The 144,179-nt window shown below is 41.0% G+C and overlaps 1 long non-coding RNA gene across 1 annotated transcript; it reads right to left on the bottom strand.

Annotated features, from left to right (window-relative positions):
• Positions 1-4,914: 4,914 nt before the first annotated feature.
• Positions 4,915-119,485, bottom strand: LOC142761002 (uncharacterized). Its single transcript, XR_012883480.1, has 3 exons — positions 119,423-119,485; positions 77,163-77,217; positions 4,915-5,126 (listed from the first exon to the last, which is right to left on the bottom strand). It is a non-coding gene; the product is annotated as an uncharacterized LOC142761002 (long non-coding RNA).
• Between the last annotated feature and the right edge of the window lie 24,694 nt (positions 119,486-144,179).

The raw sequence follows: 144,179 nt of genomic DNA on the forward strand, positions 1-144,179 counted from the left end.
CCTAGTTGTGTCCTGTAAAGGCTCCTGTGTGCATCTGATTCCAGCCCGTTATTGCTATCTGTTATTAGCCTGTGTCTCATTATGCACTACCAGCCTGTATCCAGTTATCTGTTATCACCCTGTATCTAGTTATCCGCTATCAACCTGTATCGTTATCTGTTATCAGCTAGAATCTGCTGTCTGTCTGTGCCCAACTATCCACTATCAGCCTGTGTCCAGCTTCAATAGTATTGGTCCTGGAATGCTGCCAAGTGGTCTGGGCTTCAGCTATACCCGATGGGCCCGCTCTATATTAAACAGGCTAGAGAATAACTCGATTGTAGACGTATCCACGAACCACTTTAGAGTCAAACCTGTACAGTCCGGTCCTTCAGCAGCTTCTGGAAAGCAGATAATTCTTAAATTATTTCTACGGCTTTTATCTTCCAAGTCGGTGATTTGGGTTTTTAGCTCTTCAATGTCTGTAGAGTGCTACTTAATTCACTCCTCTGCTACTGTCTGGATGTCTTCGACTTTGCAAATCCTGCCCTCTGCCTCATCGAGTCTGCCTCTGACTTTGTTAAAGTCTTCTCATAGCCGAGTTATATAAATCTTCGGACCCTCTATTTGGCTTGAAAGGTCCTGTATAGACCCGTCTGTCTTGGTTACAACATGCAAGATCTTACTTAGGATGTTAGTAGATCGGTCAGTGCCTACTGTTTCTTTGATTTGCATGAAAGAATCCAGATAAATATTATCAGTTAGTAGATCTTCAGCAGCGCTAAAGTTATCGGACTCTGTGACCCCATTGGTAGAATCTAGTGTGTCTCCCATTTGGATATAGACTGTAGAATTATATCTGGACATAGTCTTACCATACTTTTTGAGGATCCCCCCCCCCCCATTTTAGGGGATTCTCCATATTTATCCATTTTATCCAATAAAGGAAGGAGGCCAATACACGAGGGGTCAACCATGAAATGTACCTGGCAAGGCCTGTATGTGGCTTAGCGTGCAATTTATCACATTGTTGGGTGTAGTGGTTCATCCGATAAGAGATTGGCATGCAGTAGGTGGAATGTTCTGGCAGGCACCGGGAGGGGCTAACCACACAGAAAACAAAATGAGCTGGTCCGTAATGGGCTGATCTGAACCAATTGAACTGTAGCATCCAAGCAGCCATGCTGAAGTAAATGCATCCTGCGCAAGGTCCAGCGAGGCTCAGCAAACTCTGAGTGAGCAAATTCAACAAACGCTGTTAATCTGGGTTAGCCCAGGCCTTTTCCAGTGTGTCGTCTGGGAATTAGGATGATGGCTGCGGTTAGTCCGGCATACGCTGGAGAGGGAGTATCAGGGAGGGGTCTGTAGGCAATGGTCCTAAGGTGGGGGGGTGTTCACATTCCTACTATAGGCTATAATGTAACATCTGGCCACACTAAAAAACGCATTAAAAAAATGCCACAAAAAAATGGCTGTGTGTGAACCCAGCCTTAAAGAGGCTCTGTCACCAGATTTTGCAACCCCTATCTGCTATTGCAGCAGATAGGCGCTGCAATGTAGATTACAGTAACGTTTTTATTTTTAAAAAACGAGCATTTTTGGCCAAGTTATGACCATTTTTGTATTTATGCAAATGAGGCTTGCAAAAGTCCAAGTGGGCATGTTTAAAGTAAAAGTCCAAGTGGGCGTGTATTATGTGCGTACATCGGGGCGTTTTTACTACTTTTACTAGCTGGGCGTTCTGACGAGAAGTATCATTCACTTCTCTTCAGAACGCCCAGCTTGTGGCAGTGCAGACACAGCCGTGTTCTCGAGAGATCACGCTGTGTCGTCACTCACAGGTTCTGCATCGTGTCGGACGAGCGAGGACACATCGGCACCAGAGGCTACAGTTGATTCTGCAGCAGCATCGGCGTTTGCAGGTAAGTCGATGTACCTACTTACCTGCAAACGCTGATGCTGCTGCAGAATCAACTGTAGCCTCTGGTGCCGATGTGGCCGACACGATGCAGGACCTGTGAGTGACGACACAGCGTGATCTCTCGAGAACACGGCTGTGTCTGCACTGCCAGAAGCTGGGCGTTCTGAAGAGAAGTGGATGATACTTCTCGTCAGAACGCCCAGCTAGTAAAAGTAGTAAAAACGCCCCGATGTACGCACATAATACACGCCCACTTGGACTTTTACTTTAAACACGCCCACTTGGACTTTTGCAAGCCTCATTTGCATAAATACAAAAATGGTCATAACTTGGCCAAAAATGCTCATATTTTAAAAATAAAAACGTTACTGTAATCTACATTGCAGCACCGATCTGCTGCAATAGCAGATAGGGGTTGCAAAATCTGGTGACAGAGCCTCTTTAAGGCATTTCAGGCAATAATGAGTACTGAGGACACCAAAAAGCCCGAAACTATATAGGACCAAATGTTTGAGTGTCTGGCCTTATATGTCAAAGGGTGTTTCCAGTCCACAACATAATAAGGTCCATATTAAAAAATAGTGATAGAACTCTGCAAAAAAGTTTTTTATAACATGTACCATTAAAATAAATGCCTGCACCAATACGTTTGATATTACAAAGTATTATCTTCTGGAAGTACAGATGTAGCCGTCTTTATCTTGACTTTTAACGCATTAACCCCTTGCCGTCGTAAACATTTTTTAGATTTTCATTTTCATTTTTCCGTTGATATAGTCCTATGAGGGCTTGATTTTTGCAGGACGAGTTGTATTTTTTTGTAGCCCCATTTATTGTGCCATATAATGTATTAGGAAATGGGAAAAAAATTATTTGTGTGATAGAAAATAAAAAAAACAGCAATTCCTCCATTGTATTTTGCGCTTCGTTTTACGGAATTCACCGTGCAATTAAAACAACATGGTAACTTTGTTCTGTGGGTCAATACGATTACAGCGATACCAAATATATATAGTATTTTCTATGTTTTACTACTTTTACAAGTAAAAACCTAAGTGTAAAAAATAAAATTTGCTTTGTGTCGCCAAATTCTGAGAGCCATAACTTTTTTATTTTTCCGTCTATTAAGTGGTATGAGGGCTTATTTTTTGCGGGATAAGTTGTCAGTTTTAATGCTACCATTTTGGGGTACATGCCAGCTTTTTATTCCATTTTTTGTGGGAGATGAGGTGACAAAAAATAGCGATATATTGTAAGGCCATGTTCAGACGTGGCGGAATTTTTCCGCTGCAAATGTTGCTGCATATTGGGGGCAATTATGCAACGAATCTCACCAACATTTGCATATTTGACAGATAATTCAGACGTTGCAGATATCACAGCAGACTTGCCACAGATTTCAGTTTTTGCATTGCAAAGGCTGAAATCCGCAGTGAAATTCCGCTTCTTCTCCGCAACGTCATGAGCATGCTGCAGAGGGAAAATTCCGCACTGCAGCCTGATTTCCGCACAGTTATTTTCTGCAATGTTTACTACTAAGTTTCCTACAAATATATAGAAAGAAATGTAAAAAACGGCTGCTGCAGAATTCCACTGCGGACTGTCCGCAGCGGAATTCAACAGCAATTCCGCCACGTCTGAATGTGCCCTTATAGTTCAGACTTTTACGAATGCGGCGATACCAATTATGTTTATTTATTTATTATTTTACAATGCTTTAGGGGGAAAATGGGAAAAGCGTTTTTTTACTTTTTATATATTCTTTTTTTTTTACATGAAAAAAATCAAACTTTTATTTTTATAATTTTTACTTTTTTTATTAGTCTCCCTAGGGGACTTTAACCAGTGATCGTTGGATCGCTTGCACTATATACTGCAATACTAATGTATTGCAGTATATCGTCTTTCTGACAGGCTACTATTGACCCCTGCCAGAGGCAGGGCTTAATAGGAGCACAAAGATGTCAGACCTGGGGGCCTTCATTAGGCCCCCAGGCTGCCATAGCAACCATCGCCACCCTGCGATTGCATTGCGGGGGACGCAATGAGGTGCTAGAGGGGGTCGCCCCCCCCCCCCTTCTAATGATTAAAATGCGGCGGTCGCTATTGACCGTGGCATTTAAAGGGTTAAACGAGCGGGACCGCACTCGAGCGCAATCCCACTCGTTACTGTGAAGTGTCGGCTGTAACATACAGCCGACACCGGCATCGTATGGAGCGGGTTCACTCCGTGAGCCCGTTCCATACTTCCCTTACGCGGCTATGACGTAGCCGTACGTCAAATGTCGGGAAGTGGTTAAATACACAGTGGGAAGATCCTTTATCTTGACTTTTTCAATGACTTTTTCAATTACTTTTGTTGTGTGATATCACGCTGCAGCAGGTTATCAGAGTCAAGATAAAGATGGCTACATTCGTATTGCTTCCAAGGAAGAATATGGTGCTATAATGAGGCACCATATGGAGGTACATGGATTACCTACAGCTCTATCATACGAGGCTCCATGCACTCAGCACTGGCATTTTGTTTATAGGAGAAAAATCAATAACCCCGCACTGGTATAATAATAGTATTAGTAGAATCAAAATATGTGGGATCTGCTAACAAAACTATTATGTCTGTGGGAAGATTTATAACTTATAAGGAAGTAAATAGTTTTATAGACCACTGAGATATAGTATTCTGAATGTTTTTTTTAATCCCTTTAATCTTGTCTGGAAAAAAATTTATATTTTCACACAAAAATATTTTTGTATATTTATTTCCAGTTCATATTAACTGAATCCTTCCAGTAACGATCAAATAGAGAATGTATTCTTAATAGTGTGAGATTCAACCAAACTACATTTTTAAAACATCAATTTCTTCTACAACTACAACCTATTTTAATCATTTAGCTGGAGCGCCAGGCTGGAGTGGAAACGAGTTTAACTGAGCAGCCAATCTGACCTGTTTGGAAAAAAAGCTCTCGTTCTGTAAAGCAGTGTATCAACCTCATTTTTTATTTCCTACTTGTTTTTTTATTTTTGAGTCCCAAAGCATTCACAGTAGTCTCAGTTCACATGGCAACTCATGCTGGCTGCTGCTTCTTGTCGCTGACTGTGATCCGCTGAGCCGCACACATCTGATTTCCATGCAGACTGGAAGGGCTCTTAATAAAACATGTCTTATCTCAGTCTGTTCAAATAAGTGTTTCGAGGCTTCGTAGTAATTTTGAGGCCATAGCTAACAAAATGGGAGAAATAAAATACTATATCTTCAGAGACACCACCAATTTATAAGATATATTGTCTGCTGATACAAATTTATCAGAATGTTTACAGTACATTAAGATTTTAATAGGCTGGCTCATTAAAAGTAGATTTAAGATTCTGTAGACATTGTAAATCTATTTTGCTATGTAGGTGAACAGAGAAATTGAAATTGAACGTGCGGAAGGATGCAAATCAAAGCCCAACTTTTTAATTAAAAATAACATACAGTATATTTGTGTTGTCAATAAAAATATAACACTCACTAGCAAAATCTTCAAATGTGGTAATCAGAATAAATTACTGGATCAACAACCCATCTCAGCAATCTAATCTACCCCATAAATAGCCAATTTAAAGGGGTTTTCCACCTTCTGACAACTGATGACCTATCCACCAGATAGGTCATCAGTACATGATCTGTGGGGGTCCCGCACAGATCAGCTGGTCCGATGCCTCGGTGCATTGGACGTACATGCCGGAAGCAGTTGGCTCTGGCCACGGAATAGCGACCGAGCTGCAGTACTGTTCAAGTGAATAGGAGCAGACCTGCAGTTCAGCAGCATGGCCGCTATGCTATTTACGGAGCCAACAGCTTCCGGTTCCGTACATAGCATTATGTGCCACAACATCCGGTGCCCTCAGGTCACCGGAGCGGCTTAACGGTGTAGGGTCCGGGTGTCGGACACGCAATAATCATATACTAATGACCTATCCGGTGGATAGGTCATCTGTTGCCAGAAGGTGGAAAACCCCTTTAATCTTTAATATGAGATGGATCTTTCAGTGATCTTGCAACTCAATTCCAAGAGTTATCAGTCTGCGAGTTTCACATTTTGAACCTACCAAAGATTATGGATTATCTGTAAGGTTTTGGTCAGAATTTCTATGCACCATGCACAGTGCATTATATATAAATGAAGTAGGCCGAGCTTTGTTGTTAACATTATATAAGGAAATTGTTCTTTAAGCCATTCCTTTGTATTTTTGTTAAAGGCTTGCATAACCTCCCAATATTTCTATCTTAAATTGCAGAACATTTTAAGCTTCATTCCATACAAAATGGCATACAGATGTGTCTACCCTTGGCTTTTCTTGAATTGCATTAAGTTATACAATTTGTCACGATACCAATTCAATACAATCTTACGCCATCCAGTAAAAAAAATGTATACGTTAATGTATAATTTTTTTCAACATGGGAGTCTATGGCCAATGGATCGCATTCGTTGGAGGTACAGGTCTTTAAATGTTTGTTTAACATCTCACGCTATACATCTCACGATATGTTGGGTTAAGAGATAGCTTAAGGGAGGACACATCTGTATAAAAACACCTTTTTATGCAAATATCTATACAAGTCTTTGGCCATATTTGATTCATTATATCTGTATTTTAAAAGCAAAATGTGATATTTATAACTAATGTTGTTTACAAAAGAATTTAAGATTTTTATTTTGTTTTTTATTATATGCTGCATTATATAAATTAACGTAAGTAGTTTTAACTTTCTTTGTTTTCCTAATTTCAAACACTACTAAGCTTATTTTAGCTTACATAACAAAGATGGAAGGTTTTAATTACAAAAGTAGCTAACAGTGCAGTCAGTGTGTAAAAACACCTATTTCGTAGAATATCTCACTGCAAACCTCACCCTATTTTCTGGGCATTTAGTATGACTGTAATTTTATTTAATCCAGTTTACTGACGTAGCAGCACCTTCTACCTCCGTAGTTTTCCAGATTTTGCTTTCCCAATTACTTGTTTTTAGAAATGATTCAGCTTTATTTTAGCGGAAAATTAAAAAAAGAACTCCTACAGCATTACCCAAGTAGAGCATTGAGGATGTTTTTGGCAGACATGCTTTGTGAGTAATCTGAATGAGTAGTTTTCCATTTTATAGTTGGAGAATAAACAGGACGTTATGATCTATTAAACATACATATATTTTAATTTAGCCTTTTGTATTTCTTTTGCAATAGTGAAATCTGATTTAGAGATCACTACACAAATATGTTCTTCTCTAGTATTGCTTTTGATATGAATAGATGTGATATATTTTTACCTGAAATGTTTTGTATTATACCAAACGAAAAAAAATAAATCCAAAGTCAAACTTGACAATCATTAAACTGACAATCCAGGCAAAAACGAATACACTGTGTTATTACTAGAGCAGGGCCTGGGGGTGTTGTGCAGGACACAGGGATTCTAAAAGAAACCAAATGCCCCTTTACTCAAGCAATTTGAAACACAGCAAGGAATGGACGGACACAGACAGCAGAAGTCCCCTGTATAAAACCAGTATTTGGGTCCCGTGCTCTCCAATAGCTCAGCATAGAGCACCCCCTTATGTCTTTCTAAGAATCCATCAGCTCAGTCCCTTACATGCAATCTTATAGACATTAGGATACTGCTTTAAGATAGCAGCCGGCCCCCTTACCTACTAGACCCCTGTGCAACTATTTAGGTTGCACATATGGTATGTCCACCCCTGCATAAAGGTCTTCTTAACCCTAACAGTTATAACTTATCCATGCAACAAAGAAGTGATTCCTCATTTTGGGGCAGTGGGTGAAGACATGGAATTAATTTGTTTCTGCCTCTAGTAACCAACTATGAACCAGAACTGCTGGCGTATAGCACACATGCAACCTAATGAGTATACAGCCATTAATTCCTATTTTCAAACAGCTGTTTCAGGCTGCTCCATCCGTGTAATATATTGAAATCATGGCTCTGTGGAGGTAGGGTTAGGAGGTCCTAATCCAAGTTAGGAAGCAAGGATGAGGGCTAAAAGGAACCACACAATAATTCCAAAAGGGGCATGAGAGAACAAGGCAGGGAGAAGCAGTTACAGTAGGGGAAAACTAGGCTTAAAGGGACATTAAAAATAATAATAAATCTGCAATACTATCAATGATGACAATTATATGTTGTTTAAAAAAAATAGGTGGTTGGTTTTTGGGAAACAATTTTTTAAAAATGTTGCCATGTATTCTACTTCCTGTCTAGTGTGTTGAACTTCCTCTCTGTGGGCACTCTTGACACATTAGAGAGGATTACTTAACACACCCTGGCTGACCAGCAGTTTGACCAGGGAAGAGTGAGGGGTGGTGACTCAATTAGGTCCCCACACCTCCCCTATGTATACTGCTTTTTACATTATACTAAACTAATGCACTGAACCTGAAGGGCTTTGTTGCATTTACAGAAGGCTCCCGAGGTACACTACATTAGTTTAGAATAATGTAAGAATATCTGCTGTTCTTCTCAGGGACTGCAGGAGGGTCTCCCCAGGCTCCATTGACCAACCGCTGATGAATCTCAGGTCCAAGATCTCCATTCAGCAGAGGCAACAATAGTAGCCGGGGCAGGAGGAGGAGGACTGACAGCAGAACAGCACCGACATCATGGTAATGGCCGTGCTTAGGAGGAAACCGCTACATTATGCCCCTAGAAGAAGCTGACTGTCAACTAAATGTGCATGGGGACAAGCCAATTTGCTGAACCACTATGCTGCCAACCGGGACTACAGGCTTTGATTCTCACTGTGAGTGGAAGTCAGTTTGGCACTGCTGCATCGTGCTGTGTACAAAACTTTACCAAGAACACTACTGTATATCAATGCGAGTATATTCAACATCGCTGTCAGCTTCACAGGCAAAAACGCGTAAGAAACTCAAGTTGGTCCCAACGTGAGAGAAAGCAAAGGTGCTGCCTGTAATCATTACAGACGTCTCCTATTCTTTATAATGGTCCAATCGAGCTGCTTTTGAGTTGAACTCCTCGTTCATGGAAGTCCCGATTCACTTAAAGTGTAACTAAACCTTCAAATACTTCTGACATGTCACAGTTTCCCAGGAAATCATTAAAGGCTATGTAAACCTTTAAAAGTGAATAAGAAAAAATATATATATATGTTAGTGTGTTTGGTGCAACTTTCAACATAGTTTTTATTAAAAATTATTTTTACTTTTTGAGATACAGCTGCTCTGTATTCTCTATACTGAGCAGCTGTATCGTTCACTGAATCCTGTATACGTCAGGTCTGCAGGACGGATGCGTTCAGTGTCAGCGGGCCTGCGTGTCTCTGACACACAGGATCCACCTGTAATCTATCATATCAAAGTCCATAACTGACACTGAACCTGTCAAGTCCTCGGTACTGACGGATTCACGTCTTAGCAAAAGATACATATGCTCTGTATAGAGAAAACAGAGCAGCTGTATCTCAAAAAATAAAAATAATTTGTAATAAAAACGAATTTGAAAATTGCACAAAACACAATGACTGACATTTTTATAAAACAAAAATATGAACTTTCAAAGCGGGCGGCAGACAGGTACTCACGGTTGGCTGAGCCAAAGGTCAGGGGATAGTCAAAGATACAGGCAGAGGTCAATCACAGGAAATCCAAACGAAGTTTATGCAGGGTATCACTAGCCAGCTGAAAAGGAATCTAGGGGTAAAGGGTCAGCACACGCATGCCGTAGCAGCAGTGGACAAGGCAGGAGGTGAACGGGGGTTGCAGTCAGTAGCAGAAACCCAAGGAGAGACAGAAGATGCCGGGAAATAAGTACATGGTGGTGGGCAGTGACGCACATTGCAGAGATTATTTTTCAGCAGGTTGTTAACCCCTTAACCCCTTCAGGACCAAGCTCATTTTGGCCTTCAGGACCAGACCCATTTTTTCAAATCTGACATGTGTCACTTTATGTGGTAATAACTTCAGAATGCTTTTACCTATCCAATCAATTATGAGACTGTTTTCTCGTAACATATTTTACTTATGTTAGTGAAAAAATTTGGTCGATAAATTCATTGCTTATTTGTGAAAAACCCCAAAATTTAGAGAAAATGTGAAGAAATTATGATTTTTCTAATTTTAAATGTATCTGCTTGTAAAACAGGTAGTAATACCACACAAAATAGTTACTAAATAACATTTCCCATATGTCTACTTTATGTTTGCATTGTTTTTTGAACATTGTTTTATTTTTCTAGGACGTTAAAAGGCTTAGAACTTTAGCAGCAATTTCCCACATTTTGAAGAAAATTTCAAAAGGCTATTTTTTTCAGGGACGAGTTCAGTTCTGAAGTGGTTTTGAGGGCCCTATATATTAGAAACTCCCATAAAACACCCCATTTTGAAAACTGCACCCCTCAAAGTATTCAAAACAGCATTCAGAAAGTGTTTCAACCCTTTAGGCGTTTTACAGGAATTTAAGAAATTAGAGGTGAAATTTTCAAATTTCATTTTTTTTTACAAAATTCATTTGTAATAATTTTTTTTCTGTAACACAGAAGGTTTTACCGAAGAAATGCAACTCAATATTTATTGCCCAGATTCCGCAGTTTTTAGAAATATCCCACATGTGGCCCTAGTGTGGTAATGGACTGAAGCACCGGCCTCAGAAGCAAAGAAGCACCTAGTGGATTTTGGGGCCTCCTTTTTTTAGAATATATTTTAGGAACCATGTCAGGTTTAAAGAGGTCTTGTGGTGCCAAAACAGTGGAAACCCCCAAAAGTGACCCCATTTTTGAAACTACACCCCTCAGGGAATTTATCTAGGGGTATAGTTAGCATTTTTACCCCACAGGTTTTTCGCTAAATTTATTCAAATTAGCCTGTGAAAATGAAAATCTACTTTTTTTCTGAAAAAACATAGAATTTTCTAATTTTTATAAGGAATAAAGGAGAAAAAGCACCTCAACATTTGTAAAGCAATTTCTCCTGATTACGGCAATACCCCATATGTGGGTTCGGTAGGGCTCAGAAGGGATTTGGATTTTGCAGCTCAGATTTTGCTGAATTGGTTTCTGGGGGCCATGTCGCATTTGTAGAGCCCCTGAAGTAGCAGTATAGTAGAAATTCCCCAGTTGTGATCCCATTTTGGAGACTATACCCCTCAAAGAACTAAATTAGAGGTGTAGTGAGCATTTTGATCCCTCAGGTGTTTTATAGATTTTATTAGAATTGGGCCGTGAAAATGAAAAAATATTTTTTTTCCAATAACCTGTAGATTTAGCTCATAATTTTTCATTTCCACAAAGAATACAGGAGAAAATGTAGCCCAAAACGTGTTACACAATTTCTCCTGAGTAGGGAACTACCCCATATGTGGTTGTAAACTGCTATTTGGACAAACAGCAAGGGTCTAAATAGAAAAAGCGCAATTTCGTTTTTGGTGCCATTTTTGGTGGAGATTTTACAAAATTTGTTTTGGCGCCATGTTGCATTGCGCTGAGGTACCAGTACAGTGAAAACCCCAGAGAAGTTACCCCATTTGGGAAACTACACCCCTCAAGGAATTCATCTAGAAGTGTAGTGAGCATTTTGACCGCAAAGATTTTGCAAAATTAGTGCACAGTGGATGTTGCAGATTGAAAATTGCCATTTTCCACAGATATGCTATTTCAGTGCCCAATGTGTTTTGCTCAGATTGTACCACTGGAGACACACACCCCATAAATTGTTAAGCGGTTCTCCAGAGTACAGTAATACCACATATGTGATCATAAACTGCTGTTTGGGCACACTGCCAGGCCCAGAAGGGGCGCCATTTGGCTTTTGGAGCGCAGATTTTGCTTGGTAGTAGTTTTGTTTAGTGTTTTACTGGTGTTCAGTTTATAATGTGTGCGCATATGTAAGCTGTGTGGAGTACATCAGGGTTTATATAAGCTGGGCGGAGTGCATCAGGTCATAATAGGATGATGTAATAATGGGGTAAATTAATAATAAAATTAATTATCCATGGATAGTGACGTACGCTTTCAACCAATACTTTATGCACAGGCCGGATTTTTGGGTGCAGGAGTCGCACTTCTAAAGGGTGTCCGTGGTATTGTACAAAAAATCCGCACTCCAGCATTGTCTAACCTTTGACTTCTTCACTAGCCCCATATGTAGCACAGACCCCAAAATGTCATAATTTCCGCTGCATTTACAGTGTCTATCAGTGGGGGCTAGCAAATAATGACGTGGAGTTTTATGTGAAGAACAGCTGCACATATAAATCAGTCTCGGCTGTTGTTTTGCATTATTGCGTTCCAAGAGTCATAACTTTTTATTTTTCCGTTGACGAGCTGTGTGAGTGTTTGATTTTCATGGGACGAGCTGTAGTTTTTATTAGTATCATTCTGGGGTACATGTGATAATTTGATCAGTTTTTATTACTTTTTTGGGAGGTGAGGAGACCAAAAAACAGAAATTCTCTCACTGTTTTTTTTTTTTACATTTTTAACGGCGTTCTCTGTGCAGTATAAACAACATGTTTACTTTATTCTGCGGTTCGATACAATTATGGCAATACCACATTTATATAGTTTTTATATGTTTTACTAGTTTTACACAATAAAAACACTTTTTTCTAAATAAAATGTTTTAGTGTCACCATATCCTGAGAGCCATAACATTTTTTATTTTTTGTTGACGGAGCTGTGTTAGGGCTTGTTTTTTGCGTGACACACTTTAGTTTTTATTGGTACCATGCTTGGGTACGTGCGACTTTTTGATCACTTTTTATTGCATTTTTTTTTAGAAACAACGTGACCAAAAAAGGAAACTCTGGCATTGTTTTTTATTGTATTTTTTTTACGGTGTTCACCGTGCTGGGTAAATAATATGATATTTTTATAGGTCAGGCCAATACGAACGCGGCGAAACCTATTATGTCTAGTTTTTGTCTTTTTGTTTTTCATTTTTTTCTAATTATAAAGGGTTTGAACAGGGAAACAAGGCGATTATTGTTTTTATTACATAAAACTTTTATTTATTTATTTATCTAAAACTTTTTTTTTACTTTTTTTCACTTTTTATTTTACACTTACTAGGGGACATGAAGATCTGCTCTTCTGATCCCCTGTACAATACACTGCACTACTTCTGTAGTGCAGTGTATTGTAACTGTCATTTTACAACAGACAGTTGAGCCTATTACGTCCTGCCTCGGGCAGGACCAAATAGGCTCCCGAAACTGGCAACCAGGAAGCCGTTTCTAGACTTCCTGGTTGCCATTGCAAACATCAGCACCCCGCGATATTTTGTGGGGGGCCAACTGGGTACAGAGTGAGCCCCCTCCCTCTGTGTCAATCACTTAAATGCCGCTGTCGCTATTGACAGCGGCATTTGAGGGGTTAAATGGCGGTGATCGGAGAGAATTGTGATCGCCGCCATTGCAGCGGGATGTCAGCCGTATATTACAGCCGACACCCGCTGAAGATGAGGTGTGCACAGCTCCTGTGCCCGCTTCATCCTCAGGGCGTTACTGTATGCCCATTTGCGGGAATGACCCGCTAAAAAGGACGTACAGTAACGCCCATTTGCGGGAAGGGGTTAAGGACATGGACTAGTTGGCACGTTCAGGACGCAGCCCCATTTTTCAAATCTGACATGTGTCACTTTATGTGGTAATAACTCTGGAGTGCTTATACCTATTCAAGCGATTCTGAGATTGTTTTCTCGTGACACATTATACTTTAAGTTAGTGTAAAATTCTGTCGATACATTCAGTATTTTATTGTGAAAAACTGCAAAAATGTTTATTTTTCTAAATTTAAATGTAACTGCTTGTAAGACAGATAGTAATTCCACACAAAATAAATGCTAATAAACATTTCCCATATGTCTACTTTAGATTGGCATCAGTTTTTGAACATCCTTTTATTTTTCTAGGACGTTACAAGCCTTAGAACTTTAGCAGAAATTTCTCACATTTTCAAGAGAATTTCAAAAGGCTATCTTCACAGGGACGAGTTCAGTTGTGAAGTGGTTTTGAGGCACCCATACAATGCAAATCCCCATAAATGGCCCCATTTTAAAAACTGAACCCCTCAAAGTATTCAAAACAGCATTTAGAAAGTTAATTAACCCTTTAGGCGTTTCACAAGAATTACAGCATAGTAGGGATGAAATTTACAAATTTCATTTTATTTGCAGAAATTCATTTTTAATCCATTTTTTCCTGTAACACAGAAGGTTTTACCAGAGAAATGCAGCTCAATATTTATTGCCCGCAGTCTGCAGTTTTTAGAAATATCCCACATGTGGCCCTAGTGTGCCAATTCACTGAAACACGGACCTCCGAAGCAAAGGATCTAGAGGATTTTGGGGCCTTCTTTTTATTCGAATATATTTTAGACACCATGTCCGGTTTGAAGAGGTCTTGTGATACCAAAGCAGAGAAAACACCCCCAAAAAAGACATCATTTGGCAAACTACACCCCTCAAGGAATTTATCAAGGGGTATAGTGAGCAGTTTGACTCCATAGTTTTTTTTACTGCATTTTGTGGAATGAAGCAGTGAAAATGAAAATCAACATTTTTACAAGGCATAAAGGAGAAAAACTCCCCAACATTTGAAAATAAATTTCTCCCGATAATGGCAATACCCCATAAGTGGTCATAAACTGCTGTTTGGACACATGGCAGGAGTCAAAAGGGAATGATCACCATTTGGAGATCAAATTTAGCTGGAATGGTTTTTGGGTGACATGTCACGTTTGCAAAGTGCCTGCGGGACCAAAACAGTAAGAACCCCCAAAAGTGACCCATTAAGGAATCTATCTAGGGGTATAGTAAGCATTTAGACCCCACTGGTCTTTGCAGAATTTATCGGAATTAGGCCGTAAAAATGAATATCAGCATTTTTTCCACTAAAAAGTTGAATATTTTTATTTCCTCAGGGATAAAAGGAGAAAAAGCACCGCAACATTTGTAAAGGAATTTCTCCAGAGTACGGAAATACATCACATGTGGTCATAAACTGCTGTTTGAACAAACGGCAGGGCTCATAAAGGCAGGAGCGCTATTTGGCATGCAGATTTTGCTGGATTGGTTTCTGGGCGCCATGTCGCATTTGCAAAACCCTAAGGTACCAGAGTACAGCGGAAGCCCCAAGAAGTGACCCCATTTTGGAAACTACACCCCTCAAGGCATTTAACATTTGCCTGGACATATGACAGAACTCAGAAGTGAAGAGCAACATGCGCATTTGAGGTCTATTTTGGTTATTTTCAGAGCATTGGCCCACAATTGCAGGGCTCCAAGGTCAAATAGTAAAACAAACCTCCAAGTAGTGACCCCATTTTGGAAACTGCACCCCTTGAGGCATTTTAAGGGGTGTAGTGAGCATTTTGCCCCCACAGGTGTTTTTTACATTAATAATTAATGCGCAGCGCATGGTGCAAAGTGAAAATTGCAATTTTCCGCCGATATGCAATTTTAGTGCACAATATGTTGTGCCCAGTTTGTGCCACCGGAAACACACACCTCGTAAACTGCTAAGCTGGTTCTCCCGGGTATGGTAATGCCATATATGTGGGCGTAAACTGCTGTTTGGCCACTCTGTAGGGTTCAGAAGGGAGGGAGCGCTGATTTGGCTTTTGGAGTGCAGATTTAGCCTGGTAATAGTTCTGTTTGGGGTTTTCTGGGATTTCAGTTTATAATGTGGGGGCATATGTAATCTGTGCGGGGTACATCAGGGCATAATAGGAGGGTATAATAATACGGTAAATAAATAATATTTCAGAGATATGTGGCCAGTGTCACACTGATAAATGGTGCCCAATCTTATACGCTTTTGGATAATCTGCACATTTTGTGTCGCCATATTCTGAGAGCCAGAACTTTTTTATTTTTCAGTCAAAAAAGCTGTGTAAGGGCTTGTTTATTGCAAGACGAGTTGAAGTTTTTATTGGTACTATTTTGGGGTACATGGACTTTTTTATTCCATGTTTTGTGAGGGTGGTGATAAAAAAAATAGTGATTATGGAATTGATTTTTTATTGTTTTTTTTTTGCGGTATTCACCGTGTGGGAAAAATAACATTACAGTTTTATAGATTGGGTCGTGACGGACGCGTTGATACCAAATATATGTACTTTAACGTTTTTATTTTTTTCCTATAATAAAGTGCTTTTTATAGGAAAAAAGGCAGTGTTTGTTTTTATTGACTTGAAAGTTTTCTTTTTACACTTAGGCCTGATTCACACGAGCGCTGTGCATCTCGGTGCATCCGTGCTCAGCGCTGCGGGACGCGATGTCACGCATCCCCCATAGTTGAGAGTCTTTGGAGGGATGCGTGATGCGTGAAAAAAACGGACTTGCCCTATTTTCGCATGGACCCTTCACACGGTCCATGGAAACAACAGCTGTGTGAACGGCCACATTGAATTACATAGGTCCGTGGGATGGCCACTGTTTCAACAGGCGTCCCACGGATGTTTAACACACTCGTGTAAAAAAGCCCTAATATTCAACTTTTTTAAACTTTTTTTTTTTGTCCCACTAGGGGACTTGAGGGCCTGATCTTTATTCTAATGCATTGTACTACCCATGTAGTGCAATGCATTAGAGCTGTCAGTCATTCACTGACAGCAAGACAATTAGGTCCCGTCTGTGGGCGGCGCCTAATAGGCTATCGTACGTGGCAGACCAGGAGGCCATTGTTACGCCTCCGGTTGCCATAGCAATGATGGGCATCGTCACGATCACATCGTGTCGATGCCGATCGCTACAAACCACTAAGATGTCACGATCGCTTTTGATCGCGGCATCTAAGGGGTTAATGGCAGGTATCGGAGCTAGCTCCATTCCCTGCCGTTACAGCATGGTGTCAGCTGTAACCAGCGGCTGATGTCGCAGGCTCCGCTTCTGAGCCTGCGCCATCATGTTACGGTGGCCGGACGCCTTTTAGGCCCCGTCTCTGGGTGGGACCTAGCAGGCATCTGTGCTAGGCAGATAGTAGGCCATTGTTAAGCCTCCGGTCTGCCGAAGCAATCATCGGAACCCGGCAATTTCATTGCAGAGTTACGATCTGCTTGTAAACACCATAGATGTAGCGCTCGTTTTTGAGCGCTGCATCTAAGGGGTAAATCGGCCAGATCAGAGTCTAGCTCCGGTCCTGGCCTTGAAGCAGTGATAGCGTTAATCTATCACTGCTTTAAAACTGTGTCTGCAGACGCATCTGCCGACGCAGTACCCTGTTAATGCTATGACTTAATAGTACGTCAGTTCGCGTTAATAGTCCACCGCCCGTGACATAATAGTACATGACAGGGCATTAGGGGGTTAACTGAGATTAGCCTGTCTGCCATTCAGGAGGTTAAACCCTTTTTTCTGACTACTAAATAAGTTCAATATTTTGTATGTAATTTTTAATGATGTAGTACTGCCAAGATAAATTAAAAAACAAACAAACAGCCAAATATTCTAAAAAGAAATGTTTTCCATTAAAATTGAGTTAAAAAATATGGCACGTTATCACTGCAGGACAACTAAACAAACACCGGAGGGGAGCACCAGAGCGTCGGCAGTGGAGTGGCGTGGGATTTATCTGGTGAGTAATTGTTGTTTTTTTTATTCTACCCCTTTTGCTATCATCAGGCTAATTTTGTAGACTCCCAGAAAACCTTGCCATTGATAACAATGACCAACATAGCGATCTAAGAATATAGTAAACATCCTTGCTGACCAATACTGAAGAGTTCTCCCAGTGAGTACACCATTGGAGGGCAAAAGAATACTAAAAACTTCAACCAGAACAGATTTTTACATATAATTTAAGAAGCTTGATAATTCCCTATTATCATTGTTATTGGATTGATGTGCTGATAAAAGGGAATGTCATCTGTTATGAGTGTCATGTCTGTAATGTATCTATGTTTTAGATTAAGAGCAAATAGCAACTTTGCAGCCAGAATATATGATCATATATTTTATACTACTGTTCGCTATGTATAAAAAAAATTATAATAAAAAACCTTGTAAATTATAAAACATGCTGCACCTGCCAACTGACATATGGTAACATTCCCTATAAAATGTTAGCTATTCTGTCCAGATTATGCATTGTAGAAGCTCTTCAGCCTATAAACTACTGTAGAAGGTATAATACAAGTCTGCCAGCTACATGACAGTAATTCAGTAGAACAGTCTGTCACTTCACAAAGTGTATCCAAGGATTTTATGTGCTTAGAACCATATCCTTTTAGCATTCAAGACCTCGCTCATATTTTTTGAAATGAAAAAAGCAGTATTTTAAAAAAGTATTAAGCGAACTGTGCAATATGTGTACAAAATAAAATGCATCATAAAGAGCAGTAGGAAAAGGAAGATGGAACACACTTCAAATGTAAACAAGAAAAGAAATGAATATGATGATAGTCCAGTAGAATATAATAATGTTTAGTATACTAAATTATCCAATGAAGGGGTGGGATTCAAATTTTTAACAACAGGTTGCCTGTTTTTCAGACGAAGACATGCGGGGGGGGGGGGGGATGCGTTCACGTTTTTTTGCGGTGTATCGCACCACTGAAAATGATTCTAATAATAAAGTAAAACAATTATAATACTCCAAATACCCCTACATTAAAGTGGAATCTAAATAAAGAAATTTCCTGCCCAGAATATTTTAGTGTGGATTGCCACACTATTTATATAATTACATAAGCGTACAGACCTACCCACACATTATATTACACTTATCCATTATGTATAGGCCTATATGCGTACATTCAATATACTAAGCGAGCTCAGCCCATTTAGTTAGGCTGTGCACATGTGAAGGGTAGAGGACAGTACGGTGTGCGCAGTAAGTCATGACAACTCTCCCAGCTAATGCACAGATACGGCGCCAGGAGCAAGCTCAGTACATATATACAGCACCAGAACGAGGCTCAGTACATATATACAGCACCAGAACAAACCTCAGTACAAATTTACAGCACCAGAACCAAGCTCAGTAAATATATACAGCACCAGAACAAAGCTCAGTACAAATATACAGCACCAGAACAAAGCTCAGTACATAAATACAGCACCAGAACAAAGCTCAGTACATAAATACAACACTAGAACCAAGCTTAGTACATATATACAACACCAGAACCAAGCTCAGTACATATATACAGCACCAGAACAAAGCTCTGTACATATATACAGCACCAGAACAAAGCTCAGTACATTATTTATATATATATATATATATATATATATATATATACACTACCGTTCAAAAGTTTAGGGTCACTTAGAAATGTCCTTATTTTTTAATGAAAAGCACAGTTTTTTTCCATGAAGATAACATTAAATTAATCAGAAATACACTCTATACATTGTTAATGTGCTAAATGACTATTCTAGCTGCAAACGTCTGGTTTTTAATGCAATAGCTACATAGGTGTATAGAGGCTCATTTCCAGCAACCATCACTCCAGTGTTCTAATGGTACATTGTGTTTGCTAACTGTGTTAGAAGGCTAATGGATGATTAGAAAACACTTGAAAACCCTTGTGCAATTATGCTATTCCATGCGAGAAATTGCCAAGAAACTGTAGATTTCCTACTCCCTTCAGAGGACAGCACACACAGGCTCTAACCAGAGTAGAAAGAGAAGTGGGAGGCCCCGCTGCACAACTGAGCAACAAGACAAGTACATTAGAGTCTCTAGTTTGAGAAATAGACGCCTCACAGGTCATCAACTGGCAGCTTCATTAAATAGTACCCGCAAAACGCCAGTGTCAACGTCTACAGTGAAGAGGCGACTCCGGGATGCTGGCCTTCAGGGCAGAGTGGCAAAGAAAAAGCCATATCTGAGACTGGCTAATAAAAGGAAAGTACAGTCACGCCCAAAAGCGGGAAGGAGTTAATCACTGTATGATCTGCAGTGAGATGTGTGTATCATTCTTTTTTGTGAAACAGCAATTCCAGCATATCCTTACCATCGTTCTGGCTATACTGGGAGCTGTAGTTTTATGCCGTACAAACTTATATGGTAGGGGTTAAACAAAATTTGCAAATTATCTCTGTACTGAACTGTATTTGTACTGGTGCTGTATATATGTACTGAGCTTAGTTCTGGTGCTGTGTATATATATATGTACTGAGCTTGGTTATGGTGCTGTATATATATGTATATATGTATATATGTATGTAAGGAAGATTGGAAAAAAGTGCTATGGACAGACGAATCGAAGTTTGAGGTGTTTGGATCACACAGAAGAACATTTGTGAGATGCAGAACAACTGAAAAGATGCTGGAAGAGTGCCTGACGCCATCTGTCAAGCATGGTGGAGGTAATGTGATGGTCTGGGGTTGCTTTGGTGCTGGTAAAGTGGGAGATTTGTAAAAGGTAAAAGGGATTTTGAATAAGGAAGGCTATCACTCCATTTTGCAACGCCATGCCATACCCTGTGGACAGCGCTTGATTGGAGCCAATTTCATCCTACAACAGGACAATGATCCAAAGCACACCTCCAAATTATGCATGAACTATTTAGGGAACAAGCAGGCAGCAGGTATTCTATCTCTAATGGAGTGGCCAGCGCAGTCACCAGATCTCAACCCCATAGAGCTGTTGTGGGAGCAGCTTGACCGTATGGCACGCAAAAAAGTGCCCATCAAGCCAATCCAACTTGTGGGAGGGCCTTCTGGAAGCATGGGGTGAAATTTCTCCCGATTACCTCAGCAAATTAACAGCTAGAATGCCAAAGTTCTGCAATGCTGTAATTGCTGCAAATGGAGTATTCTTTGACGAAAGCAAAGTTTGAAGGAGAAATTTATTATTTCAAATAAACATTATTTCTAACCTTGTCAATGTCTTGACTATATTTTCTAGTCATTTTGCAACTCATTTGATAAATATAAGTGTGAGTTTTCATGGAAAACACAAAATTGTCTGGGTGACCCCAAACTTTTGAACGGTAGTGTATATATATATATATATATATATATATATATATATGTTTTGAGCTTGGTTGTTCTGATATATATGTGCTGAGGTTTGTTCTGGCGCTGTATATATGTACTGAGTTTGGTTCTGGGGCTGTATTTATGTACTGAGCTTGGTTCTGGTGCTGTATATATGTACTAAGCTTTGCTGTGGTGCTGTATATATGTACTGAGCTTGGTTATGGTGCTGTATTTATATGCGGAGCTTAGTTCTGGAGTTGTATATATGTTCTTAGCTTTGTTCTTGTGTTGTATATATGAACTGAGCTTTGTTCTGGTGCTGTATATATGTACTAAGCTTTGTTGTGGTGCTGTAATATATGTACTGAGCTTTGTCCTGGTGCTGTATTTATATATATATATATATATATATATATATATATATATATATATATATATATACAGCACCATAACCAAGCTCAGTACATATATATATATATACAGCACCAGAACGAAGCTCAGTACATATATAGAGCACCAGTACAAATACAGCTCAGTACAGAGATAATTTGCAAATTTAGTTTAACCCCTACCATATAAGTTTGTACGGCATAAAACTACAGCTCCCAGTATAGCCAGAACGATGGTAAGATTATGCTGGAATTGCTGTTTCACAAAAAAGAATGATACACACATCTCACTGCAGATCATACAGTGATTAACTCCTTCCCGCTTTTGGGCGTGACTGTACGTCCAAATTCTAAGTGCGTTCCCGCAATAGGGCGTACAGTCACGCCCTGTAGATAAAGCGAGCACAGGAGCTCTGCGCGCTTTATATTCAGCGGCTGTCAGCTGTTATACACAGCTGACATGGCGCTGCAATGGCTGCGATGGCTGTTATCGCCGATCGCAGTCATTTAACCCCTTCAATGCGGCTGTCAATGGCGTCCGCCGCATTGAAGTGGTTAACAGAGGGAGCTCCCTCTGTACCCCCCGGGCCCCCCCGCGATGGATCGCAGGTGGCGATTGTTGCTATGGCAACCAGGAAGCCGTTACTAGGCTTCCTGGTTGCCCGGGTACGGTAGCCTATTGGGTCCTGCCCGAGGCAGGACCTAATACGCTAACTGTCAAATGAAGAATGACAGTTACGATGCACTACACTACATAAGTAGTGCAGTGCATCGTACCGGGGATCAGAAGACCAGATCTTCAAGGTCAGTGTAAAAGAAAAAGTAAAAAATGTAAAAAAAAATGTGTAAGAAAAATAAATAAATAAATAAATAATAAAAACAACAATCACCCTGTTTCCCTGATCAAATCCTTTATTATTAGAAAAAAAATGAAAAGATGAAAAAAAAACTATACATAATAGGTATCGCCGCGTTCGGAACGGCCTGATCTAAAAAAATATAACATTATTTTTACCGCACGGTGAACACCGTAAAAAATTTTAATAAAAAACAATGACAGCATTTTCTATTTTGATCATTTTGTCTCAAATTTTTTTTAATAAAAAGTGATCAAAAAGTTGCAAGTAATGCAAAATGGTACCAATAGAAACTACAGTTCGTCACGCATAATACAAGCCATCCTGCAGCGATATCAACTAAAAAATAAAAAAGTTATGGCTGTCAGATAATGGCGACACTAAACATGATTTTTTTAGAAAAGAGTATTTTTATTGTGGGAACGTAGTGAAACGTAAAAAAACGATATAAATTTGGTGTCGCTGTAATCGTATCGCCCCTCAGAATAAAGTTAACATGTTGTTTATACTGCACGGTGAACACTGAAAAAAAAAAAAAAAAGAAACGTGCTGGAATGGCTGTTTTTTGGTTTCCTCATCTCCCAAAAAATGGAATAAATAGTGACAAAAAAAATCGCATGTACCCCAAAATAGAACCAATAAAAATTACAGCTCATTCCACAAAAAACGGGCCCTCGCACAGCTCCGTCAACGGAAAAATAACACGTTATGACTCTCAAAACACAATGATGCAAAATGATGCAAAATGACGGCCCAGACTCATTTTTTAGGTCCAATAGAATTTCACTAAATACCCCACATCATCATTTGCTGGACCCCACAGGTGGACCCTGTAGATGCAGTGGAGATGAGGAAACTTTAGGGCCTTGTGCTGCTTATAGGGCTAGTGAAGAAGTCAAATATAAGGCAATACTGGAGCGCAGATATTTTGTATAATACCCAATAAACCCGGCCTGTGCATAAAGGATTGGTTCAAAGCAAACCACACCAATCCATGGATTATTCATTCACCCCATTATTACATCATCCTATTATGACCTGATGTACTCCGCCCAGCTTACATATACGCTGATGTACTCTGCCGAGATTACATATACCCTGATGTACTCCGCACAGCTTACATATACCCTGATGTACTCCGCACAGCTCACATATGCCCCCACATTATAAGCTGAAATACCAGTAAAACACCAAGCAAAATCTTCAAAAGACAAATGGTGGTCCAACTGAGCCTGGCAGTGTACCCAAACGGCAATTTATGACCACATATGGGGTATTACTGTATTCTGGAGAACCCGTTTAACAATTTATGGGATGTGTGTCTACGGTGGTACAAGCTGGGCACAACACATTGGGCACTGAAATGGCATATATGTGGAAAACAGCAATTTTCAATCTGCAACATCTATAGTTTACTCATTTTTGCAAAACACTTGTGCGGTCAAAATGCTCACTACACCCCTAGATCAATTCTTTGAGGGATCTAGTTTTCAAAATGGGGTAATATTTCGGGGGGTACCACTGTACGGGTACTATAGCTCAATGTAACATGGTGTCAAAAAACGAATCTTGTAAAATCTCCACTCCAAATACTAAATGGCGCTCCTTCCCTTTAGAGCCTTGCTGTGTGTCCAAATAGCAGTTTATGACCACATGTGGGGTATTTCCGTACTCCGGAGAAGTTGATTTACAAATGTTGGGGTGCTTTTTCTCTTTTATTTGTTGAGAGAATGAAAATTTTTTTAACTAATGCTACGTGTTATTTTAAAATAATGTAATTTTTCATTTTCACTGCCCATTTGTAATAAAATCTATGAGACACCTGTGGGGTCAAAATGCTCACTAACCCCCTAGATGAATTCCTCAATGGGTGTAGTTTGCGAAATGGAGTCACTTTTGGGTAGTTTCCACTGTACTGGTACCCAAGGGGCTTTGCAAAAGCGACATGGTGCAGAAAAACCAATACAGCAAAATCTGCTCGCCAAATGGCGCTCCTTCCCTTCTGAGCCCTGATGTGTATTCATACAGTGGTTTATTACCACATATGGGGTATTGCCGTACTCTGGAGAAGTTTCTTCGCAAATGTTACAGTGCTTTTTCTCCTTTATTTGATGAGAAAATGAAACATTTTGACCTAAAGCTACGTCTTAGTGGAAAACACATTTTTTTAGTTTTTACTGCACAATTCTAATGAAATCTATGAAACACCTGGGAGGTCAAAATGCTCACTACACCCCTAGTTGAATTCCTCTAGGGGTGTAGTTTCCCAAATGGAGTCACTTTTTTGGGGGGGGTTACCACTGTACTGGTACCTTAGGAGCTTTACAAATGAGACATGGTGCCGAGAAATTAATCCAGAAAAATCTGTACACCAAAAGCTAAATGGCGTGCCTTCCCTTCTGAGCCCTGATGTGTATTCATACAGTGTACTCTGGAGAAGTTGCCTTACAAATGTTGGGGTGATTTTCCTCATTTATTTGTTGAAAAAATAATAATTCTGAGGTAAAGCTACATCTTATTGAAAAATAATGTAATTTTTCATTTTCACTGCCCAATTCTAATGAAATCTATGAAATACCTGTGTGGTCAAAATGCTCACTACACCCCTAGATGAATTCCTCTAGGGGTGTAGTTTCCCAAATCGAGTAACTTTTGGGGGGTTTCCTTTGTTTTTGCACCACAAGACCTCTTCTAACCTGACATGGTGCCTGAAATATAATTTAAGAAAAGGAAGGCCGAAAAATCCACTAGGTGCTTCTTTGCTTCTGGGGCCTTTGTTTCAGTCCAGTAGCACACTAGGGCCACATGTGGGATATTTCTAAAAACTGCAGAATCAGGGCAATAAATATTCAGTTGTGTTTCTCTTGTAAAAACCTTTCCCTTCCACTTTGCTTTAATTCCTGTGACACGCATAAAGGGTTAAGAAACTTTCTAAATGCTGTTTTGAATACTTTAAGGGGTGCAGTTTTTAAAATAGGGTGATTTGTGGGGGTTCCTAATATATAAGGCCCTCAAAGCTACTTCAGATCTGAACTGTTCCCTAAAAAAATAGCCTTTTCAAATTTTCTTGAAAATATGAGAAATTGCTGCTAAACTTATAAGCCTTGTAACGTCCTAGAAAAATAAAAGGATGTTCAAAAAATGATGCAAACATCAAGTAGACATATGGGAAATGTTAACTAGTCACTATTTTGTGTGGTATTACTATCTGTCTTACAAGCAGATACATTTGAATTTAGAGAAATGCTAATTTTTGCAAATTTTCTCTATATTTTGGTGTTTTTCACAAATAAATATTGAATTTATCGACCAAATTTTTCCACTAACATAAAGTACAATATGTCACGAGAAAACATTCTCAGAGTCGCTTGGATAGGTAAAAGCATTCCGGAGTTACCACATAAAGTGACACATGTCAGATTTAAAAAATGAGGCTCTGTCATATGGTCCAAAAGTGGCTGCGTCCTTAAGGGGTTAAGGTACTGAGCAGTCACAGGGAGAATAAACATTTACATTTAGTGACTCACTGGTGACGACTTCAGAGATTGTAGTCGTTCTCTTTACTTTTCCATCTGGTCCAGAACTCTATGATGCCTCCTGACCATGACCCATTTCTGCGGAAATGGGTAAATTTGCTGCTCAGATGTCTTCGGAAGCTCACTTTTTCAACATTTCTGCACCTATAAACGAAGAGCAAATTCTTATGGTACCACACTATATGCCCCCAAATATAATAGTATCATACACTGTGTCCCCGAATATAATAGTGCGACACACTGTGCCCCTGAATCTAATAGTAACATACACTGTGCCCCTGAATAAAATTGTGTCAAACACTGTAAAGTAATGCACCACACATAGTGCCCCCTGCAGATAGTGCCCCTCATAGAGCCCTCTGTAGCTAGTGCTCCCAGTAGAGCCTTCTGTAGATAGTACTCCCAGTAGAGCCCTCTGTAGATAGTGCCCCTCATAGAGCCCTCTGTAGATAGTGCTCCCAGTAAAGCCCTCTGTAGATAGTGCTCCCAGTAGAGCCCTCTGTAGATAGTGCTCCCAGTAGAGCCCTCTATAGATAGTTCTCCCTATAGAGCCCTCTGTAGGTAGTAGCGTTCCCTGTAGATATTGCCCCCTGCAGCATTCCCTGCAGACAGGTCCCCCTGTAGCGTTCCCTGTAGATAGTGCCCCCTGTGGCATTCACTGTAGCATTCCCTGTATAGTGCCCCCTGTGGATAGGCTCTTTTTAGTATGTCCCCTATATAGGGGCTGTATCTACAGGGAACGCCACAGGGGTCTCTATTTACAGGAAACGCCACAGGGGGCCCTATCTACAGGGAATGCCACTTGGGGCCCTATGTGGCGTTACCCTGTAGATAGGGCCCCCTGTGGTGTTCCCTGTAGATAAGGGCCCCCTGAGGCGTTCCCTGTAGATAAGGGCCCCTATATAGGGGACATACTAAAAAAAATGAAGAAAAAGAATGAACAATATTAGTAATGGGCGAAAATATAAAAAAATATGAGTTTTTTATGTTTCGAAAACATGGAATGAACAGATTATTTTTGTAGTTAATGAGAAAATAAAAGCGAATTCCATAGAAACAGATGTGTAAAAATGTTTACTGTGCTTGATAGACCTGGAATGAACAGGATATAAGTGTAGTTTATAAGGGAATGAACACATTCCCTTATAAACTACACATATATCGTGTTCATTTCATGTCTATAAAGCACAGGAAAATAATTACACATCTGTTTCTATGGAATATTCATTCCACTATAAACAACACATAGATGCTGTTTATTCCAGGTCTATCAAGTACAGGAATTTCCTAAGGCATAATTTTAACAACCGGTTCGGGAGAACCGGGGCAAAGCGGCCAGATCCCACCCCTGATCCAATGTCCACAACAGAAGTCACAAGACCTTGGTGGCTCAAGCAGCCTAAAGGTTATTTATAGTAGTTAAGCCCCGTGTACACGACCGTAGAATTCATCCGTAATTACAGTCCACAATTACAGACCCATTCATTTCTATTGACCACAGACACCTTCCTGTATATTTTTGGGAAGGTGTCTGGCCCGTAGAAATCCTCAGCAAAAGATAGGACATGTCCTATCTTTTGCTGTTCACGGACCATGCTCCCATACTTTATATGAGAGCACGACACGCAAATGCGGGTGGCTGTCCACGGCCGTGATTCGGGGCACGGCCGTGTGCATGGGGCCTAAGGCAGTTTTTACCTGGCAAAACTTTCTTCCTAAAAGCTTCTAATTTCTCCCATATTTGCACACCGAGGCTGAATTTAGATCATATTACTGTGGGATCACATTGCAATCAGTAGGTGAGATTGAGTCATGATTATAGACGGTTATAATAAGCCATGATGCCTCAGATGCAGATCTCTTACATTGAATTTCATTAGAATATCTTATTTTACAATCAGGTACTTTACTGTGAATATTCTACATTTTGTTTCCAGCAGCTGAATACACTGATGACTGATCTTCCCCAGATACTATTGGGCGCTATAATGTATTCCTCCCGCAATCAGCAATATATTGATACTTTGGGCAAAGTGTGTATGGATTAAACTGATACAATTTATAACACAGAAATATGACCTACAGTTAATACAGCCAGTGATTTTCAATCTTTTATTTCCATTCTTTATCCATAGGAAGTAATTTGTTTCATTGTAAATGACCATGTTCATTAGAAAGAGCTTCTCCAGCCCAAAAGCAGCATATATGGTATAGTAAGTGATAAACCGTGTTTCAATGGTTTTCATCTCATATGTTAATGGACTTTCTTTTTTACCTTTTGAGCTTTATGTGTTTATACTAGGAAATAGCACATATTACAAACTATAACAAAAATCTTTAATATACAAGATGTGAATGAAGTTAGGTCCCCATCACTAATAGAGAACCAGGTACCTGATGTGAATGGATCATCATATAAATATACACTACCGTTCAAAAGTTTGGGGTCACCCAGACAATTTTGTGTTTTCCATGAAAACTCACATTTATATTTATCAAATGAGTTGCAAAATGACTAGAAAATATAGTCAAGACATTGACAAGGTTAGAAATAATGATTTTTATTTGAAATAATAATTTTCTCCTTCAAACTTTGCTTTCGTCAAAGAATGCTCCATTTGCAGCAATTACAGCATTGCAGACCTTTGGCATTCTAGCTGTTAATTTGCTGAGGTAATCGGGAGAACTTTCACCCCATGCTTCCAGAAGCCCCTCCCACAAGTTGGATTGGCTTGATGGGCACTTCTTGCGTACCATACGGTCAAGCTGCTCCCACAACAGCGCTATGGGGTTGAGATCTGGTGACTGCGCTGGCCACTCCATTACAGATAGAATACCAGCTGTCTGCTTCTTCCCTAAATAGTTCTTGCATAATTTGGAGGTGTGGTTTGGGTCATTGTCCTGTGGTAGGATGAAATTGGCTCCAATCAAGCGCTGTCCACAGGGTATGGCATGGCGTTGCAAAATGGATTGATAGCCTTCCTTATTCAAAATCCCTTTTACCTTGTACAAATCTCCCACTTTACCAGCACCAAAGCAACCGCAGACCATCACATTACCTCCACCATGCTTGACAGATGGCGTCAAGCACTCTCCCAGCATCTTTTCAGTTGTTCTGCGTCTCACAAATGTTCTTCTGTGTGATCCAAACACCTCTATCCAATGTCTGTGTGCTTTTGCCCATATTAATCTTTTCCTTTTATTAGCCTTTCTCAGATATGGCTTTTTCTTTGCCACTCTGCCCTGAAGGCCAGCATCCCGGAGTCGCCTCTTCACTGTAGACGTTGACACTGGCGTTTTTCGGGTACTATTTAATGAAGCTGCCAGTTGAGGACCTGTGAGGCGTCTATTTCTCAAACTAGAGACTCCAATGTACTTGTCTTGTTGCTCAGTTGTTCAGCAGGGCCTCCCACTTCTATTTCTACTCTGGTTAGAGCCTGTGTGTGCTGTCCTCTGAAGGGAGTAGTACACACTGTTGTAGGAAATCTTAAGTTTCTTGGCACTTTCTTGCATGGAATAGCCTTCATTTCTAAGAACAAGAATAGAATGTCGAGTTTCACATGAAAGCTCTCTTTTTCTAGCCATTTTGAGAGTTTAATCGAACCCACAAATGTAATGCTCCAGATTCTCAACTAGCTCAAAGGAAGGTCAGTTTTATAGCTCCTCTAAACAGCAAAACTGTTTACAGCGGTGCTAACATAATTGCACAAGGGTTTTCAAGTGTTTTCTAATCATCCATTAGCCTTCTAACACAGTTAGCAAACACCATTAGAACACTGGAGTGATGGTTGCTGGAAATGAGCCTCTATACACCTATGTAGATATTGCATTAAAAACCAGACGTTTGCAGCTAGAATAGTCATTTAGCACATTAGCAATGTTTAGAGTGTATTTCTGATTAATTTAATGTTATCTTCATTGAAAAAAACTGTGCTTTTCTTTCAAAAATAAGGAAATTTCTAAGTGACCCTAAACTTTTGAACGGTAGTGTATGAATAGCAACAAATATATTTAATGGATTTATTTTTATTTTGCTATTCTTACACCCAAAAAATACAAATTTCTGAAGCTGTTTGAATACCAATTTTGTTTATTATCTAAACAGGCCCAAAATCTTGTGTTTGTTGATCTCTAAATATATATTTATAGCAGTCAAAGCTCTAATTGTGTGATACAGAGCTCAGAATCCCCTGCAAATACAAAGAAACAGCATAACATTCAGGCTGCCTGCAGTCACCATACAATAAACTCAATAACAAACAGTATGCAGTAGCACCTAAGCTCCCCCTAATGGTGGGTGCAAGTTGCCAGAATTCTATCATTTAACACTGCATTATAGGGGGGGGGGGGATTTATTAAGACTGGCATTTCAAACACCAGTCTGAAAGAAAGTTGGAGTAAAATGTGCATTAGGAGCATCACTGCCCGACTGTGTGGCAAAAAGTGGAGTCTGCACCAACTATTAATTGGCATAGATTTGCGCCATAATTTACCCCAGTTTCTGGTGTAAATTATGGTAAATTTGTTGGGCCAAGGTGGATCGCCCCCTTTTCTAAGCTCCACTAACTTATTAGTAACGTGCTGTAAGTGGCGGAAACGACACAAAAGTCTAAACTTTTACTGCGTATTGAAACTTTTGTGCCCTTTGCGACTTTTCTATGCCAGAAAACTGGCATAAAAAAGTTAATCAACTCCCCCAAATGTCTCTGCAGTGGATTTGCAGCTTTGTATCAAAAAAATGGCGCTACAGCCACTATAAAAATATATTATGAATTGAATATGTTGAGCCTAAAAACGGCATGTGGTTATAAGATGGACATTCACTGTAAGGACAGGAGACAAATTCATGAGAGAGGACCACTGCTTAGTACTAATAATCAACTTGGGTCAAAAGCCATAGGGCAGTGAATTGGAAATATGCTTGGTGTCCTAACTGCATTGTCGCTTGACAGCTTTACCTCATAATCTCTGCTTGTTATGTGGTCACCTTTCATACTATCGTTCTGTGCATGACAAGTAGACTCAAGGCTCCATGGTTGTACAATGTCATTCTACATATATGTTTTCCAGGACCTCACGGCCCCAAAAGACGAAGAACTAAGAAGATTCTTAGTATTCCTAACTGGGAATTATGTACAGCAACTTGATTATGGGGTGTTAAGACAAGATACAAGAAATATTATTGAAATACAGATATAAAGGAAGCATAATGACTACTAGCAATTTCCATCTCCATATATACTCATGAAACGTATCAGATAATGGTTTATATAGAAGCACATGACAGGAGAAGAACCAATAAAAACTGAATATTTCCCTCAATATAGGCATTTCAAGCAGGAGCAAAAGGAAGATACGATATATCATGTTAGGGCAATTGTTAAGCGGAGGGGAGAGCAGCAATACTAATTTCTTATTCATGAAAGGTAACAAGTTAAGTAGCTTTCATCAGCTTTGAGTTAAGGGCTATTTTAGTTTTTCTAAAACAATGTATTATAGTGTTTAATGCAACTTTGTAATTGGCTTTTATTTTAAAAACAATTCACTTTTTGAGATACAGCTCCTATGTATCCTGTATCTTGTGCTGAAAACCGAACCCATTAGGTCAGCGGGACTGACGACTTCGGGGACACACAGGATCCAGCTGTTATCGATCACATCTAAATTATGAACATGTCATCGAAGCCGTCAGTCCCGCTGACCTGATGGATTCAGCTCTGAGCACAAGATACAGCTTCTATGTATCCAGGATGCATAGAAGCTGTATCTCAAAAAGTAAAAATATTTTTAATAAAAAAACAAATACAAAGATGCATCAAGCACGATAATACATTGTTTAAGTAGAAGAAAAAGAAAGTCTTTAAAGGTTTACATAGCCTATAAGCATTAATATTAATGAGGATTATTATAACAATAAATATCACACCAAAATATGGATAGGGCCAAATTATTCCATAAGGATTTCATATTAGAATGTTGTAGAAATGAAGGCACATTAAAGATTAAGATATTCTATGATTTCAGATAACAAATGTCTGTATGAAGGTTTTCCCTTTATACCTAGAACTGCAATATATCACTATGGTGACTAATATAGTTAGAGTTGTTGAAGGAAATTTTCCAGGACATATGATAGTCATGTGACATTATGTATTGCAGACAATACTCTCAATGTGATCCCAGTTATATAACGGATTTCTGTGTACAGTAGTACATCAAAGGCTTTTACTGCTACTCTAGCTTTCCTTTTTTGTGTACCTTGCAAGGTCCTTTAGTGTTAAAGTATATTTCTATTTTCAAGCCTCTAATGTCTACCAAAAGCATTTCTACATGAATGCATAGTAAAAACTGTAATTTTTCATTGTCTTATTGCTCCAGGAGAACATCAGAAAATGTAAAGCTTAAGGCCCCATGAACAGGACCGTAAAAATCATCCGTACTTGTGGACCATAATTACGGTCCACAATTACAGACCCATTCGCTTCTATTGTCCATGGACACCTTCTTGTATATTTACGGGAATGTGTCCGTGCCGTAGAAATCTTCCGCAAAAAATTGGACATGTCCTATCTTTTGCTTTTTACGGACCATGCTCCCATACTTTATAATGGGAGCACGGCCCGCAAATGCAGACAGCTGTCCGCGGCCGGCCGTGCCCGTAATTCTGGACCGTGATTACGGGCACGGTGGTGTGCATGTGGCCTAAGGTGTTAGTGAACTTTGTAACATGTAAAGTAGGACACACGAAGAGCTATACTGAAGCATGCAATAAGATGGTAATAATTTAAGTAATCATAAGCATCAGTCTCAATAGCTGAACTTAGTCCTGAGTAAGATTGTATCCATTACAGATAATAACCCGCACTTGATATATTTTTCTTTACAAATTTGAAAACATGTCTATATGGCAATATTTGGACATCAGTGACAGGACTTTTTTTTCATGCTGGCAATGTCAATTTTGCTCATTGAAGTTGTCCATGTTCATACCAAGTTCATAATAAATTATGAATATGTATTATATAAATATTGTAAAAACGTCTTTACTTCATTAGTGAAATTTGCATGGGTGGAACATTTGGATTAATACTCCTCTATGAAATGTATATAGACTACTCATTTCTGGTAATGCTACGTTGTGAGATGATGGCTTTCTACATTGTTTTGTAAGAAAGGGTCACAGTGGAGCAGCAGTTGAGAGTAGGTAGGAGCTTCAAGCTTGTTGAGTTACCCAAGAAAGTATCCTTGGAAAGAGGTACATGGCCTTATATTCCAACCTTGCTGTAGAGATCATGCATGCATAGATAGACATGAACATGTTTGCACACTTATATTATGTAGAGCGGTGCTTTTATCATGATATGCTGTTTTTCTATAATTTTACAATACATTAAACCTATATAAGTCACTCTGGTATTTTCTTGGTTCATTTCTTTAAATCAGAGGGACATATGGAGTCCATTAGCAGTTTATGATGGCTTTTGTCCTGGCTCTTCTAAGAGACTGACAGCAAGTTTGCAGAACTGAATATGATATCTTATATAAAACAAATATACAAAACCCATCAGAATAATATGTTATACTATATGTGATTTCTTTATGGAAGAGATTTTGAGAAAAGTTTTCATATACTGTATAAACAGATGTGTCCTTCCTTAACTTGTCTCTCACCCCGACATATATCGAGATTCATGGCGCAAGATGTTACACAAACATGTAAGAAAACAAAGAATATCTCTGATAAATGCCATTCATCAGCCATCTGTCACCATAGACTATAATGTTGAAAAAAAATATATAAGGCATATATAAATGGCATGTGTTTTTTAACTGGATGGCTGTGATAAATGGCTAAAATGTATGCCACCCATCAACCATAGACTCACATATTAAAAAAAAGTATAGGTTTAACATAAAAGTTTTTTTACTGGATGGAGAAAGATAGTATTGAAGTGGTATCATGACAAATTGTATAATGGCTCGGCAGATTAGATGTGATTGATAGCAGCTGCACCCTCAGTGTCGGAGACACACAGAACCCACTGCCACCGAAGCCGTCAGTCCTGCAGACCTGATGGATTTGGCTTTATGGCAGGTGCAGCTTCTATGTATACAGGAGACATATAAGCTGTGTCTCAAAAAGTAAAATCATTTTCTAATAAAAAGCTATTTCAAAGTTGCATAAAATCACATTATACATAGTTTTATATTAGAAAAAAAAATACTCCAATGATTTATAAAGCCTTTCACATGTAAACAGAGAATATAAAAATAAATATGTTTGCTCCACCATTCGTTATAAGAAACGTAAGTCTCTCACCACCAAAAGCCTTGTATGAACTATTCTCAGGGAAAGTTTCTAAGTGTTTTGCTTTTCCACACAGTATTACCTCTTAATATATATATCCTGAAGCCTACTTTAAATCCGTATATATGACTAGAATACCAAGATGACTAAAATAATGCATTATCATCCCTGATGTTGATATAGTACAGAGTAAGCTTAGATGTACAGTACATCATGGTAACAACTCATTTCCATATAAAGTGCAGATATTTCCAATTTTATTTCATTGTGTCGACAGTGGACTTTGATATGCTCAGCCTGAGAGAGCTTAGAGGAAAACACAATTTTACTTAAATCTCTTCATGCATTATCAACATAGAAGTGGAGCAGAACAAGGTGACAACACGGAATGTAAATCTTCTTTGCTGTAGCTTATGGAAAGGAAAAATGCACAACATTTTGAACAGGTCTTCTTGATTTTTTTATATGTTTATATAAGTTCCATCTGGTCCTATATGTAATATCTGTATTGTATTTGTAAGCCCAGTATTTCAAAGACACTTGGCTATATTTACCGATGTATCCATCAATAATTTTTTATTGTATAACTTGGCTAAGACATGTGTAGAATAATAACTGGGTGATTAGTTGTTGTGTAGCTTCAGGCTTGCATCTAAATTTAGTTAGCAAATGAACCAGACAGTGAATAATAACGTAATAATGACTTATATATAGGTGAACTAATTCCTTATGATTAAGAGCTTAGCATCACCATGGAACCTTACAGACATGAATTGACGTATGAGACACACTGGTGGGTTTGGAATAAAATGTGGAACTTAGGCCAGTGGCATACATAACAGACATAGCATACATAGTGGAATAAATAGTAGTGAGCCTCATAGCAGAGATCAAAAACGGGTTCCTCATTATGGTGACAGTTGTTGTCAGCAAAGACGGAAGGATCGCCAATGCACAAAACCCTATTGGACATTTACATTTTGTTACAAACAAGGAATTTTTTAAAGCACTTCCAAAACGCTTCTGATATATTGTTCAATGTCAGTCTTCATCCCTGATCAACTAGAAATTCTATTAATGAAAGTTGAAATACTTGGTTCCTTACTCCATTGGATAATACTTTATATACAGTGAAGGAAATAAGTATTTGATCCCTTGCTGATTTTGTAAGTTTGCCCACTGTCAAAGATATGAACAGTCTAGAATTTTTAGGCTAGGTTAATTTTACCAGTGAGAGATAGATTATATATAAAAAAAAAAAAAGAAAATCACATTGTCAAAATTATATATATTTATTTGCATTGTGCACAGAGAAATAAGTATTTGATCCCTTTGGCAAACAAGACTTAATACTTGGTGGCAAAACCCTTGTTGGCAAGCACAGCAGTCAGACGTTTTGTGTAGTTGATGATGAGGTTTGCACACATGTTAGATGGAATTTTGGCCCACTCCTCTTTGCAGATCATCTGTAAATCATTAAGATTTCGAGGCTGTCGCTTGGCAACTCGGATCTTCAGCTCCCTCCATAAGTTTTCGATGGGATTAAGGTCTGGAGACTGGCTAGGCCACTCCATGACCTTAATGTGCTTCTTTTTGAGCCACACCTTTGTTGCCTTGGCTGTATGTTTCGGGTCATTGTCGTGCTGGAAGACCCAGCCACGAGCCATTTTTAATGTCCTGGTGGAGGGAAGGAGGTTGTCACTCAGGATTTGACGGTACATGGCTCCATCCATTCTCCCATTGATGCGGTGAAGTAGTCCTGTGCCCTTAGCAGAGAAACACCCCCAAAACATAATGTTTCCACCTCCATGCTTGACAGTGGGGACGGTGTTCTTTGGGTCATAGGCAGCATTTCTCTTCCTCCAAAAACGGCGAGTTGAGTTAATGCCAAAGAGCTCAATTTTAGTCTCATCTGACCACAGCACCTTCTCCCAATCACTCTCAGAATCATCCAGATGTTCATTTGCAAACTTCAGACGGGCCTGTACATGTGCCTTCTTGAGCAGGGGGACCTTGCGAGCACTGCAGGATTTTAATCCATTACGGCGTAATGTGTTACCAATGGTTTTCTTGGTGACTGTGGTCCCAGCTGCCTTGAGATCGTTAACAAGTTCCCCCCGTGTAGTTTTCGGCTGAGCTCTCACCTTCCTCAGGATCAAGGATACCCCACGAGGTGAGATTTTGCATGGAGCCCCAGATCGATGTCGATTGACAGTCATTTTGTATGTCTTCCATTTTCTTACTATTGCACCAACAGTTGTCTCCTTTTCACCCAGCATCTTACTTATGGTTTTGTAGCCCATTCCAGCCTTGTGCAGGTCTATGATCTTGTCCCTGACATCCTTAGAAAGCTCTTTGGTCTTGCGCATGTTGTAGAGGTTAGAGTCAGGCTGATTAATGGAGTCTGTGGACAGGAGTCTTTTATACAGGTGACCATGTAAGACAGCTGTCTTTAATGCAGGCACCAAGTTGATTTGGAGCGTGTAACTGGTCTGGAGGAGGCTGAACTCTTAATGGTTGGTAGGGGATCAAATACTTATTTCTCTGTGCACCATGCAAATAAATATATATAATTTTGACTAAGTAATTTTCTTTTTTTTTTTTTTTTTTTTATATAATCTATCTCTCACTAGTAAAATTAACCTAGCCTAAAAATTCTAGACTGTTCATGTCTTTGACAGTGGGCAAACGTACAAAATCAGCAAGGGATCAAATACTTATTTCCTTCACTGTATGTTTTTTTAGAGTGCTAAAAGGTTTTTTTAGACTCCCTGCTATGTATAAAAAAAAACTTTAAGGGGTTGACCTATTAGGTCCCCAACTCAGAACCCAACCTCATTATTAGCCGGAGCAAAGAGCCATTACAAACAGTGGCTTCTGCTTTGGAGGACTTAGTGGGACCATGTTTTACACCGTCGCCTATTCATCTTAGGGTACCAGGTAAAGCACATTTCTCCTGCATCAATCACTGCAGAATTTTTTTTACTTTAGCCTTTAGCTTCCCCTAGTCATAGCAGCTGATCTCTGGGGATTCCAGATTCATGATCACCAGCAGGTCTTCAGTTAGAGAAGCTGATGTCCAGGTGGGACTATTTTAGGGTATGTTCACACAGGGCGGTTTGCTGCAAAAAAACCCTCCACAGCAGATACAACCCAGGACCCGCAGGTAGTTTGGTACTGACTTTCAGGAGGATTCGCCACAGCAGAAAGCAGAGCCAATAAAAAAAAATAGTCTATACATACCTCCCTAGCGTTCTCATAGCGACGCGTCCCTGCTCTCTACATCTGGTCTCCATGCAGCCAACCACTTATGTTGACGCTGCCTCCCATGTGACTGCTGCAGCCTTTGAGCCCAGCAGCATGGAAAACATTTGGGACAATAAGGAGCCATCACTATGGCATCGCCAGGGGAGTTGAGTATGGACTTTTTTTGGGTTCTAAACAGGAACATGTCTTTTTTGTTTTCTTACTTTAGATATTTTCAGCATTTCTGCAGCAAAAAATCGAACAATTTACTATTTGTTGCAAATGTTCACTTCTGAATTTAACTCAATGTCGAAAATCTGCAGCGAAAATGCAACGATTCTGCAGTATAGTGGCGTGGAAATCAATGGCTCAAAATATATTAGACTGAAATTTATAGAGTCCAAACAGACTCTCAGGCCAGGCCCCATTATTCAGCATCCTAATTAGGATATTTCACCGATATATATCGAGAGAGGAGAAGAAAACACACAGACGCTGCTGATATGCTCAAAATACTCCTCTGAAGATTTATTTCCAAGCTCAAACTTTAATACTGAAATTCAGAAGGGGTGTAGGCTTGAGGTTAACCAATCAGAGACAATGTGCCAATATTTATTATTCAGTACAAAGCAGATCATAACGTACATCCTAGATACATCATTATAATTCTTCACACATCAGGTTTGCAGGTGGCCTTATCTCTATTGGGCAGAATGTTCCCGTGAAGATGTGGGAGACCTTCCCACACGCATACTTGCCACCCTCCCATCTCACTCCCTGTTCCTTCTCTGCAAACTTTGTATGGGAACCAAGGTCAAGATAAAACATATGAAATCAACATTACTTGTATTAAAGGAACAATGTCTTTCCTATTCACTACAAAAGAACCAAGATGGGAACTCCAGACAAGATGGCTGCTGCATGAAACTAAATCATTTAAACATTATTATAATCACTTTCACATAATACATAGTGGTTAGTAATTCGGCATCCTGCTTGATAATTCATAATGTAATTTCATACAGAGAATATAAGCAAATAAACCATCCTTCACAAACCCCCCTTTTTCTCATATTAAATTAAAGATATCAATAGGGCCACAACTAATATGATGCCATCACCAATGTCCAGTTTGGGTATGGGGTCCCACCAGTGTATTGACAAGTCCTGTATATCATCGTCCTCTTCTTCTCCTGTCTTCTGTTCTTCACTGACTGTCACCCTCAGAGTAACCCACACAATTATGGTGTCAGACTGGTGGTGTCTAGTGGGGGATTTATTATTACCCCCTGGTCACTTACTTATTAAAAACACTTGGATGCTGCTAACAAGTTCTTTTCTTCCTTTGCTTTACTTTGAACTTTGCTGATGTCATCAGGACTTGGTTTGGTTCTTCTCATCTGTCAGACACCGTCTCTTTTAGTGTACATAGCACCTCATGCTGTGAGCCTGGCGTGAGATCCCGCGTAAACGGGGTAGTGGAGTTTTATTGTGACTACCACAAACCCTCCGCATCAGTCCTCTTCCTCCGGTAAGTTGCTTGGCTGCACGGCTGCTTGGAATTGTGACGCTGCCGTCAGTTCATGACAAACGCGTTGTACTGGCTCCGGCTGCGCCTGCCGCATCTCAGTGATGGAGTTCATCGTGTTAAAAGTCTTTTAATTCATATTTACAGGAACTTGCTGGGGACCCCCAACCCTTATCAATTTTTAAAATATATGCTAATCTGGTGATATCATCTACGTAATATAAAAGTTGTTCTAAGTAAATACAATAACAATGGCAGGCCCTTAAACTAAATCAAACAAACACCTTTATATAAGAAAAAATTCTCTGTTACAATGGACAGGGCACCTAGAAGATGTGTGATTACTGGGTACATTTCATTTGCATTTGGTGTCACTCTTTTCAGCAGGATTTGTACCTTGATCTGAGCTGATTGCCTTGGAACATCTCCAACTCACAAAAATATACACAGATTCCACATGTTTATCTGACAAATGTCGCAAACCAATTTGTCTTACTCTAATTTGTATTGCATAGGAAGGCCTCTCAAGGTCGGTTCTCTTTGTGGGAGGTGGGTATGATAAGGTTAGCACCGGTCTGCCAGGACTGTTCTGTAGGCAAATCAAACAGCTCTAACAGAATTTAGCAGCAACAGCTGTAAAGCCTGGGACATACCAATTAGATCTTACCAAATCGATCCTTGCGGTCTTGGGGCATATGTGAGGTCACGCCATCAATACAAGTGCCATCAAGAATGCCTTGGGTGCTACCGATTTACCTTCCTTTATCCATCCACATTCTGTTAGAATCTGGTTCTCACGCCTTCCGCTCCCAGTTGGACTCTTCCTGTGGAGAACAAGCTTTTTCATTGTATAATCATTAATTGATCTTAATCAAATAATTAATTTGAAGAAAAACATTAACAAATAACATCTTTACATCAAACGTTCACATTGAGCAATAACTAAAAGTGATACATGCAAACTCATTTTTCTTCTTTTTGGATATATATATATATATATATATATATATATACACACACACTGCTCAGAATTTTCCTTTCACAATAACAACAACAAAAAATAAATAAATAAAAATGTTTTCAAATGGGAATATTCCGCTTCTGTACTTTTATCTGACGCCTCCAATAGTCCAATGCTGAGGCTGATCCAGAACTTTACATAAAACTTAACCTCAGTATTTAATATTCCCACAACATTTCTTAAATACAGTTATTAAACAAACTAACTTTGGAATAACATCTGGAGAACTGCTGACATCTTATCATTGTACACACACCAGTTCAATACTTGGGATAACACTGTTCCCCTGTCACTTACACACAACGTCTGCAGTGGGGAAGATACTGGCCGGGCTTCAGACCACCCTGAGAACAGGTATACACATACAAGCACATCGTCATACACTTCTACCTTGGGTAGTTGTATGTTCTGCAGTCGCTGGGACGGGTAATCTGGCCGGGCTGCACTTTTCACAGGTACCTTTGCTGTTTTACCTATATCATGCCGTGCACACATCATGCCGGCTGCTACAAACCTAGTGGTGGCATTATTGTATCCAGGGACAAGCCAATTTACTGATACCTGGCTGCACATACTCTTGTTGTCAGGTCTGTCATCTCTTACGCTCTCAATTGGCTTACCCAATGATTTAATAAAGTTCCTACTACCAATGGGCCCATAATTGTGGGCGATGCCAAAAGCGTACCTAGAGTCAGTGTAAATGTCGGCCATCTTACCTTCTGCCAGGTTACAAGCCTCAGCGAGCACCTCCAGCTCCGCTCCTTGAGATGAACAAGAAGGTGAGAGTGGTTTCTAGATGATTTACCTGGTGCCTCGTATCCTGTCTTGTACATACTGTATATGATGAAATATCTCTTCATTATAAATTTACATTGGAAACCCATGTCACATATAGATAGAACATTTCAAAAGGGTGGAGTTTTAATTTTCCACATTCATCTGATGATCCAGGACCCTTGTAAATCCCACCCCACCAGGTCCTGTAAATACCTGATTAATAGAAAAACAAACAAATTATGTTACTGAAATCTGGCATAAAATAAACAATGTTCAGTCAATTTTTTTTTGTTTTGCCTTCTCCCCCATCTAAATCTGTAAAGACTCATCTGTGAGTGACGTCACCTCGCCTCCTGTGTAAATTTGCTGGAGGGGGATGGTCTTTTATACAATACCTCATATTGGGTGGAGACTACAGCACAGCATACCCAGTGCCATATTCACCGTTCTGGAAGGATCTGGGACCATCTATACAGAAATACCTCAAAATATAGGTTACTGTCATACACATTTAATCTGGATTACTCATTGGGGTCTCATACACATTTTCTAGACCTCTTAGAACCAAATTCATTAACCCCTTCAGGACTGAGCCTGTTTTGGCCTTCAGGACGAAGCCGATTTTTCAAATCGGACATGTGTCACTTTATGTGGTAATAACTCCGGAATGCTTTTGCCTATCCAAGTGATTCTGAGATTGTTTTCTCGTGACATATTGTACTTTATGTTAGGGAAAAAATTTGTTCGATAAATTCAATATTTATTTGTAAAAAACACCAAGGTTTAGAGAAAATTAGCAAAAATTAGCATTTTTCTAAATTTAAATGCATCTACTTGTAAAACAGATAGTAATACCACACAAAATACTTACTATTTTATATTTCCCATATGTCTACTATATGTTTGCATCGTTTTTTGAACATTCTTTTATTTTTCTAGGACGTTACAAGGCTTAGAACTTTAGTAGCAATTTCTCATATTTTCAAGAAAATTTCAAAAGCCTATTTTTTTCAGGGACCAGTTCAGTTCTGAAGTGGCTTTGAGGGCCTTATATATTAGAAAGTCCCAATAAATCACCCCATTTTGAAAACTGCACCCCTCAAAGTATTCAAAACAGCATTCAGAAAGTGTTTTAACCCTTTAGGCGTTTCACAGGAATTAAAGCAAAGTGGAGGTGAAATGTACAAATTTCATTATTTTTTTTTTAAATTTATTTGTAATACATTTTTTCTGTAGCACAGAAGGTTTTACCAGAGAAGCGCAACTCAATATTTATTGCCCAGATTCTGCAGTTTTTAGAAATATCCCACATGTGGTCCTAGTGCGGTAATGGACTGAAACACCGGCCTCAGAAGCAAATGAGCAACTAGTGGATTTTGGGGCCTCCTTTTTTTAGAATCTATTTTAGGTACCATGTCAGGTTTGAATAGGTCTTGTGGTACCAAAACAGTAAAGACCCCCCAAAAGTGACCCCATTTTGGAAACTATACCCCTCAAGGAATTTATCTATAGGTATAGTTAGCATTTTGAACCCACAGTTTTTTTGCTAAATTTATTTGAATTAGTATGTGAAGATGAAAATCTACTTTTTTTGTGAAAAAACTTAAAAATTTAAAATATTTACAAGGAATAAAGTAGAAAAAACACCCCAACATATGTAAAGAAATGTCTTACGATTATAGCAAATACCCCATATGTGGTAATAAACTGCTGTTTGGACCCACAGCAGGCCTCAGAAGGGAAGGAGCACCATTTGGATTTTGGATTTCTGATTTTGCTGGAATAGTTTTCAGTGCCGTGTCACGTTTGCAATGCACTGGAGGGATGAAAACCGTGGAAACCCCCCAATAGTGACCCCATTTTGGAAACTACACCCCTCAAGGAATTTTTCTAGGGGTAAAGTTAGCATTTTGACCCCACAGTTGTTTTGCTGAAGTCATTGGAATTAGTCTGTAAAGGTAAAAATCGACTTTTTCTCTGTAAGAACTTAGAAATTGTTAATTTTTACAAGGAATAAAGGAGAAAAAGCACCCCAACATTTGTAAAACAATTTCTCCTGATTACGTAAATACCCCATATGTGGTAATAAACTGCTGTTTGGACCCACACCGGGGCTTAGAAGGGAAGGGGCACCATTTGGCTTTTGGAGCTCAAATTTAGCTGGAATAGTTTTTGGGTGTCATGTCGAATTTGCAAAGCCCCTGAGGTACTAAAACAGTGGAAACCTTCCAAAAGTAACCCCATTTGGGAAACTACACCACTTAAGGAATCTATCTAGGGGTATAGTGAGCATTTAGGCCCCACACGTCTTTTGCGGAATTTATTAGAATTAGGCGGTGAAAATTAATATCAACATTATTTCCACTAAAATGTTGAATTTTTTCAATTTCACAAAGGATAAAGGAGAAAATGCACCCCAACATTTGTAAAGCAATTTCTCCCGAGTACGGCAATACCCCACATGTGGTCATAAATGTTTTTTCATTAGAAAATAAATTAACCCTTTCCGGACTGATCCATGTTTTGCTTTTTCTTTTTCGTTTTTCCTCCCCGCTTTCCGCGAGCCACAACGTCTTTATTTTTCCATCAATAGAGCAGTGTGGGGGCTTATTTTTTGCGGGACAAGCTGTAGTTTTTATTGGTACCATTTTTTGGTACATAAGACTTTTTCAGCACTTTTTATTACATTTTTTGGTAGAGCGAAGGAGACAAAAAAACTGCGATTTTGCCATTTAAAATTCTTTATTTTTCATGGCGTTCACCGTGCGAGTTCAATAATGGTATATTGTAATAGCTTGGACTTTTACGGACGCAGCGATACCAATTTTGTGTATTTTTTTTATTTTTTTACATTACTTTAGAGAAAAAATATGAAAAGGGTTTATTTTTGGACTTTAAATATTTATTTAATTTTTTCCACTGATAATAACTATTTACTTTTGTTTTTACATATTTTATTAGTCCCCCTGGGAGACTTGAACCAGCAATCATTAGATCACTGGTAGAATACACTGCAATACTAATGTATTGCAGTATATTGTGATTTTTACAGGCACCTGTAACAGCGTGATCGCTGTTTCTGTCCGTTAGTCCCGGGTATCAGCTGTAATACACAGCTGACACCCGCAGCGTATAGCGCGGGCTCAGCGCGTGAGACGCTCCATATATCACCCCCCCACACCACGACATGCTATTAAGTCATGGTGCGCGAAGGGTTTAATGCGCAGCCGATGGTGGAAAGTGAAAATTAAAATTTTCCACTGATGTGCCATTTTAGTGCACTATATGTTGTGCCCAGTTTGTGCCACAAATAAAATATTAACAGGGTTCTCCCGGGTATGGCGATGCTATATCGGTGGACGTAAACGGCTGTTTGGGCAGACTGTAGGGCTCAGAAGGGAGGGACGCTATTTGGCTTTTGGAGCGCAGATTTTGCTTGGTAGTAGCTCTGGCGTTTTGCTGGTATTTCAGTTTATAATGTGGGGGCAAATGTAGGTTGGGCAGAGTACATCAGGGGCATAATAAGACGGTATAATAATGGGGTAAATAAATAATAATCCGCAGATATGTGGCCAGTGTTGCACTTATATTATAAATGGCGCCCGATCTTATCCGCTTTTGGAACGCTCTTTTGCATCGCCATATTCTGGGAGCCGGAACTTTTTTTATTTTTTCACCACTGGAGCCGTGTAAGGGCTTATTTGTTGCGGGACAATCTGTAATTTTCATTGGTACCATTTTGGGGTACATGCGATTTTGTTGATCACTTTTTATTCCATTTTTCGGCAAGCAAGGTGACCAAAAACCATCAATTCTGACAATGATTTTTATTTATTTTTTACAGCGTTCACCCTGGGCTATAAATGACCGTTATATTTTATTCTGCGGGTCGGTACGATTACGGCGATACCATATGTATATAGTTTTTTTTATGTTTTGCAGCGTTTGCGCAATAAAATAACTTATTTAGAAAATAATTTATTTTCTGTGTCACCATATTCTGAGAGCCGTAACTTTTTTATTTTTCAGTCAAAAAAAGCTGCGTAAGGGCTTGTTTTTTGTGGGACGGGTTGTAGTTTGCATCGGTACAATTTTGGCGTACATGCGACTTTTTTATCACTTTTTATTGTATATTTTGTGAGGGGTGGTGACCAAAAAATAGTGATTCTTGCTTTGTTTTTCATTTATTTTTTTTGCGGTGTTCACCGTGCGGGAAAAATAATATTATAGTTTTATAGTTTGGGTCGTTACGAACGCGGTGATATCAAATATGTGTACTTTTTTTTACGTGTTCCTTTTTTTTCCTATAATAAGATACTTATTATAGGAAAAAATGCAGTTCATGTTTATGTCACTTATAACTTTTATTTTTACACTTTTTTTAAAACATTTTTATTCTTTTTTTTACTTTTTTCACTTGTCCCACTAGGGGACACTTAGACTTGCAGCTCTGATCGCTGCTGGAATACATTACACTACACACGTAGTGTAATACATTCCAACTGTCATTGTGACGTAACAGTCACACTGACAGGAAGCCTACGACGACCACCCTCCGGGTGGTCCTCATAGGCTTCTGTACATGGCAACCCGGAAGCCATTGTCTGGCGTCCGGTTGCCATGGGTACGATCGCCAGCCCCCGTGATTTCACATGGGGGCTGCCGATCGGAGCTAAACACCTTAATTGTGGCGTTCAAATCGAACACCGCAATTAAGGGGTTAACTGCCGAAATCAGCGGCGATAGGCCGCTGATCGGCAACGGGGAATGCAGGGCAGACGCCCTGCACAGTTAACCGCCACTGCGGTGTAGCGCCGCGCGGCGGTTAACTGTCAAAGCACAGACGTAACTGCACGTCAAGGTGCGCTAACTTACTGCACACATTGACGTGCAGTTACGTCAAGGTGCGGGAAGGGGTTAATTCAAGACAAAATAAAACACAAAACAAAACTACCTGATCAGTCCCTTCACCATTCCCTCCTATTTGGACTCTGCGAAAGTAATGTAGCAGAGTTGAAAACTACATATCTCAACATAATAAAGTCGGGCACTCTATCTGAGGGGCACTATTTTAACCCCCTGTAATACACAACAGCCTGGAACAAAAATGACTTTCTCCTGACAAAAATAAATTTTATCTTTAAAATGACTTGCAACCATTTACCTGTAAAACATCTCACATTTTCAAAAATAACATTTAGGCAGCACCATGGCACGTGCCTCATGTGTAAAAACAAAAACAAAACAATTGTAATTAGTTATTCAATAACACAGAAAATAATATATCTGGTAATATTCATTACTGCAAACCAATAAACTATATATAAGAATAGGGAACAGAGGGGGCACATACATTTTCACAATATCTGTATTTTAATTCATTTGAATTAACATCAAAACATTCCAACATTAAATCTTATCGCATCATAACACATAAATATACAGTGTAACTTTTATCTTTTTACAGACATATCTACTAGTCTGTAAAAAAATTCTCGCTTGGTGTAGTTACAGACGACAGCGCGTGCGCAAAGATAAGAAACATTCCATTAAGGAGTGGAACTGATTTTAACCCCATACACAAAACACTAAAAATTTTAGACATTACTGCTGTTAAAGATAAGAACATACAATATAGATCTGCTTTATTGTGGCCACTAGTTTCAAACTTCACACATGTTACATTACACACATCACACATCACACAGATGTCACATCAAACCTGTTCACATTACACTCCCCCCGTTCTGACCCACATTAGTCACTGCAATGTACCCGGCTGCTCCGTTTTCTTCACTCTTCCAATAAAAATTTACACCTGTATTTAAATTGTTCTTTCTCACATCAACTTACTTGTAACCACCTGTAATCACCTACTTTGTCCTTTTAACTTATGCCTTGTCCTGGCCACTCCACTCCCTTTCTCAACATTCCACAAACCATTCTATTTATCACATGCAAACATCCATCTTACGGCTGCCAGCCTCTTCAACAATTTATTTTTTATTTTTTACAGTGTGTTATTTTGCCTTCACATACTTTACAATTAAAGCCCCAGCTCCTTTTGCTCATTCTACTATAATGATGGCCGGGACCCGTGCCCCAAAGCATTTTTGTTTCACTTCCTCCTGACCCCATGGTCGGAAAGCAGTAGGGTGATTTCCGGTAAATCCCCCACCTCTAGGCAAACTGGCCACGTTTGCCGACAGATATCTCAGACCAGTCTATCTCCTGTCTTACCAATACGATATCAAAAGTCGTTCCTCCAGACATTCTAGCAGTAGGATCCCCTTTCCTCTGATCCCTCACTGTATTGAACGTCAAGTACAGAAAAAATGCTGCCAACCAACAATTGCAAGAGCAAATTCTTCAACACAATCGACATTCATGAACCTCCATTGATTCAAGCAGGAGTTGGTCACATTCATTTATGCAGAACACTTGCTGCCGGGGTGTGTCTTTCTGTTCATACAGCCTGTGATGGTGCATATATCCCAAACTCTTTCCCCTAGCACTTTGCAATGGTTTCACATGCAAATTATATTTGGTAACATATATGTTATCCTCCCCACTCAGCCGTTCATTCTGTGGGTTGTAGTTTAGGGGCCTGTTATGTATGTTGGTGATGATTTCTTTAGGGGCTCTGGGTCTGAGCCAATACCAATGTCCTTCACTGTTATTACTACTATGACACAGGTGGCACCTGGGGGAAGGGTCAGGGTCATTCATTGAATACAGGATGTTATATTACAACGGTATTCAATCCAGAGGTCTGATGTTATTCTACTACAGACTTAATTACTTGGATGTTATTTTACATCAAAGTGTATATGCCAGATTATCACATGTGCTAGAAATCAGTCTGTACTGATTCCCATCATATGCCAGTCTGGCAATGCATACAACTGGTTTAAGGACCATTACACACAATATCACTTGCTGGCAGTGAGTTAGGAACGTTTAAATGATTTTCTAATACAGTATTCAAAGTTTTCCCTGTTGCACTAGATTCTCCATTATCAGGACTTAACCATTGAAGCCCCTGTGGTACTACAGGATATTACTCACAACTATCCAACTTTCCTCTCACCTACAGACAGTCAATACCTCCCAACTATAATCCCAGACAAATGGGTAACAGAACAACTATTAATCCTCAACAATTTTACACAACTAAATAACAGATGACGCACTACAACAGAGCAGCAATCACAAGTTGTTTTTTCCTCACTGTCCAGACTACAATCTCTTCATTTCAAATATTTCACATGTGAGTTACGACTTCTCTCCGCCATGCGCTACGTCAGTGCATTCCAAAGGGGGGGGGGCCTTACACTTCTCACAATTTTTCCTGGTTAACAATGTAATTGCTGGCAAAAATTCTCTCATGTCTTTCATATCAACAGTTTAAGATCACGTACACACCTTGTAATGGCAGGAAGGAGGTGAAGGGAAAGTGAGCCCTAATCTACCCACCGCCCTGTCCCTGCCTACTTGCAACGACCCGCCCTAGGCGACGGGGTACAACTGGGCGGCGGTCCCTACGCTGTCTAAGTGCACGGGAGAACAAACAGGGAATACGCAAGGGAAGGGGCAGTAGCCCACGGAACGCCGCGAGGAAACGGATAGGTGAATGAGTAGTCCGGACCAGGATGAAGTGGAGAGTTCCCAAGTGAGCACGGAGGAGGAAGCAAGCCAGAGGCAAAGCAAAGCAGGTTCAGCGGAACTGCAGCAAGGCAGAAGCACGGCAGAAGCAGGCTGGAGCAAGCAGCAGTGGGGCCAGGAATCCAGAAGAATTACAAGCACTGAGGAGGAGAACACGGCAGGTAATAAAGGACAGGGGGCGGAGCTAACCTCGACTGACCAGGCCGCGATAGGCTCTCCCACTCATGAGCCTGCCACCCTGGTTGGTGGGAGATGGTGTCAGTCAAACAGGTCTGGCCTCAGGTGTGGATTGATTAATCCCAGGAGTATACCTAGACGTAGTACCTGGCAGATCCCTAACAGTACTCCCCCTTTTATGAGGGGCCACCGGACCCTTACTAAGTGGACCCGGTTTAGTAGGGAAGAGAAGGTGGAACCTCCTGATCAATACCCCAGCGTGAACATCACGGGCAGGTACCCAATCCTCTCCTCCGGCCCGTATCCTCTCCAATGGACCAGGTACTGGAGGGAGCCCTGGACCATCCTACTGTCCATAATCTTGGCCACCTCGAATTCCACCCCCTCAGGGGTGAAAACGGGAACAGGAGGTTTCATCGAGGTGGACCAGGACGGGGAGCAGCGTTTAAGGAGGGAGGCATGGAAGACGTCATGTATGCGAAAGGATGGGGGCAGCTCCAGACGGAAGGATACAGGGTTGAGGACTTCAACGATCTTATAAGGTCCAATAAATCGGGGAGCAAACTTCCTGGACGGGACCTTAAGGCGCAAGTTCCTGGACGACAACCAGACCAAATCTCCGACGACAAACCGGGGGTTAGCAGAACGTCTACTATCCGCCTGAATCTTTTGTGCGCTCTGGGACGCCTCTAGGTTTTTCTGAACCTGGGCCCAGACAGTGCACAGTTCCCGAAGAATATCCTCTACCTCAGGATTATTGGAACAACCAGGGGAAGCGGAGGAGAACCTTGGGTTAAACCCGAAATTACAGAAAACCGGGAGACCCCTGACGAGTTACTGACCCGGTTATTCAGGGAAAATTCAGCAAGGGGAAGGAATGAGACCCAATCGAATTGACAGTCAGAGATGAAACACATTAAATATTGTTCCAGGGATTGGTTAGTCCTTTCCGTTTGGCCATTAGTTTCGGGATGGAAGGCGGAGGAGAAGGACAGATCAATCTCCAACTTTTTACAAAAGGCTCTCCAAAATAAGGAAACGAATTGTACCCCTCTGTCAGAAACGATATTGACTGGGGCCCCATGGAGACGCAGGATGTGTTTCACAAACAAAGAAGCTAACGTCTTGGCGTTAGGTAGCTTCTTAAGGGGCACAAAGTGGCACATCTTGCTGAAGCGGTCTACTACCACCCACACCACCGACTTGCCCTGAGATGGAGGCAAATCGGTGATAAAATCCATGGAGATATGGGTCCAAGGTCTCTGGGGAATGGGCAAGGAACGTAGTAGGCCCGCAGGTCAGGACCTAGGGGTTTTGGACCTAGCGCAAACCTCACAAGCGGCGACGTAAGCCCTAACGTCTTTAGGCAACCCAGGCCACCAATAGTTTCTGGTAATGAGGTGTTTGGTGCCCAAGATGCCAGGATGACCAGATAGAGCGGAGTCATGGTTTTCCCTGAGTACCCTTAGCCGGTATTGCAGGGGAACAAACAGTTTGTCCCCAGGGACATTCCCGGGAGCTGCACCCTGATCAGCCACGATATCAGAAGCTAAATCAGAATCCGTGGCAGAAACGATTATACCAGGGGGTAAAATACAAGCAGGATCCTTCTCGGAAGGAGGATTGGCCATGAAACTATGTGACAGGGCATCAGCCTTAATATTCTTGGACCCAGCCCTATAGGTAACCAAGAAATTAAATCTGGTAAAGAATAGCGCCCATCGAGCTTGTCTAGGATTAAGCCTCCGGGCCGATTCTAGGAAAACCAGATTCTTGTGATCCGTAAGGACCGTTACCTGGTGTCTGGCCCCCTCCAGGAAGTGCCGCCACTCTTCAAAAGCCCATTTAATGGCTAGAAGTTCGCGGTTGCCAATATCATAGTTACTCTCCGTGGGCGAAAACTTCCTAGAGAAGTAAGCACAGGGGCGGAGATGGGTGAGGGAGCTGGTACCCTGGGACAAGACGGCCCCCACTCCCACCTCGGATGCGTCAACCTCCACAATAAATGGCTCCTCTTGGTTGGGCTGAATCAGCACGGGGGCCGAGATAAAGCACTTCTTGAGGGTCTCAAAGGCCTGGACGGCCTCAGGGGGCCAATGGAGGAAATCAGCCCCCCTTCGAGTAAGGTCCGTAAGAGGCTTAGCGACGACCGAGAAGTTGGCAATAAATCTCCTGTAATAGTTGGCGAACCCTAAAAAACACTGTAACGCCTTAAGGGAGGCAGGTTGGACCCATTCCGCCACAGCCTGAACCTTGGCAGGGTCCATGCGGAATTCATGAGGAGTGAGGATTTGCCCTAAAAATGGTATCTCCTGTACCCCAAAGACACATTTTTCAGTCTTAGCAAACAGATTATTCTCCCGAAGGACCTGGAGCACCTTCCTGACATGCTCCACGTTGGAGGACCAGTCCTTGGAAAACACCAGTATGTCATCAAGGTACACAACAAGAAAATTACCCAGGTAATCTCTCAGGATTTCATTAATAAAATTCTGGAAGACAGCAGGGGCATTACACAACCCAAAGGGCATGACCAGGTATTCGAAATGACCCTCGGGTGTGTTGAATGCAGTTTTCCACTCATCCCCCTCTTTGATGCGGATAAGGTTATATGCCCCCCGTAGATCGAACTTTGAAAACCATTGGGCTCCCTGAACCTGATTAAAAAGATCCGGAATCAAAGGAAGTGGGTACTGGTTCCTTACGGTGACCTTATTCAGGTTACGATAATCAATGCACGGCCTAAGACCACCATCCTTCTTCCCCACGAAGAAGAAGCCAGCACCTACAGGAGAAGTCGAGGGGCGAATGAAACCCTTGGCCAAGCATTCTTGGATATACACCCTCATAGCTTCACGTTCAGGACATGAAAGATTAAATATCCTACCCTTAGGAAGCTTGGCACCAGGCACCAAATCGATGGCGCAATCGTAATCTCTATGGGGGGGCAACACCTCGGAGGCTTCCTTAGAAAACACATCGGCGAAGTCCTGAACAAACTCAGGAAGCGTGTTTACCTCCTCCCGGGGAGAAATAGAGTTAACAGACAGACATGACATAAGACATTCACTACCCCATTTGGTGAGATCCCCAGTATTCCAATCAAACGTGGGATTATGCAACTGCAACCAGGGAAGACCTAATACCAGATCAGACGATAATCCCTGCATCACCAGTACAGAGCACTGCTCCAAATGCATGGAGCCAACCAGGAGTTCAAAAACAGGAGTATGCTGAGTAAAATAACCATTAGCAAGGGGAGTTGAGTCGATACCTACTACAGGGATAGGATAAGGTAAATCAATAAATGGCATCTTTAGAGACATAGCAAATTCCACAGACATGATATTAGCAGATGAGCCAGAATCCACGAAGACACTGCCCGTGGCAGACCGGCCAGCAAACGAGACCTGAAAGGGAAGCAAAATTTTATTGCATTTCACATTAACGGGAAATACCTGTGCGCCCAAGTGACCTCCCCGATGATCACTTAGGCGCGGAAGTTTCCGGCTTTTTATTCTTGCGCCTGGGACAGGTGTTCAGAAGATGCTTGTCGTCCACACAGTAGAAGCAGAGACCATTCATTCTGCGAAACTCCCTACGTTGTCGAGGGGACATGGAGGCCACGAGTTGCATAGGTACCTCCGAGTCCTCCGTGGAGGGGCGAGGAGACGGGACCTCGGGGGGGATCGCAGAAAAGTCAGAGGGGAGCACATTGAAGCGTTCAAGCTGACGTTCCCTGAGACGTCGGTCAAGTCGTACTGCTAGGGCCATAACCTGGTCAAGGGAGTCAGAAGAGGGGTAGCTAACCAGCAGATCCTTCAGGGCGTCAGATAATCCTAACCTAAACTGGCACTTTAGGGCCGGATCGTTCCACCGAGAAGCTACGCACCACTTTCTAAAATCAGAACAGTATTCCTCAACCGGTCTCCTACCCTGACGTAAGGTCACCAGCTGACTCTCGGCTAAAGCAGTCCTGTCAGTCTCGTCGTAAATGAGTCCGAGGGCAGAGAAAAAACGATCAACAGAGGAAAGTTCAGGGGCGTCAGGAGCCAAGGAGAAGGCCCACTCTTGGGGCCCTTCCTGGAGTCGGGATATGATGATACCCACCCGCTGGTTCTCGGAACCTGAGGAGTGGGGTTTTAGGCGGAAATACAGTCTGCAACTCTCCCGGAAGGAGAGAAACGTCTTACGGTCCCCTGAGAACCGGTCAGGTAACTTGAGGTCGGGTTCTAGAGGGGAGGTGAGGGAAACTACTAAGGCAGCGTCACCCTGGTTGACCCTCTGGGCCAGGGCCTGGACCTGTAGGGAGAGGCCCTGCATCTGCTGGGTCAGGGTCTCAAGGGGTCCATGATAGCGTCAGCGTAGGAGAAATGGTAGACTAGGTATGGGCTTGTAATTATGTAATGGCAGGAAGGAGGTGAAGGGAAAGTGAGCCCTAATCTACCCACCGCCCTGTCACTGCCTACTTGCAACGACCCGCCCTAGGCGACGGGGTACAACTGGGCGGCGGTCCCTACGCTGTCTAAGTGCACGGGAGAACAAACAGGGAACACGCAAGGGAAGGGGCAGTAGCCCACGGAACGCCGCGAGGAAACGGATAGGTGAATGAGTAGTCCGGACCAGGATGAAGTGGAGAGTTCCCAAGTGAGCACGGAGGAGGAAGCAAGCCAGAGGCAAAGCAAAGCAGGTTCAGCGGAACTGCAGCAAGGCAGAAGCACGGCAGAAGCAGGCTGGAGCAAGCAGCAGTGGGGCCAGGAATCCAGAAGAATTACAAGCACTGAGGAGGAGAACACGGCAGGTAATAAAGGACAGGGGGCGGAGCTAACCTCGACTGACCAGGCCGCGATAGGCTCTCCCACTCCTGAGCCTGCCACCCTGGTTGGTGGGAGATGGTGTCAGTCGAACAGGTCTGGCCTCAGGTGTGGATTGATTAATCCCAGGAGTATACCTAGACGTAGTACCTGGCAGATCCCTAACACACCTGCAATCTTTCATCACACAAAAAGCTTCAACATACCTTTTTGGATCCATCTTTCAACCCACTGCTGAATAAAGGGCCACGTCCAAAGATGTGACTTCATGACAGCTAGATTCCAAGGCTTACGCAATACATGTGTGAATGGTGTAAGAATAAGCTCCTTACCTACCGCGGTTTTTTTGTAATTCACAGATGCAAAGCCAGACCTCTCCAGTGACAGCTTATCAGACGTGCAATCTCCCAGGTTTTATCGGCACCATTACTGTCGTGGAAATCAATGGCTCAAAATATATTAGACTGAAATCAGACCTTCCCACACACATACTTGCCACCCTTCCATCTCACTCCCTGTTCCTTCTCTGCAAACTTCGTATGGGAACCAAGGTCAAAGATAAAACGTATGAAATCAACATTACTTGTATTAAAGGAACAATGTCTTTCCTATTCACTACAAAAGAACCAAGATGGGAACTCCAGACAAGATGGCTGCTGCATGAAACTAAATCATTGAAACATTATTATAATCACTTTCACATAATACATAGTTTTTAGTAATTCGGCATCCTGCTTGATAATTCATAATGTAATTTCATACAGAGAATATAAGCAAATAAACCATCCTTCACAATAGGTTAATTTAAAAACATTTTCTGTGGATGAGCGCGTGGATGAGATATGTTAAAAACTCATTTACTTTAGTACTGTAGTACGCTGCAAATTTTTCATCCGCAAATCTGGGTGGAAAATTCTCAACTAATCCACTCTGTGTGAACATAGCCTTAAAAAACATTAAATAAGGAGCTGCCTGGAAGGGAATAATCCCTTAAAGTGGAAAGTAGCACATAGATTTACAATGATTAAAAAATATAACCACCATTTGTCTTCTCTGTTGTCCATACTTGATAAAGCATTTGCTTAACCCTAACCCTACCCAGAATCCCTCTGTAATGCATCTGTAATAATTGAACAGTTAACCTTTCTTCTGCTAAGCTATATTCTCAATCTTACAATGCTACAAATTAGGATCCTAGATATGGTTTTACATAAAGGACCAACCTTGCAAGTTCTGTATAGAACCTGAGGGTTGTAAATGTTGGGATTGTTCTGTTATAAATATGATAAATCCATTTTAAGTCTTCTCTGTGGTATTTATTAAAGCGATAAATTCCCTACAGTACAAAGATATTCAATTTTGTTGTCTTTATAATTTGAAGATTACTCCAACACTTACTTTTTGACAGTTTTCAGATGTGAAATAGGAAAACATAACCAGACTACTAATTGTGCAGTGTATTAATCCAGAAGTTAAGATGTTCTCAGGGGGGAAAAGAGTGTCTGGAAAGCATATAGGAATGACAATGAATAAGTAGGGCATTTATTCAAATCAATAATTTAATGTTCCTTCATTATTGTATTGCTATACTAGTAGCTTTTATAATGGTAGTTACCAAAAAATAGCTGTGTCGCTGTCAGCACAGTCCACGGGCAGTAAGAGGCTTCTAGCCTGAGCAGCTCCTTTTATGGCATGACCAGACGTGGCATATTTCTTCCGCCACTGTCCGCATCAATGCCGCACATAATCTGCGTTGCAGATTCTGTTGCGGCTCTGCCCAAAATGGGCATTAAATTGATGCGGACTAGCCATTGCGTATTGAGGTGAAAGTACTTCCCTTCTCTCTATCAGTGCAGGATAGAGAGAAGAGACAGCCCTTTCCCTAGTAAAAGTAAAAGAAATTCATACTTATCCTGGCCGTTGCCTTGGTGACGCGTCCCTCTCTTGACATCCAGCCCGACATACCTGGATGACGCGGCAGTCCATGTGACCGCTGCAGCCTGTGATTGGCTGCAGCCGTCACTTGGACTGAAACGTCATCCCGGGAGGCCGGACTGGAGGAAGAAGCAGGGAGTTCTTGGTAAGTAGGAACTTCTATTTTTTTTACAGGTTGATGCATATTGTGATCGGAAGTCACTGTCCAGGGTGCTGAAACAGTTACTGCCGATCGTTTAACTCTTTCAGCACCCTGGACAGTGACTATCTCCTGACGTCGCCTAGCAACACTCCCGTAATTACGGGTGCACACACGTAGTCACCCGTAATTACGGGAGCCCCATTGACTTCTATGGGCCTGCCCTTGCCGTAATAATGGCCCGTGATTACGGGCGTTTTTATGTTAGTGTGCATGGGGCCTCAGTCTGGCTGTAGACCTAGAAATACATAGGTCCAGCCAGAATGAAGAAATGTCATGTTTGTAAAACAAATACGCTACGCAACACACATAACATCTGCGGACTTCATTGCAGAATTTTGACTCTCCATTGAAGTCAATGGAGAAATTCCGCAATGAGTCCGCAACAAGTCCGCTACACGTCCGCAACAACCAGTGTATGTTGCGGACACCAAATTCCGCACCGCAGCCTATGGTCCGCAGCAGAGTTTTCTGCAACATGAAAACGAACCTCACTAAAAAGCTGTGGAAAGCAATGGAGAAACGTGTATGCTGCGGACTTCCGCAGCGGAATTCCAGAGCAATTCCGCCACATCTGGTCATGCCCTTACTGTGGGAATAAGGTTAGGTGAGGATTAACCCCTTCCTGCCTTATGACATACACTTACATGACGTAAATGTACACAATAGAGATGGCATGGGCAAAGGAGCTGTGCCTGCGCCATTACTTGCAGGTACCGGCTGTATTACACAGTGGATACCTCGTTCTAAAGACTGGGATTGGAAATATCTCAGATCCCGGTCCTTTAACTCCTCAGATGCCTCTGTGTTCCACATAATTGTTGGGTGCTGATGGTTTACTATGGAAGGATGGGGCCTATCAAAGGACATGTCTGCCACACCAATTAGTGTTACACTGGCAGGCAAATAATACATAGCTATATATCATCGATCAAACGATCGCATAGTCTAGACCCCTAGTGTTAATAAAAAAAAATGTTTTACAAAAATTTAAATAAAATGTTCAAGGGTATGTTCCCACGCAGAGCCAAAAATGTCTCAAAATACGGAGCTGTTTTCAAAAGAAAACAGCTCCTGATTTTCATAATTTTTTTGTGCCACTCGTGATTTTCGCTGCATTTTTTGTGACGTTTTTACGGCTTTTTTCACTACAGTCTATGGAAAACGGCTCCTAAAACGCCCCAAGAAGTGTCCTACGCGTAAAAAACGCAGCTAAAAACGCTCCATCGGAACAGAATGCCGTTTTCTCATTGAAATCAATGGGCAGATGTTTGGAGGCGTTCTGCTTCCAATTTTTCGGCTGTTTTTCGGGCGTTTGCGGCCCGAAAAACGGCCGAAAATATGCCATGTGAGCATACCCTTAGAGTAAAATCACTGTGTCCATAACTACCCCTAATATTAAATTATCCCAATGTTTGACCCCAACTGTGCCAAACAAAAAAAACATGCCAGAATTGCTGTTTTTTTGTTTATCTCGCCTCAGAAAAGACATTTAAAAAAAATTATCAAAATTAAATTTGTACCCCAAAATGGTACCAATTAAAACATCATATCATCACACAAAAAAAAACAAGCCCTCACACAGCTCCATCGACAGAAAAATAAAAATGTTATGGCTCTTGGAAAGCTATGACGAAAAATCAAGAATAATGCCGCATCCGGAAGGACAAGATAGGCTGTCTTCTTTAGGGTATGTGCACACACAAAATCAAAAACATCACAAAATACGGAGCTGTTTTCAAGGGAAAACAGCTCCTGATTATCAGACGTTTTTTAATCACAGTCACGTTTTTCATGGCGTTTTTAACGGCCGATTTTGGAGCTGTTTTTCTGTAGCGTCTATGAAAAACGGCTCCTAAAACAGCTGAAAAAGTGACATGCACTTTTGAAAAACGGTCGCGGAAAAAACGCCTCGTTGGAGCAGAACGCTGTTTTTCCCATTAAAATCAAAGAGCATATGTTTGGAGGCGTTCTGCTTCCAATTTTTCCAGCCATATTTAGAGACGTTGACGGCCTGAAAAATGGCTGAAAACACTCTGTGTGAACATACCCTAAGGGTTTCATTTTATTCTTTTTCGAGTTTTACTGTGTCGGTGGCACTAAGTGGGCACCATTACTGTGTAGTTGTTAGTAAGGAAGCACTTTACTGTGTGGAGGGCACTGGTTACTGTGTAGGGCAGAGTTTCCCAACCTTTTCAGGCTCGGTGAACTCCTGGGGAAAAAAAAAATTCTCAGGGTACTCCTGCCAAAAATTGTTTACAAAAAGGAAAAAAACAACTCAAAACAAGCAGTACACTCTGAGGGTATGTTCACATGCTTAACCAAAACCGTCTGCATATATGGAGCTGAATGATTGGTGTGGATCACCTGTTACACAATATTATATCGTGTCCGAGAGACCACATTGGTGTACACCACCAAGTTAATTTGAGTTAGATCAGGAAAGGAAAAGGGGGAAAAAAGCATGTGGTCTGTGAATAAATTAATAAATAACTTTTATTGTTTTTACATTAAAAGGAACAATTGATTAAAAGGTCCAGTGGTGCAAAATGGTATGTGTGAGTGACCCCTCAGTTCACACACCCTTGGCTATGAATTAAATGATAAGATAGCTGACAGCTGAGAGTATTCTTATTTACACACACGGCCGTTCCCCACGCTGCTGCTCTGACTCGCAGGGACACCAGCGTGAGGGTGCGGTTAAGTGACTGTTCACATTGTTACACCAACACTAACGCAGGGGTAGGTTTGCGGGGCCTCACCTCGCTTATTACATTATATCACTAATTTCCTTCCCAACACGCAGCAGGGCATTTCAACACCAGCCCAGCTGCGCTAATCGCTGCATAGTGCAACAGACATAACCTCAATCTAAGTAACACAGTCAGTCTCAATTCAAGACAGAGTGATCGGCATAATTTATAGCTCAATAGCTTCATTCATCTGCATTGCAATTTGTGGCAGTTACAGTCTAATCACCAAGTACTGCTAACGGAGCATACTGACAGCCATATTATATACTACCTTATCATTTAATTCATAGCCAAGGGTGTGTGAACGGAGGGGTCACTCACACATACCATTTTGCACCACTGGACCTTTTAATCAATTGTTCCTTTTAATGTAAAAACAATAAAAGTTATTTATTAATTTATTCACAGACCACATGCTTTTTTCCCCCTTTTCCTTTCCTGATCTAACTCTATGGAGCTGAATGTCCTGCTCCTCTCCGTCAGGACATTCTGGCAGGAAGGCGGTACTTCGGCAAAAATACAGCGCGGGTCCAGAGATACACTGAAAACTAATAACAAAATCTGGTTTAGAAAAGTCTACTGTGCCCTTATGGGGGGAAAATATAAAAATCAAAGTTTCATTCTGTAAGGGAAAATATTTAATATGTGAAATTAAACCTTGAGAATAAATAATAGCCATTCAAAGATTAAAAAAAAATAAAAAATACATACCCCATAGTGGAAAACAAATTAATAACCAAACACATAAAAAAGAATTTGTTCTGAACTAAACAAAAAGGATTTGGGATGGAGCAAACACATCAATCATTCACTTAAAGTAATTAAGTCAATTTCTTAGGGTATGTGCACGCACAAAATTAAAAACGTCTGAAAATACGGAGCCATTTTTTTAACAACTCGCGTTTTTCGCTGCGTTTTTTACGACCGTTTTAGGAGCTGTTTTTCTATAGAGTCAATTAAAAACTGTTCCAAAAATGGCTCAAGTAGTGACATGCACTTCTTTTTTTCGGGCGTCTTTTTACATGGCCGTTTTTAAAAAAACGACCGCGTAAAAAAACGGCCCGTTGGAACAGAACGCCGTTTTTCACATTGAAATCAATGGGCAGATGTTTGCAGGCATTCTGCTGCTGATTTTTCGGCCGTTATTCGGCCATTTACGAAAATAAGCCATGTGAACATACCCTTACAGGAATAACCCTCAGGGTGTACTACTGGGGGAAAAAAACAGCAAGGCTACAAGTAAACTATTTCTGAATTTTATTAACAAAGCCCTATTTTCAAAACAAAATGCCTCACCTTATTAAGATGGATACAGCAGAACAGCTCTGTCAATTGAAATCTAAGAGGAAAAGCAGTGTTCATAAAGGCACTGTTAGGGCTTGTTCAGACGAACGTAGAATACGTCCATGTGACAGCCGTCACAGGGACGCATGTATTTCAATAGGGACGTTCACACGGCCGTTGTTTCAACGGACCGTGTGAAGGGTCCGTTGAAAAATAGTACACGTCCTATTTTCTTCAGTTTTCACGGATCCCTCCATAGACTCAAGTGTATAGGGATCCGTGAAAACAGGACCCGCACGGGGGCAACGCGGATGTGAAAAACTACAGTTTTTCACATCCAAGTTCCCCCACGTTTGTCTCAATATGGCCTTAGGCTGAGTTCACACGGGGCGGATAATCTGCGTAAAAGCACAGAGCATATCCGCCCTGTGCGCTGCAGGGATTTCCGGGTGAAAAACTGCACCAAACATTCGGGTAGTTCTTCGCCCGGAAAGTCCTCTGTGGAAAACTGCAGCACTTAGCCTTTGCTAGCAGGCTGGCCTCCTGGGATGACGTTTCTAACCCCAGGTGACCGCTGTAGCCTGTGATTGGCTGCAGCGGCAGTCACATGGGATGAAGCGTTATCCCAGGAGGCCGGCCCTCTGACGTCATCCAGGCCAGGCTCCTCGGATGATGTTTCACCCCATGTAACCGCAGCTACAGCCTGTGATTGGCTGCAGCGATCACATAGGATGAAACGTCATCCCAGTAGGCAGGGCTGGAAGAAGAAACACAGACTCCTGGGTAAGAATAAGATTATTTTTTTGTTCTGAGTTGCATATTTTTGGAATCGCTGCAAACTTGCCTATTTGTTGCAGGTTTTACCCCCCCCCCTTTGAATTCAAAGGGAAAACCCGCAACAAGTAAGCAGCGTTTCCGCAAATACAATTGAGATGATTCGGAATAAAATTCTGCCCCGCAGGACAATTTCTCTGCGTTTTTTTTCGCTCAGTAATTACGCAGCGTGTGGATGAGATTTGTTTTATCTCATCCACTTTGCTGCTACTGTATTTGCTGTGGAACTAAATCCGTTGCAGAAAATCCAACAGTATTTACGCAATATGTGAACTGACCCGTGGGGTAGGAAAACACTAGGCGTAAACACTGCAGAGTTTCCCCAATGTATTTCTATTTCATTGCGGAAAATCCTCAGCGTAATACAGTAGCAGCAGAGTGGGTGAGATTTCAACAAATCTCCTCTACACACAGCGGAAGAAATATACCGAAAAAAACCTTCTCGAATTGACTTGTGGGGCATTTTTAGCCACAGCATGTTAATTTATGCTGTGGAATTGCTGCTTTTCTGGTGCATGTTTTCCCCATTGAATTCAATGGGGTGATAAAACCTGCAACAAAGGACTATATGTTGCAGTCACAAGTGAGAAAAAAAAAGTAATTTTTTGTTTGAAATTAATACAAAGCCTCATACTTACCTCGGCCGTAGTCCTAACAACTCAAACCCCTATTCTGAGCGAAGCCCGACCTCCTGGGATGACGTTCCATCCTATATGAATGCTGCAGCTAATCAAAGGCTGCAGCAGTCACAAGGTCTACAGTGTCATTCCGGGAGGCTGGCTACGCTCAGAAGGAAGGGACGCGTCGCCAAGGCTACGGCGGGGTAAGTATAAAGTTGTTTTTTGTTACTGCAGGAATTGGGGTACTTTATACTGTGGTGTCAATTAGGCAACATTAAATTGTGGATAGGCACTAAAAGAGGTATTATACTGTGTGGGGCATTTGGAGGATATTATACTGTGGGTGGTCACTAAAGGGGGCATTATACTGTGTGGGCACTAAAGGGGGCAATATAATACATGTGGCACTTAGGAGGCATTATACTGTGTCCTTAAAGGAGTTATAATATATTATATTATATTATTATTATACTGTATGGGGCAGCTATGGGGGCATTATACTGTATGGGGGGCAATATACTGTGTGGGGGTACTAAAGAGGGCATTATAATATGTGGGGGCACTTGGGGACATTATAATGTGTGTGGGCACTAAAGGGGGCATTATACTCTGTGGGGGCACTAAACGTGGCATACTGTGTGGGGGCACTTGGTGGACATTATAAAGTGTGTGGGCACTAAAAAGGGTATTATACTGTGTGGGGGCAATAAAGGGGGCATTATACTGTATGGGGCACTAAAGGGGACATACTGTGTGTGGGCACTTGGTGGACATAATAGTGTGTGTGGGCACTAAATGTGGCATTATACTGTGTGGGGGCACTAAAGGGGACATACTGTGTGTGGGCACTAATAGGGGTATTATACTGTGTGGGGGTACTAAAGGGGACATTATACTGTTGTTGGGCACTAAAGGGGCAATATACTAAGTGGAGGGAATTGGGGGACATTATACTGTGTGCGGGCACTTGGGGGACATCATACTGTGCGTGGGCACTAAAGTGGGCATTATACTTTGTGTGTGGGCACTAAACGTGACATTATACTGTGTGGGGCACTTCATGGACATTAAAATGTGTGTGGGCACTTGGTGGGGCATTATACAGTGTGGAGCTCCTAAAGGGGGCATACTGTGTGTGGGCACTAAAAGGGGCATTATTCTGGGTGGGTGCATTTGGGACATTATACTGTGGGTGGGCACTAAAGGGGGCATTATATTGTAGTGGCAATATATTGTGGATGGGCATTATACTGTGTGGGGGCACTTGGGGGATATTATACTGTGGATGGGCACTTAAGGGTGCATTATACCGTGTAGGGGCAATTGGAGGACATTATAATGTGTGTGGGCACTAAAGGAGACATTATACTGTGTGGGGGCACTAAGGGGGCATTATACTGTGTATGGGCCACTAAGGGAACATTATACTGTGTAGGGGCACTACAGGGGGCAATATAATACATGTGGCACTTAGGAGGCATTATACTGTGTCCTTAAAGGGAATGTGTTGCCAGAAAAACATGTTTTTTTAAAAAAAATTAAACATTTAGTGTGTGGGTGATTAAACATGGTTCAAATTTTTTTTATTTTTTTCACGAGTCAGGAAATAGTCAGGAAATATTATAAATTAATTCTAATTTATAATACTACCCATTTTTGGTCACTAGATGGAGCTAGTTCCCAAAATTGCAGCATTGCAACATTGGGTTAAAAGCCCTCGCTCTAGTGAGCTCTCAGCATCCCCCCCTCCTTTATCCTGGCTAGTGCCGGGATAAACGAGGGGTTTGAAAGGTTTAACCTCCTACACTGTGTGTCGCCATTTTTTGAGGTAACCCACAGTGTAGTAGGTTTACATACAGTAGTAAACACACACAAACACTAACATACATTGAAATCTCTTACCTGCTCCTGCCGCCGCGGCTCCCTCCGGCCCGTCCGCTCCCTTTGCTGCCGCTGTTCCATGTGCACAAGTCCGGAAGCCGCGACCGGAAGTAGTAATATTACTGTCCGGCCGCGACTTCCGGTCCACAGGAAAATGGCGCCGGACGGCGCCAATTTCGAATAGGACTGTGTGGGAGCGGCGCATGCGCAGTTCCCACACAGACGCCGTACACGGCAGTCAATGGGACGGGAGCCGTTCGCAGTCCCTATGGGACTGTGGCTGCCGTACTCCATGTCTGTGTGTGTCGTTAATCGACACACACAGAAATGGAACAAAAAATGGCAGCCCCCATAGGGAAGAAAAAAGTGTAAAAATAAGAAACAGTAAAACACAAACACACAAATGAAAATAAACGTTTTTATTAAAGCACTAACATCTTTAACATATAAAAAAATTATTTGTGATGACACTGTTCCTTTAAAGGAGTTATAATATATTATATTATTCAATATTATTATTATACTGTATGGGGCAGCTATGGGGGCATTATACTGTATGGGGCACTAAAGTGGCATTATACTGTGGGGGGGGGCAATATACTGTGTGGTGTTTACTTAGGGGACTTTATACTGTGTGAGGGCACTAAAGGGGGCATTATACTGTGTGGAGCCACTATAAAGGGCATTATACTGTGTGGGGCACTAAAAAGTGCATTATACAGTGTGGAGGCATTATTCTTTTTTATGGGGCTTTTTTTTATGATGGGGTGGGGCACTGAAAGAAAATTTCGCACAGGGCGCCATCTATCCTAAGGTTTCCCTGCTATAAGGCCTTAGTTTATATCTTCATTCCGTTTAGGTTCCGTTCCTAGTTTAGGCTTAAAAAATACATGCAAAATCTGCAGCAAATGAAAGGCCTAAGAGCGTTTTCAGCTTGCTAACGTAGCCATGATGTAGGCACATAAACTGCAGAGAAGCAATATACACAAGACTGACAGATGAATAGAGAAGGGGAGAAGAGGAGGTGAGCTGGAAATCTATGTGATCAGTGGGTGATCAGGCGATCAGGTGACCACTCCATTACTATCCTCTTCCACAAACTTGTGACTAAACTAAAAGCATATTCTTCATACAAAAAAAAGCATGTGTGAAAAAATGAAAATGTTTGAAAAATGAACCACTTCCCGACGTCGGGTGGGGGAGTATTGAGCGGTTTCGCAGGTGAGATTCATCCTGCTAATTTAACCCCTTAGATGCCGTGGTCATTAGCAATCACAGCATCTAAGTGGTTAGAAACTGTGGAGTGGCCCCCTTTAACGTTCTAATGGCCCACCTGCGACGCAATCGCGGGGTGCTGATGGTTGGCATGGCAGCCTGGAGGCCTGATTAAGGCCCCAAGGTCTGCCATCTTTGTACTCCTATTAAGCCGTGCTTCCGGCAGGGCTTCATAGGCGACTGTCAGTATAACGATACTATACAATACATTAGTATTGCAGTATATCATGCAAGTGATCAAACCATCGCTGGTTCATGTCCTAGTGGACTAGGGACTAGTAAAAAAGTTAAATAAAGTTTTCTAAATTTATAAAAAAAATATATTAAATGTTAAACAAAAACACCTTTTCCCATTTTCCCCCAAGCCCAATGTAAAAAAAAAACGTAACATAACTAATATCACGGATATTACAATATATTATTATTTAGTCTGCACAGTGAACGCCATAAAAAAAATTAAAAGATTAGAACACCAGACATCAAACATCACTGTTTTTTGGTCAATTCATCTCCCACAAAAAATGGAATAAAATGTGATCAAAAAGTCTAATGTACCCCAAAATGGTACCAATAGAAACAACAGCTTGCCCTGCAAAAAACAAGCTCTCATACTGCTTGATTGACGGAAAAAGTTATGGCTTTCAGAATATGGAAACAAAACTGAATTTTTTTTTTTAACAATCAGTGTTTTCTTTGTAAAGTAGTAAAACATAAAAAAAAAATTTTTACCGAACGTTGAATGCTGTAAAAAACCAACCCCCCAAAAGATTGAGGAATCACTGTTTTATTCCTATTCCACTTCACAAATATTTTTTTTCCATTTTCCACTACATAAAATGCTAATAATAATGAACAGTAACAAATACCTCATAAGGAGAAAGTTCTTCTAAAGTCATTTACAATTTCATTTTATCTCATATTGTACCTATGTTGGAGGGTTGCAGAATTTAACCCTTCTCTTGAGCATAGACAGCACCTGGTGTCTGAGGTCTGGGCCCCAAATACTAGGCAGTCTGAGCCCAAACATGACCGCTGTTAGTCAATGCTCCCGTGACTATTGTCATTAGAACAAATGTGGTTCACTAAAGGCAAACAGCAGTCAGAGGAGTGTGTACACACGTGGCAGTGCTGACATATGCTAAGCTTTTATGCTACCATGGAGAAGCGTGCTTCTGTAGGAATGTGGCTGGCAGTTCAATGGGGGCAAGTGCTGGAACTGTAATGGGAGAACTATGACTGGCACTGTTAAAATAGCTTTGTAGTCATTGTGGCTGGTGATGAAATGGGGACACTGTCTGGCGGTGATATAAGGGAACTGTAGTATTTAGGAATACCGTGGCTTGCTAGTACATGTGTTAATGTGCCTCTGTGTGTGTATCTTTGTGTGTATGTGCATTCATTCATGTGTCCAAGTCCGATAAATCCTGTGTATTCCAACTGCTGAAGAAGCACAGAATTCTGGGTAAGTATAAGATTTTTTTTTTTTTCTGACTTGCGATTTTTGCAGAGGAATCGCAGCTTTTCCGCCGCAAAAATCGCAACAAATGCAGCGATTACGCAAATACGATTGACATGCTGCAGATTAAAAAATGCGCCGCAGGTAAATTTCGGAGCGTTTGAGTTTTTTCTGCTCATCACTTATGCAGCGTGTAGATGACATTTGTTCAAACCTCATCTACTCTGCTGCTACTGTATTATAGATAAAGTAGAAAAAAGAACACGGCGCCGCAAATCAGGATCTGATACAATAATGATAAAAATGGTCCGTGAGACAATTCCGCTCACCTCGGGTGATGGACACCAAGGAGGTGTCAACAAAGCTTGGGAAGCTGCAGCCAGGTCCACATCACAGCCAAACAAAGTTTGCTGTCGGTTTGTAGTAGTTTAGCAGTAGGAAAAACGGGACCACCGGCGCTGCTTGAGTCTTTAGACAATACACAACCAACGTAGTGGATTAAGTGTATAGAGTTTTATTGTTGTTAGGCTACGCGTTTCGACGTCGGACTGACGTCTTCCTCAGGCCAATACAGACTGTGCGGTTCCTGCCTTATTTATACATCGGGGCGAGGAAAAAAGGCCGCCAGATACAATAGGTCAAAGGTCACATGAAATAAAAAATAAAAACCAGAATGAAGAAACAGTATTAAAATAAAATACGAGTGTCATAATACAATAAGAAAGAACGGGATTAACAACAAGTTTAAAAGCTGTTTTAAAACTCTTAGTTACACTGACAGATCGGTACCGTGTCTTCAAAAAGAAATTTTTTTGAATGACATAACTTCTATTTATGTATAGGACTGTGGGTAAATGAACGATCATATATTAAATATTTAATTATGTCTGAGTTTTGATGTGTTTTGACTAATGTTTAGCAGAAAAAACTAATAACAAATGTAGTCCAGGAACTGCTGAGTCAGAGCGTCCTTGGTTACTAGGAGTCAAAAAACTACGGAAGACGTGGGGGACCAAAAAAGTTGCAGTGGACCGCATGTTTGGAACGCACGGAAATGATACAATGGTTAAGAGCGTCCTTAGCTACTGGTAGTCAAGGGCACACAAACGTCACGGGGGAAAGAAGGAATTACGCTGGATCGCACAATAAACTGCATAGGGTCACGGGTCTCAGCGGCAAGAGATCTAAAAAGGCACCTGCATCGGACATGGTGAGTGACAGAACGTCATGATAATGGGACATTCGTTGATTTGGATTACTATGGGTCTCTTTCGTGAATATCAAAGTAGGTAAATGGTTATTTCTTAAAAACAACCTAAAAAGTTATAATGTTAAAGGATGGGTCTAGATTGATATTGATCAAATTGATTTTGTATGCCAATACCATATATGTTTGAAAAAGTTTATAGAAGGACCGAAGAAATTTTTTTATTAAATTTTTTTATTAAATTATAATAAGAGACCTTGTACATAGACAGGGGAACGGGGGTTCAAGCCTATTATTATTAGGGACTGGGGTTGTTCTAATCGGTATTGCTCTCATGGATGTCACAGGGTAGATAGTTAAAGAACCATTTATAGTTGAGGTTATGTTTGCTGTTTGGTTGTTTATTCATTTTTATTTTAATTTTAATTTATATTTTATTCTAAAGATGACTCCGTGAGGTCATTCAGACCATTTGGATGTAGGGTTTCCAATTTGAAAATCCAAAAATTCTCCCTTTGCTTGAGCTTAATAAATCTATTGGGTAGGTCCACTGATATCTGTTCGATTGGGGTGACCTTAATCTCAGAAAAATTGCAATTATGTTTATACATACAGTGACGGGACACACTTTGTTTTAAAAAAACCCTCGTGACATTAAACCTATGGTTATTAATCCGGTTCCTTAAGGTTTGTGTGGTTCGGCCCACATATTGAAGATTGCAAGTGCACTGGAGTAGGTAAATGACATAGGAGCTGCCACAATTTAAAAAATCTTTTATCATGAATTTTTCTCCTGTTTTTATGGAGTAATATTCCCTGCATTTGTTTGAAATATTATTACAGCAAAGGCACCTGTTTTGGCCGCATCTAAAGGAACCTTTCAGATCTGGGAGTAAACAATGATTTATTGTTTTGGCGTTCCTCAGTTTGCTAGGGGCTATTAGGTTTTTTATTGTTTTAGCCCGTCTATATGTAATAATAGGTTTCGCCGGTATTAGGGGTTTTAAAAGAGGATCGTTTGTTAAGATGTGCCAATGTTTTTTAAAAACGGTGGCTATGGTATTACTCTCTTTGTTGAATGTAGTTATAAAATTGGTTTTAACCCTCTCACTGCTTAATTTTAGCTTAGTGTTTGTAGGTTTCACTTCGATACATTCTTTTTGGGTTAGGCTTTTGGCTTTACATTCAGCACCTTCGATAAGACTTTTTGGGAAACCTTTTTCTTGGAATCTCTGCTTTAAAATCCCACATTCCTGGTTGAAGGTTAGATTATCTGAGCAATTCTTCCTAATTCTTCTGTATTGTCCGAACGGGATATTTCTGAGCCACGGGGGGTAGTGAGCACTTTTAAAATCAAGATAACTATTCACGTCAACTGTTTTGAAATGAGTTTTAGTTGTAAAAAGGCCATTTTTCTTACCAATTGTTAGATCTAAAAAATCAATGTTCGTGTCTGAAAAATTATGAGTAAATGAGAGGCCAAAAGTATTATTGTTTAAAACCTCCATAAAATTATTGGCTGTACTAGCATCGCCATTCCATAAAAAAAACAGGTCATCGATGAATCGCCTATAAAACAGAATTCTATTTCTAAAGGCATGCTTACTTAGAATGAGGGCTTCCTCGAAAGCCCCCATATATAAGTTTGCATAGGAGGGTGCGAATCTTGTCCCCATTGCACATCCCTTTATTTGTTTGTAAAATTTCCCATCAGAATTAAAAGCATTATGGGTAAGTATAAAATCTACGCATTCCATGATAAAATTAATTTGTGTGTTGGGATAACGTAGATCAGTTGCAAGGTAGTCTAAGGTGACTTGTGCACCCTGTGTGTGTGGGATATTGGTGTATAAAGAGGATACGTCCGCCGTGAGAAAATTGATATTAGATATATCGCAGGTTGACTGTAATTGAAAAAGATCTCTTATGAGGTGTGTTAAATCTTTAAGAAAAGAGGGCAATTCGGAAACTAAGGGTTGAAGGTGGATGTCTACGAAATGTGATAAGTTGCTTGTTAAAGAGCCTATTCCTGAGATTATTGGTCGGCCGGGCGGATTATGAAGAGCTTTATGGATTTTGGGAAGATGATACATGAATGGGATGGATGGAAACGGAACGGTCAAAAACAATTTTTCTTTTTTGCATATCAGGTTTTTGGTGAATGCAGTTTCGATCAAGGCTTTATATTCTATTGCAAATTCAGGGATTGGATTGTGTTTAAGTTCCTCATAATATAGAGTGTCTGATAATAGTCTTTGCGCTTCTTTCAAATAATCGGATCGATCTTGTATGACAATGCCTCCCCCTTTATCTGCGGACCTAATTACTATGTCCTGGTTGTTCTGTAGATTTTTTAGAGCTCTACGTTGGGAAAAGGATAGATTATCTCTAGGAGTGCTAGTCTGTTGGATGGTTTTCAAATCCGAGCTCACCAGATTGGAGAAGGTTTCTATGGCTGAACCCCTATGGTGGAGGGGATAGAAAGAGGATTTAGGACGAAGATCAGTCATAACAGGTGTGGCACTATCTGATGTAATTTGATTGGGTACAGTCAATGGTGGGGAGATGGAAAAATGACGTAGTAGGGTTATTTTCCTCATGAATTTATTTAAATCCATGAATAGATCAAAACTGTCATGTGATGAGGTGGGGCAGAAAGACAGGCCCTTGGATAATAGGCTGATTTCGTCTGTATTCGGGACAAATTTGGATAGATTGAAAATTTTGGTTAGATTATTTTGTGTTTTTTCTTTAGTGATAGCGGTGGGATCCTTGGTATAGTGTCTACCCCCTCTACACCCTCTATATCTAGCCCTAATTTTCTTTTTGATTGTGTTCTTTGTAGAGGTAGAAAATAGGAGTTGATGGTTTGGGACGGAGTGAGTTGTCTCTCTTGGGACTGACGAGGGGACATGATAGGAGGCATCGTAGGGACAAGGGGACGGTCTAAAAAAGAAGGGGGGGGGGGTTTTCTAATGGTTAAACCTAAGGAAGGAGGATAAATTTGGGGGGTTAAAACCGGGGAGGATCCAACAAAATGGGTGGTAAGATCCAAAAGAGAGGGTGAATGGTCCGGGGTAATGGTTTTATTGGTAGATCCATTGAAAAAAGACTGATTGAGGGAACGATCAAGGGGGGAAAAGGGAAGGAGGTTGTGAAGGAGGAGATGTGCATCTAAATCACAGGATTTGAAGGCAAATTGTGGGATAGGGTCTGGGGGTTTGTGATTGGGTGTGATGATCTGGGGGGATTTGAAGGTCAAGGGTCCAAGGGCGGTTCGGACTACGGGGGGTGGCCTGTATTGGGTTGGTAGTGTTGGGTTGGAAGTTTTTGGTTGAACGTTGTTTGGGAGTTGGTTAGGGCCGCGGTGCGGAGGAGTGTGGATAATGGATTGTGTGCTCAGGAGACTCGTGGGTGCTGATTTGAACCTAGAGGCTAATTTTGTGGAGTGTATTGGAAGAAAAGTTTTCCTGTTCAAATTGGTGTTGTTGTTAGTTTGGGGTTGAATCGATGTCCAATCTCCAAATTTGTTAATACTGTAATCATTTCTATCCCGTGTGAGTTTGCGTAGTTTTTTGGAGATGGTTGTTTTTTCAAATAATTTGAGGCGATCAAATGTGGATTTTTCAAGTTTCTTGAAATCCGGGTGTGGGAGAAAAGGAATAAGTTGGTCATTGAGACTTTCGATAGTGGATGCTGAGGATAATAATAGTTCAGATCTTTTGTAAATTAAGCGGTCAATGAAACCTAGATTACAATTTTCCAAATATTTGAACCAATTGGAGCTAAACTCAATATCTGTGGGAAAGGGGGAGTCAAAAATTATTCTAAGGCCTCTAGGGGCCATTCCCTCACATACATAGACATTTAAAAAATGACAATCAATGCTCTGGAAAGCCTCCTCTTTAAGGACGTCTTCCAAACGCAAAAAAAGGTCGGTCATGGTTCTAGTCTGTTCCTCATTGAAAAGGTTGTTCAGACTAGTAGGAATATCCTTTACTAAGTCTCTATTTGTCATTTCAGACAGTAGGGATTCACGGGATTTCGCCCTTTCTGATAGTAATTCCATCCTCGTTGATGTATAAGACGACCACCACAGATAGGGATGAGCTTTGAGGCAGCAAATGTCCGAAGTGCCTATTCAGTACAATCGTAGGGTAGCAGGGTAATGACAGGAGTAGTATGGGCAGCCAATGTCCGAGGTTCCCAACCAGTAAGGATACTGTGTCCAATGTGGGAAGTTCTCGAATGCCGGCGCACGGACACTTCAAAGGACTACGTATCCACGTCCAGCCAGAATGCTAGATAAAGTAGAAAAAAGAACACGGCGCCGCAAATCAGGATCTGATACAATAATGATAAAAATGGTCCGTGAGACAATTCCGCTCACCTCGGGTGATGGACACCAAGGAGGTGTCAACAAAGCTTGGGAAGCTGCAGCCAGGTCCACATTCCAGCGGAATTTTGCGGCGCCGTGTTCTTTTTTCTACTTTATCTAGCATTCTGGCTGGACGTGGATACGTAGTCCTTTGAAGTGTCCGTGCGCCGGCATTCGAGAACTTCCCACATTGGACACAGTATCCTTACTGGTTGGGAACCTCGGACATTGGCTGCCCATACTACTCCTGTCATTACCCTGCTACCCTACGATTGTACTGAATAGGCACTTCGGACATTTGCTGCCTCAAAGCTCATCCCTATCTGTGGTGGTCGTCTTATACATCAACGAGGATGGAATTACTATCAGAAAGGGCGAAATCCCGTGAATCCCTACTGTCTGAAATGACAAATAGAGACTTAGTAAAGGATATTCCTACTAGTCTGAACAACCTTTTCAATGAGGAACAGACTAGAACCATGACCGACCTTTTTTTGCGTTTGGAAGACGTCCTTAAAGAGGAGGCTTTCCAGAGCATTGATTGTCATTTTTTAAATGTCTATGTATGTGAGGGAATGGCCCCTAGAGGCCTTAGAATAATTTTTGACTCCCCCTTTCCCACAGATATTGAGTTTAGCTCCAATTGGTTCAAATATTTGGAAAATTGTAATCTAGGTTTCATTGACCGCTTAATTTACAAAAGATCTGAACTATTATTATCCTCAGCATCCACTATCGAAAGTCTCAATGACCAACTTATTCCTTTTCTCCCACACCCGGATTTCAAGAAACTTGAAAAATCCACATTTGATCGCCTTAAATTATTTGAAAAAACAACCATCTCCAAAAAACTACGCAAACTCACACGGGATAGAAATGATTACAGTATTAACAAATTTGGAGATTGGACATCGATTCAACCCCAAACTAACAACAACACCAATTTGAACAGGAAAACTTTTCTTCCAATACACTCCACAAAATTAGCCTCTAGGTTCAAATCAGCACCCACGAGTCTCCTGAGCACACAATCCATTATCCACACTCCTCCGCACCGCGGCCCTAACCAACTCCCAAACAACGTTCAACCAAAAACTTCCAACCCAACACTACCAACCCAATACAGGCCACCCCCCGTAGTCCGAACCGCCCTTGGACCCTTGACCTTCAAATCCCCCCAGATCATCACACCCAATCACAAACCCCCAGGCCCTATCCCACAATTTGCCTTCAAATCCTGTGATTTAGATGCACATCTCCTCCTTCACAACCTCCTTCCCTTTTCCCCCCTTGATCGTTCCCTCAATCAGTCTTTTTTCAATGGATCTACCAATAAAACCATTACCCCGGACCATTCACCCTCTCTTTTGGATCTTACCACCCATTTTGTTGGATCCTCCCCGGTTTTAACCCCCCAAATTTATCCTCCTTCCTTAGGTTTAACCATTAGAAAACCCCCCCCCCCTTCTTTTTTAGACCGTCCCCTTGTCCCTACGATGCCTCCTATCATGTCCCCTCGTCAGTCCCAAGAGAGACAACTCACTCCGTCCCAAACCATCAACTCCTATTTTCTACCTCTACAAAGAACACAATCAAAAAGAAAATTAGGGCTAGATATAGAGGGTGTAGAGGGGGTAGACACTATACCAAGGATCCCACCACTATCACTAAAGAAAAAACACAAAATAATCTAACCAAAATTTTCAATCTATCCAAATTTGTCCCGAATACAGACGAAGTCAGCCTATTATCCAAGGGCCTGTCTTTCTGCCCCACCTCATCACATGACAGTTTTGATCTATTCATGGATTTAAATAAATTCATGAGGAAAATAACCCTACTACGTCATTTTTCCATCTCCCCACCATTGACTGTACCCAATAAAATTACATCAGATAGTGCCACACCTGTTATGACTGATCTTCGTCCTAAATCCTCTTTCTATCCCCTCCACCATAGGGGTTCAGCCATAGAAACCTTCTCCAATCTGGTGAGCTCGGATTTGAAAACCATCCAACAGACTAGCACTCCTAGAGATAATCTATCCTTTTCCCAACGTAGAGCTCTAAAAAATCTACAGAACAACCAGGACATAGTAATTAGGTCCGCAGATAAAGGGGGAGGCATTGTCATACAAGATCGATCCGATTATTTGAAAGAAGCGCAAAGACTATTATCAGACACTCTATATTATGAGGAACTTAAACACAATCCAATCCCTGAATTTGCAATAGAATATAAAGCCTTGATCGAAACTGCATTCACCAAAAACCTGATATGCAAAAAAGAAAAATTGTTTTTGACCGTTCTGTTTCCATCCATCCCATTCATGTATCATCTTCCCAAAATCCATAAAGCTCCTCATAATCCGCCCGGCCGACCAATAATCTCAGGAATAGGCTCTTTAACAAGCAACTTATCACATTTCGTAGACATCCACCTTCAACCCTTAGTTTCCGAATTGCCCTCTTTTCTTAAAGATTCAACACACCTCATAAGAGATCTTTTTCAATTACAGTCAACCTGCGATATATCTAATATCAATTTTCTCACGGCGGACGTATCCTCTTTATACACCAATATCCCACACACACAGGGTGCACAAGTCACCTTAGACTACCTTGCAACTGATCTACGTTATCCCAACACACAAATTAATTTTATCATGGAATGCGTAGATTTTATACTTACCCATAATGCTTTTAATTCTGATGGGAAATTTTACAAACAAATAAAGGGATGTGCAATGGGGACAAGATTCGCACCCTCCTATGCAAACTTATATATGGGGGCTTTCGAGGAAGCCCTCATTCTAAGTAAGCATGCCTTTAGAAATAGAATTCTGTTTTATAGGCGATTCATCGATGACCTGTTTTTTTTTATGGAATGGCGATGCTAGTACAGCCAATAATTTTATGGAGGTTTTAAACAATAATACTTTTGGCCTCTCATTTACTCATAATTTTTCAGACACGAACATTGATTTTTTAGATCTAACAATTGGTAAGAAAAATGGCCTTTTTACAACTAAAACTCATTTCAAAACAGTTGACGTGAATAGTTATCTTGATTTTAAAAGTGCTCACTACCCCCCGTGGCTCATAAATATCCAGTTCGGACAATACAGAAGAATTAGGAAGAATTGCTCAGATAATCTAACCTTCAACCAGGAATGTGGGATTTTAAAGCAGAGATTCCAAGAAAAAGGTTTCCCAAAAAGTCTTATCGAAGGTGCTGAATGTAAAGCCAAAAGCCTAACCCAAAAAGAATGTATCGAAGTGAAACCTACAAACACTAAGCTAAAATTAAGCAGTGAGAGGGTTAAAACCAATTTTATAACTACATTCAACAAAGAGAGTAATACCATAGCCACCGTTTTTAAAAAACATTGGCACATCTTAACAAACGATCCTCTTTTAAAACCCCTAATACCGGCGAAACCTATTATTACATATAGACGGGCTAAAACAATAAAAAACCTAATAGCCCCTAGCAAACTGAGGAACGCCAAAACAATAAATCATTGTTTACTCCCAGATCTGAAAGGTTCCTTTAGATGCGGCCAAAACAGGTGCCTTTGCTGTAATAATATTTCAAACAAATGCAGGGAATATTACTCCATAAAAACAGGAGAAAAAATTCATGATAAAAGATTTTTTAAATTGTGGCAGCTCCTATGTCATTTACCTACTCCAGTGCACTTGCAATCTTCAATATGTGGGCCGAACCACACAAACCTTAAGGAACCGGATTAATAACCATAGGTTTAATGTCACGAGGGTTTTTTTAAAACAAAGTGTGTCCCGTCACTGTATGTATAAACATAATTGCAATTTTTCTGAGATTAAGGTCACCCCAATCGAACAGATATCAGTGGACCTACCCAATAGATTTATTAAGCTCAAGCAAAGGGAGAATTTTTGGATTTTCAAATTGGAAACCCTACATCCAAATGGTCTGAATGACCTCACGGAGTCATCTTTAGAATAAAATATAAATTAAAATTAAAATAAAAATGAATAAACAACCAAACAGCAAACATAACCTCAACTATAAATGGTTCTTTAACTATCTACCCTGTGACATCCATGAGAGCAATACCGATTAGAACAACCCCAGTCCCTAATAATAATAGGCTTGAACCCCCGTTCCCCTGTCTATGTACAAGGTCTCTTATTATAATTTAATAAAAAAATTTAATAAAAAAATTTCTTCGGTCCTTCTATAAACTTTTTCAAACATATATGGTATTGGCATACAAAATCAATTTGATCAATATCAATCTAGACCCATCCTTTAACATTATAACTTTTTAGGTTGTTTTTAAGAAATAACCATTTACCTACTTTGATATTCACGAAAGAGACCCATAGTAATCCAAATCAACGAATGTCCCATTATCATGACGTTCTGTCACTCACCATGTCCGATGCAGGTGCCTTTTTTAGATCTCTTGCCGCTGAGACCCGTGACCCTATGCAGTTTATTGTGCGATCCAGCGTAAGTCCTTCTTTCCCCCGTGACGTTTGTGTGCCCTTGACTACCAGTAGCTAAGGACGCTCTTAACCATTGTATCATTTCCGTGCGTTCCAAACATGCGGTCCACTGCAACTTTTTTGGTCCCCCACGTCTTCCGTAGTTTTTTGACTCCTAGTAACCAAGGACGCTCTGACTCAGCAGTTCCTGGACTACATTTGTTATTAGTTTTTTCTGCTAAACATTAGTCAAAACACATCAAAACTCAGACATAATTAAATATTTAATATATGATCGTTCATTTACCCACAGTCCTATACATAAATAGAAGTTATGTCATTCAAAAAAATTTCTTTTTGAAGACACGGTACCGATCTGTCAGTGTAACTAAGAGTTTTAAAACAGCTTTTAAACTTGTTGTTAATCCCGTTCTTTCTTATTGTATTATGACACTCGTATTTTATTTTAATACTGTTTCTTCATTCTGGTTTTTATTTTTTATTTCATGTGACCTTTGACCTATTGTATCTGGCGGCCTTTTTTCCTCGCCCCGATGTATAAATAAGGCAGGAACCGCACAGTCTGTATTGGCCTGAGGAAGGCGTCAGTCCGACGTCGAAACGCGTAGCCTAACAACAATAAAACTCTATACACTTAATCCACTACGTTGGTTGTGTATTGTCTAAAGACTCAAGCAGCGCCGGTGGTCCCGTTTTTCCTACTGCTAAACTGCTACTGTATTATGTTACGGATTGTGTTGCGGAAAATCCGCAGTATTTACACTACGTGTGAACTTACCCTAAAAAATCCAATTCTCACAAAGTTGTAATGGTTAAGGTGCTATAATATTGCCTCCAAAGTAATTTATTGGTCTATATTGCTTTTTCGTAAGGGACACTGATGGGGAGCCCCCTACATTTAATGCCTCTTAGTAAGACTGAACATGCAATTACGCTACTTAAGGCTGGGTTCACACTACCTATTTTCAGGCATAAACGAGGCGTATTATGCCTCGTTTTACGTCTGAAAATATGGCTCCAATACGGCGGCAAACATCTGCCCATTCATTTGAATGGGTTTGCCGACGTACTGTGCAGACGACCTGTCATTGACAGCTGTCAAACGACGACGCGTAAAATGACTGCCTCGGCAAAGAAGTGCAGGACACTTCTTTGCAACGTAATTTGAGCCGTTCTTCATTGAAGTCAATGAAGAGCAGCTCAAGATTTACGAGCGTCAAAGACGCCTCGCATATTACGAAGAGGAGCTTTTACGTCTGAAACGACGCAGCTGTTTTCTCCTGAAAACAGTCTGTCTTTTCAGACGTAAAAGCAAGCTAGCGTGTGAACATACCCTAATACTTTATACAGATTTTTAGTTTTTCCTTTAAAGCATCTTGTTCTTAGAAATGCACCCAGCACAAGCTATAATAACACTTCACCGTAATATTTGTGAAGAAAAGGATATTACAACATTGCAAAGTAGTGATCCCATTTCTGAAGACGATTCAAACATCGTACATTACAATTTTGTCACAGGTTTGATTTGCTAGCTGTCAATACACGTGGTGCTAATTAGCTGGTGGTACATTATTCTAATTAGAATGTACTACACAGAATTGGCCTTCTGCCACAGGAATGGATTGCCAACGTTGTACTACTTCAGGATTGCCTTCTGCCAAATTATTACTCCTACCTTATGTACTGCACTGTCTATGTCTTCCTTTAATTCCCAGGAAATCAGCTGTAAGCTGCAAAGTAGAAAATGCATTTTAAGAATCTCAGAATGTTTCTTATTATAGCAGAAGATCATATGGATTGAAGTCAATTAAACATGTAAGAAAGAGGTATTCTTGAAAATATGCATCTATACATATAGCTATGTAATTGCATATGGCCTCAGTCACAAGTCCTCCAATTCATGTAAAAAAAAAATAATATATAAGGGTATTTTAAGTAATTGCAAATTACATGTTACATTAGTCAGAAATATTATTTACGATATATATATTTATATGTGTCTGCCAATACTAAATTAACAGTATTCATTCCATATATATACATATATATATATATATATATATATATAAAATGTACATATATATATATATATATATATATATATATAGTGTGTATATATATATATAGATATATATCTATATATATATCTATATATATATATATATATATATATATATATATATATTCCAAAGAAATACATTTTGCAGCACTCCAACTAAGCAGATGAAATACGGTGATTTATTCACGCCAACATATAAAGGTGCAACGTTTCAGTCCAACATTAGGACCTTTTTCAAGCATAATAGTGCATACAACAGTCATGGTTTATAAAGTGTGTATCAAATACAGGCAATCATGCTCATTAGAATAATTTAAGAAATGTAAACAGCATTTAGCTACGTGTAAAACAAATATTACGGTATCAAAAAAGTTAAAACATTGATACATATGTGAGGTGACGTATTAAAAAACATAAAAAATAATCTGCATAACAAAACAACGTAACATGGACATAATTACGGATTAATCAGATATTCAAAGGATGTGTCTCAAATTAAGGCTGTCAGACCACTCACCAATCAGAAGACTAATGTTTCATTCGTATAAAGTATTATAACGTGTTCGGCTTATGCCATCCATGTTCGGCTTTCATTGTTATCAAGTACGCATGCGTCAGGCTGACAGCAACCGGAAATGACGTCTAAAATAGGTTGCCAGGTTACCGTCAATCAATAAGCAGATGTTGCCACTGCGCACGCGTAAGACTGACGAAAACTGGAAGAAACATCCGGAGTTCGTTGCCAAGTAACAGGTAACAATTGATGTTACTACAGATACGTGTTCATCAGAACTAAATTTAATAAGTACAATCAGACCCAAAATACATAGAACGATGGAATAACAAGAACTTAGATGAAATATTCAAGACATATATATGCCCAAAGATGTCCCGGATCAGCATCAAGAGAAAGATAAACAAACCTGTGTATATATACATATAGTGAGAGGGAAGCAGTAAAAAAGCACAGAGTACAGCATATATCTGAGCACGTACCAGTCAGTCTATTCATAATAAAATAAGTAAAACCCTATTTAGTAAATATCAGTTATAATATATGTTAAACTGCGGAAATAGGATTCCCACGAGAGGGGAGGAATCAGGGTCACAGTTATGTAATCCATGAAATCCTACACCAAGGTTCGCGGATCAACAGTATCACACTCCCGTGTGCCAAGTCGAACCACTAAAACCAACAGTCATGTCTCAAACCCATAGCGGCAACTCCACAGTAACCTATTAGGCCAAAGTCTATACAATACAATAGTGTTCACATTTTTACTGCACTCCTGTCACATACCATAGAAAAAATACTTCAAACATAAATGCATGAATACTAGTCACAGGACATCAAGAATTTAATATCAAGCTTCCATCTTCTATTTAATCAGGGTCAGACTTGTACCATGTGGTCTGGAGTGGTCGTACAATCACTTTATGATCTAAAACATAAGAATAAAGTGTAAGAAATCAATACATATATATGTATATCCTATGTCAAAAAACAAAAGCAAATAGGAGGAGGACATTGCTAGAGGATGAATACAGCTGTTGACAAACGAACTCAGAGAGTAGCCCAAGCGACATTAAATTCAACATTGAGACCTTTATGTCTCAATCTTTCCAGCAGGAATATCCATTTCAATTCGCACTTATGTAACAGTAAATTTCTATCACCACCCCTCTGAGGTAGTGGGATGTGTACCATTAGAACACTGGAGTGATGGTTGCTGGAAATGGGCCTCTATACACCTATGTAGATATTGCATTAAAAACCAGACTTTTGCAGCTAGAATAGTCATTTAGCACATTAACAATGTATAGAGTGTATTTCTGATTAATTTAAGGTTATCTTCATTGAAAAAAACTGTGCTTTTCTTGCAAAAATAAGGAAATTTCTAAGTGACCCTAAACTTTTGAACGGTAGTATATATATATATATATATATATATATATATATACATACATACATATATATACACATATATACATATATATACACACATATATATATACATATATATATATATATATATATATATATATAGATATATACATATACACATATATATATATATACATATTTATATATATAAGAATGAATGCTAGCATTGATAACTGGGCGTTACCATTCCCCTTGGGCTATGTCCCTACATACTGACAGTGTCCAACCATTGCTGACAGTATCACACTATGTATGGACACATCCTCCTGACAAGGGGAATGATAATACATCTCCTTTATAAATCCAGTGAATTCTCTGACTGTAGAATTATTTTTCAAGCACACCCGACCAGGGCCAGACTGGAACTGAAATTCAGCCCTGGCATTGAAAGCACACATGCCCACTGGTTGTGTGGCGAAAGTGAAATATGTTTGTGCGCTTGTGGGTTATGGCTGATTTACATTTACCGAATAAAATCTGCTGTAAACTGCACTCTGTCATGTAGACAAAACAAAGTGACACCATGAGGAATTTGAATTTCTCTCCAGAAAAATTTTGATTGCTCTTGATGGGAGGCAGGGCCATATTTGTAATAGAGACCCCCACAGTCTTTATTACACACAGTCAAGGAACACTTAAGCACATACTGCCCCCCACCCACTTCCCTGGATAGAGGTCTATACTACAAATATGCATAAAAGAATAAAAATTGCAAAACAGTGACCGGTGCCAGGCACATCCTTCCAGCAGTCTTGGCTTTTTTTCCTCCTCTTAGGCTTTTTTCTTCTATATTCAATTATAAATATGGACCTGATATAAAGAAAAACAGATGTGGTTTTTACAAACCATACCTAAAGAACCCAAAATTGCAATATAATATAGCACGGTGCCATTCCTGATATGAATTAAATAGAAAAGAAAAAAGAAAAAAGAGATTCAGAAATGTAAATAGGCACTCTTGGGCTCAATAAAATTGAATAATTATTTTATTTCTTGACTCCAGATAATACCGGAAAGAGTAAATTTATACATATACAAAAAACAATTTAAAAAGAGAAATCTCCTGGCCAGGGAAAGAACATACGAGTATTATTCAAAACACAAGTAGTATAACCTAATAATTGTGTGACATAATGTATGTGTTTCAAACCATTTTACAAAAGAGTTTCCAATAGGAAAACCGCCATGATATGTTCACACCTGCGGTTTCCAAACATATATTCAATGTGTATCAGAAATACCAAGAAACCTGTTTAGAACAATGGTTAATCATATAACATGTAATAAGCCTTCAGAATATAGGTAATATTACAAGAAAAATATAAAGTATGATATATATATGTACCACACATTAACAAGACGATTTCTTGAAAAACCGCTAGACTGTATTCACATTTGCGGTTTCCAACCATATATGTATTAGGTATAATAATGTTGCCAAAGGACCTTTTGACAGTAACTATTGATGTTATAATATACAATAGACCCTTCGAGACAAGATTGATATTACCAAATGGATATATAACATGATGTATATGTTATACAATTATACAATTGAATTTCAAAATGGAAAACCGCTGGACTGTATTCACACCTGCGGTTTCCAACCATATATGTATTATGTATCCAAATATTGCCCAAGGGCCTGTTCGAGGTTACTGTTAGTGATATTAATAAGGAAGATATTTTCTACCTACATATGTAATATGATTTGGCTCTCAACAATAAAAATGGCCTCATTAATTGAATAAATGTGGTTATAAGCACGTTTTTTTCACTCTCATCGAGTAGATGGATAATTCCAATTCAAAGCTGATCACAATAGGAAGTCTCTTTCCCAGACCCACGAGTCTGTATGTAGCTCTCAGGCAGTTGAATGTTCGAAGAAAAAAACTTTTTGATATTATAAGCTTTTCAATGGATTTTTACCTTCACCTCCGACATCCAATAAGTGCCAGGAAGACCATGCAAGGAGATAATTTACTCCGATGTAGAAAGTATAGTAGATCTCCTCAGGAGGAAAATTCACCTGTATGGTCACACAATTGATTTAAAAACAGCCACGACTCCACAATTACTTCTCTTGGCGCCTTCCTCTATAGATCCATGCTGGTAACAACCATTGTACTCACTGGGATAGAAGCCCAGAAATGCAGGATCATGCACTGAAATTTCAGACGAAAAGAAGGCACTCCAAGAGGAACAGACCAAGCCGGGCAGAATCGCACGCCGGCAGCCGAATAGGTAATGGTTCCAACGTATGTTCCTTTCCACAGAAGGTCTTCAAAACTGGACAGGTATTCTCTGGGCAGGGTTAGGACGTCACTACCCGCCCCATTGATTAACACAGCTGACGCGTTTCATCCCTGAACGGGATTTCTTCAGAGCAGTTTGACAATTACTACCAATCACACTATATTTATATAGTGTCCCAACTTCATTCATTGGTTCCATAATCAAAAACATAATGTTTCACATAAAGATCTTGTGGATATTATATATTTAACTCTTGCATGAAATGCCGCCATGATGTATATCTCTCAATTTAAATAACAGACAAAAGAATTTATATATTCAAACCAGCAATTAGAATATCCAAAAGATCAAAATACATAGAAAATATTTAATATTTATCCGGAGGAGGGTAATCAGTGATGTGTCTCTACTTGGTCAAAAATGAGATCAATCGTTAAATTTAAATACCATTACTGCCTAGATTTTATTAATAAAATTAAATCTTCCGCTAATACGGTTAGCCATTACTGTACAGACTTTACGATGGATTTATGGAGGAAAATATTTTTTCTACATCAAAAGGAGATCCCCCATTGTAACGGAAGATGAAACCTGTTCAGTTCTTTCAGCACATGTATGTATATGAACTATATTCAACAATACAAGAAAGTATATGAGATACAGATGATACCTTAGGGGAGGCAGGGACGGAGAACTATTACCAGTTAAGGCATCAGTACCCGGGTCCCCACCGCCCCCAAAGCAGAATCAATCCCAATACAATAAATCTAAGTGTGTAAATTTAACTATTGAATTACATCACATTGAATATATGCATAAAAAGAGCTATGATGACTAACAGGAGCCATCCCACCCATTTGAGATTTTTTATCCAATAGATTGATCATTTTATATTGGGAATAATGTTACCCACAATCATACTAATAAAGGAAGATTATAATTGGATAAAAGATATATAAGTTATCCAGATGAAGAGGCAATTTAGGGTTAAACTTTCAGATTTCAATAACAGGACCAGAGATTTTTATATTAAATTCAAAAAGATTTTTTTCCCAAGAATTTCACAAACAATTATCCTAGATCATCCTCCAAAGGTAACATAGAGAGGATTCCTTTCTTTTAATCCAACATTTTTTTATATCAAAGATAATATATATATAGAACCAACTGATTCCAAAGTACTAAAAATTGGGGAAGATATGGAGCAATCTTTCAGACCCCAACCGTTTAAAGGAACATGTTAAATTTAATTTCATTATTCAATCCCCAAGGATTCAAAGTTTTTAATGTATAAATCCACATAGTTTCCTTCTGAAGGAGTATTCGATTGAGATCACCTCCCCTTCTATCTTGAGATAATTGATAAATCCCCATAAATTTTAAGCCAGTTGGAGATTGAGCATGGTACGTTTTAAAATGTGCAGCTAGAGGATTAGCCATTTCACCCTTGTTGATATCTCTAATATGTTCACTGATGCGAACCTGTAGTTCACGTTTCGTTTTCCCAATATATTGTTTCCCACATGGGCAAGTAATAGAGTAAACGACCATGGTTGAGCGACAATTAATAAAGTTATAAACTTTAAATTCCCTTTTATGTTCACTATCCAGAAATTTGTCTGATTTTAAGACATACTTACAGCATTTACAAGAGCCACACATGAACATTCCTTTGGGACGTTTCTGTAACCATTTCTCATTATTTGGGGTCCTTCTCTTAAACTCAGAACTCACCAGCAAATTCCTCAAAGTAGGGGCCTTTCTTGGAACCATACTCGGTATGTTCCCTACTATTGAATTAATTCTTTTATCCAAAGTCAAGTGTGGCCAGTTTTTAATCATCAGATTCCGAAGTATGTTCCAATGGGACCCATACCTTGAAATGAATCTAACTCTATCATCACTATTATCCTTTTTGACTCTTTTAAGAATTTCCTCTCTATTATGCATAGATGCTCTATTGTATCCTTTCTTGATCATTTTCTTGGAATAACCCCTATCTTCAAAGCGAGATGATAAATCTTGCGCTTCGCTTTTAAAGTCCCTGAAATCCGTACAATTACGACGAATTCGAAGGAATTCACTAATCGGAATCCCCTTAATTTGAGATGGAAAATGATGGCTGGTTGCTGCCAAGAGGGTATTACCAGATGTCGGTTTCCGATATGTGGTCGTTTTTAATTTATTTCCTTCTCTATGGATATTAAGATCTAAAAAGCTAATATGATCTTTGTTATGAGAGAAAGTCAGAAGAATATTAAGTTCATTGGAGTTTAAATCACCAATAAAACTTTCAAGTGAGTCCAAGGGTCCCTTCCAGCACAAGAGAACATCGTCCATGTATCTCAGCCAAACGGATGCACATTTTCTGAAAAGAGGATGAGGATATACTATGAACTCCTCCCACCAGCCCAAGTGCAAGCAGGCATATGATGGTGCACAGGAGGATCCCATAGCCGTTCCACGAACTTGACGATAAAATTTACCATCAAAAGAGAAACAGTTATAATTCAAAACGAATTCCAACATTTCAATAATAAATTCATTTTGATGGGCCCAGTCTCCTCCCCTCCTCTCCAGAAAATGCGCAGCCGCCTTAAGGCCAACATTATGTGGGATGGAAGTATACAAAGACTCCACATCCAATCCTACCAGGATAAAGTCTTCCTCAAAATTCAAATTATTGATTTTATTAAGAAGATCCCCCGTATCCAATACAAAAGATGGAAGTGTACGCACAAAAGGTTTCAATTTTTCATCAATATATTTGCCAAGATGATCTGTTGGGCCATCACACCCTGAAATAATAGGTCTACCTGGGGGTGTATTCCTATTTTTGTGTACCTTAGGGAGTACATATATTGTAGGCATACGGGGTTCTCTTACCTCTAAAAATTGGAACTCATTTTTGTTTATTAGGCCCTCATCCAATGCAAAAGTCAATTTTCTATTCAAAGTTCCCATTATGTTATCCAGTGGATTATCATTCAAAAGGGAATATGTATCCGTCTCCAATTGTCTTCTAATTTCACCGACATAGTCATCCTCTCTGAGGAGGACAACATTCCCACCCTTGTCACTGGGCTTTATTACAATGTTCTCAATATTTTGTAGTTCTTTTAGGGCTTTTCGTTCCCTTTCAGTTAGGTTGTCCTCACACAGAAAGGAGGACCAGTCGATGACACTTATATCTCTAAGCATGGCCTCCAAAAATGCATGTGTATATCTGTTAGAGTGTATACTAGGCATAGTACTACTTTTTTTACGCAAACCCGTGAACTCTGGGATAATCTCCGCACGGTCCTCTCTAGGAATATCTATATTCTCCAATAGGTTACCTTCCTCCCATAATTCATTTAAATCCGCTAGGGTGTCTAAATCAGACATTTCCAAATCTATTTCTCTCTGTGATTCTAACATAACATTCTCATTTTGAATATTCCTCTCATTTTTTTCCCCATGCCAAAGTCTCAAAAGAATCTTTCTAAGAAAAAGGTGAAGATCTTTACATATTTCAAATTCCTTACCAGGGGTAACTGGTGAAAAACCCAAACCACGATTTAATAAAGATATATGGTGTGTTGATAGAGGGAAGTCTGTTAGATTAATTATATTATTCAGATTATTATCTATCTTCCCCTGCGTTGTCTTGTATTGGGTCCTCCTTTTTTCTCTACTATTCTTTCCTCTCCGAATTTTCCTCTGTTTCTGTCCCCTAAAAAAGAAACCTTGGATTGTGATTCCTCAACTCTAACGTGTTTACCCATCTCATTGTCACTAGATAGGTCACTTGTAGTTTCCCCATCTGTTGACATAAAGGTATTTCTTCTCACCCTTACTCTATTCCTATTCTGTCTTTCTCTATTTTTTGTAAAGGAGAAGATTTGTTTCTGTTCAAAATCAGAAGTATCCCTTTGGAACTTTCTCCTTTTTCGTACTGATATTTCACGAAGTTCCACTTCTACCTCCTTCTTAAGACTATTATTTAATTTTTCAAATTCCTGATCCTTACAAAAAATATCCAATTTTTTGACACTCTCCTCAATTTCCATATTGAGCAAACTAAGCATATTTTTCTCCTCTTCTATTAGTAACTCCATCAAATTCATTGAATGCCTCAGACACTCATCATCCCATTTTTCTAAAAATGCTTCGCTCTTAAAATGTGATGCAGGTGTTGTACGTCTGCGTAGGCCTCTTGGGACAATTTTGGACAGCCTATATGCCTCTAAACTCTGAATATCCCACTTCCGTCTCAAATGGCTCAAGATAAGTCTCCGATGATTTTTAAATAAACCATATATATCTCCTCCAATATCCTCTGCACCTCTATTCATTTCACAATTCAGAAGTGCCGCAATCTGTGCATCAACCTCCAAATCCAGACAGTAGGCCATGATCAGGACACACCACTGATACCCTCACAAATCAAGAAAGAAAATATTTTCTATTTTTCTTAAAAAAAGGTATATAGACAAAAACAGGAAGGAAAACACCCTCCAAAAATATGATATAAAGAAAAACAGATGTGGTTTTTACAAACCATACCTAAAGAACCCAAAATTGCAATATAATATAGCACGGTGCCATTCCTGATATGAATTAAATAGAAAAGAAAAAAGAAAAAAGAGATTCAGAAATGTAAATAGGCACTCTTGGGCTCAATAAAATTGAATAATTATTTTATTTCTTGACTCCAGATAATACCGGAAAGAGTAAATTTATACATATACAAAAAACAATTTAAAAAGAGAAATCTCCTGGCCAGGGAAAGAACATACGAGTATTATTCAAAACACAAGTAGTATAACCTAATAATTGTGTGACATAATGTATGTGTTTCAAACCATTTTACAAAAGAGTTTCCAATAGGAAAACCGCCATGATATGTTCACACCTGCGGTTTCCAAACATATATTCAATGTGTATCAGAAATACCAAGAAACCTGTTTAGAACAATGGTTAATCATATAACATGTAATAAGCCTTCAGAATATAGGTAATATTACAAGAAAAATATAAAGTATGATATATATATGTACCACACATTAACAAGACGATTTCTTGAAAAACCGCTAGACTGTATTCACATTTGCGGTTTCCAACCATATATGTATTAGGTATAATAATGTTGCCAAAGGACCTTTTGACAGTAACTATTGATGTTATAATATACAATAGACCCTTCGAGACAAGATTGATATTACCAAATGGATATATAACATGATGTATATGTTATACAATTATACAATTGAATTTCAAAATGGAAAACCGCTGGACTGTATTCACACCTGCGGTTTCCAACCATATATGTATTATGTATCCAAATATTGCCCAAGGGCCTGTTCGAGGTTACTGTTAGTGATATTAATAAGGAAGATATTTTCTACCTACATATGTAATATGATTTGGCTCTCAACAATAAAAATGGCCTCATTAATTGAATAAATGTGGTTATAAGCACGTTTTTTTCACTCTCATCGAGTAGATGGATAATTCCAATTCAAAGCTGATCACAATAGGAAGTCTCTTTCCCAGACCCACGAGTCTGTATGTAGCTCTCAGGCAGTTGAATGTTCGAAGAAAAAAACTTTTTGATATTATAAGCTTTTCAATGGATTTTTACCTTCACCTCCGACATCCAATAAGTGCCAGGAAGACCATGCAAGGAGATAATTTACTCCGATGTAGAAAGTATAGTAGATCTCCTCAGGAGGAAAATTCACCTGTATGGTCACACAATTGATTTAAAAACAGCCACGACTCCACAATTACTTCTCTTGGCGCCTTCCTCTATAGATCCATGCTGGTAACAACCATTGTACTCACTGGGATAGAAGCCCAGAAATGCAGGATCATGCACTGAAATTTCAGACGAAAAGAAGGCACTCCAAGAGGAACAGACCAAGCCGGGCAGAATCGCACGCCGGCAGCCGAATAGGTAATGGTTCCAACGTATGTTCCTTTCCACAGAAGGTCTTCAAAACTGGACAGGTATTCTCTGGGCAGGGTTAGGACGTCACTACCCGCCCCATTGATTAACACAGCTGAACGGGATTTCTTCAGAGCAGTTTGACAATTACTACCAATCACACTATATTTATATAGTGTCCCAACTTCATTCATTGGTCCTTTGGCAACATTATTATACCTAATACATATATGGTTGGAAACCGCAAATGTGAATACAGTCTAGCGGTTTTTCAAGAAATCGTCTTGTTAATGTGTGGTACATATATATATCATACTTTATATTTTTCTTGTAATATTACCTATATTCTGAAGGCTTATTACATGTTATATGATTAACCATTGTTCTAAACAGGTTTCTTGGTATTTCTGATACACATTGAATATATGTTTGGAAACCGCAGGTGTGAACATATCATGGCGGTTTTCCTATTGGAAACTCTTTTGTAAAATGGTTTGAAACACATACATTATGTCACACAATTATTAGGTTATACTACTTGTGTTTTGAATAATACTCGTATGTTCTTTCCCTGGCCAGGAGATTTCTCTTTTTAAATTGTTTTTTGTATATGTATAAATTTACTCTTTCCGGTATTATCTGGAGTCAAGAAATAAAATAATTATTCAATTTTATTGAGCCCAAGAGTGCCTATTTACATTTCTGAATCTCTTTTTTCTTTTTTCTTTTCTATATAAATATGGACCTGCCTGTTGTCGGCAGCAATAAAATGTATTGTAATTTCAATGTAATTCTAAAACGCAAACCGATTTAATACTGAATCCAGAACAGAGGCTGCACTTCATTGTGAGTTATTTTTATTAGTATATTTGCTTTTTAATTTCTATATGTGATTGATGCAATGGGCAGGCTGTAATAGGAGCCTGTTCTGCCCCTCTCCTCTCTCCTCCCTAGGAAAAACCGTCCGAATTTTGGTGCAGGGATGGGAATGGTGAATCCGCTGCACAGTTCGGCCTGATTTACACGAGCGTGTGAGTTTTGCACACGCAAAAAAATGCAGCGTTTTGCGTGCGCAAAAGGCACTTGACAGCTCCGTGTGTCATCAGTGTATGATGCGCCGCTGCGTGATTTTCGCGCAGCCGCCATCATAGAGATGAGGCTAGTCGACGTCAGTCACTGTCCAGGGTGCTGAAAGAGTTAACTGATCGGCAGTAACTCTTTCAGCACCCTCGACAGTGAATTCCAATCACCATATCGAGTAACCTGTTTAAAAAAAAAGAGGTTCGTACTTACCGAGAACTTCCCGGCCGTTGCCTTGGTGACGCGTCCTTGGTGACGCGCCTCTCTTGACATCTGGCCCCACCTCCCTGGATGACGCGGCAGTCCATGTGACCACTGCAGCCTGTGCTTGGCTTCTGATTGGCTGCAGCTGTCACTTGGACTGAATTGTCATCTTGGACTCTTGGACTGAATTGAAACAGTTTAACTCTTTCAGCACCCTGGACAGTGACTGTCTCCTGCCGGGTTCGGTCAAAACGAGTTCAGTCGAACCCGGTGAAGTTCGGTTCGGTCATCTCTAAGACACTCCGTTCGGTCTCGAAACGCGTAGCATTTCCTTGTATGTACTTTTAAAAATGCAATAAATAGTTTAAAAGATCCTTACCTGACAGACTAGGATCTTATTGGAATCTTTACCAGTAGCTCCTTGTCCTAAGGAGTTTATTGGATACGTTTCCTTGAAATTGGGTGGATCAGCGCTGTCCAGTGGAATTTCTTTTTACCAAATATCCTCAACCATTGACAACGGAACCCTACGGGTCACCGGACATATCCCAGGCTGCAGACCCCCTCTGACTTCTATGTTATCAAGGACGTTGTGCTCCCAGCACAACGAGATCACGTGAACACCGTCCTGTATTTATCAATTTATTCTAATCATCCTGGGATGATGCACCATGTGCGCCGTGTTTCTTTTTATCCTTTTTGCATAGTTACTATCTACCTACCTGCTCCATTACGTAGTTACCTCCTTCTTCTCCGCACACTACTAAATATTATCTTCCTGTTGCCTATGAATAACACCAGCAATCACTCTCACTTCCACAACTGAACACCTCTAGATCCCAACCCCCTTTTATTCCTTGAATTATCACTTCAGCACTTATATTGATATGCTTTTCTTTTCTCTTTTTTTCATTTAGCCCAAGCTTTGCCAAGAACAAAGATGGCCCCTAGCAGCAAGAGAACAATGCAGACAATGCATTAATTAGCTTATAAAAACTGTAGCTTTTAAACGTTGACTAGGTCTTGGAATATATTATGCCATAGAAGGTCCCCCATACACAGTAGATAGACAGTTCATGCTTATGCATTTGAAAGTGTCTGAAGATCAATACATTTCTCTGTGGCCATAACTTCCGAACCCAGTTCAAATCTCAGGATAGTAGTAAGTCAATAGAATTAATGTGAGCTATGTCACAGACCTGTAAGGGTGGTTTTGAAATTCATTCAAGCAGAAAAATGTATACCACATAAATAAACTAGCTTTTATACCCAGTGTTGCTCGGGAGGTTGACTTACGGTATAGATAAAGTAAAAGCTCACTATTTAAATACCCAATTATGTGTTGTAAGGCCCCATGCAAAAGACCGTAGAATTCGTCCATAATTATGGACCCATTCACTTCTACTGCTCATGGACACCTTCCTGTATATTTACAGGAAGGTGTCCGTGCCATAGAAAGGCTCCGCAAAAGTTAGGACATGTCCTGTTTTTGCTTTTTACAGACCGTGCTCCCATACTTTATATAGAGAGCATTAAAAGTTAACTTACCTGCTTCTTCCTCCATTCCAGCCTCCCGGGATGACGTTTCATCCCATGTGACTGCTGCAGCCAATCACAGGCCAATCACAGGCTGCAGCGGACACTTGGACTGCCGCATCATCCAGGGAGGTCGGACTGGATGTCAAGAGGGACGCGTCACCAAGACAACGGTACGTATGAACTTATTTTAATTTCAATCGCTGCGGAAATTCTGCCCGAAAGGGCTGCCCCTTCTCTCTTTCCAGCACTGATAGAGAGAAGGGGCTGCCGATTAGTGCAGAGAAAATGGGTCCGTAAGTACGGGTGCAATACTGGTGGCACCGGACCCAATGTTATTAGAAGCACCATTAAATACCCTTAACACTATGATCACATGATCAAAAAAAAATGTATTCCCTTTAGGAAATAAAAGTCATAAGCCAGTGCTCCTAGACCAAACTACAAAGTGGTGGATGAGGGGCGGGGACTTCTAATTCATGCCCATTTGGCATAATTTTTCCTCGCTCCTCATCTTTACCATTAGTCCCTCCATCGCTCATTGCTTCTCCATGCATTTTAGTCCCACAATCGTTCATTGCTTCTCCATGCATTTAAGTCCCTCAATCGCTCATTGCTTCTCCATGCATTTTAGTCCCTCAATTATACGAGACAGGACAACTGTCCTGCCTCTCTGTAAACCCGCTGTGTCCAACATCGCAGTGCTGCTGTGTTAGGCAATTCAGCGAGGAATGATGTACGTTGCAGCCAATTATGGGCTGCCAAGTCATCAATTGGGGGACTAAACCTGTCAGTGCAATCTGTTACCTGGGGAACGCGTGTCCAATCAAAAATAGCTATTCCCTGATTTTAAAACAATGAAAAATCGGGCTTCAAACAAACTTTCGAAAATATATATAAGATACTCATGGTGTTACTTCATCGATTCACCTACAACAAAAGTTTCCTTTTTAATTTAAGTTTATTCCATCTCTGTTTATTCATTAACCATTGATGGTACGTGATTGGAGCTTTACAACCTATCGTCTTTGGTTTAGAATAGCTCCAATGTTATATCAGGAAGTATGTTGAAAGACTTCTTTAACCACAGTACATTAAAAAAACAACTAAATATTCTATTCTGGCATAAAAATATTTCCCTGAATCCTTAAAGGGGGTTTCCCATGATTGACATTTATGACATATCCACAGTCCCACATCTGGCACCCGCACCTATCTCTAGAACGGAGTCCCCTAAACCCAATTCCGGGTTTATGTGCTCATGCTGACTCCTGGCCACTTCCTGATCACATGGTCGGCACAGTGTCGGGAGTTACGGAAACAGCGTAACCCGCTGAGCTACGCTGTTTCCGTAACTCCCATAATAGTGAATTGCAGTTACGTAAGCAACGTAGCATGCGAGCTGCGCTGTTTCTGTAACTACTATTCATTTCTATGGGAGTTACGGAAACAGCGTAGCTCAGCAAGTCACGCTGTTTCCGTAACTCCCGACCATGTAATCAGTAAGTGGCCGGGAGGCAGCGTGAGCACAAAAAGTTAGAACGGGGTTTAAGGGCCCCGTTCCAGAGATCAGTGCGCGTCCCAGAGGTGGGACGCGCATCTATCTGACATTTATGACATATCCTGTGGATATCCAAAAAAGTAGTAGGACAACAGCACACGTCTTCAAATCATCAAGGTGGTTTTATTGTCAAGACATCCACAAACGACAAGCAACGTTTCGACCCATAGTGAGTGGAGGGTCTTTGTCAAGCCTAACATTATGTCTAAAAACATCGTTATAAATGGGTGAATACAAATGATCACATGGCCCATTCCAACCAGTGAACATCGTGAATCTGGTCTCCCAGGTGAAGCATACATTAGTCTTAATGACATACATCAAATAGTTATATAATCCACAAAAACGTGAAAAACTACAATGTGTAATACATCTTTAATACATCATCATCAATCATATGTCAATCATTGTAATTACAATAGAAAAGTGAAGGAGGAAAGTTCACCACACTCCAGGTTCCAGCTACGATCACAGAGCTCTACTGTGCATGCTCAGCAATCAATCATCTCTGCTGTGCAAAAAATAAATAAAGACCAGCGTTCGATCAAAAATGGTAATCAAAGTATGTATAAATGTAAGACATCCTCAGTCATAACAGGAATCCATCATACTGCAGCTCCATATCTGTATATTTTGAGGCAAAATTAATTCAATAATTAAAAACGTCTTCACTCTGTATAAGTCACATGTGAACAGGGCAGACGGAGGGAGAAGGGATCAGGTTCATATTACTTCATGATATCAATCACTAGAAGTTAAATATAAGACATCCTCAGTCATAAACAAGAATCCATCATACTGCAGCTCCAAATCTGTATATTTTTGAGGCAAAATTAATTCGATAATTAAAAACGCCTTCACTCTGTTTAAGTCACATGTGAACAGGGCAGACGGAGGGAGAAGGGATCAGGTTCATATTGCTACATGATATCAATCCCTAGGAGTTAATGTCATCAAATACTGTTTAGTGTTAAACCGCCTACATAAATCGGATCACCGAAGTGATTCAAAAACTTTCTAGGGAATGCTTGTAACTTCTGTCCGACAAATCATGTTGGACAATCATACCGCACAAAACACGAGATTTATATAATGATGATAAAAAAAGCCTTCATTCCGTGATGTTAAGTCACATGTGAACAGGGCAGACGGAAGGAAAAGGGATCAGGTTCATATTACTACATGATATCAATCACTAAAAGTTAGTGTCATCAAATACTCTTTAGTGTTAATTAGCCTACATAAATCGAATCACTCAAAGTGATTAAAAGACTTTCTAGGGAATGCTCGTAATATCTGTCCAACAAATCATGTCGGACACCTATACCGCACAGAACACAAGATTTATATAATGATGATAGAGCATCAACCATAGCCCACCCAATCAAAAAATCACTATACTCAAAAACATTGCATAAAAAATACAGATGGATGCCAACATGATAGGAACTGCTATAATCTTCGTTCTGATCATAAATCCGCTGGCGTGTGGTGAATAAACCTCCATCACGAACATGCTCAAATCTGTAAGAAATATTCCAAAAATATCAAGACCCTCAGGAATACAAGACGATGCAAAAAATAGATGCTACACAATGTGTCAGAAATCACCCATCAAGTGTACAATATTAAAATTAAAAAAATGTTAAAAACAGCAATGGGATTTCAGAGTCCAGGAATTATCTTATATTCTAGATTCAAACCTTTGGGATATAGGGAATCTAACTCAAAGATCCAACGTAATTCTTTCTTTTTCAATAGCTTCTGTCTATCCCCTCCCCTCCTGAGTATCGGGACACAATCTATTACCCTAAATCTCAATTGATTTAACTGATGATTCTTTTCAACAAAATGCCTTGGTAATGGAAGTTCCATCATTTTCTTTCTGATTGTACTTTTATGCTTATTAATTCTCAATTTAATAGGCATAGTTGTCTCTCCTATGTAAATCAATGAACAAGGACATGTAATCATATATACAACGAAATCTGAATTGCATGTAAATCTGTGTCTGATATTAAAGACCCTCCCCGTATGTGGATGCTGAAAACTATTCCCTTTCACAATATTATTGCAATTGCAGCAATTCAGACAGGGAAAATTACCATTTTTGGGGGGGCAAAGTAGTAATTGTGTATTTTTCTTTCTACTACCCACGTCTGACTTAACCAGAGTGTCTCTGATATTCTTAGTCCTCCGATATGACATAATGGGTGGTATTCTCAACGTGTCAATCTCATTATGTCCCTTGGACACTATAGGCCAATTCTTTCGCAGAATGTTACCTATGCGACCACTCAAATTGCCAAAAGTTGATATAAATGGTATACGTTCAACTTGTACACCCTTAATATTGGATTCCAAACTATTGTCTAGTCTATCCTTATGTTTCTGTACAAGTTTCCTAGGATACCCTCTCTTCTTAAATTTATTACACATCTGAGTCAACACATCTGAGTCAACACATCTAGTCCTGTGGATATATCATAAATGTCTCTGATGAGATTTCAAGTTGTGATTTTGTCAAGTGATCTCTGTAAATAGTTCCGTAATAATGACTACAGGTGAATTTATCAAAGGCTTTACGCTACTTTAATGGCGCAACTTTTCAAACAAAAATTGGTGGGGTTTAGCGAGAGGGTTTGAATCTAACAGATTTACCATTGCCCACGCCAGAAATTGCTGTAAAGTATGGCGTAAAGCTATGTCTGCTATTGACATGCATACATTTTAATTTCTGATGCACAGACAGTGAATCAAAAGGCATGCGCGTACAAAACACCTGTTTTAGGAAATTCCACCCTATGTATTTAGGAAAGGAATGATAAAATAATGAGCAAAGTCTGTTCCATCAAAAAATTCTACCACACTTCAAAGAATATTATGCATAGCCAGCACTAAATTTACATTCAGGAACCTGGGCACAGAATGTTTAACACCTTAGACCCTAATTCTTAATATTCTTAATATTCTTTAAAGGAACACTAATCCTAGAAATGAATAATAAACGTAAACAGGAGATAAGCTTGCCCCCAGTATTTGTTAGTCTGTAGGATTTTCTGAATGTTCCTGAAACAAACAGTCTGGTAGAAATCCTTTCAGGTCCCACAATTTCTTTGAAAGGAATGTGAATAAAGCTGCAAACATGTATTGTTGTTATACAGAACATGCCCTCCAGTTGAAGTTATTTATTAATAAACCTTTCCAACGTTATTGTCCTCGTCACGACGCTATCATGTTTTTGTTGTGTACGTAGCTGTTATCATTATGCTCCAATGTGACTAAAATATACTATTTCCCCACCTACAGATTTACATCTTTAAACTGCCACCTACTCATTTGTAATGGAAATTGTGTGACTGTCTAGAATTCTCCTGTTATCGCCATCACTGATTACATTTCCAAATTGCTAACGGTGATAATAAAAACAATTAAGTTCAGGAAACACATGATTTATCAATGCCATTGAAACAAAAAACTGTGAACTTCAAATGTCACTCATCCAGCATCTAATGTGTTTGTCAGCATACATTATCTAATCAAAATGTCAGCGAATATAGAGTGTCGCCGCACGTCTGTCATTTTTTTAGATGGTCAATAGCAAAAGTAAAGTAAGAGCTTTTAACAAAAATCACAAGCACGTATAATGGGGAGAGCAAAAGTTTTGCACTATATGTATATTAAACTAAACTAAAAAAAAATACTTGGCGCAATAGATGCAAAATGCTGTAATATTTATCAAACAAAAAATTAAAAAAAAAATTATTATACATTTGAAATACCATATGAGAAAAATCTAAAGCTGTAATGATAGGGGTAGGGAAACGGACAAGTGAGCCCTAATCTACCCGCCACTCTGTCCCTGCCTACTTGCAACGACCCGCCCTAGGCGACGGGGTACAACTGGGCGGCGGTCCCTACGCTCAGTAAGTGCACGAGACAAACAGACAAGGGTACACAAAGCTAAGGGAAATGGGGCAGTTGCCCACGGCAACACCGTGAGCAACAAGAGTGGTGAACGAGCCGAGTCAAACCAGGAGTGCACGAGGTACCAAACGCAGAGCAGGAGAGTAGTCAGTAAGCCAGGGTCAGTATGGAGCAGGATCAAATAGTTAAAAGCTGTAGCTGGGCCAGGAAACCACACGAGAAGAATCACAAGCAGAGGAGGAACAGGAAAGGCAGGTATAAATAGACAGAGGGCGGAAGCTAGCTCCGTCTGGCTAGGCTGCGATAGGCTCTCCCACTCCTAAGCCTGCCATCCTGAGTGGCGGAAGATGGAGTCAGTCTCAGAGACATAGACTCAGGTGCAGACTGATTACCTATGGTCGTATCCACAGAAGTTGTGCCTGGCAGATCCTTTACAAAAGCTTTTCAAGGCATATACTACTCACAGGATAATTAAGCTATTTCCTATTTCTACTCCACCCTGATACCAAAGACAAAGTATAGGCCCATTTACATGGGGGCCATGATCGGGCGAACAAGTGTTCATACGAACGCTAATTCCTAAGCCCTGTGTAAATAAGGCATTGATCATCTGCTCATTCGTTGTCTGATTTAATTTCTTATGCTGCCTTACAAATCATCGCTGCCGCCAGCACATCTCCCTATGTATTGCTGATCGTTTGTCAACATACAATTCACATTGGCCCATTTGAAGGGCCTTTAAACGAATGACAATCGACCTATAAATATCAACGACCGGCGCTCATTATGGGCACATATCTGCCTGTGTAAACCCATCTTAACTCACCCACAAGACATTGTTCCAGTCAGGGCAGGCCTTAGGATAGATGGAGCCTCGTGCAAAATTATATTTTGGCGCCCCACCTCATCATAAGAAAAATCCCCCATAATAAAAGTTTAATGCCCTCCACAGTATAATGCTCTATATAGTGCCCCCACAAAGTATAATGCCCCTTTAGTGCCCTACATAAAGTATAATAATAATATTTAATAACATAATATATTATAACACCTTCAAGGACACAGTACTTTGTCCTCTAATTGTGCCCACACAGTATTATGCCCCCTAAGTGCTTCACACCGTATATTGCCCACTGTAGTATCCTATCACAGTATAATGTCGGCTTAGTGGCCCCCGCACAGTATAATGCCCCCTCCCCTGGCTGCCACACACAGCCCCCCCACCCTGTAAATAGTACCCCCTGTAGATTGTGCCATACAGCCTCCCAGTAGACAGGGCCAAATCCCCCACCTCCTAATTGTAGATCGTGCCATACAGCCCCCACCTCCACCTTGTAGACAGTGTCATACAGCCCCCCACCTCTCCATGTACACAGTGACATACAGCCCCCACCTCCTCCTTGTAGATAGTGTCATAAATCCCCACCTACTCCTTGTAGACCATGCAATACATCCCCCACCTCCTCCTTGTAGACAGTGCCATACAACCCCCCACGCCCTCTTGTAGATCATGCCATACAGCCCCACACTTTCCCCTTGTGGACAGTGCCCTTTCTTTTCATGCGGTCGACCGCCAGCAGAATAGAAGATCGGGTCTGCTGCCATATTTGTAGAAAGTCCCTGAATGTAGAGTCAGCTGCAGGTACCTGGGACGTAGTGGAAACAGGGAGAGGTATACCTGGATGTTGGCCGTAGACAATGAAGGATGGGCTGGAGGCGGTGGACTCACTAGTATGGTTGTTGTAGGAGAACTCAGCCCAAGGAAACAGCTGCACCCGGTCATCATGCTGCCTGGAGATAAAGTGCCGCAGGTAGTTCTCCATAATTTGATTAACCCTCTCGACTTGACCATTGGACTGGGGATGGTAGGCTGAGGAGAAGTCCAACTTCACACCGAGGAGACTGCAGAGGGCTCTCCAGAACTTTGAGGTGAACTGAACCGCCCGATCCGACACAATATGCAGAGGGCAAGCCGGAAGATGTGTTACATAGTTACATAGTTACATAGTTACATAGTTAGTACGGCTGAAAAAAGACACATGTCCATCAAGTTCAACCAAGGGAAGGGAAAAGGGAAGGAAAAATTTCTACACATAGGAGCTAATATTTTTTTGTTCTAGGAAATTATCTAACCCTTTTTTAAAGCCATCTACTGTCCCTGCTGTGACCAGCTCCTGCGGTAGGCTATTCCATAAATTCACCGTTCTTACTGTAAAGAAGCCTTGTCGCCTCTGCAGCTTGAACCTTTTTTTCTCCAGACGGAGGGAGTGCCCCCTTGTTTTTTGAGGGGGTTTTACAAGGAACAGGATTTCACCATATTTTTTGTATGTGCCATTAATATATTTATATAAGTTAATCATGTCCCCCCTTAGTCGTCTTTTTTCAAGGCTAAATAGGTTTAATTCTTTCAATCTTTCCTCATAACTTAAATTCTCCATGCCCCTTATTAGCTTTGTTGCTCTTCTTTGTATTTTTTCCAACTCCAGGGCATCCTTTCTATGAACTGGAGCCCAGAACTGAACTGCATATTCTAGATGAGGCCTCACTAATGCTTTGTAAAGTGGCATTATTACATCCCTGTCCCGCGAGTCCATGCCTCTTTTAATACACGACAATATCCTGCTGGCCTTTGAAGCAGCTGATTGACACTGCATGCTGTTATTGAGTTTATGATTTACAAGTACACCCAGATCCTTCTCAACAAGTGAATCCGCCAGTGTAGCGCCCCCTAGGACATATGATGCATGCAGGTTGTTGGTACCAAGATGCATAACTTTACATTTATCTACATTAAACTTCATTTGCCAAGTGGACGCCCAAACACTTAGTTTGTTTAAATCTGCCTGTAATTCATGAACATCTTCCATAGACTGAACTATATTACATAGCTTGGTGTCATCTGCAAAAATAGAAATAGTGCTATTAATCCCTTCCTCTATATCATTAATAAATAAGTTGAATAATAGTGGTCCCAGCACTGAACCCTGGGGTACACCACTTATAACCGGGGACCATTCAGAGTAGGAATCATTGACCACAACTCTCTGGATACGGTCCTTGAGCCAATTCTCAATCCAATTACAAACTATATTTTCTAAACCTATAGTCCTTAATTTACCCATTAGGCGTCTATGGGGGACAGTGTCAAATGCCTTTGCAAAGTCCAAAAACACTAAATCCACAGCGGCCCCTCTGTCTAGACTTCTGCTCACCTCTTCATAAAAACAGATTAGGTTAGTTTGACAACTTCTGTCCTTAGTAAAACCGTGCTGGCTGTCACTTATAATGCTATTTATTGTCACATAATCCTGTATATAGTCCCTCAATAGCCCCTCAAACATTTTCCCCACGATGGATGTTAAGCTTACTGGTCTATAATTACCCGGGGAAGACCTAGAGCCCTTTTTGAAAATAGGCACCACATTTGCCCTGCGCCAGTCCCTTGGCACTATACCTGTCACTAGAGATTCTCTGAATATTATGAAAAGGGGGACAGAAATAACTGAACTAAGCTCTTTAAGAATTCTAGGGTGTAACCCATCTGGTCCCGGAGCCTTGTGCACATTTATTTTATTTAATTTAGCTTGGACCATCTCTACATTCATCCAATTCAGTATATCAACTGATATATTAACAGCACTGGCACCGGCTACATCAGCTGCTCTTTCTTCTGTTGTATATACAGAGCTAAAGAACCCATTTAGTAACTCTGCCTTCTCTTGATCCCCTGTGATCAACTCCCCATTACCATTATCTAGGGGTCCTACATGTTCAGACCTTGGCTTTTTTGCATTTATATGCTTGAAGAATTTTTTGGGATTTGTTTTACTATCCTTGGCCACCTGCCTTTCATTTTGTATTTTTGCTAATTTTATTACATTTTTACAGATTTTATTAAGCTCTTTATATTTTACAAAGGCTACAGCTGTACCCTCAGATTTGTATTTTTTAAATGCCCTTTTTTTGTCATGTATTGCCCCTTTCACAGAAGGTGTAAGCCATGTGGGGTTTAATTTGAGTCGTTTATACTTATTACCTGTAGGAATAAATTTTGCACTATAATAACTCAAAGTAGATTTGAAAATCTCCCATTTATCATTTGTCCCATTATTTGACATTAGTTCTTCCCAGTCCATATCCTGAATTGCAGCCCTCATCCTGGGGAAATTGGCTTTCTTAAAATTAAATGTTTTTGCCCTCCCAGCCTGCGTTTGTTTTTTACAGTATAGGTAAAATGTAACTATATTATGATCACTGTTACCGAGGTTTTCACGAACATTGACATTCCCAACAAGATCTGCATTATTAGAAATGACCAGATCCAACAGAGCTTCACCTCTAGTCGGGTCTTCCACAAACTGGCCCATAAAATTTTCCTGCAACAGGTTGAGGAAATGTCTCCCCTTTGCAGTTGAAGCCGAACCATGACACCAATTAATATCCCGGAAATTAAAATCTCCCATTATCACTACAGTACCCGCCTGTGCAGCCCGCTCCATCTGTTTATATATCTGACCTTCCATCTCCTCAGTTATATTGGGGGGTCTATAGATTACACCAAAAGTAATTTTTTCAGTGTTTACCTCCCTTTCTAGTTCCACCCACAAGGTTTCAACCTCCTCACAGTCTTCACCCACTATTGTCTCTTTCACACTCGCCTTCATATCACTTCTCACATACAGACATACACCACCACCTTTCCTATTTGTCCTGTCTTTACGAAAAAGTGTAAAACCCTGTAGATTTACAGCCCAGTCATGTGAAGAGTCCAGCCATGTTTCAGCAACACCAACTATATCAATATTTTCTTCCAGTATCAAGGCCTCCAGCTCCCCCATTTTGCTTGCTAGACTTCTGGCATTTGTGAACATACACTTTAACTTGCCTGTCAGTTTTTCACTTTTATTATCAGAAATGTGATTTGACATTAATCGGTCCTTTTTATTTACACTGATGTTTTGTAACGAAAGGATCTCCTTATCTTGTTGTCTAGTCCTCTCCCCACATTCTGTTTCTCCCCCCACCAATATAGTCTGACCCCTCTCTAACCTGGCTACCCCTTTTTTTTCTACATTGACCTCCCTCCTCAGCCCTAGTTTAAATACTCCGCCACCCCAGCTAGAATTCTCTCCCCCAGCACAGCGGACCCCCTTCCATTTAGGTGCAAATCATCTGCAGAATACAGTTTGTACCCCAATGAAAAGTCAGCCCAGTGCTCTAGGAACCCAAATCCTTCTCCTCTACACCAAGACTTCAGCCATGCATTTAACTCCCTGAGCTCCCGCTGTCTTTCCTGTGATGCGCATGGCACAGGCAGTATTCCTGAGAATACAACCTTGGAGGTCCTTCCCTTCAGCTTGTAGCCTAGTTCTTTAAAATTATTCTTAAGGCTCCTCCACCTACCATTTATTCTGTCGTTGGTACCGACATGGACCACGACAGCTGGATCATCACCAGCCCCTCCCAGCAATTTGTCCACCCGTTCCACCACATGCCGAACCCTGGCACCAGGGAGACAGCAAACCATTCGGTTGAGGCGGTCTTGGCGACAAATTATTCTATCCGTCTTCCTGATTATAGAATCCCCTACAACTATCAATTGTCTTGGCTTGCCTGCATTACCATCCCGCCGACTACTAGCTGGGCTGTTCTCCCGGCTGTTAGGGAGATCAGTATCCACTAGGGCTGCCTTTTCTGAGACTGACACCCTCGCATCATCACCCAACCTGGCAATTTTGCTTGGAATGCCAGAAACCGGATCGGCCTTCCTTGTCTTTGACCCCTTTCTACTGCCCCTAACTACATTAACCCAGCTACTTACCTGATCCTGCTCACCCATGTCTTCACCCTCCAGTTCTAACCCACTAACTGCATGCTCTGTGAGCAGCAAGCTCCGCTCAAAATTGTCTATCCTCCTCAGTGTTGCATTCTGCTCCTCCAGATCTCTAATACGAGCTTCCAGGTGAACAACATGCTCACATCTGCCACAGAGATATTCACCCTGGAACTCCGGCTCCAGTCGTGTATACATATGACAAACTGTGCACTGAAGAAAACCTCCAATCTTGCTATCCATTATCCAAGTTACACCAAAACAGCGAACAATTGTCAAAGAAAAAGAAGAGTACTTACTGGGGCTTCAACTCCTCTTTTCAACTCCGGTTTTAGAACTCCACTTAGTTCACAAGCCACTTAAACCACCAAGCTCAGAAAGAGCAAGCTCAAAATGAGGTCTGATGACTAATTTATACCACCTGTGTCCAGTTAACCCCTTCCCCCTCGTCAACTGCTGAGCTGGAACGAATCTGCAAGGGAAAAAAAAAAAAAAAATTGACAATTTTTTTTTTTAAATTGTGTGAGTTTTTGCTATCTTCGATTTGCTAGCAATCAAAACAGATTCACAAACACAGAAATACAGCAACACAATACAGAAGTACAGCAACACAATCCGGTTTTAGAACTCCACTTAGTTCACAAGCCACTTAAACCACCAAGCTCAGAAAGAGCAAGCTCAAAATGAGGTCTGATGACTAATTTATACCACCTGTGTCCAGTTAACCCCTTCCCCCTCGTCAACTGCTGAGCTGGAACGAATCTGCAAGGGAAAAAAAAAAAAAAAATTGACAATTTTTTTTTTTAAATTGTGTGAGTTTTTGCTATCTTCGATTTGCTAGCAATCAAAACAGATTCACAAACACAGAAATACAGCAACACAATACAGAAGTACAGCAACACAATCCGGTTTTAGAACTCCACTTAGTTCACAAGCCACTTAAACCACCAAGCTCAGAAAGATTAAGTGTTGGATTAAGAGACTGGCCAGTCGGGAAGCAGAAGGCAGGCCAGTCAGTGGAACAAAATAAGCCATCTTGGAGAATCGATCCACCACCACCCAGACCATACTGCATCCAGTAGAGGGAGTCAGGTCCGTGACAAAGTCCATAGCAATATGTTGCCAGGGGGCATCGGGCACAGGCAGTGGCTGGAGCAGACCAGCTGGTCTGGAGTGGGCAAATTTATTTTCTGTGCACACCGTGCAGGAGGAGACAAAGTCTGTGACGTCTTTGGGCAGCGTGGGCCACCAGAACTGACGGGCAATCAGGTCCCGGGTCTTACGGACACCGGCGTGACCTGCCAGCTTGGAACTGTGTCCCCAGTGGAGAATTCTTCCTTTGTCTGCCAGACGCACAAATAGTCCTTCCCAGGGGAATATCTCTAACTTGCAAAGGGTTGACAGAGATGATGCAAAAAGGGTCAATGATATTCTGTGGGGGCTCCATTGTGTCCTCGGTCTCGAATGAAAAAGACAAGGCATCGGCCCTCACATTCTTGTCGGCAGGGCGGTAGTGGACCTCAAACTGGAACCGAGCAAAGAGAGACCACCTGGCCTGACGAGGGTTCAACCTTTGGGCCGTCTGGAGATAGGTGAGGTTCTTGTGGTCCATGAATACCAGGATTGGATGAGCTGTCCCCTATAGTAGATGTCTCCACTTTTGCAGAGCCAGCTTGATGGCCAGTAACTCCCGATCCCCAATCGAGTAGTTGCGCTTTGCAGGAGAAAAAAGCTTAGAGTAGTAGCCACATACCACAGTCTTGCCTTTGGAAGCTCTCTGGAAAAGAAGTGTGCGCCAGCACCAACAGAGGAGGCATCCACCTCCAACGAAAACTGTAGAGCCACATGATGGAGGATTGAGGCTGACGTGAAGGCCTTCTTTAAGCTCTTTAATGCGGCCTCTGCTTCTGGAGTCCACACCTTGGCGTTCATGCCATTTTTGGTGAGGGTAGAGATGGAAACTGTCAGTGAGGGAAGTTGGGGATGAACAGCCGGTAGAAGTTAGCGAATCCCAAGAAGCGCTGTACGGCCCTTAAGCCTTGAGGGCGTGGCCATTCCAAGACAGCCTTTACCTTTTCAGGATCCATTTTGAGACCCTGATCGGAGATGATGTAGTCCAGGAAGGGTAGAGACTTTCTCCAGAACACGCACTTCTCTAGCTTGGCATATAGGCTATTCTCCCTTAATCTTAGCAAAACTTGGATGACATGTCTTTGATGAGTCGCTGGATCTGGGGAAAAAAATCAAGATGTCATCGAGATGCACCACAACACAGACAAAGAGGAGATCACGGAAGATGTCATTGACAAACTCTTGGAAGACCGCGAGAGCGTTACACAGGCCGAAGGGCATAACCAGGTATTCGTAGTGCCCATCACAAGTTTTAAATGCCGTCTACCATTCCTCACCCTGACGAATCCGGATTGGATTGTAGGCCCCCCCGCAGGTCTAGTTTGGAAAAAATGTTTGCTTCCGTATGCGATCGAACAGTTCTGAAGGCAATGGGTATCTGTTCTTTACCGTGATCTGGTTGAGGCCACGGTTGTCAATGCAGGGTCGGAGAGATCTGTCCTTTTTAACATCCTGGCCCGGGATGAGGATTTGCGTTTGAAGCCCCTCTCTAAATTCTCCTTGATATAAGCAGACATGGACTGGGTCTCAGGTAAGGAGAGAGGGTATACTCTACCGAGAGGAGGCAAATCAGGAACCAAGTCAATAGGACAATCATACGCCCGGTGTGGAGGCAACGTCTCTGCCTCCTTCTTGTTGAAGACATCCGAGAACTGAGAGTAGCAAGAGGGCAACCCTGCCAATAAATGATGTGGAGGAGGCTGAAACGGATGGATATGCCCCAGGCAGCGGTTGAGGCACTTGGGACCCCACTGGAGAACCTCTCCGGAGTTCCAATCCAGGACTGGGGCGTGTAGATGGAGCCAAGGCAGCCAGCAGCACGGGGTTGACGGCCTTGGGCAGGACAAAAAAGGAGATGAGCTCAGAATGAAGGGCTCCCACTTGAAGCCTCAGCGGTTCGGTCACAGACAATATTGGGTCGGGCAGCGGCGTCCATTTACTGAGGCAACGATCAACGGTTTCTCCAGAAGGGTAGTAGGCAAGTGAAGAAGATCCACTAGGTCTCTGCATATAAAATTGGCTGCAGAGCCAGAGTCAAGATAGGCAGAGGCCTACGGGGTCCTCTCATCAGCGACAGGGCCAGCCTTAGGGGTGTGCGATCTGTGCGAGTGCAAAGGGCGCTGCACCCTCCTGTAGGGGGCACCACTGGGTTCTGCTCTGTCCTCAGCTCGTCACACACACGTAGTAAACAGGAGCCGAGGAGCAGAGGAGGTAGCTCCGCCCACAGCCCATCCTGCAAGAAACCTGTGATCCTGTCAGCTCGGAGGTAGGGTAAGTGTCTCTGTGTATATGTTACAGTATGTGTGTGTGTGTGTGTGTGTGTGTGTGTGTGTGTGTGTATATGTTACAGTATGTGTGTGTGTATATGTTACAGTATATGTGTGTATATGTTACAGTATATATGTGTGTGTGTGTTTGTGTGTGTGTATATGTTACAGTATATGTGTGTGTATATGTTACAGTATATGTGTGTATATGTTACAGTATATACGTGTGTGTGTGTGTGTTGCAGTATATGTGTGTTTGTGTGTTACAGTATATGTGTGTATATGTTACAGTATATGTGTGTGTATTTGTTAAAGTATATGTGTGTGTGTGTGTATATGTTACAGTATATGTGTGTGTGTGTGTTACAGTATATGTGTGTGTGTGTATATGTTACGGTATATGTGTGTGTGTATATGTTACAGTATGTGTGGGTGGGTGTGTACGTTACAGTATGTGTGGGTGCGTGGGTGTATGTTACAGTGTGTGTGGGTGGGTGTATGTTACAGTATGTGTGTGTGTGTGTGTATGTTACAGTATATGTGTGTGTGTATATGTTACAGTATATGTGTGTATATGTTACAGTATATGTGTGTGTGTGTGTATATGTTACAGTATATATGTGTGTGTGTATATGTTACAGTATATGTGTGTGTGTATGTGTTACAGTATATACGTGTGTGTGTGTGTGTGTGTGTGTGTGTGTGTGTGTATGTTTCAGTATGTGTGTGTGTGGATGTGTGTGTATGTTACAGTATATGTGTGTATATGTTACAGTATATGTGTGTGTGTGTGTATATGTTACAGTATATATGTGTGTGTGTATATGTTACAGTATATGTGTGTGTGTATGTGTTACAGTATATACGTGTGTGTGTGTGTGTGTGTGTGTGTGTGTGTGTATGTTTCAGTATGTGTGTGTGTGGATGTGTGTGTATGTTACAGTATATGTGTGTATATGTTACAGTATATGTGTGTGTATTTGTTAAAGTATATGTGTGTATATGTTACAGTATGTGTGTGTGTGTGTGTATGTATGTTACAGTATATGTGTGTGTGTGTATATGTTACGGTATATGTGTGTGTATATGTTACAGTATGTGGGGGTGTGTATGTATGTTACTATGTTACAGTGTGTGGGTGGGTGTATGTTATAGTATATGTGTGTGTATATGTTACAGTATATGTGTGTGTGTATATGTTACAGTATATGTGTTTGTGTGTATGTTACAGTATATGTGTATGTATATGTTACAGTATATGTGTGTGTATATGTTACAGTATGTGTGGGTGTGTATGTTACAGTACGGGTGTGTGTGTATGTGTGTGTGTGTGCGTGTGTGTGTGTGTATGTTACAGTGTGTGTGGGTGGGTGTATGCTACAGTATATGTGTGTGTATATGTTACAGTATATGTGTGTGTATATGTTACGGTATATGTGTGTGTATATGTTACAGTATATTTGTGTGTATATGTGTGTGTGCATGTTACAGTATGTGTATACGTTACAGTATATGTGTGTGTATGTTACAGTCTATTTGTGTGTGTGTATATGTTACAGTATATGTGTGTATATGTTACAGTATATGTGTGTGTGTGTGTATATGTTACAGTATATGTGTGTGTGTATGTGTTACAGTATATACGTGTGTGTGTGTGTGTGTGTGTGTGTGTATGTTTCAGTATGTGTGTGTGTGGATGTGTGTGTATGTTACAGTATATGTGTGTATATGTTACAGTATATGTGTGTGTGTGTGTATATGTTACAGTATATATGTGTGTGTGTATATGTTACAGTATATGTGTGTGTGTATGTGTTACAGTATATACGTGTGTGTGTGTGTGTGTGTGTGTGTGTGTGTGTGTGTGTGTGTGTGTGTGTATGTTTCAGTATGTGTGTGTGTGGATGTGTGTGTATGTTACAGTATATGTGTGTATATGTTACAGTATATGTGTGTGTATTTGTTAAAGTATATGTGTGTATATGTTACAGTATGTGTGTGTGTGTGTGTATGTATGTTACAGTATATGTGTGTGTGTATATGTTACGGTATATGTGTGTGTATATGTTACAGTATGTGGGGGTGTGTATGTATGTTACTATGTTACAGTGTGTGGGTGGGTGTATGTTATAGTATATGTGTGTGTATATGTTACGGTATATGTGTGTGTGTATATGTTACAGTATATGTGTTTGTGTGTATGTTACAGTATATGTGTATGTATATGTTACAGTATATGTGTGTGTGTATGTTACAGTATGTGTGGGTGTGTATGTTACAGTACGGGTGTGTGTGTATGTGTGTGTGTGTGCGTGTGTGTGTGTGTATGTTACAGTGTGTGTGGGTGGGTGTATGCTACAGTATATGTGTGTGTATATGTTACAGTATATGTGTGTGTATATGTTACGGTATATGTGTGTGTATATGTTACAGTATATTTGTGTGTATATGTGTGTGTGCATGTTACAGTATGTGTATACGTTACAGTATATGTGTGTGTATGTTACAGTCTATTTGTGTGTGTGTATATGTTACAGTATATGTGTGTGTGTATATGTTACAGTATATGTGTTTGTGTGTATGTTACAGTATATGTGTATGTATATGTTACAGTATATGTGTGTGTATATGTTACAGTATGTGTGGGTGTGTATGTTACAGTACGGGTGTGTGTGTATGTGTGTGTGTGTGCGTGTGTGTGTGTGTGTGTATGTTACAGTGTGTGTGGGTGGGTGTATGCTACAGTATATGTGTGTGTATATGTTACAGTATATGTGTGTGTATATGTTACGGTATATGTGTGTGTATATGTTACAGTATATTTGTGTGTATATGTGTGTGTGCATGTTACAGTATGTGTATACGTTACAGTATATGTGTGTGTATGTTACAGTCTATTTGTGTGTGTGTATATGTTACAGTATATGTGTGTATATGTTACAGTATATGTGTGTGTGTGTATATGTTACAGTATATGTGTGTGTGTATGTGTTACAGTATATACGTGTGTGTGTGTGTGTGTGTGTGTGTGTGTGTGTGTGTGTATGTTTCAGTATGTGTGTGTGTGGATGTGTGTGTATGTTACAGTATATGTGTGTATATGTTACAGTATATGTGTGTGTGTGTGTATATGTTACAGTATATATGTGTGTGTGTATATGTTACAGTATATGTGTGTGTGTATGTGTTACAGTATATACGTGTGTGTGTGTGTGTGTGTGTGTGTGTGTGTATGTTTCAGTATGTGTGTGTGTGGATGTGTGTGTATGTTACAGTATATGTGTGTATATGTTACAGTATATGTGTGTGTATTTGTTAAAGTATATGTGTGTATATGTTACAGTATGTGTGTGTGTGTGTGTATGTATGTTACAGTATATGTGTGTGTGTATATGTTACGGTATATGTGTGTGTATATGTTACAGTATGTGGGGGTGTGTATGTATGTTACTATGTTACAGTGTGTGGGTGGGTGTATGTTATAGTATATGTGTGTGTATATGTTACGGTATATGTGTGTGTGTATATGTTACAGTATATGTGTTTGTGTGTATGTTACAGTATATGTGTATGTATATGTTACAGTATATGTGTGTGTGTATGTTACAGTATGTGTGGGTGTGTATGTTACAGTACGGGTGTGTGTGTATGTGTGTGTGTGTGCGTGTGTGTGTGTGTATGTTACAGTGTGTGTGGGTGGGTGTATGCTACAGTATATGTGTGTGTATATGTTACAGTATATGTGTGTGTATATGTTACGGTATATGTGTGTGTATATGTTACAGTATATTTGTGTGTATATGTGTGTGTGCATGTTACAGTATGTGTATACGTTACAGTATATGTGTGTGTATGTTACAGTCTATTTGTGTGTGTGTATATGTTACAGTATATGTGTGTGTGTATATGTTACAGTACGTGTGTGTGTGTGTGTGTGTGTGTATATATGTTACAGTATATGTGTGTGTGTGTGTGTGTGTGTGTGTGTGTGTGTGTGTGTGTGTATGTGTATGTTACAGCATAGATTAGTGAAGATCACCTATTACACAACATTATATCGTGTCAAGGAGACCACATTGGTGTACACCACCAAACTAAACTGAATTGGATCAGGAAAAGGAGAAGGGGAAAAGCATGTGGTCTGTGAGAAAATTAATATATAACTTTTATTGTTTTTACATTAAAGGGAACAATGTGATTAAAAGGTCCAGTGGTGCAATTTGGTATGTGTGAGTGACCCCTCAGTTCACACACCCTTGGCCATGAATCATATGATAAGGTGGTATATAATATTGCTGTCAATATGCTCCGTTAATAGTACTTGGTGAATAGACTGTAACTGCCAATTGCATTACAAATGATTGAAGCTATTGGGCTGAAAGCTACGCCGATCTCTCTATCTTTAATGAAGACTTGCTGTGTTACTAAGGTTGGGATTATAACTGTTACACTATGCAACAAACAACGCAGCTGGGCCAATTGATATGCCCTGCTGCGTGTTGAGAAGGAAAATTGCTGTGCTGAGCGAGATGAAGCCCCGCAAACTTAACTCCCCTGCGTTAGTGTTGGTGTAACAATGTGAACAGTCACTTAACCGTACCCTCACGCTGGTGTCCCTGCAGATCAGAGCAGCAGCGTGGGGAACGGCCGAATATGGAAGTGACAATCCTCTCAGCTGTCAGCCAAGAGACAATAGAAAAGAGTCATTCACTGGAATGACTCTGCTATTAGGGCGGTCGTGAACAATAGTAGCCGTGCTCAGCTGTCAGCCGAGAGGCAGTGTCACGTTAACCGCCCGCAGTTTGCCTATGTTCTACAGCAAGATGTGCCTCAGTATGAACCTAGGCAAAAGCGGAGCAGCAAGGGCTAAGGTCCGAGACCGAACCTCACCCCGAATACGACTGTTAATGTGCGGCGGGGCTGCTGTGAATACCCGCAGGTGAATGTAGGTCACCAACGGGAGTCGGCACAGGGGCCAGACAGAATTCAAACACCCAGCTGATAAGACAGCGGCAATGGGGCGCACTGCAGCCACGAGCACATTAATGTGCGGTGGGGCTGCTGTGAGAACCCGCAGGTGAATGTAGGTCACCAACGGGAGTCGGCACAGGGGCCAGACAAAATTCAAACACCCAGCTGATTAGACAGCAGCAATGGGGCGTACGGCAGCCACGAACACAGGCAACCAGCGGGCAGCTAGCAGCCGTGAGCGCACAAATGAGGATCGTAGAGCTAGTAAATAGACTGTACTGGAGCATAGACGGCTAGGGCCAAGTAGTGCACCAGTGGATTGTTAAAATTGTTGCTAAGCACCCGACGCGCGTTTCGCCAGGATTCTGGCTTCTTCTAGGGGTGAAAAGCCGCCATTAAACCGCCCTATAAATAGGGTTATTGGTTGATTGACAGCCCCATTAGCCAATCAGAGACCTTGGTCTCGATTGGTATGGAAATACAAATATTTATCAACAAGAATTAAAAGAGAACATATGGCAGCAGCTATAGTGCACCATGAATAGGTCTGAGTTCAAGTTAAGTTGCAGGCATATCATGAGCCTTGCAAGTATGTAGATGTCCGTTAGCACTAGAAAATGAAAAAGAGACTGGGGGGTTTTGTCATCCTAAGTCCCCAATATGTTGTAAAAAGCAGCATTTTTGGAAGATTTTATATGGGGATTTTCATATATTTTTATATATCTTTTCTCCTTGTATTTTTATTACTTTATTTTCTTATTCTTATTTTTATTTTTATAAGAAGCAGCCCAGACCAAAGTTTTTATATTTAAATTTAAATTTATATTTAATTGTTATAAGAAGCAGCCAAAACCAAAATTTTCATTTAGTCCCATGGGATTCACTGTCTTCATGTGGAAGATCCATTCGCTCTCCTTTTTAAGGAGTGCCTGATCTAGATTGCCCCTTCTGATGCCCAGATGTATTTGGCACAGGGCCCAGCCCTTCAAGGAGGTCCAGTCGGAATTGTGTATGTCCCCAAAGTGTCTGGCTATTGGGGTCGGGTTAAATGGCTTGTTTTTGGTCTTACAATCCTTCATGTTTTTTTCAAAGTTGATTATTGAATTGATATGCTCGCGGATCCGTATGCGCAATTCTCTCTTAGTTTTCCCAATATATTTCAGGCCACACGGGCATTCGAGGCAGTAAATCACACCAGGAGTTGAACATCTTATGTGATCTGTAATCCGATGGAGATTACCAAGGGCATCCACAAATTCTTTTTTATCCACTAGTACCCGACAGGCTCTGCACATTCTACACGGATAAAAGCCAGGACTGAGTACCTTATTAGCTCTGTTTTTTCTTGAAAAGTGACTTTGTACCAAGATATTTGAAATTGTTTTACACTTTCTGTATCCCAAGGAGACTTTGTTGCCAAGAAGGTTTTTAAGTACTGGGTCACTAAGTAAGATGTTCCAATGGTGGTTCAGGATATGCGTCATTTCATCCCAGTTTTCATTGTAATCTGTAATAAATCGTGGTTGTGGTTGTGCTGTGTTAACCCTAATTTTTGGGGTCAGCAAGCTGTCACGATCGGTCCTCAGTGCCCAGTTATAGGCTTTCTTAATATTCCTGTTGCTATAATTCCTGCTTAACAGCCTGTTTTTTAATTCTGTTGCCCGCGTTTTGAAAAGCTGGAAGGTGGAGCAATTCCATCTGAGGCGCAGAAACTCTCCCTTTGGTATGCCTCTAATGGTGTTAACAGAGTGTGCACTTGTTGCATCCAGAAGGCTATTTTAGCTGTTTTCTTGCGGTAGAGGTCTGTCTCAATTGTGCCTTGCTCATTGGTGAACAGTCTCACATCCAGGAAAGGGATTGAGTGCTGGTCATATGTAAGAGTTAATCTAAGATTGAAATTGTTGGTATTCAAAACCCTTATAAACTCTTCAAGTTCTAAAGAGGGACCATTCCAGATGAGTAATATGTCATCTATGAATCTTCGCCAGATGTTAATCCTAGATGTGAATTTGTCCATTTCGGGACAGAAGACATGACATTCTTCCCACCAGCCCAGATATAAATTGGCAAAGGTGGGTGCCACTGCCGCTCCCATGGCTGTTCCACGTAGCTGCAGGTAGAATCTACCATCAAAAAGGAAATAGTTATGCTTCAGAATGAACATAAGTGCACGTAGGACAAAGTCTCTACGAGATGAATTATAACCTTCCCTTCTCTGCAGGAAGAATTCCACCGCTGTGCAGCCTACCTTGTGATCTATGCTCGTGTAGAGGGACTCCACATATCATGTGGTGAGCCATTCATTCTCCTCCAGGGATCTACCATTAAGGTCTTTGAGGACCTGCATGGTATCCCTGGTGTGGGAGGGCAACTGGTATACCAATTCGCGTAGTTCTTCATCTAACCAGTGATTTCATTTCTCAGTCAGATTTCCCACACCAGAGACAATGGGCCTCCCTGGAGGATTAGTGGAGTTTTTGTGCACTTTTGGAAGGAGATAAAACGTGGCAATTCTAGGGTGTTGTACCCTCATATAATCTCTCTCTTTGGCGGTTATGGCCCCTCCTTCAAAACCATCCTGTATCATGTTATTGTATTCCGTGCGGAATTGTTCTGTTGGGTCTCCCCACAGTGGCCGATAGCAGGCTTTGTCCAATAATTGCTTTTTTGCCTCCTGTACGTATTTTTCCTTGGACCAGATGACAACATTACCCCCCTTATCGGAATTTTTAAAAACAACATCATCCCATTTCCGCATTTCATAAAGTGCCCGTTCTTCATCTGGGCTGAGGTTGTGAGATAGCCATGGGCCAGAGAGTGACAATAAGTCCTGTGACACCAGGTCAATGAAGACTTTGATTGCTGGACAACCATCCAAGGATGGCATAATTGAGGTCTTGGATTTAACTTTAGATTTTTTATGAGAGGTTGTAGTAAGGGGGCCAGGACCAGGCTCAACAGGCTGTGTGGAATTTTCAAGCAAAAGTTCCTCCAGATCTTCCAGTGTATTGAGTTCTATTTCTGAGAGGCACTCTGTGCCGACAGTATTAGGCTGCTCGCTGTTTGCGTTTTTAATTTGTCTATTGTACATTTTCTGATAGAACAGTTTGCGTCCAAAAAGGTGAAGATCTTTGATGACGGTAAACTTGTTTAATTTAGTTGTTAGGCAGAAGTTAAAACCTTTTCTGAGGACTGAAGTTTGAAATTCCGTGAGGACATGCCTAGAGAGATTGATGACCTTCAGGCATTCCTCACTGGGATTTACATTACTAAGATTCATTTTTTGTAGGGTCTCTGAGATTCTTTCCTCCACTGTTGGGAGCCCCTGAAACCCCACCTCCCTCTGTCCCGTAAAAAAGGGACTTCGGTGGTGGTGTTGTCGATTTTCCTATTGGGATTCCTGTTTCTACTCGGTTGTCTACCCTGAGTTGGCTGTGGGTCCATATCTGAGTCTGAAGCATCTGTCCCGTCTGTCCCTGTGTCGGAAAATTCATGTGGGTCCGTTGACTCTGGGTAAGTTCTTATATTGATTGGTCTGCCACTTGGGAACCTCAGGGATCTCTTCTTACCCCAATCGTAGATTTCTCCTCTGGAGAAGTCTGCCTTGTCTCGTGCATATTTTTTCCTTTTCCGATTTTTGATTTTGACTTCAACTAAATCTACATGGTCTAATGTTTTTTTAAAAACCTCTGCAAATTGTATTGAACCCTCATACTTCTCCAAATTAGGTGTAAGGACTTCAAGATCCTTTTCAACTATGTTCAAAATGTGGGTTTCGTCTTCAATTAATATGCCCATAAGCGTGTTGGAACACGTTGTCAGGGCTAATTCCCATTTCTCCTTTAATCCAGATTTGGATAATTCATATGAGGGAAAGAGTGGAATCCGCAGACCTCTAGAAATGAGGCCCTGTTCCAAATATTGTTCTAGTGTTATTTTAGTCCAAGTGGACTGTACTTGTCTTATTTGAAGGTTTTTGAACCTCTTGATAAGATCATCCATATGCAACTCTGTTGCTTGGGTCTCATGAGTATTAACTCGAGTGTCTGAGAAGACACTACCGAACTCTTCTTTTTGGCGTACTTGTCTCTGTTTGAGTTGATCTAAGATGCTGGTTTGGGCCATGGTATTCTATAAAATTGAGTAGTGAACGGGGTGATCAGAGAGTGTCCAAGCAGGACACAGTAATATGCAAAGATTAGTGAAGATCACCTATTACACAACATTATATCGTGTCAAGGAGACCACATTGGTGTACACCACCAAACTAAACTGAATTGGATCAGGAAAAGGAGAAGGGGAAAAGCATGTGGTCTGTGAGAAAATTAATATATAACTTTTATTGTTTTTACATTAAAAGGGACAATGTGATTAAAAGGTCCAGTGGTGCAATTTGGTATGTGTGAGTGACCCCTCAGTTCACACACCCTTGGCCATGAATCATATGATAAGGTGGTATATAATATTGCTGTCAATATGCTCCATTAATAGTACTTGGTGAATAGACTGTAACTGCCAATTGCATTACAAATGATTGAAGCTATTGGGCTGAAAGCTACGCCGATTTCTCTATCTTTAATGAAGACTTGCTGTGTTACTAAGGTTGGGATTATAACTGTTACACTATGCAACAAACAACGCAGCTGGGCCAATTGATATGCCCTGCTGCGTGTTGAGAAGGAAAATTGCTGTGCTGAGCGAATTGGTATACCAGTTGCCCTCCCACACCAGGGATACCATGCAGGTCCTCAAAGACCTTAATGGTAGCTCCCTGGAGGAGAATGAATGGCTCACCACATGCGATGTGGAGTCCCTCTACACGAGCATAGATCACAAGGTAGGCTGCACAGCGGTGGAATTCTTCCTGCAGAAAAGGGAAGGTTATAATTCATCTCGTAGAGACTTTGTCCTACGTGCACTTATGTTCATTCTGAAGCATAACTATTTCCTTTTTGATGGTAGATTCTACCTGCAGCTACGTGGAACAGCCATGGGAGCGGCAGTGGCACCCACCTTTGCCAATTTATATCTGGGCTGGTGGGAAGAATGTCATGTCTTCTGTCCCGAAATGGACAAATTCACATCTAGGATTAACATCTGGCGAAGATTCATAGATGACATATTACTCATCTGGAATGGTCCCTCTTTAGAACTTGAAGAGTTTATAAAGGTTTTGAATACCAACAATTTCAATCTTAGATTAACTCTTACATATGACCAGCACTCAATCCCTTTCCTGGATGTGAGACTGTTCACCAATGAGCAAGGCACAATTGAGACAGACCTCTACCGCAAGAAAACAGCTACAAATAGCCTTCTGGATGCAACAAGTGCACACTCTGTTAACACCATTAGAGGCATACCAAAGGGAGAGTTTCTGCGCCTCAGACGGAATTGCTCCACCTTCCAGCTTTTCAAAACGCGGGCAACAGAATTAAAAAACAGGCTGTTAAGCAGGAATTATAGCAACAGGAATATTAAGAAAGCCTATAACTGGGCACTGAGGACCGATCGTGACAGCTTGCTGACCCCAAAAATTAGGGTTAACACAGCACAACCACAACCACGATTTATTACAGATTACAATGAAAACTGGGATGAAATGACGCATATCCTGAACCACCATTGGAACATCTTACTTAGTGACCCAGTACTTAAAAACCTTCTTGGCAACAAAGTCTCCTTGGGATACAGAAAGTGTAAAACAATTTCAAATATCTTGGTACAAAGTCACTTTTCAAGAAAAAACAGAGCTAATAAGGTACTCAGTCCTGGCTTTTATCCGTGTAGAATGTGCAGAGCCTGTCGGGTACTAGTGGATAAAAAATAATTTGTGGATGCCCTTGGTAATCTCCATCGGATTACAGATCACATAAGATGTTCAACTCCTGGTGTGATTTACTGCCTCGAATGCCCGTGTGGTCTGAAATATATTGGGAAAACTAAGAGAGAATTGCGCATACGGATCCACGAGCATATCAATTCAATAATCAACTTTGAAAAAAACATGAAGGATTGTAAGACCAAAAACAAGCCATTTAACCCGACCCCAATAGCCAGACACTTTGGGGACATACACAATTCCGACTGGACCTCCTTGAAGGGCTGGGCCCTGTGCCAAATACATCTGGGCATCAGAAGGGGCAATCTAGATCAGGCACTCCTTAAAAAGGAGAGCGAATGGATCTTCCACATGAAGACAGTGAATCCCATGGGACTAAATGAAAATTTTGGTTTTGGCTGCTTCTTATAACAATTAAATATAAATTTAAATTTAAATATAAAAACTTTGGTCTGGGCTGCTTCTTATAAAAATAAAAATAAGAATAAGAAAATAAAGTAATAAAAATACAAGGAGAAAAGATATATAAAAATATATGAAAATCCCCATATAAAATCTTCCAAAAATGCTGCTTTTTACAACATATTGGGGACTTAGGATGACAAAACCCCCCAGTCTCTTTTTCATTTTCTAGTGCTAACGGACATCTACATACTTGCAAGGCTCATGATATGCCTGCAACTTAACTTGAACTCAGACCTATTCATGGTGCACTATAGCTGCTGCCATATGTTCTCTTTTAATTCTTGTTGATAAATATTTGTATTTCCATACCAATCGAGACCAAGGTCTCTGATTGGCTAATGGGGCTGTCAATCAACCAATAACCCTATTTATAGGGCGGTTTAATGGCGGCTTTTCACCCCTAGAAGAAGCCAGAATCCTGGCGAAACGCGCGTCGGGTGCTTAGCAACAATTTTAACAATCCACTGGTGCACTACTTGGCCCTAGCCGTCTATGCTCCAGTACAGTCTATTTACTAGCTCTACGATCCTCATTTGTGCGCTCACGGCTGCTAGCTGCCCGCTGGTTGCCTGTGTTCGTGGCTGCCGTACGCCCCATTGCTGCTGTCTAATCAGCTGGGTGTTTGAATTTTGTCTGGCCCCTGTGCCGACTCCCGTTGGTGACCTACATTCACCTGCGGGTTCTCACAGCAGCCCCATCGCACATTAATGTGCTCGTGGCTGCAGTGCGCCCCATTGCCGCTGTCTTATCAGCTGGGTGTTTGAATTCTGTCTGGCCCCTGTGCCGAGTCTCGTTGGTGACCTACATTCACCTGCGGGTATTCACAGCAGCCCCGCCGCACATTAACAGTCGTCCTCGGGGTGAGGTTCGGTCTCGGACCTTAGCCCTTGCTGCTCCGCTTTTGCCTAGGTTCATACTGAGGCACATCTTGCTGTAGAACATAGGCAAACTGCGGGCGGTTAACGTGACACTGCCTCTCGGCTGACAGCTGAGCACGGCTACTATTGTTCACGACCGCCCTAATAGCAGAGTCATTCCAGTGAATGACTCTTTTCTATTGTCTCTTGGCTGACAGCTGAGAGGATTGTCACTTCCATATTCGGCCGTTCCCCACGCTGCTGCTCTGATCTGCAGGGACACCAGCGTGAGGGTACGGTTAAGTGACTGTTCACATTGTTACACCAACACTAACGCAGGGGAGTTAAGTTTGCGGGGCTTCACCTCGCTCAGCACAGCAATTTTCCTTCTCAACACGCAGCAGGGCATATCAATTGGCCCAGCTGCGTTGTTTGTTGCATAGTGTAACAGTTATAATCCCAACCTTAGTAACACAGCAAGTCTTCATTAAAGATAGAGAGATCGGCGTAGCTTTCAGCCCAATAGCTTCAATCATTTGTAATGCAATTGGCAGTTACAGTCTATTCACCAAGTACTATTAACGGAGAATATTGACAGCAATATTATATACCACCTTATCATATGATTCATGGCCAAGGGTGTGTGAACTGAGGGGTCACTCACACATATCAAATTGCACCACTGGACCTTTTAATCACATTGTTCCTTTTAATGTAAAAACAATAAAAGTTATATATTAATTTTCTCACAGACCACATGCTTTTCACCTTCTCCTTTTCCTGATCCAATTATGTTACAGCATATGTGTGTGTGTGTGTGTGTGTGTGTGTGTGTGTGTGTGTGTGTGTGTGTGTGTTACCGTATATGTGTGTGTATATATTATGTATGTGTGTTTATATCTCTTTGTAAGTGTGTGTTCAATATTAAAGTAGAACAGATAAAATTAAGATATCTGTGCTGCACCCTATATACTTCGCTGCCCCTATATACTCTGCTGCCCCTTATATACTCTGCTGCCCCTATATACTTTGCTGCCCCGTTTACACTCTGCTGACCCCTTATATACTTTGCTGTGCCTTTATATACTCTGCTGAACCTTATATACTCTGCTGTTCCCTTATATACTCTGCCTCCCCCTATACACACTGCTGCCCCCTACATAGAGGCAAACGAAAGTTGGATCCAGCGCTGATGGATGTAAAAAGGAAACTTTTTCCAAGTTTTATTGTAAGTTGTAAAAATAGAAAACAGCAGAGTATTTTCCTCCGTATAAGGGGTGATCATTACCAGCCATGAGTAAGGATGCAGGAAGCGTCTGAAACGCGTAGGCATGATTTTCTGATCACCCCTTGTACGGAGGAAAATACTCTGCTGTTTTCTATTTTTACAACTTACAATAAAACTTGGAAAAAGTTTCCTTTTTACATCCATCAGCGCTGGATCCAACTTTCGTTTTTCTCTCTTCATTCATACAGTGTGCCGACACGAGGATCCGAGCACTACAAGCAGCATAGGTCTACACCAAGGTGAGCTGTAGGATTCCTCCTATTTTTTCTTCACTGTCCCCTATATACTCTGCTGCCCCTTATATACGTTTGGAGGGGCACTGCATTATATGTATATATATGTATATATACAGAAACCATAGGATCAAGCAACGGCACCAGGACATCAAGATTGATGAAAAAGAGTGGATTTATTCACCTCAAGTGAGCAGCGACGTTTCGGTCCGTCAAAGAACCTTTCTCAAGCTGTATCACACTACACACAGTGTCAGGTACATATAGGAAGTTTAACTAATAATTAGCATAAATCTAGTTAACATACAATGTACAAACTTAAGCTATATAAATATAAATTACAGTCCAAAATATTCAATATTCATTCACGGTGCATTGTCCCACATGTGATTACATAGACCAAATATGATATGCATAAATACAATGTGTATAAAAATGTTGTACAATCACATAATAAGCAATTTAAGCTAACTAAGGAAAGCTGCAGAGGCCAATCTAACAATTGTAACCATATGGTAGATATTATAGTAGATTGTATAATCTATTACCTATACTGGATTCCACGAGGAGTCAGCATCCGTGCACACATACCAAGCAAATCACAGAATGACGTCCAAACCGGAAGTGCAACCTGTGGAACGCAAGCGGCAAGTGAATCCACCTAGCGCATGCGCAGCACCGACACGAGCGTTCCAGTCAGTCTGCGCATGTGCGAGCCGCGAAGCTCATCTATATTGGTAAATGTATAGCTATTGGAAAACATTATATATAAAGAAGACTACAAAATGTAGTCAATGTCACATATGAAGATACCTATGGGTATCATATGTATCTATAACAAGGGGCAGATTTATAAATAGCAACAGGTACAACATAGTCTGTAATCTATAGTGACAGAATAGAGTGGATCCTCATTCTAGTAGAGCAATTCCATATATATTACTGCTAATATGATCATCCCCTAGAGGATTTCAAAAAGAACCCAAACCCATAATTATAAATATGCTCATATTGCTTAGTAGAGTAGACCTAAACTAACTCGTCACATCTCAATATAATGTATAATATAATTTTTTCTTTTCCTTTATGCATATTCTCATAACTGCTATAGAATGTTTTCCTTTCCTCCTAGACAGAATACATAAAAAACAATAGATACAGTGGCGTAACTACCGCTATAGCAGCCGTAGCGGCTGCTACGGGGCCTGCGGCATGAGGGGGCCCATGTCGCCCACCGGCACGGGCCCCCACCATGGCCGGAGGCTCCGCTAGCTGCCGCTATGGCTGCTACAGCGCGACGCCACTGAACACTACAGCAGAGCAGGGAGGTATCTCCCCGCTCTGCCATTAAACGGGTTGTTCCTACATAAGACATGTATCCCCTATGCACAGGATAGGGGATACATGTGTGATCGCTGGCAGCGATAGGAATAAAGGGGGACCGAAAGTCCCCTGAAGTTCTCCATCACAAACCTCGGACTTCCGGGTCTGTGTCGGCAGCTCCGTAGAAATAAATGGAGCGCCGGTCGCGCTTGTGCGCATGCGTGACCAGCGTTCCTTTCATTTTTATTGATCTGCGCAGACTCCGGAAGTCAGAGGTTAGTCATGGAGAACTTCAGGGGACTTTCGGTCCCCCGTTCTCCCTATCGATGCCAGTGATCACACATGTATCCCCTATCCTGTGGATAGGGGATACATGTCTTTTGTAGGACACACTATAGGTCGGATTTTTTTGGGGGGTTGGGGCTGCATGGCGTTACCTACAGGGGGGCTGTATAGCGTTACCTACGGGGGGCTGTATGGCGTTACCTACAGGGGGGCTGTATAGCGTTACCTACAGGGGGGCTGTATGGCGTTACCTACAGGGGGCTGTATGGTGTTACCTATAGGGGGGGCTGTATGGCGTTACCTACAGGGGGTCTGTATGGCGTTACCTACAGGGGTGGCTGTATGGTGTTATCTACAGGGGTGGCTGTATGGAGCTACCTATAGGGGGGGCTGTATGGCGTTATCTACAGGGGGGCTGTATGGCGTTATCTACAGGGGGGCTTATGGCGCTATCTACAGGGGGCTGTATGGCGCTATCTACAGGGGGGCTGTATGGCGCTATCTACAGGGGGCTGTATGGCGTTATCTACAGGGTGGGCTGTATGGCGTTATCTACAGAGGGGGCTGTATGGCGTTATCTACAGGGGGGTCTGTATGGCGCTATCTATAGGGGGGCTGTATGATGTTATCTACAGGGGGGCTGTATGGCGTTATCTACAGGGGGGGCTGTATGGCGTTATCTACAGGGGGGTCTGTATGTTGTTATCTACAGGGGGCTGTATGGCGTTATCTACAGGGGAGCTGTATGATGTTATCTACAGGGGGGCTATATGATGTTATCTACAGGGGGGCTGTATGGCGTTATCTACAGGGGGTCTGTATGGCGTTATCTACAGGGGGGCTGTAAAAAAGGCACTATCTACAAGGGGGGGTTGTGTGACACCCAGGGGAGGGGGGGGGCCCCAGTCAAAAGTTTGCTATGGGGCCTAGGCTTTCCTAGTTACGCCCCTGAATAGATAGGTAGAATTTTTTCACTTTTTCTCAATCTAGGTGCAATGGGCCTCTGCTGCCTTCATATAGCCTACAAATCGCTTCACAAATAGTGTATATCTAAAAGTATAAAAACAGAAAAAACAATAATTAGTATACATTATTAATAGGTGCTAAAATATACTTGGATAAAAATACATATAGATGAAGATCCAAATTAGACCTCCAAGTAATAAATGTACGTGAACAAACTATACCATCAAACGAGTACACCGAATGTAAGATCCACAGGGTGTCTGGAGAAAATATCATATACCCTTCTAGATATGTGGACCATATGGGTATTCAACATTAAGCCCTTTGGGAGACATGGTGTCAAGTCTGTATATTCACTCCAATTCTTTCCTTTTCAGTGCACGTTCACTATCACCGCCTCGTCTCATTGGGGGTATTGACTCTATAATTCTGAATTTGAGTTGTGACACCCCATGTTTGTTATCCAGAAAATGTCTGGATACTTGCAGATCCCGTCTTTTTGTATTGATATTAGATTTGCGGTTCCTCATTCTTAAGGTCACCCCCGTTGTGGTCTCACCAACATAGTGAAGACCACAGGGGCAACTTATTAGGTAGATAACAAATGATAGAACCGATAAAAACAAGGAGACATATACAAAAACACCGAAAAAGGCCATACTTACAAATGGACACAGCCAGGTCAGAAACGCTGATGAAAGGGCGAGCAGGTGCTTTAAATAATAATAGCCACTCCCACTAGTCTTGAGGGGAGTGGTGTGTGGTGCATGGGATGTGTAGTAAGAAATAATAAATGAATAGTGTGTGTGCAAGTGTAATACTATAAGTGAAATATAGGGGGCAGTAATGAGTGAAGTGCCTCAATAGAAATAAATGGATAATGGGGTGCAAGTGAGTGAAACATGGAGGGATAGTGTGTACGTCATGAGGCACAACGTGTATAGCCAGGTAGAAGCCTATTTGTGACGCCTTGATAATTCATAGAGCGGGCTACCCTGCTTGCTATGCCAAACAACAACACACCAAGCTCTCCCAGCATCAAAGACCCGGCTGTGTCCAAGAGAAGCTAATATACATAGTAATGAAAAATACCTGGGGTATTAGTAATCATTTTGGCCAAAAGGACGCAAGCTCGCAATCCACGACAAGGATCCCCAGACTTGCGAGTCCCTAACTCCTAAACTGGAACAGAACGTTCCTGATGCACAAACAGAACCGATAAAAACAAGGAGACATATACAAAAACACCGAAAAAGGCCATACTTACAAATGGACACAGCCAGGTCAGAAACGCTGATGAAAGGGCGAGCAGGTGCTTTAAATAATAATAGCCACTCCCACTAGTCTTGAGGGGAGTGGTGTGTGGTGCATGGGATGTGTAGTAAGAAATAATAAATGAATAGTGTGTGTGCAAGTGTAATACTATAAGTGAAATATAGGGGGCAGTAATGAGTGAAGTGCCTCAATAGAAATAAATGGATAATGGGGTGCAAGTGAGTGAAACATGGAGGGATAGTGTGTACGTCATGAGGCACAACGTGTATAGCCAGGTAGAAGCCTATTTGTGACGCCTTGATAATTCATAGAGCGGGCTACCCTGCTTGCTATGCCAAACAACAACACACCAAGCTCTCCCAGCATCAAAGACCCGGCTGTGTCCAAGAGAAGCTAATATACATAGTAATGAAAAATACCTCGGGTATTAGTAATCATTTTGGCCAAAAGGACGCAAGCTCGCAATCCACGACAAGGATCCCCAGACTTGCGAGTCCCTAACTCCTAAACTGGAACAGAACGTTCCTGATGCATAAACAGAACCGATAAAAACAAGGAGACATATACAAAAACACCGAAAAAGGCCATACTTACAAATGGACACAGCCAGGTCAGAAACGCTGATGAAAGGGCGAGCAGGTGCTTTAAATAATAATAGCCACTCCCACTAGTCTTGAGGGGAGTGGTGTGTGGTGCATGGGATGTGTAGTAAGAAATAATAAATGAATAGTGTGTGTGCAAGTGTAATACTATAAGTGAAATATAGGGGGCAGTAATGAGTGAAGTGCCTCAATAGAAATAAATGGATAATGGGGTGCAAGTGAGTGAAACATGGAGGGATAGTGTGTACGTCATGAGGCACAACGTGTATAGCCAGGTAGAAGCCTATTTGTGACGCCTTGATAATTCATAGAGCGGGCTACCCTGCTTGCTATGCCAAACAACAACACACCAAGCTCTCCCAGCATCAAAGACCCGGCTGTGTCCAAGAGAAGCTAATATACATAGTAATGAAAAATACCTGGGGTATTAGTAATCATTTTGGCCAAAAGGACGCAAGCTCGCAATCCACGACAAGGATCCCCAGACTTGCGAGTCCCTAACTCCTAAACTGGAACAGAACGTTCCTGATGCACAAACAGAACCGATAAAAACAAGGAGACATATACAAAAACACCGAAAAAGGCCATACTTACAAATGGACACAGCCAGGTCAGAAACGCTGATGAAAGGGCGAGCAGGTGCTTTAAATAATAATAGCCACTCCCACTAGTCTTGAGGGGAGTGGTGTGTGGTGCATGGGATGTGTAGTAAGAAATAATAAATGAATAGTGTGTGTGCAAGTGTAATACACACGTAAAGAAACCTCTGATATGAATTAGTTTACCAGTTTGTGGATGGTTAAAACTATTACCTTTAATCATGTTGTTACAGATATTACAACCCAGACAGGGATAACATCCCTGTTTCTGAGAAGCCAAGAAAGTTTGTCCCTTACGATAAGGTCCTATGTCTGCCTTCACCACACTGTTCTTAATTGTTTTGCCCTTTCTATAGGCCATCATAGGCCTATCCTGCGGGAGCCATTCTCAGAACGCGGAAGTGAGTGTCGGCGTCTCCCAGGAGGGAGATGCCGCCCAGAACTCACTCGTCCATGGCCGCGGCCGTCAGAGGGTGTCAGGATGACTGTCCGCGGCCATAGACATTACAACTATCTACAAGGGGAGGCTGTGTAGTGCAATCTAGAAGGGGGGGCTATGTGGCACTATCTATAAGGGGTGGCTGTCTGAGGCACTATCTACCACATGGGGGGGAGCTGTGTGTGACGCTATCTACAAGGGGAAAAAAGGGGACATTGTTACTGAGGGGGCACTTTTATTCTATTGAGCGCTAGGGGATCATTATTACTACCTGGGGCACTGTGGATTACGAGTTTGTTTAGAGGATGGGATATAGGTGGGGAGGGTGCTGTAAAAGCGATAAACCAACATGTCTGTGTGTTAAATTCTGCAGAGATGAATTGTGGCTGGAATAAGTCGTCATAGTGGTCTAGGCCGAATGGAGAAAAAAATGGAAAGTGAACGACTCTAATCAGAGAAGACATCACCTGTGAGTCACTGGATATAAATGTTCTATAATCACTTATATCATTTGCAGAGGTCCTGTGTTTAACTGCCATCTACCACTATATGGTCACTAGATGGTGGTAAAACAGTATGCGGGTATTATTCAGTCACTATGTGGTTATGGTGTGGCGGTATTATTCAGTAACAGCATGGGGGTATTATTCAGTCACTATGTGGTTATGGTGTGGGGGTATTATTTGGACCTTATATTGGGTTATTATTGGTAATATTGGTCTTATAATAGTGAGTTGTGTTCAGTAACAGTATGCAGATAATATTTAATCTGGTATAGTGGTATGATTTAATGACTATATATGTATATAGATAATATTTTTGTATGAGAGCGGGGACATATGCTTTGTGGCTTGCAACGCTCCTGGACGTGCTGGAAATCAGCAATTCCGTTTTCTGCACACCGCCTTCTGAATTGACTGCATTATTGATACAATAATTAAGCATTTGGGGCCCACTTTTAACTTTGCCCAGGGCCACACTTTATCTTAAACCGGCCCTGAGGCCATATACAGGCTGAGATGTAGCTAAAAAGTTAGTATGTGGCCATGGTCAGCCAGGGGAAGGCTCACTAGTAATAATGTCAGCAGAATTTTCTTTTTTAATCCATTGCAGAATTAGTTAATTTTTAGTAACATGGTCTCTAATGACCAATCAAACATTATATCTAATACCCAATACCCTATTTTCCTAATTTCTAGATCTAACATGCTTGACACTTGATCAATTGAAGGTTATAAACACAAAATCCTTACTGTAATAATTATGTATTGCCACTTAAGGAACACTACCACAATAGATGTTGAAAGGAAGAATATTAACTGATCAGGCAAAACATAAAAATGTTTCAATTGAAATTATTTAAAAAATGTTCCCGTTGCTATATTTTTCTGTTACATGCTTTTTATGTTGCCCTGCTGTTCTTTTGATTCCCTCTCAGAATGTCCACCTAATGTGTCCAGTGCTGATGGTCACACATGCTCAGTAGCCCAGTTCTACCTTCTGTAACAACAAAACCTATAACTAGGAGTCTGACACACGAAAAATGAGTTAAAAGATATGAAAGTTTATTGAATCAATTAAAATAAACACATGTATAAAATTTGTAGAGATGTAAACCACAAGAAAAAATGGACAACCAGAACACATGTCACACAGCACAGCACTGTGCGAACAGGCTGAGTACACCAGTGTAAAGTAACAGTAATGATGGTATTGAAACAGCCAAACATGGGTCACTAAGAGGTACTGGGAGACAAATGCATCAAAGGTATATATACATAGGTAATGAGTCTACCCAGTATGTCTAGGGCAGTAGTACATCACCGTTCCAAAGAAAAGTACATCAAATAACAGGAACTGAATATATAAATGTATATCCTAATGAACTGTGCATAATGTGCACATATCTCTGACCCATGACAGAGTGTGAGTGGCTGGCGTCCACCCCAACATAAAAATGTTTCAATTGAAATTATTTAAAAAATGTTCCCGTTGCTATATTTTTCTGTTACATGCTTGTTATGTTGCCCTGCTGTTCTTTTGATTCCCTCTCAGAATGTCCACCTAATGTGTCCAGTGCTGATGGTCACACATGCTCAGTAGCCCAGTTCTACCTTCTGTACATAAGTGGCAGAGTGATTGATGCTACTGTGCAGGCCAGCCAATAAGAATTGGCACACTAGAAGTGGCTTCTTCTCTTCAGCATTGAAAACATTAGGAGGACGTTCTGAGAAGAGAATCAAGAGAACACCAGGGGGCGCCATAATGTGTATGTAACATCCAGACACATTTTGAGAGCCGTTTTTAAATGATTGAAATTGAAAAGTTTATCTGTTTTATTTAATAAAAAAATATTATATTAACCATGGGATAACTTTTGGATTGTATTTTGCTTCAGGTCTTGAGAAATGTTGTGCTAGAAACAATGCAAAATCATAGATTCCAGATTAAAAGAATCTCGCTGTATAATAGCCAAGGCCCATAGCTAAAACAATACTATTCTTGAAATACCAATTGGTGACAGTACTAGTAAAGTCATGTTATTTCTGGACAACATGATAATCTAACAAATATCAAGCAGAAAAGCTTGAAGTAAGGAAATTTGGACTGCTTTCATATTGCAAAATAAATGTCACTGTATCTATCAAACTCTGACAGTTTTTCTGGATTATCAGATGCCAGATTAAAGGAATTTCACTGTACCTATCAAATTACTAGCTAGGGCTCTTAGGTCAAACAACACTATTCAGGAAACACTGATTGGTGGCAACAATCATAAAATCTTATTTGTGAACGACATGATCCTCACACATTTAGAACTCAGCAAAGCTCAAGCAGAAACATAACAGAATTTGTAATTGAATCCTAAACTGTTATCTAGAATTGACCTCATCTTCACCCCAATAAGACCTCTCACAACTAAATATTGCTTTTAGATTAAAAGGAATCTGTCAGCAGTTTTGAGGTCTCAAAAGGCGATATAGGGGAGGGGGAGGGCACTGTAACAACACCTTTTGTCTCGGTCATGCAAGTTGTATGACTGAAAAATAAATGTTTAATTGCCACGGCATCGTGGTCGCAAGTGCCACAGAGGCGAGCATTTGATGTGCAAGTGCTCCTTGGCTCTCCTCACTGTATGCTACCAGCCCCACCCCGTGAGTGACGGCTCTAGTGGACACCTGATTGGGCGCAGTCACTCAGAGCAGAGTGCAGCACTTGCGACTGTGGTCCCAGGGGAATTAAGCGTCGGTTCCTCGGTCATGCAACTTGCATGACCAAGGCAAAAGTATCGTTACAATGCCACCCCCCTCCCCTGCATAACGCTGTCAGCAGTTTTAAGGCCTCAAAACTGCTGACAGATTCCCTTTAATTAAAATGTATATAGTAAAAACCCTTTACTACCCAATCCGAGGGTAGAATATATTAAAGCGAAGACGCTGAGTTTGGGAATATATAGTTGTCTATGCGATGCTGTAAAAAGCTGTTTAAATTATTCATTGAAGACTATCCTGTTATTTCTCAATATTGTCAATGGAAATCAGTAAACATTCCTACCTTGGGAGATCTTAAAAATCAATTTGCCCAAAAAAAAGTTAAGCCACATAACTCATAACACAAAGTTCAAAAATTATATAGCTTGTGGGCTCTATGGCACTTCTACCGTAAATCCATAGGTCCATATGGCACTGCTAACCATAGGGGCATTGGCCATTACCTGGGGAACCACATTTTCACAACCAATATTATAATTGTATACTGAATTATATCATGGAATAAATGAGTTAGGAGGTTAGGTTAAGTTCACACTTGACCTAAGATTGTATAATCCGTTACTCTGGTCTGTTTTTAGATCAGAATAAGGATAAAAATATATCTGTTAAAAATCCCACTAAAAACAATGGGATTTTGAATTGCATCAGTTAGCATCCATTTGCGTCAGTTATGTTAGTCATGTGATTTTTGACAGAGATAAAAGTGCAGAGTACAGGACTTTTACTCCATTAAAAAAAAAACGGATGTCTAACGGATGGGTTATTTTTATGATTGGTGTCAATATAAGACGGATACAAACTGATTGTTTTACGTTTGCATCCGTTATTTTGATTGCCATGGGATTTTTAACGGATCAGTTTTTATCCTTATTCTGATCTAAAAACTGATCAGAGTAACGGATTATACAACTTAAGTTTGAACGTAGGCTTCTTTCACACTACCGTTAGCGTAAGTTTACCTCTCTTCTGTCAGAGGAAGAGAGAATCCAAAGATTAAACGGAATGTAATGGTTTAGTAAGAATTACCATTGATTTCAATGGTAATTCTTTTGTTTCCGTATGTCTCCAATTGCTAGGTTTCCGTTTTTGTTCATGGTACAAAAGTTCTACAGACTGTACTTTTGCTTCCGTCAAAAAAACGGAAACCTAGGGAAGGGAGACAAACGGAAAGCTACTGAAACAAAAGAATTACCGTTGAAATCAATGGTAATTCTAACGAAACCGTTGCTTTCCATTTAATCTTTCGATCCTCTCTTCCTCTGATGGAGGAGAGGTAAACGTATATTAACGCTAATGTGAACTTAGCCCTAATGTCTGATTTCCATGTCACAAAAGTATTCTCTAGACAAAATGTTCAGTACTAGTTTTCTTTTAGCTGTTTGTCATTCTTTAATGCTATAGATTTTACATGTGACACAACCTTCAGCTTGCAACCTTGCATAAATTGTACGAAAGTCTGATTAAAAGCGAAGAGGAGCAATTATGTCAGATTATTCAGAATTGTAAAGTCAATAAATTACAGGTGCAATACAGGAAGGAAAAGAAAATTAGAATCTGTGGGTGTGACAATTAATTTTAAACTGACAAGTTATCATGCTGAGCTGCTATTTGGAAAGACCGAAATTAAGGCAATAACAAACAGAAAATACTAAAATGCAAGTTCTACAAGTGAGTTCATTGAATTTTAAATATTAATTTGACTTTTTGCTCTTCAATGAAACACAGATTGTACTTTGCATTTAGTTTCTCTAATAGCATGGCTCATCAGTCTCACATTAGTTTATGTGATGTATGTAGCATATTCAACAAATATTTAAAATTAGGCTTGCAATCTGCAAAGTGCAAACCTCTGGTAAAATTTTGCACAAATAAGCAAGTGGAAAATTCTAGTAAAACACCTAAAGTTTCATTAGAGAAGATGATGTATCGGAAATTTTTTATCTAGAAGGATCTAGTCTTCCTTCTGCAAAAGAGGTCAAACTAATACTGAAGCATAGGGATAAGTGAGAAATAAAAGTTATGATCTTACTTGCTGATTTGGTATTCTGTCTAAATCCAAAGAGACATATTACACAAATTTAAAACAGAAGCCATTACTTCGGAAGAAATAATGGCTGGCTACAGCGTGCATTCTGAACCCTATAAAGAAAACTATAAAAGTGAAGTGTTAGGAGAAACGCTAGGTCAGTATTCGCGGCATCTCATAAATGCCATAGAATTGTCCAGCTCTTTTATATATTATTCTGAACAGATCGTTTCTGTCTCAGTGACATACCTTAAAGGTTAATAAGTAGAAAAATATATAGTATTTGAATTCCATTTGCTTATATAGTGCCGATATTCTCCACAAGGCCGAACAGAGATTCTCACTCACATCAGTACCTGACCTCAAAGTGATTCACAATCTAAACTCCTTTTCTCAGATGACTAAGGAAGCTTGACGACCTAAACACATCAGTACTGTTGTGATTTTGATGGTTTTTAGCATGTACTCCAATAACGACTAATACAGATGGAGCAAAGTTTAACTTGACTCTGATAACCTGCTGCAGCGTGATATCAAAAAACAAAAGCCATTGAAAAGTAATTAAAAAAAGTCAAGTAAAAGTTTCTTGCCACTGTGTATTTAATGCATTAAGAGTCAAGTTGAAGATCACTACAACTGTAATGTAGCTTTCTACAAGCTAAGTGCTGAGTAATTAGGAGAGACATGTATATAACATAGGCATATACTATATTTAAAGGGGTCATACTGATGAGCTATCTGGCTGACGGAAGCTATGCATGGTCATGCCGGAAGCAGATGACGTGTCTGATGGGGTGTCGTCTGTGTCCATTTATGGACAGCGATGTCACTGACTTCTCCTGGAGTGGAATCCCCAGTCACAGAGTCGGCAACGGGAATTCCGCTTCAGGAGTTGCCCCTGATGTCACTGTCCATTTATGGACAGACACATTAAGCTCTCCGTCCAGGGGCGGAATCCCCGGCCACACGGGGATACCGCTCTTTCATAGAGTACAGTGGCTCTAGTAGATAGCAGAGCAGGAAGATACCAGAAAAATCGTTCCAAGTTTAATTTAGTTAAATTCTAAAAAATAGGACTTGACCTGGTTGATCCTCTCGACTTGCCCATTCGACTGGGGGTGATAGGCTGAGGAAAAGTCCAATCTCACATCCAGGAGTTTACAGAGCTCTCCAGAATTTTGAGGCAAATTCAACCCCCACAATGTGGAGGGGCAAGCCGTGCAAGCGGAAGATGTGCTGAATAAAGAGACGAGCCAGTCGAGGAGTAGAAGGTAGGCCGGTCAGCGGGAAAAAATGTGCCATCTTCAAAAACCGGTCCACCACCACCCAAACAGTGTTTCATCCTGCTGAGGGAGGTAGGTCTGTGACAAAGTCCATCGCAATGTGCTGCCAGGGGACACTGGGTACAGACAGAGGTTGGAGCAGACGGCAGGCTTGGAGTGTTAGAAGCACACACCGTACAGGAAGAGACAAAGTCCACAACATCTTTGGGTAGCGTGGGCCACCAGAAGTGACGAGCAATCAGATCTCGGGTCTTACGAACACCAGCGTACCCAGCCAGTATAGAGCTGTGTCCCCAGCGGAGAACTCTTCTCCTGTCTGCCAACCCAACAAAAGTCCTCCTCGGAGGGATGTCTCTAACATACAAAGGATGGGTAGAAACAATTCAGGATGGGTCTATGATACTTTGAAGGGACTCCACTATGTCATCCGTCTCAAATTACCTGGACAGGACATCGGCCCTCACATTCTTGTCAGCAGGACGGTAGTGGAGCACAAATTGGAAGCGGGTGAAGAACAGCGACCACCTGGCTTGACGGAGGTTCAGCCGTTGGTCCGACTGGAGATAGGTAAGGTTCTTGTGGTCGGTGTAGATCAGGATGGGGTGAGCTACGCCGTGTAGCAGATGTCTCCACTCCTCCAGAGCCAATTTGATGGCCTGTAGCTCCCGATCCCCAATGGAGTAGTTGCGATCTGCAGAAGAAAAAAGTCTCGAGTAATAGCCACATACTACTGCCTTTCCTTTGGAGCTCTTCTGGAACAGAAGTGCACCTGCACCAACAGAAGAAGAGTCCACCTCCAATGAGAACTGCTGAGACACGTCAGGAGGATGGAGGATCGTGGCTGAAGTGAAGGCTTTCTTGAGGCTAATAAATGCAGATTCGGCCATTGGGAGTCCACACCTTGGCGTTCACATCATTCTTGTTAAGGGTAGAGATGGGAGCCGTCAGTGATGAGAAGTTTGGGACAAACTGCCTGTAGAAATTGGCAAAACCCAGGAAAAGATGGTCTAATTTAAAAAAAATCCTGGCTCATCGTATATGGTCAAACAGTTCGGATATAAGTGGCAACGGGTATTTGTTCTTGACCGTGATCTGGTTGGGACCACGGTAGTCAATGCAGGGTCGAAGAGATCCATCTCTCTTCTTAACAAAGAAGAACCCGGTCTCGGCCGGGGAGGAAGACTTTCGTATGAAACCCCTCACCAAATTCTCCTTGATATAGGCTGACATAGATAGAGTCTCTGGTAAGGAGAGCGGATATACCTGTCCACGGGGAAGAGAAGCATTTGGAACCAGTTCAATGGGGCAGTCATAATTCCAATGTGGAGGCAGCGTCTCAGACTCTCGCTTGTTGAAGACATCCGTAAAACTAGCATACTGAAAAGGCAGAGAGTGACTGAGGCAGTGGGGGCAAATCAGGACGAACTTGTGACAGGCAATGGCTATGGTATCTGGGACCCCATTGAAGAACTCCGGAACTCTAGTCCAGAACCGCAGTGTGTAGGCGAAGCCATGGCAGGCCCAGCAGGATAGCTTTGGGTAATACAAGGAAGGAGATCTTTTCTGAGTAAAGAGCTCCAACTTGTAGTGTCAATGGTTCTGTGATGAACACAATTGGATTGGGCAATGGTAGACCATTCACAGATGCAACAGCCAGAGGTCTCTCCAGAAGAACTGTAGGTAGATGTAAGCGATCCACTAGATCCTGCTGCATGAAATTAGCAGCTGCTCTGGAGTCAACATAGGCAGAGGAGGGATGTGACATCTCTCCGGAGACGATGGCAGCAGGAATCGATAATTTGGAAGAGGTTTAGATGTTTGGAGACGTCCCACCTAGTGTTGCCTCTCCAACCAACCCTAGGCAATTGAGTTTCCTGGTTTCTGTGGACATTGTCGCACAAAATTACTCTTAAGGCCACAATACATACATAATCCAGAAGAGTATCTGCGCTGCTTCTCTGGTTCGGACAACCGGAAACTGTCTACTTGCATGGGTTCTTCAGGTAGTGTACTAGGGGAAGGCTATAGTAGTCTCTGGACCGAGGGTGCCGGTCTGTGACCCCGGCTCTCCTGAGTGTGCTCCCGGAGTGGCTAACAGTATGAAGGCATCCAAGGTAGAAGGAAGGTTGCGGGCTGCAAGTTCGTCCTTGATGTGCGAGGAGAGTCCATGCCAAAGTTCGCCACCAGTGCCTCATTGTTCCATGCCAACTCTGCTGCCAGGGTATGGAAGGAAATAGCATACTCTCCTACTGTGGAACCTTCTTGCTTGAGGGTCAACAGAGTGGCTGCAGCAGAAGATGTTCGGCCCGGCTCCTCGAACACAGCACGGAAAGACTGCAGGAACAAGGCTAGGTCCGAAGATACAGGTCCTTATTGTTCCAAGATTGGGTTCGCCCATGCGAGGGTCTTGCCAGCGAGGAGGGAGATAATAAACGCTACTTTGGCCTCCTCAGAGGGGAAGAGATGAGCCAATAGCCTAAAATGAACCTTGCATTGGTTGATGAACCCTCTACAGGCTCTGTGATCACCGTCATAGCGAGGAGGAAGAGGCAGTGGAACTGTGGATCCGGAACAAACAGGGAGAGCAAAGGGCAGTGGCACAGCAACAGCCTCTGGAGGAAGAACCGGAGGTGGAACAGTAAGTTTATCCAGACGGGCCATGATAGAATTTAAAGACCCAAGAAGTTGATCCTGACGTGTGCGTAGGCCATGCATCTCCGTCTGTATCTTCTGGACAACGGTCTTGGGCTGGCCAGCGGGTTCCATGGCCTGAGTGTACTGTCACGTGACAGGGTATGTCGACCCACTAGGCCACTCCGCCGTAGCAGAGAGGCAGCTGGCCTAGTCACTGTCTATACAAGACAGTGCCCTTCTTACAGTCCAGGAAATCATGGGCAGTTGATGATGATGATTTCCACATGTGCGCACGGTGGCCCTTTAAGGCCGGGCACGAGCGTGCGCGCGCACCCTATGGGACACAGCGGACCAGAGCGGAGGTGAGCATTGGCGTCTCCTGGGAAGGAAATGAGAGCCAGCGCTCACAGATCCATGGCTGCGGCTGTCGGGAGGTGAGTAAGCCCGACGGTCCGCGACCATGGATGCTACACAATCGTTCTCTGCCCAGAAGGGAAGCTTCAGTTTTGACTGACAGAGGGCAGGTTTTATTTTCTTTCCAAAAAAGTATTGACTTTGCAGAAAATGTTGAGGGACCGCTGAATGCTTACTGTTTTCTTTTATTTAAATAAATAAAAATGGAACAAATTTTATTATGTAAAACGTTCATAACATAATTATGAAATGCCTATGACCATCTTAAGTGAAGTAATATAGCATTTTTGTAAAGCATTATAATTTGGATGTTTATAATTTGGATGTTTATACTCTTCATCTAATAACCTCATGAGCTACATTATAGCTGGTTACATCCCAAGTCTACATTTCAGTGAATAAGCACTGACTAGTTGTGACTTGTTCTGAGGAAAAGAAATGCCTCTTTAGCTTAAAGAGGCTCTGTCACCAGATTTTGCAACCCCTATCTGCTATTGCAGCAGATAGGCGCTGCAATGTAGATTACAGTAACGTTTTTATTTTAAAAAAACGAGCATTTTTGGCCAAGTTATGACCATTTTTGTAGTTATGCAAATGAGGCTTGCAAAAGTCCAAGTGGGTGTGTTTAAAAGTACAAGTCCAAGTGGGTGTGTATTATGTGCGTACATCGGGGCGTTTTTAATACTTTTACTAGCTGGGCGCTCTGATGAGAAGTAACATCCTCTTCTCTTCAGAACGCCCAGCTTGTGACAGTGCAGATCTGTGACGTCACTCACAGGTCCTGCATCGTGACGGCCACATCGGCACCAGAGGCTACAGTTGATTCTGCAGCAGCATCAGCGTTTGCAGGTAAGTCGATCTTACCTGCAAACGCTGATGCTGCTGCAGAATCAACTGTAGCCTCTGCTGCCGACACGATGCAGGACCTGTGAGTGACGTCACAGATCTGCACTGTCACAAGCTGGGCGTTCTGAAGAGAAGAGGATGTTACTTCTCATCAGAGCGCCCAGCTAGTAAAAGTATTAAAAACGCCGCGATGTACGCACCTAATACACGCCCACTTGGACTTGTACTTTTAAACACACCCACTTGGACTTTTGCAAGCCTCATTTGCATAATTACAAAAATGGTCATAACTTGGCCAAAAATGCTCGTTTTTTAAAAATAAAAACGTTACTGTAATCTACATTGCAGCGCCTATCTGCTGCAATAGCAGATAGGGGTTGCAAAATCTGGTGACAGAGCCTCTTTAAGCATGTGTGAAATGAATCCATCAAAAATAGATAAGGGCAGCACACAGGGAGCTCACATAATTCTGGCTCCAACTGACTGTAATATTCAATGTACCTGTGAAGCTTTAAAAAAGCAGTGCAGCAATAAATATACAAAGACAGGTAATATGGAAAATGGTGATAAGAGAGAAATATACAGCCACCTATAATGATATAGGATAAGGTAGCGGCAAAAATGCCTGGCTGAAAAGATACTGAAATTAGACTTCTGGTATATGTTATCCTTGCAAATCCTACTATAAAAACACCTTGCAATCAAGATGGCAGCTAAGTACAACAGGATAAAACAAATTAGTGTGTAATTTTTCCAGATAGAAGAAACAAGGGATTAAAAATACTGATAGGGTTATTTACTGTAGTATCATATGCTTTAGAAATCTATTCGGCTTAAGTATAATTAATACATTTGCTTTTATGTTTTTACCTTTATAGCTTAGAATTATTATATAAAGAGCAAAAAATACCTAGAAACAAAATTTCTAGAGCTACGTAGTCTTTTGCATGAAGCCATTTAATATTCTTTTAACCGGTTCCGGAGATATCTTGGTCTCCTATACTGGTAGCAGATGCTGGGTGACAACATCTAAAGACCATTAATTTGTCGTTGCTATGGTTCAGGTAGTGACTTAGTTCCTTTCCAAATATTTCAGGATAGGAATATCCTGCAATCATTGATGTAGTTGAAGGTCAAAGAGAATGTGTATGTGACTGTGGGACTCATTACAAAAACTCTACAGCATACCATTGATAATGGTAGGAGCTTAGCTGTAGCATGAAAACCTCATAACAAGGAAGTGTAGTCCTCCATCTTCATAATCTTCTGGATTTTATAAAACCACATCTAGACCGCTGGAGCGGACATCCGACCTTCATGAGCAGTAATGCATGCAATTGCAGCATTAAAGATGGCGATTCAAAAAACATTTCTAGGTTAATAGTGGGATATCACAGGGGTGGAGCACAAACAAAGCATGAAAATTTAGGTAATAATTAGTCAGTGAACTTTGACATGACACAGCCAACAATGGACAGTCCCAAATGCATGCAAAATTCAGCAGTTTAATTCTACTGCCGGTAGATGATTTATGTGTCAGCGTGTATAAGCACTGGGGGTAGAGGAGATGTCAAAGTCTTTTCTCTATTTAAATATGTATGTGGAGGGAGGGAAATCACATAATTGTTTAAAGGGGTCTTTGAACAAGAATAGGTAAGCAGGCAAGGGCCATTTGTAGCTGAAAAGACATGAAGGGATAGACAGGCCCAAATGTCTAAAAAGTAATGGGTTTGAAACCTGTTCGCAGACACGAAAGTTATAAAGGACTTGTTTTCAAAACACAAGGGTAATATAGGGCTACCCAAAATGGGGTACAGTGGAGAGGGGTGAGGGATATATCTGCAATGGGGAAGTTTTGTGAGGCTATCTTTCAAGTAGATGGGGCAGCCTTAATGTGTACTGTTTGTGAGAGAAAAAGGAGGGGATATTTGCCCATTAGCCATCACTAAGGCTGAAGGTGATGATTAAAGACGATATTTTTGTCGAATGTAACATATGATCCCCAAACCAATGTGTGTTAAAGTCATGCACATGAACTCCCAGATGATCCCGTTAAATGCCTTTTGGGTGTCCATCACGAGCAAGAACATCAATGATGTGGTGTATCATATTTAAGTACCTATTGGTGTTGCCACGAGCTTCTCTCATGGATATAAAGCCCACATGATCGTTATGGATAATGTGGTGTAAACCTGGTTGAAAAGATTTATGAAAAAAATTGAGATTCATTTAGATGTATTGGCTAGTTCAGGCAAAGAGAGGTATCTTTACCCTCCTTCAGTTCGACAGAAATTCCCATTCATTGGGCAAAGTGGATATCCGCTTTAAGAAAGTATGTTTTATGATGTGTTACATAGATGAAATAAAGATTCTTTTTGATCTGTGCACAAAAGAAGGAATTGATCTATTATAATGTTGATCCATTTATGAGTTAACTTTTCTAACTCAACTGCATCAGAAGCCATGGAAGAAATAAAAAACCCTCAGAGACCTGCACTTGCGTATATACCTTAAATATTTGGTAAAAATAAAAAAAGTAAATACAGGGAGAAACTTATTGAAAATTGCTTGATGTTAAAATGTATAAATTTGTCGTTTACTAATAAACTACTTAAACTTCTGCTGCGACTTAGTGATCTAGGACATATCAGAAATAAGCAATTAGAATTGGCTATAATAGGTTTGCTTAAGGCTTTTTAACACTGCACCAGTCAAGCAGAGCTGTATCTCCAAACATAATATGATTGGGATGAAATTGCTTTGCTTTAATATAATATGGCCCGCTTCAACAAGAAATCATTTAATTTCATTTTCTAGTTCTGGTTTTATTGTTTTTAATTAAAGAACTGTGTAAACATTTAACAAAGTTAAGCAATTACCTAAGGGCATATTTTTTTCTGTATTTTAGATTGCATCAGTATTTCAATTTCCAAATAAAAATTTTGTTGATCTATTATAACCATATTTATATGTTCTTGCCCTGTTGCTAGGTAACTGTAGACAAACAAAAGAAAAATGACAAATGACAACTTGACATAAAGTAAGAAGACAAAGACAATTTGTACAATTGATTTTATCCTTCTCTATTATTAATAAATAATTATTATAATCCCTTAATTTCCATTATTATATTTGTTTGATTCCTATTAAAACAAGTTATTAAAAAATAGACTTTTATGATACAGATATGTCCACTCTTATCTTTGCTTGAATTTGGTAAGCACTGAAGCTGGTTATCTGGCGCCACTCAGCTCAGGATATGTTGAGATATGAGAAAAGACAGCGTATGGACAGCAGATCGGTTGGGGTCTTGAAGCATGGTTACCATCCAGTGAAATAAATAGAATTGACTTAAATTGTCTCACTCTGGGAATACTACAAATTCCCATAAATTGCAATAAAGAGTGACATTATATGATGTGACTGGTTCCTTCTTTACAACTGTGGGCATCTTACCTGCTGGCCCTCATACTCATTGGGTTTCTTTCAAACCTTCTCCCATCTTTCTTACCTTATCTACTTATTGTGACATATGAACTTCTTTTTTGATAAGTGGAATTGTCATTCAGTGTGTGTATATAAATATATATACAGTGAAGGAAATAAGTATTTGATCCCTTGCTAATTTTGTAAGTTTGTCCACTGTCAAAGACATGAACAGTCTAGAATTTTTAGGCTAGGTTAATTTTACCAGTGAGAGATGGATTATATAAAAAAAAAAAAAAGAAAATCACATAGTCAAAATTATATATATGTATTTGCATTGTGCACAGAGAAATAAGTATTTGATCCCTTTGGCACACAAGACTTAATACTTGGTGGCAAAACCCTTGTTGGCATGCACAGCAGTCAGTCATTTTTTTGTAGTTGACGATGCGGTTTGCACACATGTTAGATGGAATTTTGGCCCACTCCTCTTTGCAGATCATCTGTAAATCATTAAGATTTCGAGGCTGTCGCTTGGCAACTCGGATCTTCAGCTCCCTCCATAAGTTTTCGATGGGACTAAGGTCTGGAGACTGGCTAGGCCACTCCATGACCTTAATGTGCTTCTTTTTGAGACACTCCTTTGTTGCCTTGGCTGTATGTTTCGGGTCATTGTCGTGCTGGAAGACCCAGCCACGAGCCATTTTTAATGTCCTGGTGGAGGGAAGGAGGTTGTCACTCAGGATTTGACGGTACATGGCTCCATCCATTCTCCCATTGATGCGGTGAAGTAGTCCTGTGCCCTTAGCAGAGAAACACCCCCAAAACATAATGTTTCCACCTCCATGCTTGACAGTGGGGACGGTGTTCTTTGGGTCATAGGCAGCATTTCTCTTCCTCCAAACACGGCGAGTTGAGTTAATGCCAAAGAGCTCAATTTTAGTCTCATCTGACCACAGCACCTTCTCCCAATCACTCTCAGAATCGTCCAGATATTCATTTGCAAACTTCAGACGGGCCAGTACATGTGCCTTCTTGAGCAGGGGGACCTTGCGGGCACTGCAGGATTTTAATCCATTACGGCGTAATGTTTTACCAATGGTTTTCTTGGTGACTGTGGTCCCAGCTGCCTTGAGATCATTAACAAGTTCCCCCCGTGTAGTTTTCAGCTGAGCTCTCACCATCCTCAGGATCAAGGATACCCCACGAGGTGAGATTTTGCATAGAGCCCCAGATCGATGTCGATTGACAGTCATTTTGTATGCCTTCCATTTTCTTACTATTGCTCCAACAGTTGTCTCCTTCTCACCCAGCGTATTACTTATGGTTTTGTAGCCCATTCCAGCCTTGTGCAGGTCTATGATCTTGTGCCTGACATCCTTAGAAAGCTCTTTTGTCTTGCCCATGTTGTAGAGGTTAGAGTCAGACTGATTAATTGAGTGTGTGGACGGGAGTCTTTTATACAGGTGACCATTTAAGACAGCTGTTTTTAATGCAGGCACCAAGTTGATTTGGAGCGTGTAACTGGTCTGGAGGAGGAGGCTGAACTCTTAATGGTTGGTAGGGGATCAAATACTTATTTCTCTGTGCACAATGCAAATAAATATATATAATTTTGACTATGTGATTTTCATTTTTTTTTTTTTATATAATCTATCTCTCACTGGTAAAATTAAACTACCCTAAAAATTCTAGACTGTTCATGACTTTGACAGTGGGAAAACTTACAAAATCAGCAAGGGATCAAATACTTATTTCCTTCATTGTATATATATATATATATATATATATATATATATATATATATATATATATATATATATATACTCAGTATTAATGCAAAAAAAGGGGTCTTATATAGACCACTCAAGGACACACGCAGGTAGGACAACTGCTTTATTTTTCCTTCTTTTCCTCTTTTTTTCCTCACTTCGAAAGGCTTAAAGGACGAGTGTCACGGGAAAAAAAAATTTGATATCAATTTGCATTTAGTGTTTTATTATAAAATCTTTTATTTATTTGTGTGTTTGTGTTTTACTTTTTTCTTTTTACTAACTTTTACTTCACTATGGGGGCTGCCGTTTTGTTTTTCATCTCTGTATGTGTTGATTAACGACACATACAGAGATGGAATACGGCAGCTACAGTGCATAGGAGTCAATGAACGGGAGCCGTTCCATTGACTTTGCTCTATGGCTCTGTACTGCGCAGACGCAGGTCAGAAACACACAGAGCAGAGCAGCTGTTTGCAGGGAGAGAGCAGGCGCCATCTTGAAGACCAGCTGCACTGCAGGTAAGATGTGTGTCTCTGCATGTCCCACTCTCTATCTCACAGACCCCCGCTCTCGTGACCCCCGACGGGCCCCCCCCCGATGCCCCCCCCCCTGACGCCCCCCCCCCCCCCCGACGCCCCCCCCCGACGGCCCCCCTAACGCCACGCCCTCGCCCCCCCCGTAATGCCCCCCCCTAACGCCGACCCTGACGCCCTCCCCCTTGTATGAAGGACACATGATGAAACTGTACTGGGAAAGCCCTGAACGATAAATCTCTAGTTGTGCTGAGACTGTTTGGGGATGTGACTAATGAACCTCTAAGTCTCAGTACAACTAGAGAGATTTATCGTTCAGGGGTCTGGGAAAGCTGGGTGACCACCATTACCCCTCCTACTGGATTGTGAGAGGTTCATTAGTCACATCCCCAAACACACTCCACTAGGAGGGGTAATGGTGGTCACTCAGCTTTCCCAGACCCCTGAATGATAAATCTCTCTAGTTGTGCTGAGACTGAGAGGTTCATTAGTCACATCCCCAAACAGTCTCAGCACACCTAGAGAGATTTACCGTTCAGGGGTCTGGGAAAGCTGGGTGACCACCATTATCCCTCCTACTGGAGTGTGAGATTCATTAGTCACATCCCCAAACACTCCAGTAGGAGTAATGGTGGTCACCCAGCTTTCCCAGATGCAGATATAACCAGGAAAGGGCTGGATGGACGGGCTGAGGGTGCACAGGGTTTTTGGTGATACCCCTCTGTCATGTGATCGGACCTAGGTTACCGGTTCATCAGACGGGGTTCATGTGACTATAAATCTGTCCATAACAAGAGACAGTGCACTCAGGACAAGCCCTGCCCTCATGCCGTAGTTGTCTGCAGTGATGGCGGTGGGTGCCTCCCCTGTCGGGTCATCTCAGGACGGAAGGGGTGTTCGGATTGGAGACACAGCGCCGCACCTGTCTTCAGGTTGTGTCTGGTATAGCAGTTCACCTCCATTGAAGTGAATAGGACAGAGCTGTAATACCACACACGACCTGAGGACAGGTGCGGCGCCATGTTTTCCTGGACGACCCCTTTAAGACTTTTACCGTGTGTGTGTGGCAGAGCGGAGAGTGCACGGGCGCCGCTGATACTTCATAGCCGCTTATCAGCTGTTTTGAAGAATCAGCGGCGAGCACCCCCCCCCCATACACACACACACACAAATCCCCCAAACACGCAAAATCAAGTGTAATCAAGCATTTTTTATGTGTTTTTTTGCACGTAAAATGTGCAAAAATAAACATGTCAAATACACGGCGTGTGAACCGGTCAACTGAAAAGTCATTCACTTCACTTTCATCATTCTATGGCTGGGTTCACACGACCTATTTTCAGGCGTAATCGAAGCGTTTTACGCCTCGATTTACGCCTGAAAAGACGGCTCCAATATGTCGGCAAACATCTGCCCATTCATTTGAATGGGTTTGCCAACGTACTGTGCCAATGACCTGTAATTTTACGCGTCGCTGTCAAAAGACGGCGCGTAAAATAAGAAGTGCAGGACACTTCTTGGGACGTAATTTGAGCCATTTTTCATTGAATTCAATGAAGAACAGCTCCAAATTACGGCCGTAATTGACGCCTCGCAAAACGCGAGTACGAGCAATTATATCTGAAATGACGGAGCTGCTTTCTCCTGAAAACAGCTCCGTCATTTCAGACGTAAATGCAGTTAGCGTGTGCACATACCCTAAGGTAAAAAATGGCTGAAAATCAGGAGCTGTTTTCCCTTTGTTTAGTAAGCGTGTGAACATACACTTAGCCTTTTGGTGTGTCCTATAACTTCTTCCAGCTGCAGAATCACACCCATATGGCTGCCGGACACTGCTTAGCAATTTGAAGACACCTTTACCTGGCTTGTGAGAGGGGGGGGTGAGGTTCCCTCCCACATTTACAGCAGCTGTGAGTCAGGTTGCTTTGCCTTATTCACCTTGCTGTAATTCTGGGAAGTGCTCCCCCTGGTGGCCAACATTGGAAAACATGTCAAATTATTATTTAATTTTTAATACTTTCCACCATACGGGAAAAAAAAAAAAATACAGGAAAATACTTAAAAAGTATAATAGAAATAAGTAACGACACTTAAAAAAAAAGGTTTAATTTGCGACACATTCCCTTTAATAAAGGAGGATATTTTACTGGCTTAAACTTGGCCACAGACATAACAACTATTATTAGGCAGTCTTACATCGATAACCCCTATCCATATGACCTATTCATATGCCCTATTAGGGCATATGGTTTTTACAATACAATGCCTCTATAGAACCCCCCACACAGTATAATGCCCCTACAACTGCCCCACACACAGTATCATGCCCTATAGTGCCTCCCACACAGTATAATTTCAAATAGCTGCCCTCACAAAATATAATGCCCTCTAGCTGCCCCATACAGTATAATGCCCCATAGATGCACCCGCCAACAAATATGCCCGATACAGTATAATGCCCACACAGATGCCACATACAGAATAATGCCCACACAAATTCCCCCTTACAGTATAATGCCCCATAGCTGCCCCCATACAGCATAATGCTCCCATAGCTGCCCCCATAGTTGCCGCATACAGTATAATGCCACACAGATGCCCCGATACAGTATAATGCCCACACAGATGCCCCCATACAGTATAATGCCTCCCTAAGCTATCCCTGAACAGTATAATACCCATACAGATTCCCTCATACAGTATAATGCCCCCATAGTTGCCTCATACAGTGTAATGCCCTCTTAATTGCCCCCATACAGTATAATGCACCTTTAGTTGCCACCATACAGTATAATGTCTCTTTAGCTGCCACCATACAGTATAATACCCCCTTAGCTGCCCCATATAGAATAATGCCGCCCTAGCTGCCCTCATACAGTATAATGCTCCCTTAACTATGTCCCCTCTTTCCCCGTGTTAGCGATAATGTAGATTGAGCCTTCCTAGTGCCAGGGCCCAGGGAGACAGTGCCACAGTGCCCATGTAGATAGTGCCACACATAGTGCCCATGTAGATAGCGTCACAGTGTCCCCTGTAGATAGTGCCCATATAGTGTTACAGTGCCCCTGAAGATAGTGCCATACCCTGTATGGACAGTGATGTCAGGGGTTCCCTCTAGGAGCGAAATCCTCGGCCAGAGCATCGGCAGCGTTCTAGCAGGGCATTCTGTTCCAGGAAGAGCCCCTGACGTCACTGTTCATATATGAACAGTGACGTCAGGGGTTCCCTCTAGGAGAGGTATCTCAGGCCAGCGCGTGGCGGCAACGCTCTGGCAGGAGATTCCACTCCTGGAGTTGCCCCTGACGTCACTGTCCATATATGTATAGTGACGCCAGGGGCTTCTCCAGGAGAGGAATCGCCCGGCCACAGCATCGGCAATGCTCTTGCTGGGGATTCAGCTCCTGGAGGAGCCACTAACATCACTGTTCTTATATGGACAGTGACGTCAGGGGCTTTCCCAAGACAGGAGTCCTCGGCCTGAGAGCTTGTGTTGCTCTGGCCGGGGACTCCATAGGTGAAAGCCCGACATCACTTTCCATATATGGACAGTGACATCAAGGGCTTCCCTGGACTCAGTGCTGAAAGTAGTCCTTGATGAGTGGAGGAG

This window comes from Rhinoderma darwinii, chromosome 4 (genome assembly GCF_050947455.1).
Source record: "Rhinoderma darwinii isolate aRhiDar2 chromosome 4, aRhiDar2.hap1, whole genome shotgun sequence".
NCBI classification, from domain to species: domain Eukaryota; kingdom Metazoa; phylum Chordata; class Amphibia; order Anura; family Rhinodermatidae; genus Rhinoderma; species Rhinoderma darwinii.